A 133,564-nucleotide genomic window follows, 5' to 3' on the forward strand; every position below is an offset into this window, starting at 1 on the left:
ACCTCGAACTTCGACCCAGACGGAAATTAATTGGTATAGTGCAACCAGAAGTAGAGGGTGGTTTGGGGACGTAACTCTGCCTATTTTATTTTTCGAATTTCTAATAGAGGCTATATAAAGTGTTTCATAAAATTAAAAAGAGCACTTTTACACATACAGGGTTGCACTAGAGGATGGGTTCAAACACACAGATGGGACCAAACCACACATTTACATCGACACAGTGGTATCTTTGTGGGGCGAACTGGTAGTGGTTATGCACGTGGGATCGAATTGACATATTTGGGGGCGAACTGGCTTGGGGGAGAAACGTCTGGTACCCCAAATTGTGCATTGAAATAAAATAAATACATGACAAATTCGTAATCTGTATTTACATGAATTTATTACTAAACAATTTGAATATTTCAACAATAAAAAGACCCCGCACTGTCCGCTCTCCAAAAATGTAGTCGTGTTCAAAGCAATCTAATTAAAATTAGCTCCACGATTACATGTGGATCTAACAGCAGCCAGTTGGAGCTCATGTCCACCAATCAACAATCTAATTAAAATTAGCTCCACTATTACATGTGGATCTAAAGACAGCCAGTTGGAGCTCATGTCCACCAATCAAAACCTTACTTGCACAATCCTGCCAGTGATTTAAAACTAACAACACTGCTAGTCCCCAATGTCCAGGTAACATTTCGTCTGTAAATAATAATTTAAATATTGACCAATCACACTTCGCCTTTTATAACGTTATTTGGGAGCATACAAATTCTAAAAATATCGGGCGAGTCTATTTTAGTGGCCGCAGTACAGCGAACCATACCAATACGTACGGGGTGGGTTATCAGTCTTCAATTTTACATTAAAAATTATTTATTTATTTATTTAAAAAAAAAAAAACTAAATCAGTCTTCAGTTTTACATTACAATTTTTTTTTTTTATAAAATAAAACATGTTTTAAGGCATTCGTAATTCACACGAAACATGTCGTATACCCTCTGGATAATTCGGAATGTTTTCAAATTATTTTTAAATCACTGGCAGGATTGTGCAAGTAAGGTTTTGATTGGTGGACATGAGCTCCAACTGGCTGGTGTTAGATCCACATGTAATAGTGGAGCTAATTTTAATTAGATTGGTCTGATACTCTCTCTCGTTCAGACGGATCCGACTTCTCCAGATCTGTATGACAGCACTACACCTTCAACGTCTATTGACTGTCAATCTAGGGGTTTTCTTGACGGGATGCAACCCATCTCGTCCCTACAAGCTGTGCACCCTAACGGCCTTAACGAGGCCACTCACGTGGACATATAAAAGTTTATGTCGAAATTACTTTCTTTTTTTAATATTATTAAATTGTCCGATCCTCTCTTCTTTCTCTTATTTATTTTTGGACTGTCCTAAAATGCTCCAAATTATATAAATATTCGACCGAGCAGTCAATTCTTTTTATTTTTGGCTTGTCACTTTTTTCCTTTATTTTTTTAAATTCTATTAACTTTTTTACTAATTGCTATTTTCAAAATTCTTCCCATTTTCAACTCTACACCCCCCCCCCCCCCCCCCCCCCATCTTATCTAATTTCTTTTTGACCACCCGATCTAATCTAGCGACCAAATTTAATGTGTAGAATTTTCTTCATTAATTATATTAGAGATGTGCATCAAAATTTTAAAAGGCAACTATTTAATTTTTGGATGTAAATTTCTAAATAGTCTGTTTAATTTTTTTCTGTCCCGGGACAAGCCCCTTGCTATCCAGAGGCAGGCCCCGGGACGGACATGCTCGAAACTCTAGTGGTATATGAGCATGTAAAAATTATTCGCACTCGCAAACAGGCGAACTGGTGCATGGGGCGAACAGGTCAAACTGGGGCCGAACTGCCTTGGGGGCGAAACGTCATGGATTCCACAATTTGTATCTAATTCAGCTTTCTAACTGACGTTACGGAAATGTCTAATGTTGACCGAATGGTTCGAACGAACTATCCGACACACACACACACACACGCGCGCGCACACATATGTATATTATATATGTGTTTGTGTGTGTGTATGGATGGATGGTTGGATGGATGGGTGGATAGATACACACACACACACACATATATATAATATATATATATATATATATATATATATATATATATATATATATATATATATATATATTGTATTTTTTTGTTTAATCAGTGACTGTTTGATGTCAAACAGTTGGTGATTGTCACATCTGCTCTAATACTAGAGAAGAAACACACTGGCTGTAATGAGAAAGAATTTGATATGTTCATCAAATATCACTATCAAAAAGAAAGATCATGTTCTGTAAATAATGGAATGAATGATAAATCACACCATAGATAATGGAATGAATGAATGAGTTGGTGAATGAATGAATGAATGAATGAATGAACTAATAAATGTAAGTCTTCTTTTTTTTACTATTTTTTAAAATAAGACTGACAGTTAATATACTTATAGTCAGCCATAACGCTTTTCTTACCCTGAATTGAACATTTATTGCAGTTTTATGTAAAATTAGCTCCACATGTGGATCTAACAGCAGCCCATTGGAGCTCATGTCCAGTTGACCTTTCATTTGACAAAACCAAAACCTTACTTAAAAAATCATACCAGTGATTTGAAAAGAATTTGAAAACATTCGGGATTATGCCGAGGGTATACGAAATGATTCGGGTGAATTATGAAGTATACCGGAAACTAATTTCAAGATAAAATTTTATATAAGACGGAAAAAAACCTGTGATGGTTTAGCCATAAAATCGGTTTATACTCGTATACAATCCAGAGTTTATTATTGCATTTATCCCCCGTTTTTTCAATGTTGAAATAGACCAACCTATTGCATAAATAGTCTCACCCAATATTTTTAGAATCTGTATGCTCCTGAATAATGACATAAAAGGCGAAGTGTAATTGGTCGATATTTAAATTGTTATTTATAGATGAAATGTCACCTGGACATGGGAGTCCACGCAATGCTGTTAGATCTACTGGTAGACCAGTAGAGCTAATTTTAATTAGATTGTTTTATGTATTAACCAAATATTTTTTAATTGATCACAAAAATTGTAGGTTTTTGTTATTTCCAAAACACATTTACTTTTTTTCTTATGTCAAACCAAACAGAAATTATTTACAAAAAAATATTTATGTACGAGGATGGGATGGACTATAGTACACATGGCTTGTAAGGTTACATAATATAAACAAATTAAATGAATACCAGTAAATGAATTTTCTAACATATGAAATGTATTTGTATCAATGTTATTCTTGGAAAAGTAATACATAAATGTACATATATGATTTGTATCTTAATAGGATTACTTAATTCTGACAGGCTGATGTAACTAAAAACCTGAATGTTATCTTACAATAAAATGAAAACATGTCATAGAAAGGATGTTAGAAACTGATTTGAGTGTATTGTGAACAAAATAAGTCATACTGTTTGTAATTATAAGAATTTTGTAAAGTTTTTGTGAATTTATTTATGTATGACTGACAAATTTAATATCTACTTCACTACACTACATGACTTTATTCAATTTGGGACACTTTTACATCAATAAATTCACACAACAATGAAAAGTTCTTATGTAACATAACATTGAAACAAATTTTATATGATTGAATTCAATTTGAACAATTCATATCATTGTGAAGCCATACATTTGCAAGTTTTTTATGAATTACAAAAAAGTATTCTGTGTAAGCAATATAAAACAAAATTAAATTTAAAAACATTTTGTCACCATGATCATTGCACTGTTTTCTACTTACACACAATTGTGTCCGTCACCAAGTGAAACAAATAATACACATTGTATTATCTCTCAGTATATATACACAGTATGCCACGTAAGTCCCATTATTAGCATTCTAGTTTAAAATACCCTACGTAGGCTACTCCCTGACACCATCACAAAAATGTATAAAATACCTACAACAAATATGTTTCAACTTTCAAACCAGTGTTCCAGATTATACATATGTAAAAAAAACCCCACCAAAACATGTACATGCTTCATAGAATTGTACATGCTCATAGAATCAAAAAATGATGTAGATAGTACTATTCATTGTGTACCATATCGAACTAAAAACCATAAATCAGCAAAAAACACAACTGTTCCAAATACAAGTCCCACCATCATTTGCTGAAAGAAAAATAATTATAATTATATACCGAGATCATTTCTTCAATTTAACATACATAGATATCAATATATCACATTATTTTCAATGTCATCTTATATCAGTAATGACCCTGGCATAGTGGTTAGCCATCAGCCTTATTAGGACTGGAAGGTTCTGTGTTTGCATCCTAGTACTGAATCCCAACCAGCATTTAATCTTCAAAAAAACCTGCTTCATTTTTTCATTGTCCGCAAGGGATCTTTTATATGACCTGACCTACACAGGACAGCACATACCACAGCCATTGATATACTAGTTAGTCCTTTATATAAAAAAGATAATTTTTCAGCAGTTCAGATCATATATATATATATACAGTAGAATCTCATTGGCTCGAACACCCAACGGTCGAACCTACCGGTATTCTCGAACCAAGAACAATGTCCCGATGTTTTTCTGTATTAAACCCTTTTATTTTGGTGCTGATTGGTCGAATACCCCTAGGGTCGAACAGAAGCTTTCTCTCGAACCAGTTTATTAGTCCGAACTGTAAAATTAAACATATATAGCTCGAACGACTAAGTCTATCCGAAGAAATACAAACAATTATTTATATTTATTTACGAATTTTTTATTGACCCTTTCACGTCAGTCACAAAGTAAGTTAATATAAATTCGGAAGTGGAACGAATTAATCCTAGATCATATGCCGGCTTCTCATGTTGTTTATTTAGCACCTATCTTTCTACTGCAGATAATAGTACTACGATAATCGTGAGCTGAATGAACTTTGCATGTAACACCAATCAATTAGCGAGCCTAGTTAGGCCTTGCCGGTTTACTTTAATCATTTTAATCGCTACTCTACACATGAGCGTCGGCATATTTTGTTTTTAACTTGTAATACAGGAGAGATCAATGTAATGTTGTGATTGCAACAATAAAAGGTAAAGGGCCTCCGCCTGTGCTTCATTCTTTTCTCAACGTTGTCAATATGTCGCAAAAGATTCTACAACAGCATAATAAAGAACAATTTTTTAAATTAATAAATATTTATAAATACAGACTACCAGTGTGTTTGTTATTTGTTTATTTAACGGTGATAAATAATAGTTACAAATATGTATCTCATCCGACATTTGAAGGCAACTTCGTTACTCATCGGACCATCTCGCCCAAGCCAGTTTTACGGAAATATGTGAGGTATTCCGATTGGTTTTTGTGTTACAGAAGCACCCGACAACGGCCGAATGCATGGTTCGAACTACCTGATGGGTCGAACAGACTTTGATGCACCGACAGTCTTCGAGCCAATGAGATTCTACTGTATATATATATATATATATATATATATATATATATATATATATATATATATATATATATATATATATAGAGCTGAAGAATCACATTCTTGCCAGTTATACAAAATTATATATAAGTTAAAATAGTTCAACTGCTTTACTATAGTGATACTTATCTACAAGAACATATCTTACCAAAGCAAATGCGTTTGGTCCAGTGGCATATTCTGTAGCCTTGTACCCAAATACAAATGCGCCCCCAACAGTCACTAAAAAGTTGAATACAGAAACCAGCTGTCGATTGACTTCTTTTACTGAAAAACACATTAAACAGACCATCTTGGATTTGTAGTCAATGTAACAGGTTTGTTGCCAGGTCTCTGAGAATTGAACATTTACAAAAACAATTTCTAGGTTACACCAGAAATATTAATTACAGGCAACCCATTTCATTCCATTGCAAGTATGTAGGTGTACATGCACAACTGAAAAGTGGCACTGGCGTAGGAAAGGGGGGGGGGGGGGAAGGGGGCATTTGCCTTCCCCCACTTTGTGGGAGCAGCAATGTTTTTTTTATATATTTATACATGTATTTATATATGTGTGTGTGCCCCCCCCCCCCATTTTTTGGCACTTTCGTCCACTGTGGAATGCACAAATTACGACTTGGATAGGCATCCGTGTCTTACTTTTTAGAGACTGGCTAATTACTAAAAGTTAAACATACTTTTTTTTGGTTTAGATTATATATATTTCTATTTCAATATATATCTGCTTATCCTAAAGTTCTAAAATCAGTAGAGTTTTGCCCAAAATAATTTCTTATATAAATCTGTGGGTTTTTTCTTCCCATTGTCAAACATAATTTGAAATAAATGGATCTGGGACTGTCAAACTAAAAGAGAAACAAAACGCTTCTTATAGAAGCCCATTTTATAAAAGCATCTCCTTTGAGCCCTGCCCATTTAACAATGATTCAAACTTGTGCAACTTAGTAAAATTTCTAGGCCAAGTGCTGTATATGCTGAGAGCTTTTGGTCTTGACAATCTTCAGACATTTTAAAATTACATACAATAAACAGTGTTCCAGTCAGGACAAAAAGGAAACCGTATATGAAAAAAAAGAAGAAAAAAGGTTTTATTTAACGACGCACTCAACACATTTTATTTATGATTATATGGTGTCAGACATATTGTTAAGGACCACACAAATATTGAGAGAAGAAACCCGCTGTCGCCACTTCATGGGCTACTTTTTTTCGATTAGCAGCAAGGGATCTTTTATATGCACCATCCCACAGACAGGGTGGTACATACCGCGGCCTTTAATATACCAGTTGGGGTGCACTGGCTGGAACAAGAAATAGCCCAATGGGCCCACCGACGGAGATCGATCCCACACCGACCGCGCATCGAGCGAGTGCTGTACCACTGGGCTACGTCTCACCCCACCGTATATGAAATGCATCCTGAAGTGCAAGTTGCACGTATGTCTTTGTTTTAGGCAGTTTTAATTAAAACTGTCTAGATGAATAAGAATCATGTAAATAATTATTTTTCAAATAGTATGATGAATAAAACAAAGCCAGCAGAATTTTATTAACTGCATATAAATACTACTTATTGATATAAAGACGGATAAAATTGAACTTGACATACTGTCTTTCTGAAAATTCAGTGGTGTGTCTTGAGCCTGCAAACAAAAACAAACAAGAGATCAACATTTAATCATTTGTTTTTTTAGTTTTTCATATAAATTTAAGTTTAATACATGTATGCGTAACTTTCCAACAACGAATAGCATTCAACAAGGATGTGATACCAATTTTAAAATGTAAGCTGAAATAAAAAAATTTAATCTAAAAATTATATGCCATTCTAACTAAAGTTTCAGCATTTCAGATCAAATCCAGTTTGCTTTTTAAAAAAACAAAAAAACAAACAAATTATTTTTAAAAAATGCTGTAACAGATAGATATCTGAGAAAAATTACATCCCTAATAGAACTGAATATCACTTCCTTTTTTTGATATTTTAGAACACATTGTGAGAACTGCAAATTACCATGATTGTACATGTATATCTAAGATTGTATATCTAAGAAATGTTTTTATCAGGCACAAACATCTGGCAATCTAGGCAAATTGATAATTGAACCAATTATTTATCACCCTCACAGCATTGTAATAAACTGATAAAGGGACACAGTCCTTGTTATTAGACAGTTTAAACTACCTTGTGTATGTTTGGCTTTTACACATTTTACAATTCCTGTTTGTGGTCATTCTGGTTTTTGTAGTACTTGGCTCAAAATGTATTTTATGCGAAATGGAAAAGTTAAATACATGTACATTATTTCAGGAACTTTTAAGAGGTTAAAGTTAAAAGTTTGTTTTGTTTAACAACATCACTAGAGCACATTGCTTTATAACCATCAGTTATTGGATGTCAATCATTTGGTAATTTAGAGAGGAAACCCACTAAATGTTTCTCATCAGTAGCAAGTGATCTTTTATATGCACCTTAGACAGCATAGTACATACCATGGCCTTTGATATACCAGTCACATTTTAAGAGGTATGCTGAATTGATAAATGTGTTAATATATTCACTATTACAAACTACACTGTATCTAAAAATATACTAAAAGGCAAAAGTTATTGTGACATTGATTGTTTGGAGTACTAAATTTGTGAATGCATTTATGGATGTAAACCAGAGAAAATGTGCATGAAACAGCTCGAAGAAATGCAATCAAGCAGTTGTTGCAGTGATTGCATTCTTTGTGCAAGAAACATGGAATATTCGGGAGAAATCCTGTCGTGTTCACCATAAAAGGCCAGACATTCAGTCGCAAATCATTGCCATTCTGTGCAGTCTTCAGAAGTCCAGAAGTCAGAAAAACACCATTAGTGAACTGTTTGATGAAATTTCGTCATGCCACGCCTCAGTGAAAATGCCAGATGGCGAGTCATAGGGATGCTTGAATCTGGGACCTCGCAGCGTGACGTTGTACGTCAATTCAACATCCACAGAAACACCATATGGCACTTATGGCAACTATATAAACAAAACAACCAGGTCAGGGACCGTAGCGGCCGACCACCCGTGACAACCCCTTGTCAAGACACATGGCTGATCCTTCCTCAGATCTGGAATGGCATTCCAAGGAACTTTCTTCAGCATTTAGTGGCCTCAATGAGATGACAGTGCCAGGCCTGTATCAATGCTCAAGGTGGACACACTCACTATTAACTGTGTGAACTTCACTCTGGACCCCCTCTAGTAATGTAGCTCATTTGCATATGGCATGTACGCCCTTTTCATGGACTATTGCTCGTTTCCATATCTTCGGAAGTTTCTCTTTCCATGTTATAACGTTTCATACACGGCAGTAAAAACTTATCAATTATCTTTGTCTTTTGTGTGTCACAATAACTTTTGCCTTTTAGTATATATTTGTTACAATTTGTTCTTATGTTTCTGTGGCATCCCGCCAGCTACATCAAGGGATTGTATTTCTCTTCTGTGTTATGTTATATCCATTTTTCCGTATTCTCCCACCACCTTCATCATGGGACTGGAAACAATTGCTCTTCTGTGTTATGTTATATCCATTTTTCCATATTTTTCCACCACCTTCATCATGGGACTGGAAACAATTGCTCTTCTGTGTTATGTTATATCCATTTTTCCATATTCTCCCACCACCTTCATCATGGGACTGGAAACAATTGCTCTTCTGTGTTATGTTATATCCATTTTTCCTAGTAGCCTTTCCCTGCTACCTTCATCAGGGGATTGTATTTCTATTCCTAATTATATCTTTTTTTTTAATTCTACGAGGTAAAATGGATATAACATAACTAGGAAGAGAAATGCAATCCCCTGATTCCGCCAAAACCTATAGGAAAAAAATATAATGTGTTTTAAACTTTTTTCTGTTTTGGGGATTTTTGTACAGTGTTTCATTTAAAAATAGTCAATTTGGTCAGTGTGAACATTGGTTATGCCCCATTAAAAGTACCATTCTGTCAACATTTTTTGTCATCTCCCTGTATTCTCTGTTGGCTTGCTGTGCTTTAAGTTTTTGTATTCTCGCCTCCAGTTCAGGATTCTGAAGAAAAAAAAAATAATAATAATATTCATATCAATAAATATCCTAGAACAAATCTTTTTAATCTGAAATGGAAAGAAAAGTTGTTTTGACACTCAGTCTAGGGTGTGAAAAATGAATCCTCTCCTAGCAAAATGGCTTCTCTTATCACATGGCTCTTTCTCCTAGACAGGAAAGCAAACACCACAGTCACTAATGCACCTATTACTGCCTGTCTGTTACTGTTATGTTGACAGAAAGAAATGTTTTATTTAACGACGCACTCAAAACATTGTATTTACGGTTATATAGCATCGAATATATAGTTAAGGATCACACAGATATTGAGAGAGGAAAACCACTGTTGCCACTTCATAGGCTGCTCTTTTCGATTAGTAGCAAGGGATCTTTTATATGCACCATCCCACAGACAGGGTAGTACATATCACAGTGTTTGATATACCAGTCGTGGTAACCTGGCTGGAACGAAAAATAGCCCAATGGGGATTGATCCCTGACCGACCATGCATCGAGCGAGTGGTTTACCACTGGGCTACGTCCTGCCCCACTGTTCTATTGATGTTACTGGAGTGAGATGAAGCTCAGAGATAGAATTACATGTACTGTCTGAAATGTGATGGGTCAGAAGATCAATTCCTCTCAGCAGATTCAACATCTACATCTATATCCAGTTATATCCAATGTTCCAAGGCTGTGCTGTTTTGTAGTAATTGTATGTACATATAGGTCATAGGCCTCCAAATGAAAATTAGACTACATGTAAGAGTTGCCATGTAAACTAAGAAGTGTTATACTAATTAAGAAATGTGTGGTCGGATCGGTCATTAAACAAAGTTTATATTGGTTTCCATTGGTGTATACTTGTATGCAATATCTTGTGTTTGTCTTGTTTTGATAATTTTAGTGCTTGCTTGATGCATGACGTGTCTGGAATTGAGATTCCCATCAGTGGGCTATCTTCTGTTCCAGCCAGTGCACCACGACTGGTACATCAAAGGCCATGGTATGTGCTATCATGTCTATGGGATGGTACATATATACAGTCAAACCTGTCCTAGCAGCCACCTGCATTTAGCAGTAACCTGCCTTAAGCGGACACTTTTTTCCCTCCCAAACGACTTATAATGTAAATGCACCTGTAATATGCTGTCACCTGTCTAACGTGGCCAGAGGCCACCTAAATTGGATCCCAAATCGCTAAAATACCTGTATTAAGCAGCCACATTAAATGTTTACTATTATCTAAAAGGGGTATTTTAACAACACCGATAAGTTGCAGCAAATAATCGACCTTCACATCTTCAGGAATATTAGTACTCTTTCAGTCTCGACATCTTGACTGTGTATCAACTGAGAAAGTCTGATTCTACAATGTATCTAATCGCCTCTACCCAAGCTAGGCTTGGCGTTTGTCAATTTACTTACTATGACAATACACCGTATGAAATAGGAATTAAATAATTAAATAGAAAAAGAAAACAAACTTGTTGAGAACGGTTAATTTAATACATTCCATTTGCATTTTTTTCTGAAGGAAACGACATGTCATAAGTTGATTTATAGTTAACTGTGAAGCACATCCATATATTAGCAGTACAGACGGTAAAACAAGAAACAACAACAAATGTTTTAAAGACTATATATGTGGTCACCTGTCTTTAGTGGCCACTTTTATTTACTCCCTTGTGTGACCGCTTAAAGACAGGTTTGACTGTATATATATAAAAGATCTGTTACTACAATGAGAAAATGTAGCAGGTTTCCTATCTAAAAAGTATGTCAAAATTACCAAATATTTGACATCCAATAACTGATGATTAATTTAATAAATCAATGTCCTCTAGTGGTGTTGTCAAGCAAAAGAAACTTTAACATTTTGTTTTGATCCACTGAACAGGACTGCTTTAATAAAAGTATATATATATATAATTTGTTTTGGTTTATTTTATTCTTTACACTATTAAGTACTGACTTACCCTGGGTGGAAATATGACACTGGATAGATGAAGGTCACTGTCTTCAACTATTGTATGAAGGTAAATCTTCTTATTTCCTAAAAATTATTAAAATTAAAAGTATTAATTAGCAATATTCTTTTGTTTTATTGTTCAAAAATAGTTAATTAATAGTTAACACAATGTTGTTCAGACAAAAGGTAGTTACGTTAAAACAAGTCAAAACAATCTGCACATTGACAAAATAATACTTCATTTTCTTGTTAAACACTAAATTCTGGATTTCCCAATAAGATCATTTTATAATTTTGATGTAAATAGTTTGACATGAAATTGTTTCTTTATTCATTGTACAGCAGACAGTAGTGAATGAAATGACACATATGATTAATACCGTGTACTTCTGGGCTAGACAGAAGTTGAAGACAGAAACAAGACTGTATAATCTACTCTATGCATCTGTCTTGATTATTTTGAAATTTAATTGTGTCTACAAATCAATGATAGATAAACCTAAAATTTGGAGATAATTTCATTTCTTTTATTTTAATAATATAAGAATATTTATTATTATACTTATCAAAAACCTTTTTAATACAATATATTTGCATTTTAGTAAATTCATTTCGAAATTAAGTATGAAACAAGTCAATATCAGCACTATATGCCAGGATGCCGCAACCGATCCACTTTGAGATGGAATGGGCGGTTATCTCCCTTAGATTACAAAGCACCTGTTTCGTTAAGTTTTTGGTGAATTATTTTCACCAGTCGAAATGGAATGGTTTTCTTTTCATTTTTATCAAATAAATATGGTTCCAGTTCATCCCTGGTAGTCTTGTTGATGTCGTTAAAAGCGAGAACATCTTTCACGAAGTACTTTATTGTTTTTGTAAATAAAATTTCAGGTTGTCTACTCTCTATACCTTCCATTTTGGGAAATGACGTCAAAGCATTGTGCATATTATATGTAGGGATGATACATTTATTAAAATAATTAAAATAATAGTTTTAATACTGCATGTGTTATGTCGAGGCAAATTCTACATACAGCAATTTGTATTATAAAATAAGATTTTGATATTATATTTAATTATCTTCAACATATTTAATGCAAGCGTATAATTAACAATGCCACCCCTCCCAAATCCTAAATGAATTATTCCTTTAAAGGCAGAGCAAAATGGCGACCAACTGGTTGTGGACAGAAGAAGATGAGAATCAGAAACACGATTCAAGTAAAGAGCAAGAAGAGTTATTTGTTTTTGGCTACGCCTGCAAGCTATTCCGAGATGACGAAAAAGCTTCTTACATCGATTCTGGCCGACATCTTATTCCATGGATGGGTGACGACCAAATGATGATTGACAGGTCTGTCCCTTGTCCTTGGCTAATGACTTCTCTCGTGGAATCGTGAAAAGGTTTCCATTTACTCGCGTTATCACTCGCGTCGAATTTTAACACACGTTTTCATTTCAGCCATCGATTGTAGTATCTGTTCACCACTTGCTAATAGTCGAAACTGTTTTAGGCCTTCCACCACCTTGCAGTTCAGTTGCATTGCCGAATGGCATGATAACGATTATCATTTATTTTCAGTGTATATATTTTGGGATTGTCACAAACCTCAGGCTCATAAATCATTTATTATGCCTTAAAAAAATAAAAATAGAAAAATAAATAATTGGTGTTTAGTTTGAGATCAGATTTCTGTCCATAGAACCCCCAGTTTATGTTAAATAACTACCATGTTGATCACATTGCATTTTAGCCTGAATACTCTGACTGTAAGAGAGCTAGATGGACATTTGGACATAAATACGCTCTCATTACAGTCAGAGACCAAGCTATGTAATTTTTTGGCAATCGCCTACCACCAAAAAGTAGTCAAAGATTTCCACTCTAATACCACAACAATCCTATGTTTGATGTCAAATACATTTACATCGAGCTCTCTTACAGTCAGAGTACTCTGGCTAATTACATTTATACTCTCACCCTGTTGAGACTGGAATTTTTCCCCATTTTAAAGTAATATGCCACCTACCATTTGTTTACGTTCCAAGTCTCACAGTAAGATGTGTAGACATTCAAGCTAAGAAATTTCAAGTATACATATGCCTATCCAATTCTTTGTTATACTTCACCTTAAAAAATTTGTTTTCTACACAGGCAAGGAACATTTTGTTCAGTATCGCTCTCTTACAGTTGATTCGCTACACAAGTTTCAGAGATCGCTACACAACTAAGGATCAATAGTTTTACTTTTAAAAATATGACTATTGCTACAATATAAATTATATTGTCTTTATTATATTTGAATAAATATTAAAAGAATATTTAGATAAAAAATAGAAATAACCAAGGCTATTTAAAAAAACAAAAAAGAAGTTTGTCACACCTTATGTTGCAAAGCAATTTTTTAAACACCATGCAGCAATCTGCTGACTGCTAAATCAATAAAAAATAATTATAAAAACAGTTCCTTTTTTATTAATTGCTTTAAGACTTAAATTCAGCCATGCAAATTACAGTTATATACTTTAATATATTAATTTAACAGTGGTGTACTGCATCATTCAGTGGACTGAAAATATATTCGAGTTATAATTAAATCGCACTAATTTTCCCAATCTCATCAGACCCTGGCGAAATATTGTGGATAAATCCCTGGCAAGTGTAGGTCAAAAGTTGATATCTCTTCTGATGTTTTATTTGTCATCATATAATTGGTTTTACACTGTCTCAAGTTCAATTTATTGGTCATGCATTAGAATTGGCCATAACAAAAAGAAAATCCTTAATTTATAATACATGTATATGCAAGACCGTTCTTTCTGAATGCTTCTATTTTATTTTATATTGCTGGCCACCTTCTTTGTACTTGCCCAATGCTATACTTCACAAGGATCTTTTATGCAATACGGTCCAATTGACTACCATACACACATCATGCTAAATATTGTGTACAAAGATGAATTCCATAAACTCAGTGGCAGTGGAAGTCGCCATGAGGGCTGGCTATGTACACAGCTGTTGTATTTTTGGGTACAGCCTTCACACTCCATCTAACCATTCCTGTGCTAAGCACAGGTTAATCTAATTAAAAAACAGAAACCAAATTATAAATATATTTCATGGTCTGATGATGGATATAATTTGACGTACATTGATCTGATAACCAACACTTATAATTAATGCTATGTATAGGGTATTTTAGAAATGCATCATGATTGTACAACCATTTGGCTTTTACTTCTAATTTTCTCATCTTTATGATAACCATCTTGATCTTGTAATCAATAAAAAATGTTGGTGGTCCCATTGGGTTATTTCATATTCCAGCCAGTGCTCCACAACTGGTGTAACAAAGACCATGGTATGTACTGTCCTGTCTATTGGATGCTGCATATAAAAGATCCCTTGCTGCTATTCAAAAAGGGTAGCCCAATGCATAGCGGCAGCAGGTTTCCTTTCTCATTATCTTTGTGGTCCGATGTCATATAACCGTAATTAAAAATGTGTTGAGTGCATCATTAAATAAAACATTCTTTCCTTCAATAAAAGATGAAAAAATGGATTTAAACCAAATTATATAGTAAAACCAACAAAAATATATTACACAGTCCAGCAAAAAAATCTATTTTAAGTATTTTTGTACAGGTGGTGAACAGATTCTATGTGCATATGATTACATTGTAAATATTGAATGCTTTTGGTTATGTGGACAACGAACATCAGTGTGTGTGTGTGCTGATGTCATGAGAACAGAAGAAACGTGCAGCTGATCAGAAGGACGACTTCGGAGAAAAAAGGCAACCATCTTGATTGTCACACCAAGCTCAACACATTGCTACATGTACATGGCAGTGTCCTTGACAGTTTTACCAATATGGCTGGATTAACAAGAAAATTGTGTTTAGAAATTGTTGTTGAAAATGTTGAATTGTTTGTTGTGTGTCGCCTCCAGACGTTGCACGCACCGTCTGGTTTGCTTTCCTTTCAGGATCTCCGACGGTGACCATACACTGCTTGGCAGCGTGCGTTGTATGATGTGTATAGGTAATTGTATGCAAGAAACCAAATATTATGTCTACTTCTTCATCAATGAATTGACACTGTAAATCATAAATAACAGATCTCTGACCATAGTGCAGTAAAGAATCTATGACTAAAAGTCAGGTTGCACAGGTACACAAACACATAACGTTACTAATACTCCAGAACGTAACTCAACATAGTGGCACTGAAATCAGTATGTTTTGTTTATAATATATATAGATATACATTTTGGAGAACCTAATGTACTATTATTATACAAATGAATTATTCTAGTTTATTATTCTATAACTAGTAATTTGATGCCAGTTGTCCTAAATTGATGATTTACAGCCAATACTTTGTTGAAGTTAACACAAGCTTTGTTACAGGGTTGCAGACAAATATGCACTGTTATGTGTATAAATAATTTTAAATGTAATTAATTTCAGGATTTCACCATTAACAAATTGACATCTTGTAAAATTTAATTATTATATGTGCACACACATACATACTTACATGTACATGTACGTAAGCCTGTGTAAAACAAATGAATTACATATATACTGTACATGTACTTCTAAACCTACATTATTGACATCTTCATAAATGAAATCAGAAAAAAGTAATTTTAAGTAAAGACTAGATTTAATTTTAAAAATTAATTATTTGTGAGTGATACAAAAAATAACGAGTTTCAGTAGAATACACACACGTCTTGTACATACATACATGCATATATGAATAAATATATCACTTTATAAAATACACAATATATGGAGCCTTATACTGCATCGGAAACTACACAGAGTAACTGGTCAAATCACATTCTCTAGCAAGCATTCCATGCATGAATAAACAAATTCACACATATTTATGTCTTTGTTGCAGTTTATATTTCAGTATCATGGACAAATAGGTTAGCTTAAAGTTTTATGTATAATATATGGTACCTTACAGTAGGTTATTAATTGTGATATGTATAATTCAATTTCATTTCTTCATTAGTTCTTCATTAGCAAAGTTTTATTACATTTTTATGTATAATATGTATTTCATATATGTAATACAGTTTTATGCTGACCACTAATATTGTACTCTATTTGTTTTCTTTTAATTTATTGGTTTTAGAATAACCATATAATTAGGTTTTTAAACAATTTTTGAACACGCCCTCATTATACTTATTGTTTTCCCAGATATGATGGTAGAGGTCATCTTTATGACTTATCGGCGTATGATGCCAGTAACCTGAAGGCAGAAGACCAGGAGCTCTCTGAGAAGGAGAAACATATTGAAGCTGCCTGCAATGAAGAGAGATATCTCGAACTTCACACAGATGTTGCCGAAGCAGAAATGTATCAAGGTTTGGATGACCTTTAACCTTTTCCATTAGAGAAAAAGTTTGTTTTGTTTAACGACATCACTGGAGCACATTGATTAATTAATCATTGGCTGCTGGATTTGAAATATTTGGTAATTCATACACGTAGTCATCAGAGAAAACCTGCTACATTTTTCCTAATACAGCAAGGGATCTTTTATATGAATTTTCCAGACAGACAGGAAAGCACATGCCACGGCCTTTGACTATTTGTCGTGCACTGGTTCAGAGATGTGAGAGCTATGCGGAAACGCGTAAATGCACTTTTCCATTTCATCTAAAAAAACAACCCCAAAACATGATGTTCAATACTGTTGAACACACAAGGTTCGTTTGTATATTTTCACGGTTTCAAGTTTATTATGTGTGCTTTATATTATTAGTTATAACCAGTTTATATTTGTTAGCTTTGAATGCAATTTATGGCAGTTCCAGGGGTTGCAAACAACAATTTTCCTTCAGGGGCCCTTGACCCCGGCGGCAGTAAGCTTTTTTGTTCCAGCCCCTCTCACATCCCTGACTGGTTGGAATGAGAAAAACCCCTATCTGTTGAATGGATTCATTAGACTAGAGAAAGGCTTAGCTCTGGGTAGCAGGGTGGATCCCACTCAGTAGACTCCCGCTTTTCCCAAACAATGTGCTGGGGTATCATTAAACAAATATTTCTATATTTTCCCCATAGAAAAAGTGTAACCTGTCTGTGGAATGAATATATACTTACTATATCTTTAAGGATTCATTCCACAGACAGGTTATATTTCTCTATGATAAGGTACATTTATTCCACAGACAGGTTATATTTTTCTATGATATGGTACATTTATTTCACAGACAGGTTATATTTCTCTATGATACGTTACATTTATTACACAGACAGGTTATATTTTCTCTATTGGGCAAAAGGTAGGAATATATGTTTAATGAAGGTTGTATTCATGTATTCATTGTAATGCTTAGTCATATTCACTGAAACATAAATCCATGTGTATCTCATTATCAGATTTTGTCCCATCTTTTGTGTTTCATGCAGTTCTATTCAAAAGTAAAGTTATAAAGATTAAAATATGTTATTAATATATAATTAATAAAATGTGCATGTAAACAAATATTTCCCAAGCCATTTAAAGGCACAGTATCTTCTAATACTTAATAAATCTGTATTTTAATGTCAATATTAAACAAAAAACTAGCAGTGTAACAAATTCCAAGTTTCCTACATTTATATGCAGAGATTAACATTGTCATTTGAAACATATTTTGAAAATTAGCATATTTAATGAACCTTCATTTGGTTGAATTTGGCTTTTCATTTTCAGGTGGGGCTTTTTTAAAATTTTCAACATTTAATTTTTTTTTATCCCAATTTAAATCCTGATTATAATAACATTTTGAAGTACTGGTAGTGCAAAAACAAAATATGACTGAATGAAGTTTGTTTTTCAGAGGAAGAATGGAAACGATACTACGAATCTCTTCAAGAAGGTTACAAGGCGGTTGGCTTCAGCTATGAACAGCCTGGAGGAGTGGATGAGGAGGAGACCAAACAAGGTAAAGTGGAAATAAGAGATGCCTTGCTGCTTTTCAGTGTTACCTAAGAATAGTGAATTTCCTCTTACGGTGGCAGTGTTTTATCAGCTATGTTTTTAAACTCCGATAATCGGCACCATTCCCCACCATTGCCGAAAGGCTGTGTTGTTTTTTTATTCCCAATTTTGGAGTAAAGAATTCCCAATCTGAATGTAAATAATTCCCATTTTTTATTATGATATAAAGATATATTTTGAATATGATTGAATTCATAACTCTTGACAAACACCCCTTCCCTTCCCTATTATACAAAATAGATATATTAATTTGAATAAATTTGAGTACATGTATAGTATTACTTTTAAATTCTAACTAAACATAATGAGATGTTTTTGTATTGAAACTGAAAATTCCCTTTTTTTTGTAAAGCTACCTTAAAATTCCCCAAATCAAAGCCATGCTGGTCAAGTCAAATTTGAGAAATAAAACTGGGTGGAGACAATGTTAAAATAACTAAACAACCTTATTATTTAAAGTTTGTTGAGGTGTCATTAAATAAGCTTTCCTTTCATCTTATTTCCTTTTAAATAATTACTGACCAACCTCTTCTGAAGTAGTGTTTTACACACCACACTTTTATTAATGATGACCTCGAATATTCGTTTTAAATAATTACTGACCAACCTCTACTGAAGTAGTATTTTAAACCATGTTGTTATTAATGATGACCTCCATTAAGTACTCCTTTTAAATAATTACAAATCAACCTGTACTGAAGTAGTATTTTAAACCACATTGTTATTAATGATGACCTCAGTTACTCCATGCTGATTTCAATGTTGATATTTTGTACAGAGGATGTACCTGTTGCTCCGGAAGATCTACCATTTGAGGCCCCTCCAGAACTCCAGGTTCCGACAGGCTGTCAAATTGTGAGATAATATGTCATTATATACTGATGGAAAGAAATAAGGGAACATGTCAAATTGTAGAACATATTTAATTCTCAACTAGCGTAGTAATGTCTGTATTTCATACACAGTTGTAATGTGGGATTGAATATCTGTAGTGTTGAATGTGCTGCCTATATGTTCCCAGTCAACTTCTGACAATATGAATTGATTTTTGATGCAGTCATTAGTTCTTTATTTATTTCCATCAGTATATATTGATTGTTTACTGATTATATTCAGTTAAGTTACTTAACATAACTTTGACCATACAAGTGATGTTTGTTTGTTTTGTTTTGGGGGGTTGTTTCAATTGTAGCTAATTTTATTTTGTTGAATTCTCTGACAGACCTGTCAATTATTGAATATATTTCTGGCTAATAGAACCTTTCTAAAGAATTGAATTGACACATTTATTTTGTTGCAAATGTTTTTTCATAATTCTCATTTGGGATGTCGGAGGGAAAATCATCATCAACCATTACAGGATTCTATTTAAATGTTACTTATTTGGACTAATATTCCTGCAATTCCCCCAGGATTTAAGTTTATGGGGATGGCAAACACTCGAAGTGCAAATTAAGCACTCAAAGATTGCATGAATGCATGGGACATTCTTGATGAACTTTCCATCACTGTGATTAGCAAATAGTTCAGATGAATGGTTCTGTAGGAAAATGGCCATGGTCTGCAAATGACGTTCGCGGGGGAAACATTGTATATCTTAGTTTACAGAGTACACAACTCACTTTGAATAACATAGCAACCAGCAAGGCATAGGACGTGGTTCAGTGGTAGAGTGATCCCTTTATGTGCAATCCCCCATGATGCATTTCATAAAGGTTAGCCTGTGTGGTTACCCCAGGTTTCTTCTCTTGACATCTATAGTATGTGCTTTTCTGCCTGGTAAGGTGCATATAAAAGATCCCTTGCTGCTGTTTTGTAGTAGTAGCTTATATGATAGCTCTGGATTTCCTCTGGAAATTTGAAAAACATGGCTGAACCTTCATTGGATGTAAGTTTTGGGATCGATTCCCATTAGTGGGCTCATTGGGCTATTTCTCGCTCCAGCCAGTGCACCACAACTAGTACATCAAAGGCTGTGGTATGTGCTATCCTGTCAATGGGATGGTGCATATAAAAGATCCCTTGCTGCTAATTGAAAAGAGTAGCCCATGAAGTGGCGACAGTGGGTTTCCTCTCTCAATATCTGTGTGGTCCGACGCCATATATCTGTAAATAAAATGTGTTAGATGCGTCGTTAAATAAACCATTTCCTTCCTTTCTTCATTGGATGTAAGCACATGCCAAATGGTTGATTGATTGATTGCCCAAGTGGCTGTAGTATAAAATGTGTTGAGGTGTAGTTAAAGAAGTATTCCTTTCCTTTACAGCCATCGTCTGTGAAACAGAACACAATAATAGAGAAAACTGCCAAATTTACCGCCCAGCATGGAGCCCAGATGGAGATTATTCTGAAGATCAAACAGGGAGGTAACGCGCAGTTCAAGTTCCTTTCGTTCGAAGATCCACTGAATGCGTACTACAAACACATGGTCCAGATGATCAAATCAGGGAAATTCAAACCAAAGATGGTCGGGCTTGAGCGACAAAACAGTAAGTGTTATTTGTAAAGTTTGTTTTTTGTAAGTGAAGACAGAGATAAAAAAATGTTTAGATCTGCTTTGAATATTTCTTTTATTCTGATAAATGATTGAAGTTGAATTAAATGGGGTTTTTTAAACTTACTATCAAAGTATTTTGCTTCTATTTCACACAGAAAATAATATCATTATTGTAGATCGATCTGAATAAGGACCAAATAAAAGTATTCATACATATGTATATCGAAGTAGATTATGTGTTCTGTTTGTAACTATTAGAATTAGTTTTCATTTGTAGGTTTACATGCAAAATTAGGATTATAGTGTTTTTGAAATTGGTTCAAGTCTTTTTATATGTGTATCTCTTTAGTACAGTATATATTGTGTTTCCATTTCACTGGGATGCAGTTACTAGAATATTACCACATGTGTTTTACAGGTAATGAGGATAATGCTCATCATGCACATGGCTATCTTCATCCGATCCTCTCTAGTACAGCTACTGCCGCTCCACCGGTAAAAATACTTTAAATGTTTCTCTTTTTCATTTTTCCTCTGCCAGTTAATGAGATACAGATTAAAGTTGCATCATTTATACAGGTTGAACTGGCATATATTTTTACAATGATTTCATCTAAAAATTAATTTGACAACCTCATGTTGTCAGTGTTATTTTGTTGCATGTTCTTTGGTTACGAGAAACCTGGATTTGGTTGACTATTTCTGCACTCAAAATGTTTTCAAGCTCTGGCAAATTAGGTTGCAATTATTGTCTTTGAAACACAATTCAGTTATAATATGTTTAATGATTTGGTTATAAAACTAAATTTAAGGTACAATTTAATTATTATTGATAAAAACATTAGGATCAGCAAGTTATTTGAATCCTGATGTGTATAAGTAGTGAATTATTAAACACTTGACTGTTAAAAATATGTTTGTTATCCTCTACTTCCATTTCTTCATCTTGTGTTTTTCCTTTAGATTACAGAATATTCTGATACTATTCATAGAAAACAAAAACATTTTTCAGGTGAGCAAACCCATCCAGATGCCAAAAGTGTGTGTACACACAACATCATATGGTCAGTTGATCAAGTCAATCACAAAGAGTCGAGCCGAAACGGCAGAAAAACAAAAGTGAGTAGTATTACTGAATTGTGCCAGTTTACACAGAGATCTGATTTACACAGATGTTAGTTTGGACAAAGTCCACTGAATATCACATTATTTTAATATGTACAGCTTTTAATTTTCTCAACATTTTTTTTTAATAATAATTTAAGATTGACAATACAGTGGTTTTCAAGAAGCATTGAAAGAGCTATGCATTTTTATTATTTAAAATAACAAGTTTTTGTCCTCAACACAAACACGTTAAAAATACAATGTACATATTATTTAAAAAATCATTTAATCAGTTATTTTTTAACTTTTAAAAAATGTTCTAAAGACATTGTCTTTTTCTTATGATACAGGAGAAAACTGGAATTGGAACACCAAGCAAGTCCATCGACATTGGACCCACCCCCACTGCCACCATTCATCAGTGATCCAAACTACAGCTCTAGTCATTCCGGATTACCTCCACCCCCTGGAACCGAGCCAGTTGTTCTTCCCTCTCAGAATGAATATCCCCAACTAACAGAAGATGTTGATAATCTGCTGGAAAATAGTTCAGAGTATGGCATACTAGAGTAATATATCCTTAGCACCTTAATATAGACTGTGAAATTATTATTTTTATTTTTAATATTGGAATTTCCATTGAATGACAAATAAAAATGCTAATACATATCTGTTAATAAATGCTGTTTGCAAGCCTGGAAATAAGTGGTCAGTCACAGAGAATGTCTGGACAAATTTGTCATTATTCAAGCTTTTACAGTCGCACACTTATTATTATTATTAGTGGTCATTTTGTCCGACACAAAATAACATATTTCTGTGTTGAAGCAGTTCGATGCAGTACATTTTAAAATGCATATTTAAATAGTTTTTTGACCATATCAGGTCAGATTGTTTTCTAAATTGTACACAAAAATAGTTCTTCCCCAAAACTGTTAATGTGTTTAACAGTGTTACTGCTATTTCTTATGATAATTTAAAATGCTAAATGTATTGATATTGATGTTACTTTACTTAAATTATGTTATGTTTTTCAGAAGTACGGCCACACCTCCCTCAATAGTACCTCCCCCTCCTGATATCCAGCCAATTATTGATCGAATGGCCATGTACGTTGCTAAGAATGGGGCGGAGTTTGAGATGGTTGTCAAGAGCAAGAAGGATGAGAGATTTGCTTTCCTGTTACCACATCATGTCCATTTCCGCTACTACGACTTCAAAAAGTGTCTCTTCTTGGAGGTAATTTTTATTATTTGATTCCTTTTAGTGTGTGTAATGTTTATGCCTCTTTGTTTGTAACTATCTTTGTGGAAAATATTAGTTTTTAAATTTACATACAAGTACTATCTTTTTAAAAATATAACATATATACATGTATGTTTTTAAAAGATAACTCTACTATTTTAACATTTCAACAACATTTAGTTAACTGTAATTAGGTACATTTTCATAAACATTTAATTACATCACACTTTAAAATAAAATAAAAAATATATATAAAAATTGTCTACAAATGCCTGTTCAGCATAATACAATTGTGTTTTAAAGGGACATACCCTAGTTTTTAAACACTAAGGCATATTTTTTTGATAACTGAAATCATACTTTACTTAAATTTTATTGTTTAGATTATTCATTTCCATACATTCGAAGTGTTTTTGGTCATCCTGGTGTTTTTAATATTTTTTAAAAACTCATGTGTGTCTGAGCAGTAACAGTTATGGAGTCGAGTTTTGGTCTATTTTTAGAGGGTATTTCATCATTTCAAAGTCACAGACTCATGTTTCACTCAGTTGTAACTTTATCTAAAAGGTTTGTAGACTAACTAAACTTAGTGTTAATGTTCATGGGTTGAAACTAGGGTCTGTCCCTTTAAAGAAATGCAAACAGAAATCCCACCTGTTGTTTCAAACCTCTATTAGGTTAATTTGTTACAATATTTAGCAGTGAGGGATGGCTTGGTGGTTAGATAAGTACTTAGGTGGTAAAGGTGTGATAGGTCATTACATTAAACCCCACTCCTTGTTTCAATCAGTGCTTCATGACTGGCACCTCATAGGATGTGGAATGTACCATCCTTCATTTCTACTTTATAACCCCTCAGTGAACCTATTCTCTGATTGGTTTTTTTTCTAACTAGTGCCCCACAACCGGTATATCAAAGGTTGTGGTCTGCTGTCCTGTCAAAAACAAACTAGGAACTTTTTTTCCTTGTTGATATGTATAGCATGTTTGGAAAGAGTGGGTTTCTTCTCTCACTATCTTTATAAGATGCCTGATAGCCATATTTTAAAATGAGGTACGTTGTTAATCATTTCTCAATTGTATAACATTTTATTATCATTTGAATTCTGTAACCACCGTACAAAAACCCCATCTCAAACTCTGTAATCTTGAGGTTAATTCCCTTCAGAATTAGGATAATGAAGTGTAACTATGGTTTCTTTATTTGCTTAAACAGCAGATGGAGTCAGGCAGAAAGGCGAAGGCTGAGCTGGAAGCAGCAGCCGCTCAGAAAGGAGTTAGTTTCTCCATCAAGATGAAACCTAAAGAGCAGGAGAGTGTGACACAGCTGAAGAAACCACTGTTTGACTATGGAAGTAGTGAGGATGAGCGGGAAGGTACAACATGTTGCTAAATGGAGTCTTTTGACCTCATCTTTATCAGGGCTTCTAGATTATGGTAGCCCTAGTGATATTTAATGTTGGGCTAGTAAATAACTACTATTTTTGCTATGCCCGACGGCTAGTGAAAAAAAAAGATCAAATGTTGCAGTTAAGTCTATTTTGTAAATATTAATATCGTGCCCCAACCTCCAGATGTTAGTGTTTTTAAGCTCTATCTCCCTCTTTAGATGACATATCTGATTATTACTTATATTTAGTAAAATTGTATTAACTTAAAAGAAAAGTAGGGTTAGTGAATTTTTAATCATGGCTAGTAAATTTTTTAAATCACTGATCCCATGGCTAGTGGATTTTATAAAAATTCTTGAAGTCCTGTCTTTATACTTTCAAACAGTAAACGATTGAGAAAAAAGAAACTAACAAATGAAAGTATAAAATGAATACTCTGTAATTAAATTAAGAATGAACAAATGTTTAATGACTCGTCAGAAAAAAAGAACACATTGGCTATTGGGTGTTAAACAAAGTATGTGAATATGATTAATTAAATTAACAATAGCATAACCATTATATTTAAAACAAATTGTAATTAAAACTTTCCAAAACATTTTCTTGCTTTATTTAGAATTGTAGAATCAACAATGACGGCAAGTAAAAAAAACCTATCAGTTCTGAGCAATTAAATCTGCAACTGAAGACAAAATATCAGCAGTCATGAAAAGACTTGATGACCTTTCCAATCACATGACACATACTGGTACTACTTGTCGGTGGCTTTTGCCGGAAATTGTTGACACAATAAAAATATAATAAATTTGATTTATTTTAATTTCTCAAATAAAAATAACTTTTATTGTGTATATCAAACAATCAAAGGACACTGGTATGGTATAGAGGCTGTTAAAAGTACTGGTTAAGTAATGCAGCGGTAAGGTTTTGATTGTCTGACGAATTTTTGTTAGTATCGCATTTCTGTACATACCAATATTTTATTGTATTTTCATAGATATTTTTTGTTGACTCTGTGTATTGGCTGACCCCTCTTCTCTTGATGGTATTTAGAGGCTCAAAAAATCGGCTAATACACGGCGATATACGGTATTAATTTGTTTTTTGGGAGGGGGTTTTCTTTCTCTCTTTTTTCTCTCTTTTTCTTTTTTTAACTACTCATTTAACTTGGGTTTTTTTTTGTGTGTCTTTTTAAAGGTGAATCAGATGGACAGAGAGACAAGAATGAAATCTCGCGAAGTTCAACCCCTCTCTCCGAGGCAGGACATACCTCCGACTCAAAAAGTGAAATTCCTCCAGAAGTCTTACAAAAGAAACTTGGTAATGTTGTTGGCTGTAGAAATGTTATCCTGTATTTGGTCACTGTCGATTTCAGGAATTATTAGTCTGTACATTTGTGATATAATAATGTATTGTACGGTTTCTTAAACCAGTGAAAATGAACCTATTGTTTTAGCTGAAGAAAAATTCAAAGACCGTCTGGCAGCCGTTGCACGTGAGAAGTTAACCCAAGCTAACAAGGAGAAGCAGATGCAAGCGGAGAGAAAGAGAAAGGCAGCCATGTTTATCAACCAGCTCAAGGCGTCTGGTCCGCTCCTAAGTTCAGATTTACCAGGTAGGTCTTCTTGGCCAATTAGCAGTTGTATTAATTTCTTTTCAAATTAACTGTAAATCATGTTAGTTTGAGGTCAGGTTATGTATTCATGAAAATAGAAAACAATCAGAAGTTGTTTTCAACATTTTGTTAAAATTAAATTGCTTTTTAAATTTTCAGTGTTTAAGAGTCACAAATTTGGTGTAAAATATCTTCATTACACTATATAGTTTCATAAAATGTTTGACTGTTATAGTCATAATAGTTGTCGATGCACAATATTATGGTCTAGTAGAGATGTCTGACTTCAGCACTCGAGATTTCTCACCCTTGGTTGATATTAGTCTAGATACTACCCATCGACCAATCCAGTTTGGGCGTCCGTAATAGAAGCCTAAGCTCCTGCTGACAAAGCTGACTGGGTCTCTGAGTCAAACAAGATCCCCACAACAACTCCAAGGAATGAACTATGATGGGAGGATTTAAAAAAAACAATTCTTATATACAGCAATATGATTCTCAACCGAAAACAAAATTCTTCAATTATAATTTTACCTTATTTTTCTTCAATGTAATGTTTATAAAATAGTTTTTAAATGAGATAAAATACCTACTGACCAATGCAGATTATGTTATATCAAAACAAATTTCTTTTCATACATAACTTTACCTCTGACCTATGGCACCTGGGAAAAAAAGAAGTAGCTTTGACACAGTAGAAAATTCTAGCCATCTGATTGGCTGTTGGATTGTTCCAGCCCGACCATGGGATTAGGTAGAAAGTGTCATAGTTTAGAAGTCAGGTTAAGTATTCATAAAAAAAGAGAAAAAGATCCAAATTTTCTTCAAAAAGATACTAATCTTATTCATATAGTTATTTTTGTTGGACACCCAAGGGGCAGGACGTAGCCCAGTGGTAAAGTGCTCACCTGATGTGCGGCCAGTCTAGGATCGATCCCTGTCAGTGGGTCCATTAGGTTATTTTTGGTTCCAGCCAGTGCACCACGACTGGTATATCAAAGGCCGTAGTATGTGCTATCCTATCTGTGGGATGGTGCATATAAAAGATCCTTGCTACTAATGGAAAAAAAATGTAGTGAGTTTCCTCTCTAAGATTATATGTCAAATTACTAAATATTTGACATCCAATAACCGATGATTAATAAATCAATGTGCTCTTGTGGTGTCGTTAAACAAAATAAACTCCAAAACAAACTCTCTTTTGAACACCCAATGGCCGATATGTATTTTGGTCCTGGGGTGTCATTAAACATTTATTAATTCATTCTTCAGCCTCTCCATTGACTAGCAGATCATCAACTCCAGGAGCGTCGTCAAGTAAGGACGGAATTGACGGAATTGTCTCTACTAGCGAGATCGAGAAAATAGATTATCATCATGGCAAGTCTAGTCTTGGGAAGAAGTCCAGCCATTCGAGGCGAGGTTCCAGGTCACCCAATCACAGATCACGCAGACGGTCTCCAACTCCACCCAGTGCTTTCAGTAATGCCAGATGGTGAGTGGTGTGTCACAAGGAATGGTATATATTGTAAGGGTGTGATAAGTGGTGTATTTTGTAGGGAGTGGTGTATATCATAACGAAAACTATTAGCGAAATGAGGAAAGGAAAGGAATATTTGTTTAATAAACTCTCCTAACATTTTGTAGTATGGCATCTTTTATATGACCTTTCTCATAAGATAGGATAATTGGGTTGGATGGAATCGAGGAAACATGTGAGTGGTGCACTGAGGATGATCAATCCTAGAACCCATTGCACCTTAAGTGAGCACTCTACCACTGAGCTACGTCCCATGCGTACTTGTTAAAGATACATCATTACTTTGACACTGGAAGTAATGATACATAACCAGGGATAGCTCTGGCAGTCACCATATTTGCCAATTGTGAATTTTGAAAACAACTGCAATGAAATATAAATGTCTCGACTTGAGGTTGGGTGCAAGCATTTTTTCTTTCAGTTTACAGTATTATGTGATGATTAGATGTTCCACAATAACAGTTTTAATTTTTATGTTGAAGGTCACGTTCCAGATCTCCACCTTCCAGGAGATCGCCTCCACCTTCTGAGTGGTGGCCATTACCGAATCCTCGATTGTCAAAGAGGCTAATCCGCTCACCTCCACACAGAAAAAGGTCACGGTCAAGAGAAAGGAGTCCAAGTAAAAAACGTTCTCGGTCAAGGTCACCCAGTAGTAAATCGAAAAAACACAAGAAGCATGACAGGTGAGTGAGCTTTTAAGCTTTGATATTGTGCATTTAAATAAATTAACAACAGTCGCTTAGGATACCAGGAGGTTGCTATGTCACTATAAAGTTGACAACCGTACTTTGTACTAAACAAAATGTGGTTAAACAAAAACAACCCCACATCAATTTGAATCCGTTATGTTTTATTAAAATATAAGATAAAAATACAAGTATCAGTACAGTGAGAACAGTCTTCTTCTTCTTTTCGTTCCTTCTTGTAATGATATCACAGGGAGATGTTTGCTGCCAGGATGAATCTCACAGTGACAAGAGGGATTCCTGGTCTCCATAAAGTTTTTCTTCTGTGTTATAGTGAGAACAGTAATATGAATGAATAGCAAGGTTTTAAGTATATCTATGAAGGACTTTAATAGTAAAAATTAAGTGATTTCTCATAACCTGTAAATGTGTTGAGTGCGATGTTAAGTAAAACATTTCCTTCCTTCTCATAACCTGTAGTTAACCATGTTAATATTTATTACATTAATTAAAAATTAAAAATATTTACGGTCTATTTTTGTGCACTTTTTGGCGAGGTATGGATGCTTTTGTACATTTATTTTACATTTATTACAACCATCACAATTTCTTTTGTTATGTATAATGCACACTCCCATTTTTAACCTGTATTATTTTTTTTATAAAGTGTGCATAATACATGGGAAAATACGGTACATTGAAGTCTTGGGTGGTTCAATTTCCTGATTCGTCATTGTTGTTTAGATTACCTGTATATTGTTATTAACATCTCTATGGTATTCATAGGTCACCAAAGAAAAAGAAGAAAGATAAAGATAAAGACAGAAGTCGTGATAAGGAAGACAAAGGAAGACACAGATCCAAAGAGAAAAAAGACAAACGAAAAGACCGACACAGAGACTCAAAATCCAAATCTAAACAGGATGAGGAGAAAACTGAAAGTGACTCTATAAACACGATTGTTATTGTTAGTGATGATGCAGAGTGTGATGACGATATGAAAACGGGGAGCAGTGAACAGGTTGAACAAGATAATTCTAAGTCACCAAAACATTATGAAGCACATAGTCCTGTGGGGTATGTTTAGTTTGGAATTTTATTGTCTAATAGCCACAGTAGAATTCAGGAATTTAATATTGCATGGTAACCATGTCATTTTGATTTTAGTTATGGTAACACCCAAGTAGCCGTAGATAATAAGGCCATCAAATGTTTGTGTGATAATTTTGTATTTTTTTTACACAGCCATTGGTGATAATATTATGCGTTATTTAATAATATTACACTGCAATAACATATATTTATGTTATCAATTTAAAGACATACAATTGGCTGCTCCTAGGTGGTGACCCAGTTGCCACAACTCAATCATCAATAAAACCATCATGATAGAAATTGATTGTTCTATGATGTATATGATAACCTAAAACTGATTGCTCTGATGCATAATTTAACTGCAAGAATAAGAGTTGCAAATATGTTTTTGGAAAAAAAACATTTATATTTGTTTAAAACTAGTTTTTGAGAATATGTGAGATAAAGAATAGTACATTCATGTCTGTTACATACCATTTATCTTACAACTCGCTTTTGCTCCTTAGCTATGTTTTGAAATAACTCTGAAGATAAATGGTATCTAATGTCAATTCAAGCATTATTGTCACTTTAGCTTCATTCATGAATTAAATAATGTGGGTTCCACAAAAGATGCCCTGAGAAAGATGTTTAGTAAATTTATTTCTGTTTTGGTGATGTAGGCCAAGAACACCGGATGAACCATCACCACTACCACATAATGTTGACAACACCAACATGAATGGTGCACATCATCCGCTGCCTCTGAGCAGTACGGGTAGCAATGCCAACAGTGGGCAGGCATCTCCGGCAGCCAGAAAAGTGGACGCACCTGTTTCGCAGGTAATTATTTAACACTTTGTTTACTAATGGATCTTTTGATTTTTTAAAATCTAGTGATAATCTGTTCGGACAAGCAAAATGTGCCTTAGTGGTTGTCCAGTGGACCAGTAAAAATGTATAATGCTGTTTCATTTTGATCAATTAAAAACATTGTCCTTGCTCTTTTATAAAATTAACAACTTATTTGGTAAATAAGTAAAAATAGTGATGGACACTAGATTTGTAGATTACTTGTCTGGTGGACAGTTGAAAAAATATGCTTATTTCTATCACTGAAGATTATTGTTTGTGTAGTAAATATGTTCTTTTTACTCTTTATTTATTGGTCAGTTTAATATAATTGAGATATTTGATCTACATATTTAAACTAATTACAGGGTATTGTAATGTTAAAAAGTGACTTTACATGAGACCGAATTTACCAAATGTTTCAAGTCTATACATATACTAGTATTTCACATCAATCAAAATAACTTGTAGAGCTGTGCTTGCAAAAATATTTAAGTCCAGACATCAATTCTGAACAGCTACATGCGATTTAAAAGTCTTCAGACTATGGAAGACAAAGTCCAGACTTTAAATGTTTTATTAAACTGTCAGGAACTGCATTACATTTATATATGTTCTCTTTGCGTGTTGCAGCATCTCTTGTCTCGTGTGCGAGAAATACTGAAGGCATCCAGAGACTCCATAAAGGCAGAAGAGGCAGGACTTCCAAATTCATGACAGAATCATAAAGGAAATAATATTTTATTAAGAAAGACTTGTATTAACCATGACAGCTTACTGTCGACACAGATGCCCAAGTTCAAAGTCAAACAGTCTGTACGACGCAGATACCCAAGTTAAACAGTTTGCACATACATTGTTACAGAGTGAACACACAGGTTGTTAATCATTTCTAGTTGTCAACCGGTTGTTTTGTTGGTGTGAGTCACTTGACAGATTCTGTACAAACCAAAGGTTGTTTTGTGTGTGTGAAGCGCTTTACAGGCTCCATGGAAACGGCTTACCTCTTAGAACCATATGATGGTGGCAGGCATATGTTCAGTCAGATTCATTACATGACAATTAAAGTTATTTCATATATTAGATGCTACTAAAACCTAATGAGTCACATAAACTAATTATTCTGACATATAATCGGGTGCTTTCTTTGGTAAAAAGAACAAACAAATGTATTGTATTTACCTGTAGTAATTGCCCAAAAAGAGTCACATATGCCAAAACCTTTTGAAGGCCTATTTTCAGTATGCCATTGTTAAGTAATCTTGCTTAAAGTTTAGTTGTATGCCGACTTTCTTTTCTCCTAAGGAATGGGTCTTTTAGTAGAGTTACGGAAGTATGTGTAATATAATTGGAGAGGAGGAAACAAATGCCCAGTGAAAGTACTGAACCACAACAGAAATAAATAAAACTACATAGCAATAATGAAGCTGAATCTCAGTTTGTACTCCATTACCCTGTCCACCTCAGAGTGAGTGTACAACTTGAATGTCTCCTTTAACTGCTGGCTATGTGCCAAGGATAGTGTACTTAAACCTTGATTGGATATAAGAATAATTATAAAGTTAAATGAAACCAAATCCGATGAAGGTACAGACTTCCCATTACATTAAGCTTGATCTTTCTACGATTACGGAAATCTTTTAATACCAGATGTTTACTTAATACAAGATATTAAAATCTTGTCAGTGGTTGACATTTATCTCTGTTAAGCACATTGATTATTAAAATGAACTTTATTCTAGTCATGTGGTGCGTATATGGAGCATGAAGAACAAGTCGAAATGTTTTTTTGTCCACATATGTTGAATCAGTTGACATATCTTGATGCTATAAAGTAACCTGTAAACATTAACATTATGGCTGGTGCCACAATTATGGAACTATATGCTAATACATTGTCCTGAAGACAGACCTTTCTGTTACCTTTTCCAGTATCTTTGCCCACATCGTTATCCAGATATTGTTGAATAATTGTTTGGGTTTTTTTTTACAAATCTGGTTTTGAATTATGATTTTAACATTTGAAATCTTGTTTTGCTTGTTAAGTTTAACCGTATATTTTTATTTTTTTTACATATGATTTTACAATAGACGTCGATTGATACTGGGATTTGTTTTAGGGGGTACCACTTAGTATTAAGTTGGAACATGAGTAACAGATTCCTAGCACACATACATGTTTTGTGGGGCAAAATTAATATGGACCACTTTTGGGTACTTATTGTCAGCTTAATGTGGGACTTTTTGCTTTCTTGGAGGTGGTGGTGTATGTTGCATCTTTTTTTCTTTTCGGGGGGATAATAATTTTTTATAAGCATTAGCTCAGAGGACAATATTCCAAAACCATAAATAACCGAAAGTCAGTGCATGTGATTTTTACATAGGTAACCGATTGTTCAGTTATGTGAATTAAATTTGTCAGTTATCTCTTAAGTTCGTTACCTTCTGAAGTTTGCAACTTTTGATTTCAGAACGATTGGCAGTTCGAATAAATAAATTGCATAACTGCAAACACAACGTCTATTATCCTGACATATTGTGCCCTGAAGCAGTTCTTATTAGTTTAATGCATCTGTTCAACTGATTTGTAACAAATAATACCTCACAGCAGTGTTACTGCCAGAAAGAAATGTTTGGGTATGGTGCTATGGCATTGAATACAACCACAGTTAACAGGAGGTATGGCGGTCTCCCCCAGAAAGAAAATCATACAGTAATGATATAGAGTAATTAATTTTGTCAAAAGGTTAACTTTAAAAAAAAATCTTCAAACAATTTTGGGTATGGCGTCATACCCGTTTTACCCTCTGGCAGAAACCTTGCACATTCTGTCTCCAACCAGTTATTGGGCCATTTAAAATAAGTGTTCAAAACAAAATATATTGGTTTGTAGGTCAGAAGGTTAAAACATTTGTTTTCTGCCAAGATTAAATTAATGCATAAAAGTACTTTGTTGGATAATCTTGTTTTCTGAATAATAAATTACCTCAATATACCTATACTTGCTATTTAAACAGTACACATTTGGTTAAGATTGGATTATTAAATAAATAATAATATCATCCATTAAACTAATACAAGTTTGACAGCTCTGGATTGAAGTTGTAAAGTAAACTGCATACTGAACTAAATAGTCCATGTACAATATTTTTATTTTAAATGTTTACATGTGATTTGTGAGAATAGTATATAGGGCATTAATTTAAATTGATCATGTATGGCTGGTTTTGTATGTGTATAATTGTCGATGCACAATTAAAATGTACATATTCTTAGTAGTTTGGTTTTGTTGTTTTTTAGTGTATGTTTGATTCGACTGGGGATCATGATGGGTTATTTTGGAGATTGGTAAAAATTGCATTTCCAAATGTGGTTTTAATCACAGACATGATAAATGTTTATGGATTTGGATGCCAGTAATAATGAACGCCTGAATAGAAGTGTTCAGTTTGAATTGTTCTGTATTGGTATATTATTTGTATTCATTTTTCAAAGAAAATGTTTAGGTGTCGGACTCAATATTGTGTTGGGACCACTCAATACACAAAATTATTTAAAATAAATAATAATAATAGAAACCCGCAAAAGAAGTACAAAATACATTGTAAGTTATAAGACGTTTAATATGACAAACTATGTTGTTAGCATAAGTCTTGTGAACACCACATGAGCCACTCCAGAAATCAAAGCATTGTTTGTGAACTCTAATATTATTTGAATCAATGGGAATAAGTTCCGACTCGTCTGATAACTACGTTTGCATCGCTTTGACCGATTACCATAATCGTGATCCACAAAAAGACTTGGTTCAGCACTGTCTTCACGAATGCCAATCCAGGAACACAGAAGACATTTCATACAGGAAGGAAACAACATGTCAATCATGGCTTCCGCTTGAGGCAAGCTGTCTATACACTCAATGTGATCACTTTTAAATTTCTCAACTTTCAGAGCAATTTCAGGTTCTAACTGATTGAAGTTCTCTCCTAGCCAATCAGAAATAACACACAGAGCTATATCTCGATTCCATAAAATGTCAAAATTATTTTTCTTGTTAAAGGGAGGTGAATGCTTCTCAACCTCTGCCTGATATCGAGCTATGAGATCAAATGGAAATCCTTGGGATGACTCATTTAATTCATCTGTGAGCACTTCTAAAACACAGCAAACGGTTTCCATTTGTGATGGATCAATGCATGTTGTACGAGGAAATCTCTCATGTTCTGTTTTTAATGCTTGCAAAAAGCTGTTTAAAAGATCTTTCATTGAGTTGTATCCTGAAATATTAATTATGTTTGGCTTGTCACCTTTCAGCAACTGTTCATCTTTAGCACGAATCAAAATGTCTGCACATGGTAAAGATATTTTGGAACTTAAATTTACTGTCGTTTCTGACTTGCAGTTAGCAGCTACAGATTTAAGATCAGATTTAGAAAAATCATTGGTAGTTGATTGCAGTTCACTATTAGTATTCAACACACTGTCTGCTGAATGCAGATTTGTTGCAGTAATGTTTATATCCGACTGGATAGCTGATGATGTTTCAATATCTGCCAATTCATCTGTCATTTTCACTTCTACACTAACAGCTGAAGCCAATTTGTCGTCATAACGTGCCAGCCATAAATTCTGTAAAATAAGGTAGGCCCTATTACAAGAAATCGATCCAAATAAATAATGCACTGTTAATACATGTACTTAACCAGGTTCAGATATGCACTTGTAAGTTACAAAAATACAAATATATACTCGGCTAACAGTATCTTTAAAAGCCATAGTTTTTCTATTCTGATACTTGACACTTGTTTTCTGCACAAATACTCTAGACCCAAGTGTTGTAATAACACTTGTTAAATACACTATAGTCACTGATTAAACCAATTTTTGAGGTATCGGTCCTTGGTTTTTGAAAATTATAGGTGAGTGGAAAATTGCACACCACAATATGCTAAGGCGAGTGAAAAGTCATTCCAAAATAACTAAAATAGGCAGTGTAGCTCCGATTGGATTTTGACTGGTACGTCTACAAAACTATTAAACCAGTATTTCCTGATTTGTTCAACAGAAATACCAGTTTAACGACTATGGAAGCCACTGCCATGTTTTTTTATTTTATTGTTTTAATAAAAGGACCTTCCTATCAGTTAAATGAGCTATGAAAACTTGATTTTTATAAACAGTGGAAATAAATATACCCATCGATTTTACGTGCGCCGTCTGTTGAGTGTAACGTGAGCTGTTTTTCACACTCGTCAGATTGAAATTACATGCACTGTACGAACGCGATTGCACCCGCACACCTTAAAAAGCAAGGTCTGAGGTATCCCCCCCCCCCACCCCTACTTTACGTTTTATAATGGAACATATTTTTCATGATTGGAACATCAAAAGCTGTGGTATGTAGTGTCTTGTCCATAGGAAAGTGTAAGGCATATGTGGCCAATCTTGATCACGTCACTAGTTTCATAATTATAGTATAGATACCAAATACCTGCAGTTTATAATGTGCACAGGTGTGGTTAAACAAATATTTATCTTATGTGATGTACTTTGATGTACATTCATGGATAACATTCATTCATTTCTGTAACTGTACATCCATGTTTTTATAATTTGCACCGATAGAAATAGATTTAAGAAATCAATCACAGATTCACATCACGAAACAATAACCAAAAGATTTTACTAGGTTGCCAAATTGTTTTGCTTGGGATAAACTACAATTACTTACAAGTAGTTCTACCATACAGAGTCTCTGCGTCTTCCTGTTGTGATATTCAAACACGGCTTGAAACAGTCCCTGCACCGAGTAGAACCAGATTCCACTGCTGTTGTTGATACCCACCAACACTGCATCTGAAACCAACATCGTCACAAATTAACAGGATTTGTTGACTGTTAATAATAAATTACACTATATACACATTACCTGTAAGAGTTAGCAAATGCCAAATCCACAAACCCGTTTTAACTGACCAAATAAATTTTGGAGGGTACCAGTATTCAGTTTGTTCATTTTCCTTCTTTAGCAACCAAATATTCTAAGAAATTGCTATCATGCATCTAGAATCTATGTGTGTTTAAAAGGAAGTTTATTGTACTTTTGATACCTAATGTATATATCGGTAAATATTTAAATGAAAACCAGAGTTGTGGTTTGCAAATCTTCGAATTCAGACAAACATTATGGAGATATTTGGGCAAAATGACATGGCCAGAAAACTTTTCACCATATATTTTCATCCATTTTATTCGTAATATTAGTTGTAATCCATGTAAAAATGCATAGGGATTTGTTTGCAACCCTATATAACTGATTGATAGTAATGCTAATATGAATAAATGTCATCCAGATTTGGGATTTTTTTTCTAATTGGGGCAAAAATTGGTTTGCGCCCTCCACCCCCTGCCCCTACAAAAATTGGAGCCCATATGGTGGTATGCCATGTCCAATGTGTACAATACATTAATAATACAATGGATAGCAAAAAGTTTAGAGAATATGTTTTAATGAATGCACAACCTTTGTTACTAACTTACCCTTAAAAGTCAGTTTTGTTGCCAGACCATCTTTTGCAAAGCGACTGTGTATTCTGTAGAAGTTTTTCTTGTCTTGTTCAATGCCATTTAAGATATCTGTAGCCAGAAACAGTGGAATAGCTTTCACCTTTGACTGAAATGAAAAATAATTTGTAGCTAATGTAATTGATAATTTAAGCTTAACATGGGATTTGCAAAATGTATAACTTAAGCTGAAAATGATTTGCACTGCTTACTAACTAAGGGTCAGCGATTTTAAATCACTTACATGTGTCATGGCAACAACAACCCTTGTAATATATTCATATTGTAAAATGTTTGGAGAGGCCTTAATATAGGACAACGCCTGTTGGCCAATCCCCAGACTGCTACTGTTTTTGAACGGCAATAAATATTGTTTAAACCAACAACAACCCTAGAAACTTGCATAGTGAATCGCGACACGATATTGAACAAAATGTTCCCTGCCACACATACTTGAAACCAGGTGACTGACTGTTTTAAACAGCATACTTAAACAATTGTTTGGTCATAAAACATTGACAAGTGTCGACACTAACTATGCTCCAGCCTTGTCCTATCATAAAAACAGTGTAGAGTTGATGATATTTTTAAAAAACACTGATATCTTTGCTGCATTCCTTAAAATTATCTTACAACACTAACTAGTCCAATGTATCTCTGGGTCGTTGGAATGATATTTGGAGGGGGTGGTTGCACAGTCTCTAGTGGGTGTCACAAGCCAGATTTTTATATTTATTTATAATATAGAATTTAGCACAAAAAAACACATACATTTTCATCCTCAAGTGATGGCACAAGCCTACTCGGTGACTAAATGACAAGCAACCAATTGGTGATTATTATCATCTCTGTGGTGATTGTGTGTGTGTGTGGGGGGGGGGAGACTTAGCTCAGTCAGTTGAGTGCTCATTTCAGGTGCTGGTGTCGCAGGATTGAACCATCTTGGTGGATCAATTCACCTGATTGGTATTTTTCTCGTTCAAACCAGTGCACCACAACTGGTCAAAGTCTGTGGTATGTGCTTTCCTGTCTGGGAAAGTGCATATAAAAGATCTCTTGCAGCATTAGAAAAAAATGTAGCTGGTTTCCTCTGATGACCACCTGTCAGAATTACCAAATGTTTGACATCCAATAGCTGATGATTTAATCAATGTGTTCTAGTGGTGTTGTTAAACAAAACAAACAAACGTACGTGTGTGGATTGCAAAAGTTACATGTTCTTCTGTTGTGCTCCATATACACAAATATTTAATAAAACATTTTTTAAATATCCATTTTAGGCGTGATGTAATCTCCCGGTCTTTGACTTCACAGCTTATGTATTTATTAAGGTCGACGACAGTCACTTTTCGCACCCTTGTTTTGGCTTCATACAATTTTTTGATATGATGATATATTGACAAAAGGTACTTTTTATTTCTTTCATCTTTTGAAACTTAAAACTAATATTTTGTCAGGGGTCAAGGTTAGTAGACCAGTTTTTATTTTAATGTGGCGAAGCATTGTAATAATATAGCTAATTATGAATTTGAATGACGTCAGTATTCCAATGACGTCACTTTGAATCGCTTTATACACTGGGTACATGACGTTTCCGTTTTAAGAATGCTGGAAAAATTCCAATGCAAACTTGCTATTAAAAAAATTTTGTTTGAACATTACTAATGCATCTGAATGTGTTTGAAGAAAATCTTGTGATTAAAAAATTGTACCTTTTACGAAATATGGATTTCAAGTGAAATTATGGTAAGATATGCTATATTTATTGTGTACGAACCCAAAACAAGGGTGCGAAAAGTGATTGTCATCGACCTTAGCCTTAGGTACCACGGTAATTGATAACGTACGATATCGGATATCGCGTAACAGTACGATACATGGGTCCGCACACTGAACAAACATCATACAAACCCAATTGTAGTATTAGTAATAATGCGTACCATCTTTACAAAGTCTGTTGAACAAACATAACAGTTGTCTGAAAGTGATAAATATCGAATATCATGTCCATTTAACAAAAATGTTGACAGTTGAAGGGAAACATTTACTTTGGATACCATTGCGTATTGGTTGTTGAAAGTACATTTCTCTATCAATGATTAGGGCATCGAAGTTCCGCTGAAGGGATGCCGGGAGGAAGGTTTTGCACATGTATAGAACCTTTACGTCGAAAATATATTTAGGGACCAAATAATGAGATAATGAGAGTGGAAACTCGCTGACGCCACGCAATGGGCTACTCTTTCCGATTAGCAGCAAAGGATCTTGTATATATGCATCATCACTTGGAGCTTACCATGGCCTTTATTACACTATTCGTGTACACTGATTGAACTAGAAATAGCCCCTTCGATCCACCTGTTGGAAATCGATCCTAGACTGATCGGGCAAGCGCTTTACCACTTGGCTAAAAAAAACATTCTTTTACTATTTTTATAGAAATATTTTTAGTGGACTATCAACAGAATTGGATGTATTCAGTTGAGCCGAACATACTATAATATGCCAGACGGATGTTACCGACAAATTTGTTGTAGACATCTTTATTCCACTCATCTGTCTCTAACGGTCATATCCAGTCAACTTACATATTTTGTGGATTGGCTGATTTCATAAAATAACACTTGGTAATTGTGATTTATCACATGTAATTGTACTGACATAATTCATGAATGCATACACGTGTGTTCTTTGCAAATGGTGTCAAACACTATTGTGCTTTTTCGTCAAGACACACGGTTACTTTCTTCATGATTTGATATATGCCTGTGAAGTTTCATAATTTATTTTTAGTATAATTTCAAAGAAAAATATGCACGATACATGTCGTAGATGAATAGATGGGTAAGTAGACAAGAGAGCAGAAGCTGGCAACATTGCAGCCGATATTCTTGTGTGTATTGGATGAACTATTAGCGCAATTATGTCTAATTAACTTCGTCACTCTCTGATTGGCATGTAATCTAAGTGTGACAGTTAGCTGGTTAATTAGCAGTCCAGGTCGTGTTTATATAGACATGTTCTTTCTACGTAATTACCTAATTAAATGCTTCTACCAAAAGGAGGATTACACACAAGAAGGAAACAAATATGGCGGCTGATATTTTTGGCGATTCCAGTCTTTTTGAAGAATTTGACAAGACGAGAGAGGCACACGGCACATTTATTAGGCAAGATGAAATTCCGAGAAATGATGCGAAGGTCGTACTTAATACTGCTGATTCCGATTCCAGTTCATCGTCTGGTAGTGACGACAATGAGACTAATACATACCCCAATTGTGAAAGTGAAAGTGTGTGCGAAGTTCAAAAGGATGTCCCCGTCTCAAATGTCTTGAAAAAGACCCAAGACAAAACAGACTCTGTTACAAAGAACACTGAGCAGAATACTACAAATTTCAAGCTTCAATATGAACGTATCCTTTTGTGTGAGGTCTTTGTAAATGCAAACAGCAGGCCATATATGATATAGGATTTCAAATTTCATGGGAAACACTTTTTCGGTTCCGTGCCTTGTGATCATGGAAACCCATCGGAAATTGTTTTATTATGTAGTATTTTTGTTGAATAATCATACTTGATATAATAATCATGGGAAACACAATTTCAGTTCCGTGATTTTACCGACACGGTACATGTAAATGATAATTTCCATAAACTCTAAATGTCTGATCCAGTGTTTTTGGATAGTACAATTAATTGTTTTGGTTTTGGATTTGATTTTCTATATTTAAATTTTGGCCTGTAGTTCCATTTATTCACAATACTTTCCTCAAATATGGCAGCAGTCAAAAATAAATTTTAATAAACAATTTTAAGAGCAACAAAGTTATTTTTAATGGTCACTTGTAAAATAATTGTAAATAAATGTATCATAAAAAGTAAAATTAAGGGACTAAACTTGACTAGAAAACAATCCCCCTCCCAATTTTACCATGCTATGGTAACCTGGTGGGTCTGAAATAGCCATAGCAAACATGGCACATGCAGCAAAATCAAGCACAGATATTGACAGAAATGCTATGTAGTATGTATAATACTAATAGTATATATATGTGGCAAAAATCTCACTGAGCTGAATTTACCAACTGACCAATGAAAACACATCAAAGCACAGATCACATGATTTAAAAGTGGCAACACAGTTTCATATTTTAATTAATATTTATGTCTTCTTCGAATCAAGAGAACAAATTAATAGAAATTTGTCAGAAATTCCCACCTCCACTTTAAATTAAATATGATAGATAAGGAGTGGTATATAGAATAATAATACAAATCTGTAATTTGACACAAATGTGAAAATATTAACAATAAAGTCCACCATTGTTAATTATGTTATTTAAAACAAAGTAAAGTCTTGATTAGTTTACGAAGTGATGGAGCAAATTCACTGAAAATAGCGTAGGGCAAGTCAATGAGTCACCCACCTGGCAGCGAAAATTTCACGCAGTCATTTCAGTGAATTATTTTGGAATGTCCAAAATGTAATGTTCTGGCTGTATTCTAATCCACAAAATATTTCGGCAAACAGAAATGGAAAAATACATAAATTTGCTACATAACAGCCAATTTAGTGTTCATTTGAACGATAGAAATAGTAATAAAAAGCTAGCTATTTGCATAACAAGTACCTCTTTATAAACATTAATATACTTTAGAACCGAGTTACGTATGCCCATTGAAACTGATCTCCTATGCCAAGTATACTAAATTAAAAAAAAAAGGTTTTAAATTGGGCTACTTAAAAATTGCACGTGCAAGTCAAAGTGCAATCTAATTAAAATTAGCTCTACTATTACATGTGGATCTAACAGCAGCCCGTTGGAGCTCATGTCCAGTTGACCTTTCATTTGACCAATCAAAACCTTACTTGCAAAATCATGCCAGTGATTTAAAAAGAATTTGATAACATTCAGGATAATGCTGAGCGTATACGAAATAATTCGGGTAAATTATGAAGTATGCCGGAAACTAATTGCAACATAAAATTTTATATAAAATTTGTTTAAAGACGAAAAAAACCTGTTATGGTATAGCCATAAAATCAGTTTATACTAGTATACAATCCAAAGTTTATTACTGCACTTTTCCCCCTGTTTTTTTTCAATGTTGAAATAGACCAGCATGTTCGCCTATTGCATAAATAGTCTCGCCCGATATTTTTAAAATTTGTATGTTCCCGAATAACGCTATAGGCGAAGTATAATTGGTTGATATTTAAATTGTTATTTATAGATGAAATGTCACCTGGACATGGGAGTCCACGCAATGCTGTTAGATCTACTGGCTAGACCTAGTAGAGCTAATTTTAATCAGATTGGTCAAAGTGCTGACATGACTCGGCCGAGTTGATTAAACACTGGGGTGAGTTTGTAACTTTTGGGAGTGACTTGACTACATAGGTGGAGGGAGTTAACTAGTCACTACGGTGAGTGGTTTTGGGGCAAGTTGACCTGCTCCCTTGGTAACTACCTGTAGGTTGTGACATACATAATGTACCTGTCGGTCAGTTAAGGAGACAGTCTTTAGAGGGAACTGTAGCATGTTTCATATTAGCCATTTTAAAAATTGTTCAGTATTTCCGAACTGAAACTCGGAAATACTAGTCCACTAGCCAAATGTGGATGCAAATTCTGATGAGTTGACTTCATTTTTGGAAAGAACATAGATCTGTACTGCACCTGAATTGTTTGTTGATGGTCCATAATGATTTCTGAGGTACGTTTTACCAGTCGGTACAGTGCTTACCAGATGTGCTTGGGTCATAGCCTTGAAGCCTCTCAATGGACGCATTCTCTGATTTGGTTTTTCCCATCTAAGTTTTGCTAATGGAAACAAATTCAGAATACATATCTAATATGTATTTTTTCACAATGTAATCTAGCCAATTCATGATGAAAAAAATATGTGTGTGTGTTTCCGGGTTTCCCAACCTATCTAATTTTTTCAGTAATGGATATTTTTGGAAGCGGGGGGGGCTTTTCAAAATATCCGGCACTACAAAAAATTAGGATGTGTTGGGGTTTTCGGAAACACACACACATATTTTTTTAGGCCACACTGAAATGATTTAAGGAAAGATACAAAAAAAATTAAATTTCATGTTCCCTAATTTTTTGCAATTAGCAAACTAGATTTGGAACACCTCAGCTGATTACGGTTTCTCGGTTTGGTTCTATTTAAAAAAAAAAACCTACCCTATTTTTTTCAAGGATGAGACCTGAAACATATTTTTTATTAGGCCTAATTTGTATTGGCATCCTCGAAAAAGATAGGAGCATCCTGTTCCAACACATATAACCGTAAATAAAATATGTTGAGTGCGTCGTTAAAATAAAACATTTTTTTCTTTCTTTTTCCTGTTCCAACCCCTTAAAGTTTACTCCCAGAAATAAAATTTTTAAATGCGCCAACATGTATGTTTTGGTTTGAGAAACACTATATTAGCCCATTTGGTGTACATTTAACATATTTTAACTAAAATAAATGAAAAACTGTTGACCATACCCAAAAAACACTTATATGTACATACATTTGTTTATTTGTTTGTTTTGTTTTGTTTTTTTCTTTTAATAAAGACTTCCTTGACAAAAATTAGGTAATAAATTTTTGAGGTTTGCCAAGCTTATTGATTCAACAAGGTAATAATATATTTTGTTTTACTATTATTATTATTATTATTATTATTATAATTATTATACATGTCCATGTAAGTACTTTTATTGTAACTTTAAAAGCCTTAAAATGGCCTTTAAGTACAGAGCTCTGCAATATTGTGTATATTTTTAATATTTCAAGAATCAAATGCATGTATAAATTAGAATTACATTAAGATCATACAATTAAATTTTCTTTAGGTGAAAATAATTTGAGGGAACATAATAAAAACAAAACAAACAATAAGTGCCACTACTAGGTGGTTATGGGTTTGAAATGTCTTAAAATTGAACTCTACACAGCATTTCATGCACTTTGACAAATTTTATACAGCAGTTCTCTTACTATCATCTGTCTACAGACATTAATATATATATATATATATTAATTTTCCAAAGTTTGACTTTCATGGCGAATTTAGGAGACACAAAAACATTTTGGGTTGGAAAGAGGACATGTATTGCTTTAGAAGTACATGTACTCTCAAAATGCTTGTTAAACTAGTTTTTGTAATTTGCATTCATAATATTCGGGGTGGGACTTAGCCCAGTGGTAAGTGCTTGCTCGTTGTGCGGTCGGTCTGGGATCGATCCCAGTCGGTGGGCCCATTGGGCTATTTCTTGTTCCGGTCAGTGCACCACGACTGGTATATCAAAGGCCATGGTATGTACTACCCTGTCTGGGATGGGGCATATAAAATATCCCTTGCTGCTAATCAAAAAGAGTAGCCCATGAAGTGGCGACAGCGAGTTTCCTCTCTCCATTATCTGTGTGGTCCTTAACCATATGTTTGACACCATATAAATGTAAATAAAAAATGTGTTGAGTGCGTTGTTAAATAAAACATTTCTTTCATAATATTCCTTACTAGATCTAACTCCCTAAAGGGACCATTTCTAACTCCAATTCAGAAAAGAAGAAAAAATGTACATACTCTTCTGTTCTTTGCATTAGGCTGCCTAACTTCCTTGTGCTTGACCGTTTGAGCATGCGAGCCACTTCTTTTCCATCCCAAACCCATGCCAGAACTACGTGTACATTTGTACACCAGCAAATGCTACAACAGCTTGCTCTGAGCATGCACATTAAATTATTTCCAATCCAATCCATTTGGCATTCATAAATATTCAGGTAGAGCTCTTGTCTGTGATGTTATAGGTCATAGGATTGATCTCTTTGATGGATCTGTTGCTTTTGTCCCATTCCAACCCGTCTCCTAGACACAGGTAAATGTATAGTAACAGTTGTGGTGTGTAGCATACATTTATTTACCTATTTGTGGTATCGACACGTTTCCTCTTTCACTGTCACAGTGAAACCTTTCTAGACTAAGTAAAACGTCTGGTTTTAAAAGGTAAGCGGTTATGATTTGTACTGATATTTAAAAAGGGAGTGCCAAACCTCTGGTTTTAAAGGAATTCTGGTTTACAGAGGTTCCTGTTTTGAGGGGTTTCACTAAATACATGTATACAGTAATATCTTTTTAAAAATGTACAGTCAAAAGAAGTTAAGGAGATGGTTTGTGTTTTCACCATTTGTCTTGTGTTAAAACTACACCTACATGTAAATGTATGTTCAGACAATTACAACTATTTTTTTTATTATTGTAGCTTGTTAGCATCATGTGACTATGATTTATAAATTGTTCTTGAACTAATTTCTTTTTAGACACGTTCCTGATGAGCAGAGCCCAGGTGTCCAGATCATATTTCACAATAATTCATTTGCAAGGTAATATTGATTCAAATTTAATAAGTTTTTAAAACTTAAATATTCCAAACTTTATTATATATTTGTATTATTTTAATTTATTTTTTGATGCTGTTCATTGTATTAATTTTTAAAATTAAAAAAAAAAAAAATCAGTTTGATCATCATTTTCTCACTGACTTTTGAATTTTAGAAAACATCGATGTTCAATTGAAAATTTTATCAGACATCTTTTAGAAAAGGAGGAGTTAGAAAAGATGCATGCCATGGAAAAGTTGCCAGAGCTGTTTTTAAAGGTAAACTATTTTCTCTAATTGATTTTTGGCAATTGATGAAAACTAATGTGCGGATCCAATTGTTAATAACTCAATAAATTTATAATTATAATGCTATGATAATTCATGAGGGAATTGATGAAACAGATACAATATATTATTACCAAAACTGAAAGTTTTCTGTTTGGGTGTAAGGGGATGTGTAGAGGAAGTATGTGTCATATAATGCTTTTTGTTGTCAAATTTCACTGTCTATAATGTAATTTACATATAATACATACGGTAAAAGACTCTAATTTACTAATAGTACATGTCGAAATTAACAAATGGCCACCAGTGTGGAGGATGAGCCCTACCCACTTTTTTGCCTTTTGAACAGTTAATACATAAGCATTCTGTTTAATGTAGTTAATTTTTTATGTTTTAATACTGTCATTTTTTTTACCCTCCCAGCCAAGCACACCAACTTGTGTTGATATTAATTCAGACTTGCCAATCAGTATGCGAACGGATCGAATGTGGAAATCTCATGCCGTGAGTACATGTTAATTATTAATACCTGTATGTCTAACTCGGAATACATTTATGTGCCTTTGTCTCCACTGAACAGTCGATACAGGTGTAGAAAAATATCTTAGACTCCAAGACCATTTATCTAAGTTTGATGTATTATGGCAGATGAAGATGCAGGTATGACAAACAAAACATACTGGCAATATATTTTATTCTTTATTTCAATAGATGATCATGTTATTTGGACATGCCACATTTGACCCATCGCTGTAATATTTATATTTTTGTTGTGGTTGTTGTGTTTTTATTTTAATTTGAAATCATTGGACATGTGCATTTTCATGTTAATTTTATTATTAAAATATTAGGCTGTAGTATTTATATTTTTGTTTATTTTTCATGTAATATGTTTATTTTATTTTAGATCATTGGACAAGCACATTTTCATGTTAATTTCATGATTGACTCGATTGGATGGCCATTGGTTAATTATGAACCGTCTCTCACCCCCAGTTGGGAAGTGCCTTAGTATCCTTTCTCATGTTAGTAGTCCTGAACACGCACATTCTTATAGATTCTTTAGTGTATTATATTTAACAAAGTCAGGACACAAAAATGGTGTTGAAATATTCCCCCATATTGTACCGTAATATTTATATTATAATTAGGTTATATATAGTGTTGGGAATCAGTTGGAATTTCATCATCAAATCAGGCCAAGTAAAAAAAAAAGTTTGGTTCCTGTTACATGCCAAAAACAACTAGGGTAGGTAGGTAGGAAAACTTTTTATTTAAAAAAAAGAAGAGAAATTCCCCTTTTCGAGCCATTAATATTTGCCGAATAATATTCCAGATTAATATTTTAAAAGCTCTTTTCTTTGTGTTACAGTGCAATTGACAATACATACTATAATCAGAAAGATTAATTATTTTCTAGACAAAGAAAAACATTTCCAAACCTAGTCTAACCACAATCGGTAATGTAAACACCACCCAAGTCTAATACTACACTTCGGCCAATTCGGAAGTTCCGAATGAATCTCAATATCAGAAGCTTTTCATTCAGAACTCCTCAGAAGCTGAAACATTATATGTAAAATCGCACAAAGTATTCCGGGTCTTTTGGTAGCGAGATCTCAGTGACAGAACTCGTGGCATCTCTCTGCAGTTGCTGTTTTTAGAGTCGAAAAAAACTGATAAAAAGAAAAAGATAAAAAAAAGTTTAGGATCGGCACATAAAATCTAGGGATGGTTGGAACCAAACAACTTTTTTTACTATGCCTCATTGCTTATATACCGGCCTCGGTGGCGTCGTGACAGGCCATCGGTCTACAGGCTGGTAGGTACTAGGTTCGGATCCCAGTTGAGGCATGGGATTTTTAATCCAGATACTGACTCCAAACCCTGAGTGAGTGCTCCGCAAGGCTCAATGGATAGGTGTAAACCACTTGCACCGACCAGTGATCCATAACTGGTTCAACAAAGGCCATGGTTTGTGCTATCCTGCCTGTGGGAAGCGCAAATAAAAGATCCCTTGCTGCTAATCGGAAGAGTAGCCCATGTAGTGGCGACAGCAGGTTTCCTCTCAAAATCTGTGTGGTCCTTAACCATATGCCTGACGCCATATAACCGTAAATAAAATGTGTTGAGTGCGTCGTTAAATAAAACATTTCTTTCTTTCATTGCTTATAAGTGGTTGGCACCAACCGATCAACTTTCGATTACAAAATCAGTTAGATCATGTTTTGATTATAATTGATCATTGGAACATGACTAGTTCTATGTGACTCTTTTCTATTATGCAGCCAGTGCACCATGACTGGTATATCAAAGGCTGAGGTATGTGCCATCCTGTCTGTGGGATGGTGCATATAAAAGATCCACTGCTACTAATGGAAAAATGTAGCGGGTTTCGTTTTTTAAGACTATATGTCAAAATTACCAAATGTTTTGACATTCAGTAGCCAATGATTAATAAATCAATGTACTCTAAACAAAACAAACTAAAATTTTCCATTATGTTTGAGGTGTTGGCGTGACAGCTACATGTTGAGATACATGTACACATGTAGTTCACTGAATATTGTCACCGGATTAATTTAGATTTTTTACTTTATTTGATGACTGAAATTCATGACCGTCAGTTTTTTATTTGATGTTCAGAAATGCTGAATTAAGATACTTGTGGGTATGCATACAAATATAGTGGAATATTTTGTATAACAACTTAATATTCATACGAAAACGTTTTCAAATTAGCACCATTTTATAAGTTACTCATTAATTGAAGCCTCTATGCAGAAGCATCATTCATACAAGCCCTGTATAAGTATATCTGACTTATCCTCTGTTTAACTGAATAAACATACTAAATATATATATACAGTTTAATCCCGTTGGTTCGAACCCTGTCTGTGCTCGAGAAAGTGCTCGACCCATCATGTAGTTCAACCGAACCATTCAGTCAACATCAGTTAGAAAGTTGAATTAAATACAAATTGTGTAATACACTTAAGTGCACTGAAATAAAATAAATAAATGGCAAATTTGTAATCTGTATTTACATGAATTTATTACTAATCAATTTGAATATTTAAACAATAACAAACGCAGCACTGTCCACTTTCCAGAAATGTAGTTGTGTTCAAAGTAACACTTTATGCTGAGGCCCATTTGTGCACTAAGTGTTTGATTGGTATCACGGTTCATCTAACAGTTACAGTAACACTAGCTGTACTTGAAAGAACATTACCAATAGCTGCTTAACAAACAACATGACAAGTGTGGTAACGAAAGGATTGTATGGCTATTGTTGCGATTTCCCGATTCATCTATGACTGCATCATTAAATAAAACTTTTTTTTCTTTCTTTCTATAGTTCGTTCCGCCTAAATAATTAATCCAAAGGTTGTAATAACCAACTGAGCAAGCGCATCAATTGTTAGGCCTTTTTGGTGGTTTACTGTTTGATATTTGATGGATCACCAGTTAGAGGGAAATATAGCTACATGCATTAACACAGATGGGACCGATAATTTAGTTCGAGCGAAGGTTTACCGAACAAAAAACTCTGGACTTCGTTTTGGGTTCAAGCGTTGTGCATTCGACCCTTCCGAGGTCAAGCCAACGAGATTCTATTGTATATTTCTTTTCTAAATAATAAACTATTTTATTCATTGCATGGTTTAACCAGTGTTTTGGAACTATTTGACAGTTCACTCTGTTAATGGATACTTTGAATTGAAGGCTCTTTTCGAAGTATTGCCACACTAAATGATCTGTGAGTGTTTCCTGAATCTGTCAGTTATATCCAGGAGTTAAAAGATCCACTTCCCATAGACGAGGAGGAGATGGAGAAACAGGCCCAGAAAAGACAGCAAAAGTATGTTAAGTACCACAATATCACAGTGGGGTCTTGTTGAGCATGCTTTAGATGGTATTACTTAATGAGATGGGTAAACACTGTTTTGGTTTACTCATCAGTACACCTGTATCCCAGTGGAATCTTGTGTTAGGTTTATTTCTAGAAATTATTACAAAGATAGATGGGTAGATGGTATTTTAATGACCCATTAGTACAAAGTCTGATCACAGTCGAATCTTGTGTTAGGGTTATTTCTAGAAATTATTACACAGAGATGGGTAGATGGTATTTTAATGACCCATTAGTACAAAGTCTGATCACAGTCGAATCTTGTGTTAGGGTTATTTCTAGAAATTATTACACAGAGATGGGTAGATGGTATTTTAATGACCCATTAGTACAAAGTCTGATCACAGTCGAATCTTGTGTTAGGGTTATTTCTAGAAATTATTACACAGAGATGGGTAGATGGTATTTTAATGACCCATTAGTACAAAATCTGATCACAGTCGAATCTTGTGTTAGGGTTATTTCTAGAAATTATTACACAGAGATGGGTAGATGGTATTTTAATGACCCATTAGTACAAAATCTGATCACAGTCGAATCTTGTGTTAGGGTTATTTCTTGAAATTATTACTCGGAGAGAGATGGGTAGACAGTATTCTGGATTACCATCCACCCATTAGTACAACTGTATCACAGTAGAATCTTGTGTTAGAGTTATTTCTTGAAATTGTTACTCTGAGAGATGGGTAGACAATATTTTGAATAACCATCCACCCATCAGCTAAAATTACTCTTCTTGAACTAGTCTCGGAGGAATGGTGGGGAGAGTGATAATCCCCTTAAATAGTGAGGTCTGTCTTGATGAGGATGTTCTAGTAATTATTACATGAGATGGGTAGACCGCATTTTGAATTACCATCCACCCAGCAGTATAGTTGTGAAATCTTGTTTGGGATGTTCTAGTAATTATTACATGAGATGGGTAGACCGCATTTTGAATTACCATCCACCCAGCAGTATAGTTGTGAAATCTTGTTTGGGATGTTCTAGTAATTATTACATGAGATGGGTAGACCGCATTTTGAATTACCATCCACCCAGCAGTATAGTTGTGAAATCTTGTTTGGGATGTTCTAGTAATTATTACATGAGATGGGTAGACCGCATTTTGAATTACCATCCACCCAGCAGTATAGTTGTGAAATCTTGTTTGGGATGTTCTAGAAATCATTGCATGAGGAGATGAGTAGACTGCATTTTGAATTACCATCCACCAAGCAGGACATCTGTATCACAGTGGAATCTTGTTTGGGATGTTCTAGAAATCATTACATGAGGAGATGAGTAGACTGCAGTTTGAATTACCATCCACCCAGCAGGACATCTGTATCACAGTGGAATTTTGTTTGGGATGTTCTAGAAATCATTACATGAGGAGATGAGTAGACTGCAGTTTGAATTACCATCCACCCAGCAGGACATCTGTATCACAGTGGAATCTTGTTTTAAAAGTGTTGTTCTAAAAATTGTTACACAGCAAAGCTCTAAATTTAGTTCTTCCATTATGTTACTGTACTACTGTTCTTTTTTTAAAATTTATACTTGTACCTACAATGTATTGTATTTGCTCATGTTGTATTGTGTTTCATTATTACACTGTTTGTTTGTTAAGACCGAAACAAGAATGCTGGAACTGTGGAGGTGAGCACATGCTGAATGAATGTCAGATGCCCCGAGACCAGCGGAGGATTAGTCAGAAAAAGAATGAGTTCAATATAGCCAAGAGTCAGAAATTCCCAGGAGGAAAGTCTGGGTATGTGATGATTATTTATTTGTTTGTGGTGTACTTGTTACTATGGTGATGTCTCGATTGGTGAGAACATCATTCATTATTTTTTATAACACATACTAGTAACACACATATGTGTGATAAAAATTTAAAGAATGAAAAAAGCACAATTGAAATCTATTACTTTGTGATGTTTAGGTTAACCTGAAATAGATTTTTCTGTGACATATAAGTTAACTACAAGTACTAGAGCCATAAATAGATTTTAGTTAAAAAACATTTTAAAATTTATTTTAAAACTTTTTTGAAGACATGTAAGCAATAGAATATTGAATTTGTGTCTGATAGATACCATCTATCTTACAACACGTTGTTTAGAAGCATGTCCAACTCGTCAGATACGTTTTAGAACAACAACATAAATGGTATTTAGTGGCCACTCATGTACATGTAGTATTTCCCATTTCATTTTTTTTTTTAAATATATGCATAATACAGAAATAATTTCATGGACATTTTCTCTTTAATATTGTCTGATACTCAGTTACTGTGTTTTTATTCAGACTAAAGATAATTAAACCTTTCTTTTTGGTCTAAAATGGGGGGGGGGGGGGGAATCTAGTTATTGTCTTTTATTGTAAAATATTTAGAAGTTTTGTTTTATTCTTATGACTTGTTAACTAATGTATGTAACTCACCTCAAGTTAGATGCATGTACAATGAAAAAGGTATTGTATGTTATATGAATTTATAACACGGTTACCTATGTTGATTTCAGTTCTAGTCGATACCATGTTGATTCTGACGATGACAGTTTTCGGTTTTCACGTTACAAACCTGGTCACATAAGGTCAGTAATCAAAAATGTATTTCTGTTGAACACTGAATAAAATGTGATTTAAAACAATATTTGAATATTTAATAAGCCACTGATTGTTTCAAACATGTAAATGAACTGAAATTCTCTCATGGGTTTACAGATATACCTGAAGTTTAACAAAGAAATTACTTGTCAAATCAGTCAAGACATTTGGATAAGACTGATGAATGACAGGAAGGTTTTTAGAAACACAACATTGAAACAGAGATTAAATATTGTGTGATCATCATAAATTTAAATGTTTATATTCTTATGTGAAGTTGAAGTTTTACTCTGTTCCTAAGTGGCACATGTTCAGATGTTAAGTTCTATATCTAAAGGTAAGCAAGCTTAATGTACACATCAACATAAAACATTCTTTCACAAAATGAGATATTCCATTTTAATTTTATCTTGATGGCTGAAAATCCCCCTCTATTTATTAGTAGATCTATAATTCCTTATGAAGATAAAATGTTGCCTTTGTATATATGCATTATTCATTAGAAATGTTAACGAAATAAACCTATAGGTACATTACAGCTTTGTTACCCATGGACATCAGTGTGTGTGGTGTAAAACTGTAAACATTTATAATGATTTGTTTCAGTGATGACCTCCGAGAAGCACTAGGCTTGGCCTCAAACCAGCTGCCATCCTACATTTACCGCATGAGAATGCTGGGATACCCGCCAGGCTGGCTTGCTGAGGCGCAGATGGACACATCCGGACTGGTTATTTTCGACAAGCATGGAAAAGGCAAGTGCATTTCAGCCTTGTTGTATTGTAGTAATGATTGTGGCCAATTGCTTACTTGATAGATATTATTAAATTTTAAAATAGTATTTTAAACAATCCAATGTCGAGACTCACAAATTTTCGAATGTAAGTTCAAGGGCCATAACTCTGTCAAAAATGGAAAATTCCCATTAAATTCAAAATATCAACTTAGTATCTTGAGGTTTGTAGTTTTTACAGGGTTCTTATGCGTCCTGGAAACCCTGGAATGCCCTTGAATTGTGTGATTTTAAAATCCAAGCCTGGAATGTCCTGGAAAAAGCATTAAATTTTATTGTGTCCTGAAAATTTTGATAAAAACAATTTGGTGATTTATTTTGTTCTCCTCCTTTACTTTTGTTGTCCTCATAACATATCTAAATTCAAACATTTTGTTATAAAAACATCCATTGATTGAACATTTCATGTTCTGAAAATGTTTTTGAATTTTATGGGTTTTTTCAAGTTTAAGAACCCTGTTGTAAAAATGTCCAAAGTTTGGAATCAACAGAATACATGTTTGGAACTCGAATATATTTGTATGTGAGATGTGAGAATTTTTTTTATTTTTTAGAATAATTGGTAATGGAGAATTGTCTTCTTTTTTTTAAAGTCCAGATTTGGGGGGGGGGGGGGGGGGGGGGGGGGGGGGTGGGGGGGGGGGGGGGGGGGGGGGGGGGTGGTGGGGGGGGGGTGGGGAAACACTAAGAGGGAAGAGGCTAATGCCAGCTCACCCTTTTTAAAACAGACAAAAAATGTTGATAACATTATTTCTTTTATACAAAAGACACTATTGATATACACTTTTAGAAGGGCAAGTGGAATACTGAACAGTAGAGTTTGTATGCTCGACAAAATACAGGTGTATTAATATATTTGACAGCCAATTAACAAAATGTGGATAAATAAATAGAACCTTTTTTTTCATATTTATTCATGGCACATAAAAACAAGTTATATATTTTAATAATTATTTTTCATGGTGCCCTTTTTAAAAGAGTATTGTGTATTGATTTTCATCTGTCTGTGTGTTTATGTGGTAAAGCGCACGTCTGATGCCCGTCGGTAGGCCCATTGAGCTATTTCTCATTCCAGCCGGTGCACCACGACTGGCATATCAAAGGCTGTGGTATGTCTGTCTGTTGGATGGTGCATATAAAAGATTCCTTGCTACTAATGAAAAAATATAGCAGGTTTCTTCTTTATAACTGTGTCAAAATGACTATATGTCTGACATCCAATAGCCGATGATTAATAAATCAATGTGCTCTAGTTGTGTCATTAAACAAAACAAACTTTATTTATTTTGACTGTTATTCTGATTTCAGAAAGCACTGAGAGTGGGAGTGGCTCGGGTGACTGTGATGATTCTGCAGCCGCAGGTAGACTGGTTTAAAATTGTGTTATTTTACTTCTTAGAATATATCAAATACACATTTTTCACGATCTCTTAAATACAATACCTGTATATAATATTTAGACTGGTTTAAAGAATGCAATATTGTATTTCTTTGACCAAGTTAAATACAAATTTTGCAATCTCTTATAATACACTATAATATAGTAGGCAGATTGTTTTAAAAATTGCATTATTTTAATTCTTAGAATAAATCAAATACAAATTTTTCACAAACTCTTAAAAATATATACCTGAATATAGTAGGTAGTATGGTTTAAAAATTGCAATATTTTATTTCTCAGAATAAATCAAATAAAAATTTCATAAACTCTTATAATAGATACCTGAATATAGTAGGTAGACTGGATTAAAAGTCGCAATATTTTATTTCTTAGACTAAATCAAAAGCAAATTTCACAATCTTTTAAATACATACCTGAATATATTAGTAGTATGGATACTGTACTTTTGATTGTTGACTGCTTTGATCATTTGAGCTTTAAAATCAATGTCTCCACTTGGGTGTTCAGGATGACAAACACTCTGTGTCAATTTGACTGGTTTCCATCCTATCCTATTGTATCGCATTCAGTTACAACTAGTTACAAAAACCAGTCTGGGAAAAAACATAGGGTGCTTAATCTCCTAAACAGTTTCCAATCTAATGGTAAAAAAATGTGTTGACATTATTAACATGAAATGTGGAGTGGTTGCAAATTATTGTTGACACAATGTGTTGAACAGCATTCATTTACATTATTTGCATTCCTTTAAGGTGTATTAATGGAAAGCATTTCTTGCTTATTTATACATTCTTAGGGCAGGATTTATCTCAGTCGGTTCAGTGCTCGCTTGAGGTGCTTGCTTCGCAGGATCGAACCACCTCGGTGGATCCATAGAACTGATTGGGGTTTTTCTCGTTCCAACCAGTGCGCCACAGCTGGAGATAAAGGCCCTGGTATATGCTTTCCTGTCTGGAAAAGTACATATAAAAGATCCCTTGTTGCATTAGGAAAAATGTAGCAGGTTTCCTCTGATGACTACATGTCAGAATTACCAAATATTTTGACATCCAATAGCCGATGATTAATTAATCAATGTGCTCCAGTGATGTCGTTAAACAAAACAAACTTTATACATGTTTTTACTTTTTGTTTCAGTCGCTCTAGATCTTGAGAAGATTATTGAATACCCAGGCTTTACCGTAGAGGTTCCAAAGGGTACAATTGATGTAAGTATTAAGTTTAGCTATTGTAATGTTTACAAAACTGTGACTTTGAACCAAGTATTGGACAGTACACATTCTTAATTATGGTCATTTGGGCTCTCATTTTTGAAATGTACCAGTGACAAAGTGATTACGGTTCTGGAATGTCAAATGCTGTGCGAGTCATTGCAGAAGTTTCAAATCCTTTCAACTGACACAGAGTCTGATTCAGAAAATATTGAGGGGGTGGGGAATAAGGGGGGAAAGGGCCAACTCGTAAAAGGGCAACCCAATAAAGAAGAAGAAAAACAGAGGCACTTAAATATATTTTTGGGTTGGGACCCGTGGTCCCCACCTTGGATCAGCCACTGTGACACTGTCTTTTTAAATATATTGTATTAATATACACGACTACTAGTGGTGTACATACAAACTTTTACTTAAAGTGTTGTATTTTGATTTGACATTTCATCATACTTTGTGGGAGGTGGGCACATAAAAACAATTGCCCCATTCCATGCCATGTCATTTAGTCTGTAAAGCCCGTATGGATTACATTGAATCATTGATGAGCTATAAGTGGTGTTTGTGATCAAATCTCCACAATTTGGAAGATGTGTTATTGATTTCTCTGTTTAACAGGACCATGATTTGTATGACATGCCAGCACTCCAGACCCATCAGCTCAAGCGAACGCTCCAGGCACAGACTGCAGAGATGAACGAGGTAAAGTTTGTTTTGTTTAACGGCACCACTAGAGCACATTGATTTATTAATCATCAGCTATTGGATGTCAAACATTTGGTAATTTGATATATAGCCTTAGAGAGGACACCCGCTACATTTTTCCATTAGTAACAATTGATCTTTTTTATGCACCATATGACAGGCAGGATAGCACATACCACAGCCTTTGGTCTGCCAGTCATGGTGCATTGGCTGGAGAATGATGTCAGTTATTACAGTCTTAGTGCTTGGGATACGTGTTTGTATTTTAGATAATAGAGAATATTAATTTACTATTGCATAATGAGTGCAGTTTTCTAATTCATTTCTTATCTAGCTTTGATTTTTGTAAATGTTTTGTACTGATATTTTTCCTTCATTTTAAAGGATGTACTTTTCTGATATTTTCCTTTCTTGTGCTAAAAAGACTGGTGTCAAAATAGCATTGTACCAGTAACTATTTGAATTTTATTAATTAAATTTTATAAAAGCAATGACAATGTTAACAAAATAGTAGCCTAGATCAGTGTAGACCCAGTGATTTTTGTTAATTTTGTTTTGTTTTCGTTTCAGAATACAATATGTAATTAACAATTTAACTAACACAAGTTGAGACAAATTAAAGTAGGGAATGTTACTTATTCGTGATTCTTGTGGTACATATTATAATTGTAATGACTTCAACAACCAACCAACTTCATAGCAAGCAATACGGTAATAATGCCTTGCTATTTGTCCTTACACGTTAGTAGCAAAAAATAGCATCAGGAGAAAAGTCATAATTATAACAATTGTATAAAGCATAATTGTCCAACAACTAAGTACACTGTTTTAATCAAAGGGGCTCAGGGTTGACAAATAGCAAACATTTATTTTTATCACCGCTTTGACAGTGTGTAATGTGTGCATGCTAATGCAGAAATAAAGTAACATTCCTACCTTCAGCCAGTCATTTTTTGCTAAACGTTTGCAAACTATTTTGACTGGTTCCCGAAGTCGTCATTTGATTTAATGTGTAGCATAAAAATCAGTTTCCCAAGGCAAGCGTTAGCAACAGACAGTTGGCTGAACTTGCTCCTGGCGTAAGTTCAGTGAACAGCTTGTCGCTAATGTTCGCTAAACTGATTTTTATGCTACACAGTAAACCGAATTACCATATATTGCCGTGCATTAGCTGACTTTTGAAGTCTAGAAACACTTTCCAAAGAACAGAGTCGGCTTATACACGGAGGCAACAAATTGGAGCATACAATTCCAATCGAAAATACTCCCAACCGTGACTTATAAATTTTGCTCAGACCCTTAGCCTTTCACAGATTATGTAACAATAATTTGTGCACAGTATAAATAAAACACCCCATCACGCAATATTATGCAGTTTTTTGTTCTTGAATGCATTATAAGTTTGATGAAATTACTTGTTTTATTGTCATTTCAATGGTAAAAACGCATTCTTTCCAACTGTTCGCCATCTTTGTTTGACCTGTGCTGGGACCAGTCTTTCATATAGCAAATTTAAGATACAAAACATTGTTTTTTCTTCAAACAAGTATTATATTTCTAATATTATTTTTTTGTTGGGAGGGTGCATTAAACTAAAGTAATGCCATAAATAAATTAAGCTCATTATTAACATTACCGACTAAAAAAACAACATGAATTTCAGGACGATAATTACTCCCACTTGTCACATGACCATACTATATACATTGAACAGCTGCAGTCACGGACCGCATAATCTTTTGTTTCTGTGTATGTGGTGGGGGATTAAACATGTCTCAACGATTTTACTTTTTGCTGTCCAGTGAATAAATTAATTACTTGTATGCAGTGATATGTTGTTACAGCTTGAATTATTTATTGCTTTATCAGTTCTAAATTATTTTTCACGGCATGGTAGATGTTAGCATTGCCAGATTGATTGCGATCGCGATTACCGTGTTTGTAAACAAATATAATGAACAAGAAAAGCACAAGTCTATTTGTTGACAGTATTATTGAAATCAATACAACAAACAGCTGGACAAAAGATGACTTCGGCTTATACACAAGGCCAATGATTTTGTACTAGATATTTAGGGTCAAACTAAGAGGTCGGCTTATTCTCGGAACCGAACATACGGGTACTTCGACCCCTGGCCGCCGTTGTTTATCACGTGACGCGGTGAAGCTTCTCCTTAGTTACGTATGGTTTGATAGTGAAATGAGGCAACTTTGGTCGATCGTTTACAACAGTTAACAGTCACGATGCCTAAAACATGTTGTGTAGTTGGCTGCATAAACCATAACATGTTAAAAAAAATATTGTTTTACAAATTTCCAAAAGAGACTAGGCGCCGCTTGTGGGTAGGGTCATTAAAACGACAAACCTGATGGAATTCCATGGCTTCCCTCACAGAATGTGACTAAGTTGACTTTAATGTTGTTGCTTGTTGACACCAACAGAGATTAATTTAGCAAACAAAATGGTTAAAGCATGTGCAGTGATAAAAATCCCACATTATACTGTAAATAAAATACACAATTCCATCTTCTTCCATGAAACCCCCCCCCCCCCCCCCCCCCCACCCCCAACAAAACGATGCATCCAGTTCTTGAATAAAGAGTATATTCCTTTATCATTAAATTTGTGTGGTTTTTATTTTTCATTTACTCTTAGTTGCTTGGATATTATCTATACTTGTATTTATTTTGCCATACTACAGCTACTACATCTTATTTATTTATTTTTTAATTTTAAAATAAAAGTTTATACTGCTAAATTACACACATATAATAATTATAATATAGGCCTAAATTCTTGTTTAAACCTTAATTATTATTATTATTATTATTATTATTTTTTTGCAAATGTGTCTGCAGCAGGCCTGCAGTAAGAAAATATAGGTCGTTTTCCCCCCTCCATGTGTTTAGTATTTACTTTGGTGCAGAGGGTAAATAATGTGTGTGTGCCTTTGTTTGTGTGTGTGTGTGTGTGTGTGTATATATATATATATACAAACACACACACACACACACACATATACATATACATATACATATACATATATATATATATACTACTCAAAAGAATTTAAGGGTCAGACGATATTTTCGACATTATTTTCTGAATGTCAATTATATTAGCTAGACCATAATGTCACGCATGGTATTGTTCCATTTTGACGAAAGTGGGTCTAAGCAACCCATAAATGAATTAAAATCCACTGTCATTGACACTGTCGACTAGTTCTAATGGCGAAAACATGCTTACATTTGCACGTAAATTAGGGCGAAAGCGAAAGGTCTGCTAAGTGCCCATAACTTGCTTTTTCACAAAGCGCTTCATTTGCACGCTTTGCATGTGTATTCTATGTTCTCAATGCTGAATTTCCGTATAATTGGAGCTTGCGTTCGTGTACGGTGCACACTCCAAATTCGACAATGGTACGACGTCAACTGACTATCGAAGATCGAGGAAGGGCTATTGCTTGGCTTCAGGATGGCAATATGCAAAGAAATGTTGCTCTGAGACTTGGTGTCAGTCAGAGTGTCGTTGGCCGACTGTGGCAACGGTACCAAGCAACGAATTCTGTTCGAAATCGTCCACATTCGGGAAGACCCCGAAGCACTACAAATAGAGAGGACCGCTACATCACCAATATGGCTCTATGTCAACGCACAACCACTGCACGGCGATTACGTGACAATCTGCAGACTGCGACTGGAACTCGAGTGTCTGATCAAACCATACGCAATCGTCTGAGAGCCAATAATCTACGCTGCCGTCGCCAGGCTGTTCGACCACCACTCCTACGACGTCACAGAACGGCCAGACATCACTGGTGCACACTTCATCTGCAGTGGCAACGTGTTCAGTGGGGTCGAGTGATGTTCACTGATGAGTCCAGGTTTAGTCTCCAGTTCAACGACGGTCGGGTTCGTGTCTACAGACGTCCTGGGGAGTGCTTCGCTGACGTTAACGTTAGACAACGTCACCGGTTCGGTGGTGGCAGCGTCATGGTGTGGGGCGGCATCTCTATCCACCACAGGACCCCCCTCTATGTGGTGGATGGCAATCTGAATGGAATCCGCTATCTGAATGAGATTATCCGGCCGTTGGTTCTCCCAGGCCTTCAGCAGATTGGCAGCGGGGCAGTTCTGCAGGATGACAATGCCAGACCCCACTACGCCAGAGTGGTAACGGACTTTCTCAGACAACAAGGTATCGCCAGGATGGATTGACCAGCATATTCGCCTGACTTGTCCCCAATAGAGAACGCCTGGGATGAATTAGGCAGGAGAGTTCGGGATAACCATGCCCCTCCGGCCAACCTTCATGATCTGGGTCAACTTCTTATGACAGAGTGGCAGGCCATACCCCAAGAGTTCTTCAGACGTCTGATCAACAGCATGAGGCAACGATGTGTCGGGTGTATTCGCGCCAGGGGTGGATTCACACACTATTAAACGAATGTTCTAATGTGTAAAATCCATGTTTGACAACCTTCAACTTTGACAGCATGTCATGTGACTTTCTTGTATACAGTGACGTTTATTTGTGTTTTTTTGTAAATATGGAACAATAAATTAAATTTTGGTGTAGTTTACATCATCAATCTAATACACTCTGAAACTTATTTGGTTATAAATTTTTGACCCTTAAATTCTTTTGAGTAGTATATATATACACACACACATGTACATAAATCTGAAAATACATAAAAATCTACTCTGTTGTGATCAATGTAATTTGGTGGTTGTGGTACATTTGTAAATTTTGCTTAAGTTAGAGGACTTACCTTTTTACATATACTCTTCAAAAAAAGAAACGCAAAAGGGTACAAATGGGTTATATGCTTTGTGAATATAAGGTCATTGCATGTCCCAAACACATTTCCACGGTTACATTCGATAAAACGCAGCTACTGTACAATAAAGTTCCAAAATGTGAATATTCGCAAAAACGCAGCCACGTGCAAACCATGTCACCACTGCACGTGCGTTGTCTGCACGTGCAACATGAACACCGACAGTATAAAAGTGCAGGGTGTTCGCTTGCCTGGCCTCTGTATCTGGCCGACAGTTGACAATCCAGGACATGCCACGTCTCAGTGAACCGCAGAGAAACAATGCCATCGGCCGACTAGACGCAGGCGAATCCAGAACGGCCGTTGCCAGGGCATTCCATGTGTCCCCAAGCACCATCTCCAGACTGTGGGACCGTTACCAGCAACATGGATCAACACGTGACCTCCCTAGATCCGGTCGACCACGGGTCACTATCCCCGGGCAGGACCGCTACATCCGGGTACGCCACCTTCGGGAACGATTGACTACTGCCACCTCCACAGCCGCAGCAATACCAGGTTTGCGCAGGATATCCGACCAGACCGTACGGAACCGCCTACGTGAGGTAGGAATTCGTGCCGGACGTCCAGTTCGAGGTGTCATCTTAACACCACAACACCGTCGACTCCGACTGCAGTGGTGCCAGATTCATCGACAATGGCCTCAACTGCGATGGAGACAGGTGTGGTTCAGTGACGAGTCCCGATTTCTGCTCCGACGTCATGATGGAAGATGTCGCGTGTATAGGCGTCGTGGTGAACGTTATGCGGCAAACTGCGTGCAGGAAGTGGACAGATTCGGCGGGGGTAGTGTCATGGTGTGGGCAGCCATCTCACACACTGGCAGAACTGACCTGGTCCACGTGCAGGGCAACCTGAATGCACAGGGCTACATTGACCAGATCCTCCGGCCACACATCGTTCCAGTTATGGCCAACGCCAACGCAGTGTTCCAACATGACAACGCCAGGCCTCACACAGCACGTCTCACAATGGCTTTCCTACAGAACAACAACATTAATGTCCTTCCTTGGCCATCGATATCTCCGGATTTGAACCCAATTGAGCATCTATGGGACGAGTTGGACCGACGCCTCCGACAGTGACAACCACAGCCCCAGACCCTGCCCGAGCTGGCAGCAGCCTTGCAGGCCGAGTGGGCCACCATCCCCCGGGACGTCATCCGTACTCTGGTTGCTTCAATGGGCAGGCGGTGCCAGGCAGTTGTCAACACACGCGGAGGCCACACCCGGCATTGACTCCAGATGACCTTGACCTTGGTGGTGTGTCCTATCACTTACTCACAATGGACTAGAGTGAATTGTGAACAATCCTGCAACATTTGGTAATTATCGGACTCACCATTCAATAATTAAATCAATTCTCCAAATGTTACGACAATGTGGTTTTGCGTTTCTTCTTTTGAAGAGTATATATATATTAACCATTATTTACTCAGATAAGTTTTTGTGTTTTATTACTAAATATACCAGGTTAAACCCTATTATTAAAACATTTGCATGTTTGTTCGACGAGGTAACACTTATGTTTTATCAGGTTGTAGACCTCGACATAAAAATAACTGAGGGAACCGATTATTTGCTCCCTATTGTAGTTTATGGTGGGGGGGGGGGGGGGGCAATTTAAAATATTACCATATTGATACTACATGTATATAAATTCACATGCCAAAGGGAACTGTATATTATAATATTCTCCTTGAACTAATCTCAGGTGTGATGGGTAAGTAGAGAGAGATATTGCTCCCCCTAGATGTCAAGGTCTGAGGATGGCTATATTTCATTATTGCTTCTTTTTTTTTTGCCTGCATTCAACCGGTAAGGAAGGGCAACATCATGTGGTAATTTTGCAATCTGTAAAAACAAAAGCATTTCATTATTTCAAAAAACTAATTTGTTTTAAGAATAAAAGAATGTATTCAGTGGAACATTATAACTGTTGCCATTACATCTATATAATAAGATATGACAATAATACTATTGCAATTTTGAAGTTGTAAAGTAACAACTTTGCCATTGTTTAGTTATTACATATTAATTGTTAATAAAATAATTATTAAATCATAAAAATAATTAACTTAATCATGCATACAAATTTTATTATAAATACAAATTATATATTTTGCAGCCCACATCATAATTATTATATTAATAATTATTTTATCATTTCAAAATTGTAAAAATTTATAATTTTAACTGAAAATTGCATCAACAAAAATTATATTCTGCCCAACCTGCCCTGTCCCCTCGACATTCAAAGTACACGGAAACACATCGGTACTAAATATAGATTATACTAATTCAGATTCCCGTTGTTCGTTTCTCTTATATGGCAACCCAAGCTGTTATAATACACATAAGACATATTGCAACTATGTGTTAGCTACAGAAAATAAATGACAATATGTAAGACATGTAAAAAGTTAATATGATAACTTTATTCTATGTAAACCAGTAATCACTAAGGCTTTGCTTCAACCCCAAAGACCTGGATGATCGGTAACTAGGCCGTGTGACGTCATGCCGGTTCCGAGACCAAGGAGTCGGCTAATACATGGCAATATACGGTACCACTTCTGGAAGCAATCAAATAGTTTGCAAACATTAGTAAAACGTTTGCTGGCTGAACTTTAGGATGGCAAAACTCCTTTCTACACAGGCGTAACAGACTAAGCAATCAAGATTTATGCACTTGAAGTTAAACCAAATGGCCACATCGGGAACCAATCAAATAGTTCGCGAACATTAACAAAACATTCGCTGGTAAAATTAAATACAACAATACGTGTGTGTCAACAGTACTGCACAAGGACCAATGGTCAGTTTTTACAGCGTGTGACAATAGTAAACCGGCAATAGTTTTTTAAACTTCGCTGGAAATCATAATTCTGTTTTTAAATGTAAATTGTGTTTCACAATGGGAATTCCACAAATCCATCCCGTTTTCCGCGATCGTAGAAAATCACTGGGTCTATCAGTCATCCTCGTCACTCCCATGTTGAAAAAAACAACAACTTTGAAACAATCAACTAAACAACCTATGACACCTGTTGTTGCCATTTTGACAAGATAATGAAACTAGTACCAGAGGTAATAGTTTAATAGGGATGTAGAAATACTCAACAGCCAGTGACAGATCAATTATTTCTTTTCAACATCACCTGTCCTCAACAAATACATAGTAGTCTGGTTCTAACATCCCATCAGCCAATGGGATGGCCTAAAATTCTTCTACTGGGCACCCCTTCCTGTGCATCTGAATGACATGACCAAAGGAAAAAGATGGAAGTTACAGTCACGTGACCGGAGCAGGAAGGGGTGCATAGTAGAAGAATTCTAGGCCATCCCATTGGCTTTTAGGATGTTCGAACCAGACTACTATCCTTAGGGGAATATGCATTTGTTGAGGACAGGTGATGTATATATAATAGAGAAAACACCTTAAGTTTTCTCCAATTTTGGTCAATTGTGGAGCGAATTGACAGAAGGATCTGTTTTGTTTGTTTTCAAACTAAGATGTATTATTATGTTTGATTTAAAGATAAAGAAACGTAAAAAGGACGCAGAAGAAGAATTCCACAGAAAGAAGCAGAAGCTGGAGAACAGGGAGGGCGAGATGGAACTTGATGATGATGATGACGACGATGAAGGTAACACATCATGACATTGTATTATGCACCAAATTGAATGCAACTATTACGACTCAGTTTTTAAATGTTGCATGTAAACATTCTTTTATCTGCCTATAACATTGGTGGTATGCAGTGCTCAGTGTTACTAATTGTTTTAGCCAGTTTTGACATATGTACAGCATTTCTTTGAACATTATTCAGATTTAAAGAACATTTTATTGGAGAAATACTGAATGTTGTAACCACTTCTTATAAAAGTTAGCAATTTGCTAATTTGGCCATGTACAGGGCGAGCCCTGGGTATGTATTGGGAAATAATGTTTGCCTGAGGTTGTATTATTTATTTATTTTGTTTTGTTCAGTTTAGCCATTTGTGTTATTTCTGCATGTGTGAAATTTAGCTATATTATATTATTTCATTTTGAAAGACCCCCCAAAAAACTTAAGTTTTATTATTTCAGGTAGTGATGGTCCATCGATTCGGAATGGAAGAGAGTTCATTCCTCCATTACCACCTGATACCCCTCCCTCAAAACCCCCTCCCCCAGACAGCACACCTCCTTCCACACCTTTTGCCAGTTCCCCAAGACCCATGTATCATCCAACTCCAGCTAACATGACCCCACCCCCTCTACCACCTGATACGCCCCCTGGACTTCCACCGTTACCGACGTCATCAAAGCGACACACTTCACGGATGTCATCACGAGAGAGTGCTCGATCTGAGAGTCCATCATTGGAGATTCTGGAAGAGCAGTACAAGAAGATAGTGGAGGCCCTGGATGATGAGAATTCTGATCCTGAGATGGCCGTTGTAGATGTCTGTAACTTGGAGGATGAGTCGAATATCCAGCCCGACAGCAACAACAGTGACATTGCTGGCAATGCGTCATCTCCAAATTCATTGCTGTCAGGCAAAAATTCACCCACCCTGCCATCCATACAAAATTCACGTGCATCGCCATCCAGTAATATACAGAATTCAAGTACTCCAACATCTGCGAATTTGAGCACACCGCAAACACCAATACATGTTCAGTCATCTAGGTCTATATCTAAAGACTACGGCACGCCCATTGTTGTAAAGGAGAAAAGTATCAACAAGTTGCCAGATAGAGAGAAGTTTAGTGTAGGGGTAGAACAGCACGTGTTGTATCAAAACCTGCCCGATTCTACAGGCACTTTCGAAAAGATACATAGCTTGATGAAGATCATGCAGAAAAAAAAGAAGTAGAAATTTGGTTTGAGATTTCCAGACATTGTACTGAAATTCAGTTACAGATTTCAAGCTATATTGTACACGGGCAAAACAAAGTATGATATTTTTCGACAGTCAACTGTTTTTATTATATCCAAGTGCCCAAGAAGATAAATATTACTAATGTAACTATTGTGGATGTTTTCTAACCATTCTTTGTGTAGTAATCATTTTCAACTTTAAGGCAGCCTATTAAAACTTAAAAAAAAAAAATTAAAACTCTTGGGAGGCATTCAGCCATTGATTGGTATTCAAAATGTAAGAATAACTGGAGATAGGTAGGCCTATTTATTGTGTGGTCTTGTTGAGAAATTAATATTGTGATTAGAAGCGATGCACTTTTTGTTGTAACTAGTAATGCTTTTAGTTGAACTTGAAACAATATTATTTTAAAGACTTTTGTATGATGACCTATGACAAGACAACAGTTATTTCTCCATGCTGAAATGTGTTGTCGAGAATATATATTAAATTTATTTTTCCTTTTTCTTTATAACTGATCTACTGTTTCCAGCCACTGGTGTGAATAATGTATTTTTGTAATGCCAATTAAAGAGACTGACCTGTTTGGTGCCATTGTTAAGACATTTCTGAAATTACATATTACATACATTTTCTTGTTAAAATATTGATGTTTGTATATACAGTTTGTTTCTAATTGTCCTAATGTTTGTGTTTGTGCTGGAAAATAAAATGAAATTTCAGTTACTACAAACTGTAGAACAATCAGAAATTATTAAAAGTTTTGTCATAACAAAACATCTTAACAATGGCAGCAAATTCGGGTCACTGTCGTTAAAAACAAAAATTAAATAAATTTTATATGTCACTATTATTACTGCAAGCTGAAATCCATGTACAGAAATTATTGGGCGTTTTCATAAAATCAGTTGATAAATGTATCTTAATCAGTATACGGCCCTAGTTAATACATTACATTTTATTACATGTTTTAGCATAATAACTTGCGATACTTAATTCTGTTTGATGTGTCATTTTGCCCATCTCGGGAATTTTTCTACATATTTTTACATTGATAGTTTTCCATTATAAAAAAACAACAAATTATACTATAGTCTTTCCCAGCAGTGAACGTTGTTTTCTTACATTGGTTTGTGTTACAATCTATTTATGAATGGATTGTTTCTTTTTTTTAAATTGCACACAAAAATAGTGGGTGGATTTTTTTTTGTTATTTCCATATTGTTTATACTTTTCTTTTTCTGTGAAATGAAACTGAAATTATTTATATAAAAAAAACAATGTTCATGGAGTCTGGGACAGACTATAATAATCAAGCTTGCAAGCCTTGTGTAGAGATTAAAGGAGGGCTGAGATAGGGATGTTCAATGACTTACTTTATGGGATTACTTTTGTTCTGTCATAAATGCTATTTAGTGCTTTACTTTTTAAAAAATCAGGTTTTAATTAATTTAAAAGATAATTTATGGTAATTTGTTTTGTACCTTGTAGAAAAGGTTTGGTCCTGATTAAGCCTCGTCTCAACAAATGCTCAGAGTAACTAGACCTTTTTCTTTTTTTTAACTCCAATATACTTTTTGAATTTAGTTCAAGTCTCAAATCATAAGTGGAGTCTTTAACCCAAAGTATAATTAACAGGTCGAGAACATGGCATCTTGTTCAGTAATAACAATAATTGGTGCAGACGTGTTTCCATCACTTTTGTCTTGTTTGTCATGGTCAGCATATGACATCTTTTGAACATACATAAACATTTCTGTTGATTTTATTTTTCTTAAAAGATTCATTATCTTAGCAAACATTTTATCTGTTTTTATTGACCATTAAATTCTTGTACATTTCTTACTTTTTTTTCTTACTTTTTTTTCAAATTATTTAATAATGACTGTTTATCATCCTCAAATAGTGCAGAACATTTAGTTAAGTGGTGAAGTAGCTGCTTTGAGTACTCGCCTGATGCACATTCCGTCTAGGATAGATCCTCATCGGTGGGTCCATTGGGCTATTTCTCATTCCAGTCGGTGTACCATGACTGGTATATCAAAGGCTGTGGTATGTGCTGTCCTGTACGTGGGATGGTGCATATAAAAGATCCCATGCTATTAATGAAATTTTTGTAGCAGATTTCCTCTCCAAGACTAAATGACCAAAATGCTAAATGTTGGACATCCAATAGCTGATGATTAAACAAATCAAGTGTGCTCTAGTTGTGTCATTAAACAAAACAAACTTTAAGTAACTGCTTGATGTAAAAATACCAACAGTTACAGCAAGCCATGGGATTCAAAATGTTATGGGAAGAACCTTTTTTGTGCTCTGATCATCAAAACCTGTAGGAAACTGTTTTTCTGTAAGTTATTGGTTGATTATGTTACCTGATAATGGATTTTCGATTCCATGATTTTGCCAATACACTTAACAACATGGTACTGGAAACTATAGTTTCTGTGAAATCTTATGGCTTATACAGGATCATTCCACACATAAGTAGACTGGTTGCTGATGGCTCATTTCAGATTTGCTACAGATCATCTAATATGAGCATCATTGAACATCAGTTGCAGCTTTGAATACATTTGAACAGTGGGCAACTCACAATTTGTCACTCAAAGACTATGTATGCATATCTTCCTGAAAAAGATGCTTCTATTTAAGACCCACAGCTGTTTCTGAATAAGACTTTATTCCAGTGCTGGAGGCGGTTAAATTTCTGGTGCGTCGCAAGATCGAACCACCTCGGTTGATCCATTCAGCTAATTGGCATTTTTCTTGTTCCAACCAGTGCACTGCAACTGGACAAAGGTTGTGGTGTGTGTTTTCCTGTCTGTGGGAAAGTGCATATAAAAGATCCTTTGCTGCATTAAAAACAAAAGTACTGGTGAGGTACATGATATGCCCATCAGGACTTTGATGGAAAACCATATCTATGTTAATGAATATGTTACAGGTATGATTAAAGTCCAATTTTGTGAAATGTTTGCAATAGGATGGATGAACAGTTTGTTTTGGACCAACCACCATCCCAAGTTGTTCCTACATGTGATTTGATGGGCCTGTATGCATCAGTATGTAAGATATGTTCTGGACAAGGATTTACTGTTATGTGCAGTAGACCGTGAAAAGTAGGTCACAGTGACCTAGTAATAGTACACGACACACCCATCCTAAGTTGTTCTCACATGTACGGTTTGATGGTCCTGTATACATCTGTATGCAAGATGTGTTCTGGACAAGGATTTACTGTTATGTGCAGTAGACTGAAGAGTAGGTCACAGTGACCCAGTAATAGTACGCGACACACTGCCATCCCAAATTGTTCCTACATGTGAGGTTTGATGGTCCTGTATGCAAGATGTGGTCCAGACATGGATTTACTGTTCTGTGCAGTAGACTTAAAAAGTAGGTCACAGTGACCTAGTAATAGTACATGACTCGCCACCATCCTAAGTCATTCCTACGTGAGGTTTGATGGTCCTGTCTGCAAGATATGGTCCAGACAAGGATTTACTGTTATGTGCAGTAGACCATGAAAAGTAGGTCACAGTGACCTAGTAATAGTAAGCGACACACTGCCATCCCAAATTGTTCCTACATTTGAGGTTTGATGGTCCTGTATGCATCTGTATGCAAGATATGGTCCAGACAAGGATTTACTGTTATGTGCAGTAGACACTGAAAAGTAGGTCACAGTGATAGTACATGACTCACCACCATCCCAAGTTGTTCCTACATGTGAGGTTTGATGGTCCTGTATGCATCTGTATGCAAGATATGATCCGGACAAGAAAAAGTAGATGGACGGACAACGCCATACCATAATACGACCCATCATAGATGGGCGTATAAATATGTAGCGGGTTTTCTCTGATGACTACGAGTCGGAATTACTAAATGTTTGACATCCAATAGCCAATGATTAATTAATCGGTGTGCTCCAGCGTTGTCGTTAAACAAAACAAACTAACTTTTTTATGCACACAGTTTGGGAACTAGAAGTGCAAAGCTTTCTTTGTAGTACACTAGCAAGACATTTTACGTACAACACACTGCTTTATATGTTTGACATCCTATAGCCGATGATTAATTAATCAACGCGAGGTGTCGTTAAACAAAAACTAATTTTAACAAATATTTTGAAGTTAGTTGATCTGAAACCGAATGCCAACTGTACATTTTATCTTGGTGTTAAGCAATTCCCCCCCCTCCCACACACAACTCGATGACATTTTGGAAACACCTTCATATTTCGTTTTTCCACCTTAGTATATCAAACCACCCTAAATTGTATTTGATCTTGTGCATCTGAAGAGAGATTACACAGCCAGTTAATTATAAACAAAACTTTATGGTTTTTCTGTCGGACAATAATTTCCATGAGATATTGGGTATGTAAGCTTGCTTCATAAAAATGATATACAGTAGAATCTCATTGGCTCGAACGCCCTACGGTAGGAACCTACCGGTATTCTCGAACCAAGAACAAAGTCCAGATTTTTCTCTCTATTAAACTCATTTATTTTGGTGCTGATTGGTCGAATACCCCTGGGGTCGAACAGAAGCTTTCTCTCGAACCAGTTTATTGGTCCGAACTGTAAAATTAAACATATTTAGCTCGAATGGCTACGTTTATTCGAACAAATATAAAAAATAATTTATGTACAATTTTTTCGTCTACCCTTTCACGCTTATCGTGTTGTTTATTTAGCACCTGTCGTTAATTATCTTGCAATTGTAATGCGGTAATCGTTAGATGAATGAACCTTGCAAGTAACACCAATCAATTCATGCGTCAATCGGATCATCTCGCCCAAGCCGGTTTTACAGAAACATGCGAGGTTGTCCAATTGCTTTTTGTGTTACAGAAGCACCCGCCAACGGCCGAATGCATGGTTCGAACTACCCGATGGGTCGAACAGACTTTGATGCACCGACAGTGTTCGAGCCAATGAGATTCTACTGTACATGTATAACGAAAATGAATCTATTTTCTGTGCATTTGTTTCCTATAGTGCTGGCATTCAGTAATAAGAAAACTTATTGTTTGTTAATTCTGACATATAGTGTTGGAAACGTATACAGATTTCCTCTATTAGTAGCAAGGGATCTTTTATTTGCACCATCCCACAGACATGATAGCACAAAACACGGCCTTTGATATACGATTATCTGTACCAGTTGTGGTGCATTGGCTGGAATGAGAAATAGCCCAATGGGACACCAACAAGGATCGATCTCGGACCGAACGTGTATCCGCCGAGCACTTTACCACAGGGCTACATCCTGCCTCCTCAGTAATAACAAAGCAAACTAATTATACAGAATTTATTCAAGACAGTATTAGAGCGTGGAACTTTCTACACAATTTATTCAAGACAGTATTAGAGCGTGGAACTTTCTACACAATTTATTCAAGACAGTATTAGAGCGTGGAACTTTCTACACAATTTATTCAAGACAGTATTAGAGCGTGGAACTTTCTACAGAATTTATTCAAGACAGTATTAGAGCGTGGAACTTTCTACATGAATCACAGTTGCAATATGCACAGAAAGAAATAATCTGAACGTCCCACAGATATAAATGACCAATTCCCTACACATAAAATATAACCAGATCTTGATAAAATAAAATATTAATATATTCTGTATTCAATATACATATATATATATATATATATAACCTTTCAGTGGTGTTCAGGAGGGCAATAGCCCTCAAACAATTTTACCGATTCTATTGCATCACATTCACTTAAAGTTCGCCCTCCAGAACAAACTTCAGGTTTATAAACTTAGTATTTACAAATATATACGATAACTGTTTGTACACATATTTAAAATTCAATATTTAATAAGATTTAAACCACCACTCAAAGGACTTGTAATCTAGAATTTCCACAACAGCAACCAACAGACAGACACCCAATCATAACATTGGACATTATTTTCAGTTGGAGATTTATACAGCATTTGCCAGGAAGTGCAAATGGCATTCTCATGTCTATAAAATGAGTGCTGCAAGTCAATTACTGAACAGTATATTTGTGTGCTGAAAGTAAAATTGTAACTTACTTTATAAAGATTATACTACACATTTTGGGGGCTGGGTAATATTTACAGTAAACCAGGTTTTCATGGTGGCGGTCATCCAAGTTTTCGTCAGTAAAGAGATGCACTAAAAATACCAAGCAAAAAGAAAAATTGCCTGTCCAAAGAATCGAAATAAGGAATGAAATGGTAGCAATTTTCATTTTGCTTTTACCACTTGACCATTGTATTTTTCCATTGAGTGTGGTTCTATATCACTTTGTCACATGGGCAAACTTTAGTACATAGTTACAAGCAACAAATACTAGTATTTAATTATTGAAATTAGGTTTATGGTGGAGAAAAATGTCATTGTCAAGATTTCATCATTATCCACATGAAGCCATCCTTTAAAAACATGTAGTTTACTGTAACCTAACTCGCCAGTTTACTAGTAGTCAACAGGTATTTTATGACATCAAAGAAAGTACAAAGTAAGGTAATACAAGTTTTCGGCATTTTCCTTTAAAATGAAAGGTGTCAATACTGCAGTGTGTTCGTAAACAACAATTTAGAGCAAACAAAAGAACCACCATCACTAGAAACCAGTGTAATAAATTCTAGCTGAATATGCATTTCATTAGTTTTGTAAAAAGCATGAAAAAACCCAGTGTGCAGATTTTTGTGTGTATCCTGGGCCAACCTTTACTGAAACAATGATGAAAACTTGTGAAAATAATATGAGACTAGCAAAAAACCCAACATTTACCAAAAGACTACTGTCCCTTAATTAATTTTTATGAGTATAAAATGTGGTTGAAACTTAGTTTTTAAAAATGTACTAAAATGTACTAAAAATTACCAGCAAGGTACCACAACCACTCACAGAACAATGTGAAAGAACAATGTGAAAGAACAATGAAAGATTACATGTGAAGACATGGCAATAGAAACCTGGGGATATAAAGAATAGAAACTGACAAAACATGTACAAACTGGAACAACTCTGAGACTAGTTCCATTTACAAAGTTAAGCTGCAAAAAATAATAAATTTACAAATACAATCCAGTTTTATGTACAGAGATCTTGTGGGGAGGTGGAAGGATGAAATGGAGAGTAGTTCTTTGTCTTTCAATATGATAATGTCAATAAAAAGATACACAGTTGTACACTGTAATCATCAACAAAAAGATAGTAATAATAATCAAAAGATCTGAATCAGAGCAGATACATTTCTTGGATTTATGATCATGTTGCCTTTACCTTCACCTAGTACAAATGGTTTATTCATTTTGCATAAAGGGACTCGAGTACCCGTGCAAGGAAGAACACTCATTTAATTGTATTTTTTATGTAATTTTGCCATATGCTTGCTGCCGGTTACGTTATAGGACTATGAGACTATAGGACTATGAGACGTGGAGGAAAAAGCAAAGTTGAATGTGTGGAATGCAATACAATGGCATGATTTGGCACCCATGTTCAGCGCTGGAATTAAGAAGCATAATGCTATTTTACTTTATTCCTTAGTCTCATTATCATATAGTAAGTGGCGGGTACTCGGGTCTGGGTTGAGTTTGACAACTGAGCACTTAAGAAACAATAATTTTTATTACAAAATAATTTCTGTAGTATTTCTGGCAAAATGTCTTGACTGAAATAACAAAGTCACCTTTATGAAGAACCGAAAGAGCATTTTTAATAAACAGGTAGTCACTATAATTTTACAGTATGTGGGTATTAAATCAATTCTACCATCATTGAAAGAACAAGAATACAACAGGGTGTTTAAATTTTGTAAAACTGATCCAGTTATTACACACAAAAGATAAATATGAAAAGGTTGCAATTAAAAACAAACACTAAAAATGTATACATTCCGTTACTTTCTGACTGAATACCAGTTCAAATATCACAGTAATTATAACATTCACATATTCTGTATACTACCTGCTGATCAATCTAGCTGTTTTTATGGCATATCGTACAAAACCAGTTGTTACAAATGAAGTCGATTTTGTTAAACTGACCTCAATGAAAATGTAACCATTTTTAAAGTTGATAAAATGTGTATTATTGCAATGAAAATATCCTGGCCTGCCAAGTATCAGGTGACATGTAAATAAATCACTGACATTTCATTTTAGGTAGTTTTTGTTTGGGGGTTTGGTTTAATATTCATTAGTTTCAAGTAGTTTTAACAATTGAATTATGGTCATCACAGATACTGTTTTACTTTAAACACAAAATATGCAAATGTACATGCTGAAACATTGTGAACAAAAATCATTGTTTTAAAACATCTTTAAGCACCGGGGATTCAGATAGTCATAGACCATATTGTATGTTGCTTTGGTGATCCTTTATATTAACCTCAAGCAGTTAAAGACACACAATCTAGCTTTCACAATGGCAACACCAACATTACAGATGAGCAAAGTGTTTACACAGGTCTTGAAAATTTAAGAAGCCACACCCATAAAATATGAGTTATTTAAACATATTTGTTTAGAGCTACCACAAATCATGGAATATCCATAAACACAAAGGATGTACAGAACTGAAGAAATGGTTGTTTTCCCTGAACCAACATCTAATTGCATTTTCCCCAATTTTCTCAGGATTGTCTATCCAAACGTCTTCACAGCCAATCACTGGCTAAAATGTTTGTATATGACGTCAGTGGTATATGCATCTAAAAATATACTTATTGATATTACATACATACGCCATTATTGCTAGTAATCATGGAATGGTTTTTGGAATTCCACTACATTAATATAAAAGCTGGATTCAGTATCAACAAGAAACGGTAGAAACATCAACACAAAATCTCTTGTATAATAACACAACAATAACAACATTCTTGACATTATAACTAATTAATATTGAAAACATCTGAAAAATTATTGTACAAAACGAAAGTATACATATCACCATCTTAAATTTAAAGTGCCTTCTTACTTTTACACAATACCTACTGGTATTGCACACATCACATTGTGAACATTTGATTCTATCTGTGTAATCTATTTTCTATAAATGTCAAATACACTTTTGAATAGCTTTCTCCCTGAAGGTTAATTACTAACAGTGCATCTATTATTATTATTTTATATAACTTACATTAGAAATGCTGTGGATTCTGAATATACAGCAAAACCGGTCTCAAACGGAATCCTGTCAAAACCGGCCACATTTCGGTGTCCCAAATTTCCTAAATTCTAAAACACGACTCTAGAAACCAGATCCAGTCTAAATGTTATAAATATTAGGTCCCCGATGTGATCGTTTAGACAGGTTTCACTGTATATATTTTTTTTTAATTCTTGCTCCCGAGAACTACTAGTAAATTCTACAAAACATTTGTGATCAGAGCCATTAATAAACTTATTTACAGTAGAAGTAGCAAAGGCACTTTAAATAATTTTGAACACCGAGATCTATACAGATAACAGAGTGAACATGAAACTTAAGCAGGTTTAAAGTACAGCCAATAAATCCTTCAAAATAAACAACAGCACTATTACGAGTGGTAAGTGGAGTATAAAGCTGTAAAGACGGTGATCGAAATACAACAGGCTCAGTACCTTTAGAGCCCAGTCATGTTCTTGTTACCATGGCAACAGAATCTTTGTGCGAACAAAAAACAAACAAAAAACAAGTTGCCAACACCTATTAAAAAAAAAAAAAAACACTAAAAATATTAGCTGTACAGTATTTCTGAAAAAGCAATGCTATACGGTACAGCTCGGAAATAACTTGCACTGCAAGTACAATGAAATTTAACTTTTGCTTTAACAAAACTAAAACAAAACCAGACCCTATAAAACAAATGATTCAAGGAAGGTTACTTACAAATTATAACACTGGACATAATGATTCTTACTGAAGAATGTACCTGATCAATTTAAAACAACCTGAAAGTCAAATAAGACAAGCAGAAAAGAAAATGAAACCACATTATCCAAGAAATAAAATGTATATCAAGAGTCAATTTCCAAAATACTACATATCCATTTGATTAGTTGAACAGGACATAATTTTTTTGTAGTCACTGTAGCGTATATTGCACACTGGAATGAGACATCAACTCACTATTCCAATGAAGGTTTCAACTGCTAAGTTCAAAATCTAAAAACTGACATGTATTGTATTTTGGAAATAAACTCTTGATGTGTATCTTCATTATATTTATGTCACTCAAATTCATAGTCATAGCCATAGGTGTAAATATAGTTAAAACAATAGCCATAGGATAATGTCAAATCTATACACTGTAAATCTCAAAACATTAGCAATTTTAGTAAATCCAAATATGTGACATATTAGCAATATAAAAAACTTTAGTTGATGAATCCCCAAAAAACATTATCAATTACTAACTGTTATTCCTGCTCATCAAGTACAACTTTAACACATACATGTATGTAGCCAATACAAATGAAAATAACATTGGTAAAAGACGTACATGTAACTTTATTTCAGTGATCACAAGTTGGATGAAGTAAAATTTTCAGGTAAAAAATTCATATTGTTGTAGTTTGCATTCAAAGTTCAAAGATATTTAATTATACTGTAGTGGTGGAAAGCGTGGAGCTATTTCTGAGCTGTAGTGAAATCAGTTAAGACTGATTGGTTCTCTCTGCCGTCAATTGTTTCATACTTCTCTGTTATCGTTTAGTGTACTGATGGAGGTGGTGGGGGTGGATTACTGCTGGGATCCTGAAAAACAAAATGAAAGGGAAACTCATGTAATTACAATGTTAAACAAATATCATACTTATAAGTCATATCTAAGCACCAGTATCCATGTTTATGTGGCACCTACAGCACATCCACTTTTTCCAAGAATGGTGAAACTTTCACAATCTCGACAAAATGTGTTATAAAACAAACGTTTTCCAATATTAACAGATTTCCATAAAACAGAATCATCCATGAAGAGCAGTCCTCATTATTCACAAACAAAAATACTGCGCTTTTTCTTGCTATTAAAAAAACAACCTTGTATTTTTATTATTAAAAAATACTCTTTATGTAGCTTTTGTACCCATGGTTTTTGATGTAATCTGGAATTTCAGTCATATGAAAATACAATGTCAGTCTTTGTCAAAATAGAGAGCATCGCACTTCTAAACTATTAGTTAAATAACAGCACCAAAAAATTAAGTAGTGCATGAAACCTATCAAAAGCAATCGCACATGATTTTATTGAAAGTGTAGAACTTTGTGTTTGTGTTTTGCCTTAATAAAGGATGTTTACATGTAGTATGTGGAGACAACATTGAATCTTTAACAATCGTTTATGTATACCAGGGGCCTAATTCACTAAACTCTCGCAAATTTGCCATCTCGCAGTGCAATTCTAAAAGACTTACAAAGAGGATGCTTTGTTGTCTAGCAGAGCCTAAGAGACGTTTGTGAATTAGGCCCCTGAACCCATGAATTTGAACTGAAGATTTGAAGCAGAATTTTCTACAACACTAGAAATTAAATTAACACGTATGACTTACATTATTCCTTGCTGGTTTTTCATCTCCTCGGTTTCTCAGACTTGGGGGTCTCAACAAGAAGAGAGCTGTTGCCACGACGAGCCATCCCAACATCATCATCATCATCGTGCTGTACCCGCCATCTGGAGTGGCATTTGGGCCTGGCACTGAAACATGTACACATACTGCTTAGTACATACCGGTAGGTAAATGGGATGACACTTTACAGGGGGGTGGGGGGTGTGGGGGTGGGGGGGGGGGGGGGTAGGAAGAGAGATCTGCCTTAAAAAAAAATTAGGATTGTTAAATTTCCTCAATAAACACAATATGTAACAAGTGTTAGAATGACCAATCTAATATCCAGTCTTTACTCTGGACATTGCTCCATTTTCTCATTACATGAGGATTTATATAAAGGAGGTTAATCAAACTGGACTACTTTTGAATATATAAACTCTTTTGTATATGGTTTCCTTCTATTCTGGAAATAAAATACCAATAATATATCACTGAACAATTTTAAAATTCAATAACACCATACGTAAAAACTAAGTTCATTTTGTTTAAGGACAGCACCACATTAATTTATTAATCATCAGCTACTGGATGTGAAACATTTGGTAATTCTGACATATAGTCTTAGAGGAAACCAGCAAGGTCAAGGTCACGGTCAAAGGATATTATGTGCACATTCAGAGCAAGCTGTTGTAGTCCACGCCTGTCATGGACGCAGGTGTCAACTTACACCGGCTCTGACGTACAGAACAAGAGGAAACCTGTGCACTACAAACAACCCTGGATCTTTTGTGTACTTCCCCACAGGCAAAATAGCATATACTACAGCATATGATATACCAATTGTGGAGCATTGCTTGGGACAAGAAAAAAACTAATCAGAATGTGGGTTAACCAAAGGGGTTTGATCTTACGTCCCAAGCACTTAAGGCAAGTGTCCATACATATAGGCCTGGGGCCTAATTCACAAAGGTCTCTTAGGCTCTGCTAGACAACAAAGTATCCTCTTTGCAAGTCTTTTAGCATTGCACTGCAAGATCGCAAAGTTGCGAGAGTTTAGTGAATTAGGCCCCTGACCTACCTGTTCTGACCTGGATCAAAACAGACTGCATGAATTTAATGAGCACTTCATATCTAGGTGCAACAAAGAGATTTACCCTGGGTTAAAACACCATCTGTGCAGATACAGTATCATTTTAAATATTTTTTAAAAACAAGTTATACTTACAATCTTGAAGGCACTGGTTGTCTGTGCAGTAGTTTTGGGAGTTCCTTAGCTGAAATCAAACAAGACGTGTGATCAGTAACATATGAAATTGTAACACGAAGAACAATATTTGACTGTTACATTTGTACAAGATGTTAGAAGGGTGATGAAGACATCCCATCTACATTTAAGCTGAACAGATAAAAAAAGCTGTGCATGTGATGTGCATGAATTACTACCCTCTTAAAAAGTTTTTATTATATTTCATTGCCAAATTAGCCAATTGCTAATTTGTATACAAAGTGGATACAACATTTAGTCTGGCCAAGCAAATATTCTGAGAGTACTGCTAAAGTAATACATGTCCCCTACAGGATACAAAATGTTTTCGTATCTCCTAATTCAAGGGCTGTAACTCTGCCAAAAACATGTATATCACCTTGTAATTCAAACTTGATCTGTAACTGTACATGATAAAGCTGTATACAAAATGTCAGCTCAATATCTCATGATATTGTAAAAAATAAACATCCGGAAAACTATGTGGGACAGAAGGACGGACAGACAGACAGACAGATACATGGACAGACAGAAGAATGGAGATGAAACATATAGTTCCCTCCGGTTGGTCCGGTAGGGGACTACGGTAATAAATTTCATGGCATTACTGTTTACTGTGTATATATATCTGAAAATTGACTAAACCAAAATCTGTTCCAGTCTTATCACCATGATATTTCTGTTTGCTTACAAGTATCTTACAAATGCACACTGAAGAAGTTAAAAACAATTGCATACAATAGCAGGGTTCAAGCTTAAGAATTTATCACCCACAGCAATTTTTAAAACAACTGCCATGGGTGAAAGAGCCCACCGACAACAATTTTTTTAAATTGCCCTTTGCAACAAATAAATCTGATTATTTTTCTGTGTGTACATATAGTCATATTTCTTCAATTTATGTTAATAAAGTTCAATAAACAGGAATTTATTATAAATTGTTCCATGGATGGCATAAAACTGTATAGGTAGAAAAATTATCATTCTAGGAATCAACAGATATATACATTTTGTTGTGTAAATATCTTTTGGGGTTTTACAGTTGTTTTTAGTGAGTGGGAGATGTATTTTATCACTCAGTGTTGCTGACCCTTCCTCATTGTTAATATATGCCGTCCGGTGCCAGCCCGGCAGTGTTCTCGCTGGGTGAAAATTAAAAGGGGCGGCTATGCAACCCCTGCCGCCCTTCACAAAATAAATAAATTTTAAAAAAATATGAAAAGCAGAAAAAAGGAAAGCATGGTTACTGTATATTGTTGTGTGTTGGTTGACTTTTTGGAAAGACCTACCCCTTATTTTGCCACTCAGTTATCTGGTACAAAAAATGTGGTACAATGTACAACTGACTCATCTTTTATGTAGTTAAACCGTAAACCGGAGATATTGTGGTCTGACATTCACTGGCATTCATTTGTTCAAACAATCAAAGTTTTAATATTATTTTAATAAAGATTTCAAGATATCTGAAAAATACTAAAGAGTTTTAAAAGTGATCCTCTGATGTGGGATAAAAATTGTCTGTTATTTTTTTTTTCGAATGAATCAATTCCACTGACATGATATCGCTAGCTCATAAAAGCAGTTTCGTTTTTATAAAGGCGGTGTCCATATTATTTGGCACCCAAGATAAATTATTTTAATGAAGAACACTATCACTTCCGTTGTTTTTATCAGTGGACACAAAAGACAGAATGACCGCTCTGATCACGTGACAAATTTGGCACTAAATAAGGGGGTTTTCAGAAGATTGCCGAAATGATAAAAATAAAAAGTTTTCATTGCTCTTTCTATGTTTCAAACATACAAATGGATACTAGTATGGGACACAATAGAGGTTGTAAAAAATACTGTTTAATTATGTACTTAAACGGTAACTGTCATAAGCTTCTGAATTTTTGTGTCAGTTTTCCAGTGTGCAGACTGATCCATGTTTTTCAGTGTAAAAAAAGTGTGCATTTTGAAATTGCAGGGATGAGTGCTGTAAATTATAGTAGGATGTGGAAAAATTAAAAGGGGCACAGGAAAATAAAGGTGGGTAGCCGAACGTGAACGGGAGGTGCATAACACAAAAATGGGGCAGCAATATACAGCGAGAACGTATATTATATAACAATACTGGGTACGCACATGACTCGTTCCATCGAGTGGTACTAACTAAAAAAACCATTAACTCCAACCAGGACTCAAATGGCCGTTTTAAATACTGGCAGATAATGTTTATACAGGTTTATACATTTTGCCATCGTGAGGAGCTTAAAGGCTATTGCACAAATATGCAACACGCCACAGCAACAGGCCAGACAACAGCAAAGTAATAAAGATTTTGTGACATGGCCTTGTGTGCGAGATCAAAGTCATGCAACAAAACAAAATGTGTGGAATGGAGTAGAACCAGTCCTATTCTGCACGACACATAGCGTCGTTGCAGCCATTCAGAACACAGGAAAAAGTTCAGGGTCACTATACGCATAGTGTAGCGGCTTTTTAGATAAAGATATGGCTAAACTGAACAAGTTATATCAACACTAACAAACTCTATACAACATCTAATCTTTGCAAAAAATCACGATCGAGACAAATAAAGTGAGTCGCACATATATCATTTATATAGCTAATTTTAAATTGTTAAAAAACAAAATAGAAACTCCTCAAAAACTATAGTTTGCGACAGGCCATCATTGTAACAACATTATTTTAGCTTTAAACACAATAAAAATGAAATATTTTATAATAATTTCATTCGAGTCTTCTTTTATTGCCGTTTTTAAATTAAGATGCGATATTGTTGGAAATGGAAGGCAGTTATTTTCTCCAGATATTTCCCATATATAGGACTGTGACAAGCCACAGCAACACTGCCGTCACGACACAGGTCCATCACATGGCCTGTTGGGTTTTGCGTATGTGTGCAACGGCCTTTACCAACAGCAGTAATTTTTATCCCACGGCACAAAAGTGACATCAGTGATGCCCCTGACCGACGGCAGTTTATATCTCACTGCCAGCAATTGCTGTCATTAGGTTAGAGCACTGCAATATTAAGATTGAGATTTGGACATACCAAATTGATGAGTCTTTGCATGGCAGTTTCATGGTTCCATATACACTCACACGGGTCAAACTCTCCATCCGCCATCTTGAACTGCAATGTAATATATCAAAATTCAAATATGTTTTTTTAAATCTTAGGTTTCAAATTCAAAATATTAGGTCAAAGAAAATATTTACATAAATCTACATAACATTGGAACAACTAATTTTCTTGAGAAACATTTTTCATCTTGAACTGTTGAAGTTTATCAACTTACCTGGTATTTTTGTTTAATGTTTATTTCTCATAAATAGCTGCAAATCTATCAATCCAATAACATTTACCTAGCAGAGAAAACCCCCCACTCTGGTGAGGTACATGAATATGTATCTTGGGGATTTTCTAAGAATTTATGAATATGCATAATAAAAACATTACAAATTCAGCATTACAATACAAACTGCATGGGGAAAAAAATTTGCTTGTTTCTAATTAGGAAATAACCAGATGGAGTTTTTAGATTTGCGGGTGTTATTGTCTATTTGATACTGCAAATGTCATTTTTGACCAAAGGTGTTAGCATGAGGTTAAAAATGAAACATTTGTGGGCATCAAATAGACAATAACACCCGCAAATCTAAAAACTCCATATGGTTATGTCCATTGTAAACTGAATTGGTTTTTTTTACGGAACTGTATATTTGGTATTTTTGGGGCACTCTTTTTTAAGGCATATTTATGCACATTTTCATGTCACATGGCAGCACACATCACAACATTATGGAACACTGAACATTCAAGTGCTTGGAACAGGCAAAAAACTTTTTGTACGATGTAGGCCTGTTGAACCATACACATCTGTAAAGGGGCATCTACCCAATGAAATATCAATCTTGCCCTTTTTCTAATCCTAAGATACATATGTATTTGGATTCTACTAATCTATAACTGTAGACCCTTGAACCGACAACTTGGCCTGTTCCAATTGCTAATGGCATCACTTTCTAATGATGTCAAAGCTAATGTTAGCTTTCCAGGTGTTATTTTCATTTGGTGCCAGAAAAATAATGTCGAGTCACAATACAGAACACACTCACCATCAGTTTACAATTACATGTTTAAAAAAAAAAATAGGGTTGGTAGAATTTTGTTTTTGTTTTTTAAAATTATTTTATATATATAGTAAATTTATCCCAAAAGCCCCCAAATTACATGTACGATACATTATAATAAATTTGCCTCCTTTTTCAGGGCTAGCTCTGGCACTCGCCAAATTCGCCAATTGCAAATTTTGAAAGCAGTTGGCGAATTTTTTTTAATTTGGCGAAATAATTTTATGTAATAATTGATATTTTTTAGAAAATAACTGTTGATTTCTGCAATTTTTGAAGTTCAATAAACAATTTGGCGATATTTTTTGTTCACCCAGAGCTAGCCCTGTTTTTGGCAGAACACACATGCATATATGTATGTATTTATATTAGTATGTAATACTGACAGTGTTTATCAGTTCACAATTTTGGGGCCCAAAAATGTATTAAAGTGATTTCCCTAGAAATTAGGCAAGGCATGGTAGACCAAACACTTTTGGGGCATTTTCACCATTATTGGGGTACTTGTTTTTCATTAAAAATACATAAAAATTAATTGAAATAAACATTAATGTAATTTATGTGCTTGCTTTAATAAATGAATGGCAAAAAGATATAAAAAGCATATTTTATTAATTAATAATACCTTTTTTGGTGTTTTATAAAAGGCAATTTTAGAATTAATTACTGAAAAAGGCTTGTTTAATCTCAGGGCAGCATGGTGCTGATTAAGGCAAGATGGCGTTAGACTACAGAGGCATGGTGCTACACCATGCTAAAACAAGCTAGGAAAAACACTATATTACTGTGATGAAATGACCAACCATTGGGATATGTTGAAATGGAGCGAGTTGGTTTTGGAGGGTGATGACCTGCTCAATACGGTCATTTTGGTGAGACAGTGAGCATTAATTAATGGTTCTGAGCAGGAAAAGTTAAAATTTAATAATGGCACTGCTGCCACATAAGGCACCCTTTTTTTTATGGCATATTTAATGCACATAGGACAGCACACCTCACTGTCATCAGTCATCACAATATTGTGGAGCACTGTTCAAGTGGTTGGAATAGGCAAAAACTATTTTTTGCAGGATGTAGGCGTGTTAAACCATATGCATCTGTCTAACCAATGAAATGTCAAGATCAATCCTGCCCTTTTCCTAATCCTAAGATATTTGGATTCTACTAATACAAAATTAACTCGAAACGCTGAGTAGGCCAAACGTAAACTAAACAGTCCCGACAAACTTTATTACCGAAAACTCGAAAGCTCGCATAAAATTGTTGCCTTGGCAAGGAACCAGAAAACATACCTGTGGAATTTAGACGTTGTTAACAATTTCTGACGTGGCTTATGCAAGAGGCACTGACTTAATGCCACTAAAAATGGAGGATGGAGCTGTCAAACGCTTAACACAATTGATTTCCTGGTCAATAATAAACAAAAGCCACGTCAGGTTTTATGAGAGAAGACCCGGATGTCAGATCACGTGAACGAGTTGTTTCGGTTTCAAAGACCAAGGGAACTGTAGCTCAGACTTACGAGACTGCAATATTGTATTGTATTTCAAGCCTGGGACGATAGGTCTCCGTTTAATACATTAGATCCGACATGAGCTTTTGTTGCGAATAGTCGTTGCCATATTGTTTGTTTTATGTTCAGGAAAGGTTCAAGCACGCTGTCCTGGCAACACCCCTTTAGCGAAACACCGTGGTGGACCCAGCGTTGGCCAAACATAAAGTGTACTGTTGTCCCAACGTAGACTGCCGACGTTGGTATATATGGTGATTTTGACAGTTGGGCCAATGTAATTAAGAAAACAAAAAATGGTTTGTTTAACGACACCACTAGAGCACACTGATTTATTAATCATCGGCTATTGGATGTCTAACAGGGTTAGGATACACAGTTTTGTGACAAAACCCTTTACTCCAGTTGTAATCCGAACGACAAAACCCACTACCCCAGTAAAAGAACAATTAACTTTACATAACATTTAAAATGTTTATATGCATGAAAAAATATATATATATTATGGAAAACTGTGATCCTGCTAAATTGTTCCAAATGTGGAATATTTATATGGAATAAAGTTTATCTTATCTTTGGTAATTTTGACATAGTCTCAGAGAAGAAACCCGCTACATCTTTTCTATTAGTAGCAAGGGGTCTTTTATATGCACCATCCCACAGACAGGATAGCACATACCACAGCCCACAGCCATTGATATACCAGTCACGGGCGTAGGAAGGTGAAAAAAAGTATGGGTGGGCACATATATATATATATATGTATGTAGGCCTATCTGTGTGTGCCCACCCATACTTTTTGCACCTTCCTACGCCCGTACATAAATGTATAAATATATAAAAACAATTGCTGCTGCTGCTACAAAGTGGGAGGGGGCACATTAACATTATAAACTGGAGATATTCAAATATGATGACAAAAACTCACTTCTTTAAACCGGCCTTAGTGGCGTAGTGGTTAGGCCATCGGTTTACAGGTTGGTAGGTACTGGTTTCGGATCCCAGTCGAGGCATGGGCTTTTTAATCCAGATACCGACTCCAAACCCTGAGTGAGTGCTCCGCAAGGCTCAATGGGTAGATGTAAACCACTTGCACCGACCAGTGATCCATAACTGGTTCACCAAAGGCCATGGTTTGTGCTATCCTGCCTGTGGGAAGTGCAAATAAAAGATCCCTTGCTGCTAATCGGAAAGAGTAGCCCATGTAGTGGCGACAGCGGGTTTCCTCTCAAACTCTGTGTAGTCCTTAACCATATGTCTGACCCCATATAACCGTAAATAAAATGTGTTGAGTACGTCGTTAAATAAAACATTTCATTCTTTTCACTTCTTTAATTACCATGCTTCCTTTTGCGGCCCCCACTTCGGTCCGATGCATATCTTAATCAATTTCTAAGATGCAGTTCCGCTTCTGCCTCTTTTATGTTGCGGATGGTCTGGGATCAATTCCCGTCGGTGGGCCCATTGGGCTATTTCTCGCTCCAGCCAGTGCACCACGACTGGTATATCAAAGGCCGTGGTATGTGTTATCCTCTCTGTGGGATGGTGCATATACAAGATCCATTGCTGCTAATCGAAAAGAGTAGCCCATGGGTAGGTGTAAACCACTTGCACTGGTTCAACAAAGGCCATGGTTTGTGCTATCCTGCCTGTGGGAAGCGCAAATAAAAGATCCCTTGCTGCCTGTCGTAAAAGAGTAGCCTATGTGGCGACAGCGGGTTTCCTCTAAAAAAATCTGTGTGGTCCTTAATCATATGTCCGACGCCATATAACCGTAAATAAAATGTGTTGAATTCGTCGTTAAATAAAACATTTCCATCCTTCCTTCCTTTCATGTTGCTGTGTTTAGCAGCATCTTCAGAAAATAAGAAATCATGGCACATATTAAATGCATATATGCATATAATGTTTTAGGCGTAGAATTATGTTACAATTTAACCCAATTATAGCTTGAATAAATTAGAAGTTGAACATTATTGAACTAATTGTTTTTAACTTAAGAAAATTTAAAAATTGTATATCCCCGCAGATAAATGGGTTAAATAAGACATTTTTAGAATTCGGATCACGCTTAAATCAAATATTTCATTGTAGACTTCGTTTAGAATGCAGTGACCTCAACGCTCATAGATATACAAGACATATTTATGATAATTTCATTTGTAGTTGTGGACACCCATATGAAGATACGTTATATTTTCTATTTGTCTGTCCTCTATATGATAACATTCGTACAACAATGTATTTTTATAATGGTGGTTTCGATCTCCATACAGAGCTATATGGTAATAATGATTACCCTCTGGACCTTAATTTACGTATAGCAGAATCTATTCATAAATTTTTCGAATTGTCAAAACGCTTCACGTTTTAATTTCCTAAAGCCATTTATCCTACATCACATTGTCACTTGCAAGTATGGTTGTTGTACTGTGGGCGAGAATCACTAATGTAATTTAATCTTAGGAAATCGGGTATATTTATGTACGTGGGTACGTGTACGCATGGACAAGTATATTAATTTAATGGTCATTTAGACTTGTTTTTATGTTTGAGTGCAAATTATGTAATTGTTTCATATTCTCTGAAGAACATGTCAACTGCTTTATGTGTATATTATAAATCGTATGTAACAAAGTATGTGTGAAGAGGCATTAACATAGGCCAATGGCCTGTTTGCCAATCCATTTCTTTTGTGAAATAAATATTGTTTAAACTAACTTAAGTAAATTATAAGCAAAATTAATCATTGTAAATTTAAGGTATACTAACAAGTTTTTAGTAAATAATAAATATCCTATGTCTGTGTAGAGTTTATTAGCCTATGGGATATTAAATAGTGTCCATTTCTTATCAAGTTTATGTCCCGAGTGAAATGATTTTCATTTGCTTTGGCGAGTGAATAATAGAAATTATTTCAAAAGAGACATAAACTTGACTCGAAATGGTAGTAAGTCTAATATCCTATTTGTTACCCAAAGGTTTTATTGATGGATAAATCATTGTATAAGAAAGCAGACGATGATCATTTGTGACGTCAAGTGGGACGTAACACTTCAAGTGGGCTGTAACCTTTGATACATACTAATATATTTCGAACCATAATATAATGGGTAATAATTGTCCAATACAACATGAGTGGGTTTTTTATCTTACGAGTTGTTTAATTTTCTTTTCATTTTAACTTATTTTCGTGCTTATATCCAATTAAGGTTCAAGCACAATGTTCTGGGCACACACCTCAGCTATCTGGTCTGTCTGTCCAGGACAGTGGGTTTGTTGTTAGTGGTTATAGTGAGAAAGAAGAGGGTGTAATGGTATTACACCTACCCAATTAAAACTCGCTCTGGGTGGGACCCGGTACCTACCAGCATTGTGCCCGATGGCTTAACCACGACACCACCGAGGTCCGTTTTTGTTTAAGAAACGTATCTAACGCAACTGACATTATTTTACAACAAGCTGACGTATGCAGGGTCGTACTCAATTATTTATTTTTTTAATTCAAGAAAATAGCATAGAAGTGTCAGGGTTTAATATGTATAGTAGGGGTTTATGTCTCATTCCGTGTATTTCGTATGTCACACGCTCGGGTAATATTCTTGAGGCTATAATATGTTATACGGAATATCTGAAACGGGGAGCGTATCTTAAAGTTGAAGTAGAGAAGTGGAAACATCTGTTCCAACATACTCCAGTAGAGTCCAGACCAGCGAATGGTTGTACCACTTTGGCAGCCTGCAACAAAGATTATTTCCCGGCAATTCGCCGAATTCTGGTGATATTCCTCACTACTCCCGTTGGCAATGTGGCATCGTCTTCTTAAATCAAAGCTAATATTCGTTCCTCGTATTCAGCCTTGATACATGTAGGTCAAGATTACTGATATCCACTACTAGCGCCCTCTATTGGAAGAAAATTTGTAACACCGATTATGTCCCTTACACGATGACATCGCTGACCAATCACAGCATCGGTAACATGTGACAATCTTGAAAGCAATATCAAAAATTAACCGCCGAAACCTTTTTTTTTAACATATCGTGACAAACACGACACGTTTCCACGGACGCTGACGCTGCCATCTTTGTTTACAATAACAAGGGAATCTATAAGGAGCGTTGCGATTCGTTGCAATCAGATCTCATCGCATCCAATGAAATTTAAGCATTTTGTGGCACGATTTCTTGACGACATGTATCAAGGCTGAATACGAGGAACGAATATTAGCCTTGATTTACGAAGATGGTGTGGCATATGAAAGGTCCTTTTCAGCACTACGGCTCTTGAAAATGTGGACCAGAGCAAGTATGGCCCAGGATCGCCTTAATGGATTGGCTGTTTCTTTGCCATATATTCCTTGCCCAGAACACATCTACTCAACAAAATCTAAATGGAGACAAATAGCCCATTGAATTAATGTCCTCAGAATTCATACTTGCCAAAATACCTTTCTGCTTTAGCATTTCTCAAGTCTTCAGCGGTAACATATATACAATATATCGCCAGATCTCAACCCCATTGAACATCTATGGGACGAACTGGACAGACGTGTACGCCAGCGTGACCCGGAGCCTCAGATGCTTCCGCAACTGTCACATGCACTGCAGGAAGAATGGGCTAGGATTCCACATGCCCGGTTTCAGAGAGGAAACCCGCACCATTGATCTTCATTGCATCATCCACATGCCCGGTTTCAGAGACTCATTCAGTCTATGCCAAGGAGATGTCGCGCAGTGATTGTTGCTGCTGGTGCCACACAAGGTACTGATTTCAGCGCCCTCGTGCGACGCTGTTTGGTGACAAAAACGCCCCCACTGCCGTCAGTCCATAGCACGAACATTGTCGCATACTCATGTCGAATTTGACTGTGATACGATCATAAATAACGAAATTATATCACTTTGTATTAAAGAGATAATTCCATGAATATTTCGCCTATGCATTTCTTTTTTGACAGTATATTTCTGTCTATGTAAAGCTTTATTTAATTTTATTTAACGACACCACTGGAGCACATTGATTAATTAATCATCGGCTTTTGGATGTCAAACATTTGGTAATTCTGACTCGTAGTCGTCAGAGGAAACCCGCTACATTTTTTCTAATGCAGCAAGGGGAGAGAGAGAGAGAGAGAGAGAGAGAGAGAGAGAGAGAGAGAGAGAGAGAGAGAGAGAGACGGTGTTTTGTTTTAATGACAATAAAAATATTTTAAAAACTCAGTAAAATAATATAATATGCCAAAATCTTTTTATCTGAATCACCATGCAGTATTCGAAAGTGCCTATTTTTATTAATCCGGAAACAAATTGGATGATCTATTGGAAGGGCTAAAATATTTTAAGTAGGCTATACTCGATATCTTAACTGCAGCTCCATTTTAAATCTAAAATACAAATTGTCCCACTGCGTTGCGATTTTAATCATAAACTGCGTCAAAACTCTCGACTAGCAGCTTGCTCTGTCCGTGTTCAATTTGTTTAATAAGACGAAAATTCTATTTTAGTTGGGATTACTGTAACAAAGGAAGATATATTAACAATATAGGCTGTAGCTAACGTACGTGTGCATGTGTATGAGTTTGTGTGTGTGCTCTTGGGGTGTCCATTTTGGGGAAACATTTACCTTGGAAACTTCCATTTGTAGGAGTATAATAAGATATTTGGATAGCTTAAAATACACTTTTTGACACCTGGAACATCGTTGTTTTGTTTTTTTTGGTAAAATAAATCAAGGTCTGAACAGTTGTGGAAGATAACTATCTTTACCACATCCCCTGCCTCCCATGCTAGCTATATAACTACGGCCTTGATGTGTTAGCTATATACTATGAACATGTGCCACCACACAACACTTGACGGTGGTGTTGGTACTGTGGATAGTAGCATGCCAAATAAGTATCGCAGTATTGCATTCCAAGGGTAATGTTCATGGGCACCGCGAATCATTAAACCGTAAGAATTCAAATTAAATACAGTTCTTCGTCATCAATACTCGTTTTCTTGCCAGTCACAACTCTCATTATATCTTTACGAAAACCCTTGCACCAGGCTTTCACGCCGTTACGACAAGCGTCCCAACGAACTCTACAGGCACGCGGACAGATTTGGTAACAAATATAAGGCAACGCCTGCGGACAGCAGCTCTGGAACAACAGAGAAAGCAGTATTAGACCAGACACAATCCCTAAAACTATACTCCAAATTACAGACGATTTCGAAAATATGTTTTCATCAAAAGGCGGAAAAAGAGTCGTAATTGTTAGCTCTTCGTCTAAAATTGCTGAATCCTTTGGAATCATTTTCTTAAATGGATCGTCCAGAAAGTTCTTTTTGATTGCCATGGCTTCTTCGTGGAATATAGTCTTTGACAGCGTGTCGGCAAGCTTTGTTTTTCCAATCTCACGAAGTCGCAATGCCAGATCTTGAAAGGTTTTGTGACGTCCTATCCCTCGGTCGTATTCTAGAAGCAGTTTCAGACATGAAGATTTGTGAACTTTTAATCTTAACGTCTCCAGCTGTTCACGATCCAACTGGAAAGTTTTCTCGTGAAGAGCTGCAATCAAAGTTTTGCACTCGTCTGTCGTAAGATGGTCAGCTACAAACTGAATCTCATGAACATTCATGTCTACTGTCTGTAGAGACAGATGGACGAGAACCCCAAGAAATAATGTAAAGATGTGCTTCATTAGAATGCTCATTATTAAATGGTATCAAGACGTCATCACTAAATGTGACGTCATTGGTGTAAGTCGCCCCTACCCCCGAATTCTCGTATCATCTAAGGGAAAAGAGGATGGAGGGGGAGGGGATTCTTCTCAAGTTCAAAGGGGGTGAGAAGGTACCGAAATAGCAAAGACTTGTTCTTTTTCATCTAAGAATACTCGGCCGAACTCTTCACTCGAGCTTAGGATGTTTTGTAGTATAGGCTACACTCATATTTATTTATTACCCATACAGTACGAATAAGCCTATTTACAGAATGAATACAGAATACAAACATATTTTAATGAACTTATCCTAGTATTCAGTATTTTTGTATGGTAAAGTTCTTGAAAAGAGCAACATTTGGCCGAGCTGCCACTTCTATTGATTACAAATTCTTGTAATTTGAACACTTAATGGAACTCTCTCTCTCTCTCTCTCTCTCTCTCTCTCTCTCTCTCTCTCTCTCTCTCTCTCTCTCTCTCTCTCTCTCTCTCTCCAAACTCTCTGTCTCACTGCCCCCACCTCTCTCTCTCCAAACTCTCTTTCTCACTGCCTCCTCTCTCTCTCTCTCTCTCTCTCTCTCTCTCTCTCTCTCTCTCTCTCTCTCTCTCTCTCTCTCTCTCTCTCTCTCTCTCAAATTTGAGACAACAATACATTAAACCAATAAACCGTCTACTTCCGTAAGACATACTTTGAAAACATTGAAGCATATTATTCTATTATTCTTGTCAGACATGGATACTATGCATTCCCAGAATACCTCAGGGCGACAGTCTTCCTGTGAATCCAATAAACATGATAATGTTTTGTTGGACATCTCGTAAATGATAAAGATATTTATTAGAGTGCAGTCAGATTGTACCTATGTGTGGCGGGTACCTGTATGTGTGGTAGCATCAGATTGTACCTATGTGTGGCGGGTACCTATATGTGTGGTAGTATTTACGTCTGAGACAGAATTTTAAAATAGGCATACTTATTGTTTGACTCTACAGCCATTTTAACAAGTGTTTGGCTTACAGAGCCTTATTTAAACGATTAAAATTATAAAACAATTTATACTTTTGTTTGTCTGATAGCAGTATCTGTGAATCTAACAGGAGTCGCGGAACGGGAGGGGGAGGGAGGAGAGAAGATGCTATGCTACCTACGTTTTTCCTGTTATTGTTATCAGAAGGCCGGAAATGTATTTGAACATCTCAATATAATTGATCCCCCGAGGAACATGCCTCCGAATCTCCTCTAACTGGTTTGATCCCCTAGGGTCCTCACATTTCCATCCCCCGGACCATCGCACTGACAGTGTCGCCCACTTGCAAATACACGCCGCAGGTCATGTTCAGTATTTTGTTTTTTGTTAATAAAAGGTTTACATGTCTTAAAAAGCATTACGAGGGATATAGTCCAGTGGAAAGGCGCTCGCTTGATGTGCGGTCGGTCTAGGATCGATCCCCGTCAGTGGACTCATTGAGGTATTTCTCGTTCCAGCCAGTGCACCACGACTGGTATATCAAAGGCCGTGGTATGTGCTATCCTGTCTGTGGGATGGTGCATATAAAAGATCCATTGCTACTAATGGAACAATGTAGCGGGATTTCTCTCCAAGACTATATGTCAGAATAACCAAATATTTGACATCCAATAGCGGTTGAGTAATAAATCAATGTGCTCTAGTGATATCGTTAAACAAAACAAACGTTTTAACTTTAAAAAGCATTACGAGGTAAAAGTCAGCGTAAACTGATCAACCAGACCAGAAACAAACCAGCTGGATAGAGATGGTGCTATTTCAGACAGGAAAAATTTAACTAAATTTGCATACCAATCTAATTAAAATTAGCTCCACAATTACATGTGGATCTAACACCAGCCAGTTGGAGCTCATGTCCACCAATCAAAACCTTACTTGCAGAATCCTGCCAGTGATTTAAAATTAACAACACTGCGTAGTCCCCAATGTCCAGGTAACATTTCGTCTGTAAATAATAATTTAAATATTGACCAATCACACTTCGCCTTTTATAACGTTATTTGGGAGCATACAGATTCTAAAAATATCGTGCGAGTCTATTTTAGTGGCCGCAGTACAGCGAACCATACCAATACGTATCAGTCTTCAATTTTACATTAAAAATTATTTATTTATTTATAACAAACCCCAACTAAATCAGTCTTCAGTTTTACATTACAATTTATTTATTCTATAAAATAAAACATGTTTTAAGGCATTTGTAATTCACACGAAACATGTCGTATACCCTCAGGATAATTCGGAATGTTTTCAAATTGTTTTTAAATCACTGGCAGGATTCTGCAAGTAAGGTTTTGATTGGTGGACATGAGCTCCAACTGGCTGGTGTTAGATCCACATGTAATTGTGGAGCTAATTTTAATTAGATTGTTTGCATACTAGATACGAAATCGATAATGTCCCTTTAACGAGCTTGACTCGAACGCTAACAGTAGGGATGGCCGTTTTCAAATTCGTCTCGATTTTGGTACAAGGCATGTTTGTACATAAATAAATCATAAATGTAAACTGTTTCTGATGGCGGAAATACCCTAAATAAACTGTATGAAATTCAAATATGTACTCATTGTAACCATCAAAGATGGATGTTTGTTGTCAAAAAATTACAATAATGTTGTAAGATACCCCATCCACCTGGACTGTGATATTACACGTTACCGTGGTGTACGTTATTCCGTACTGCTACTGTATGCGAAGTTCTAATAAGATTGGCGGGAGGTAGACTATCACATGACAGTTATTGGACATCTTCGCACCGTGGAGGGGAAACACAAGACGGCTTCAAACATTTTATAGCATCCACGCTAAGATTTGATAAAAAAATATTCTGTTTGCAAAATATTCTTTAAGAAAAGAAATCAGTTATAAATAATAACATTTTACACCAACAGGTGTCATTACTTAAAATAACAGCATAGGCACCGCAAGTGGGTGTGAGTGGGTGCAGGATGAACTGCCCCCCCCCCCAACTCTGAATAAGCACTGACCCCCCCCCCACCCTACCCCCAGCTTCACCTTCTGTTTACAGACCAAATGATATATAACAAACTGATTACAATGAAATATGTGTTTAGAATTGTAGAAGGTATAATTATATTTAAGAAGATTTTAACAGGCGCGCTGTGGTATGAAAAAACACATGCACTCTTCCAACTTATGATATGAAAGAAAGGAATGTTTCTTTCTTGATACCTCGGCACATTTTAAACTTGGGACGGGACGTAGCCCAGTGGTAAATCGCCTGATGCGCGGTCGGTTAGGGATCGATCCCCGTCGTAAGAGTCAGTGGCCTATTTCTTGTTCCAGCCAGTGCACCACGACTGGTATATGAAAGGCCGTGGTATGTGCTATCTTGTCTGTGGGATGGCGCATATAAAAGATCCCATGCTAATAATCAAGGGGTCCAACCTAAACCGTATGTCACATGCTTGAACTTCGTATACCACTACCAAAATGGCGGATAAACCTCGCTTCGATACACGATGGTGAGTACAGTTTGTCTTACAGCTGCTTGCTAAATGCCTTTCTGATTAAAATAATATTGCGATATCTGTTTATGTAATTCTCGATTTTGTTCAAACGAAAAAAGCTATTGAAGAAAAACCTCGTTGTTTTGACGGCCAAAACAAACATGATCACAATTTGTGGTGTTATTTTAACGAAACAAGGTATATTTATATACTTTGAAAGTGTCATGATGAAAGCTTGTACACCCTGGGAGCTAAATTAAGCAAATACGTTTTGGAAAGCCATTTTATAATTGTTCATCCAAGATATTTCTTATAGTTTAGGCACATCTCCGTCTGCTCCCCTGGGTTTAAGCCAAGATTTCGTTTACTTCAAAAAATTACATTTGAATTTGTACCCCTAAAATCGTGATTGTATATTTCAACTTAAGGTGGGGTCTTTTTCCAGTAATGTGGAGATACAAAAAGAGGCCATTTAAGTTAGGCCTTTACCAATCACGAAAGAGGAAAGTTGTTTCCCGTCTTGACACCTAGGAGATCCAGTTCTGGCAAAAGGCTGTATAATTGTCGTACCTCAGGCAAATTGCACAAATGAATGTGTTTTCTCAGTTCATTTAAGAAAGCATCTTCCAAATCAACACATATAGATGTAAATCCTACATCCAACAAGGAATTTCTAACACCACCACAGCAGAGATCATCACGAGAGAAAGGAGAAAGGCGATTTCGGAAGGGGTTGTCATTCGCATCTCAGAGTGTAAATGACAGTGATGATAATAATACATTTCAAGTGTTAGATGAACTGTCCCTTGATGCAGACATGTATACTGATGATATAACAGAAACAATGTCACTCTTCAGAAGCAGTATTCAAAATGGCCTTTTCCCCCACTAACACCCCCCCCCCCCCCCACCCCCCTAAAAAAACAAAAAAACAAACGTTTCCTATGTATTATTTAAAGATACGCTAAAATGGCACTGTCACGGTAATTCATCCTGTATGAGGTATTCTGACGCCAACAAGGACTTGTTTTGGACAGGGAAATTGTTTTTGGAGGTCAGTTTATCAGATTCATGAGACGGTTTTCTCACCGGGATATATCCTGGACCACCTCACGGAGTTCAACCTGCACGTGCCAACTACAAGGTGGATAAAGGAAAGATACTTCCTTCATTATGACTTAGAATCAAGGATGTGACGGAACATGCTCTTAATTTGTTTTCGCCTGTGGCGATATTAATTGTTTTAGAGGGCCGTGTGCAGCCCCAATATGCACTTAAGCCCAGGTGGGCACTTTGTTACGTAATACCTCTGCGCGACGGTGGTCGAGCTGTTTTCAATACACACCCAGACCAGATGCGGAGGCCATGTGGCCAGTAGTTACGTAATACCTCCGCTAGTTCGGTACGATCGGGGTATTGCTGGCGAACTAGGCGACGACCAGTCTAGGCTTCTAAGAGAAAATTCCCGTCTTGGTCCCTGTGGAAATATCACTTGTAGGTATTCGGTACCGTGATGTACCCCCAGGCGATATTCGGTTTTGTAATAAATAGCTAGGATTTAGATTTATCGGGGAGAAACATAGGAAGGCTCCCAGGGAACGTTGTCCGTCCGGACTGGTAAATATTTTATTTCTGCTCTGTTGTATAACCTTGATGTGGTTGATGTGACTTTAAATATTTTAATACTGTATTATACCAATATTATTTAGACGGTGTTTCCGGTAATCTGACGAAGTAAACTGTAGGATTCATGGTTCTAATATTATTAAAGCTTAGCCAGTCATCCTAGAGGACCTAGGTAAACTGTAGGTACCAGTATTAATTCTGTATTACAAGGTTACTAAATGAGTAGATAAGGGTTAATTAAAAATTAACCAGTTAGGAATAGAGTTGTAATTCCTTTACTAATTAAGTTCCCCGGGAAGCGTTTCTCAATTATCACACGTGTGGGTGTTGTGTCACGGTGAAGTGATTAGAATATTGTGTAAACTAGATACCTAGAGATTAACTAATTAAGTGATCAGTTCTGGGTTGTTATTATTTGTTGTTGTTAATTAACTACTGCGGCAGTACATTTGTCAGCGTAGTATTAATACAGATTCCAAAGTGTATTGTGTTTTTGTTGTGTTTTCTAGTGAACTAAACGTGCTATAATAACATATAATTTATATATAGATTATCTCTGATCATACCTAGACGAGCCACGCGGGTATAACTGCTCGTTAAAGAGAGATCTAATAGATATACAGTTAGGAGAGATATTTGGATAATCGTGTTTTATTCAGTTACGGGTATTATAGGATCCCCGTGACAAAGGACAATATGCTCATGTGTTCAGATGTTACATGCAATTAAATTGTACACATAAACTAAGTTTCAACTATTCAAATGCGTTCTCATTTCTAAAAAAACCCCACCAACTCACCCAAGTATTGTTCGAGACTTATGAATGTTTATATAAAATTGGTTATGATTTGATTACATGTACATTTATATTCAAAGGCAGCCTGAATAGTACATTTATCCTATAACTGCTCGTGTTACATCAGTGACACTATGTGGTACCACTGGCAGCAGTAATGAAACATTTAGGTTATCACACCCCAGATGAGAAACATATCAGAGGTTTTGGATTGAATAAAAACGCATTGTGATGCAGTATTTTTAATGTCCTAATTTTTCTCTGTTTAGCTTGAAAAAGGAAACAACAAAATTCAGTAGAATGGCAACAGAAATGTAATGGAAATCCCCTCATTGATGAAATGTTTCTCAACTCGTGACGGTTGACTATCTTACTTTTATCACTCACGTCAGTTAATTTTCAAAACGTCACCTAAGGCCCATGTCTAAACTAACGAGAGTGAAATAAATACAATAATCAACCGCCAGTCGTTGTGGAACTGTTATGTACACAATACAACTACGTCATATTGTCATTAAATTTTGTTAAACACATTTGAAAACCTCCAGATGTAGGTCAAGGGTCAGAGTCAAGGTCACAGTGACTTATTCGAGATACACGGCATGTATCCATATACTAGGATTGGTGTTTTAGGTGTCTAGTGTGGGACTAATAACACACTAATACTACATGGCATTATAATGTCGATTTATTAAACAATATATAAAAAACTAGATAATTAATTCCAATGAATCTGGAAACGCGGTGTCCTTGGAGATGACTCCTAGTTGACAACACTCGTCCACGGTCAGTGCACTGGGCCCGCCTGGTCTGCCATGATGGACAACCACATGTCTGCGAAAAGCAGACCTTCCAGAGCATAGCTGGCCACAGTCTTCACAAACGTTTCTGAAAAACAAAATTTAGAACATACGATTAGGTGTCCTAAACCCGGGGTAGCAGACGAAGATATGCCTAAACTATAAGAAAATTCTTAGATGGATAATTATATAATGACTTTCCAAAACGTATTTGCTTAATTTATCTTCCAGGGTATACACACTTTCATCATGACACATTTTAAGTATATAAATATAAATCGTTTCCTTAAAATAACACAAAAAAACTTTGGTCATGTTTGTTTTGGCCGTCAAAACAACGAGGTTTTCTTCAATAGCTTTTTTGTGGTAGAACAAAATCGAGAATTACGTAAACAGATGGATAGAATATTCATTCTAGAGCCGTATCGCAATATTATTTTAATCAGAAAGGCATTTAGCAAGCAGCTGTAAGACAAACTGTACTCACCTTCGTGTATCGAAGCGAGGTTTATCCGCCATTTTGGTAGTGGTATACGAAGTTCAAGCATGTGGCATACGGTTTAGGTTGGACCCCTTGCTATATAACGAAAGATAAAAATCTGGGTATGCCCCCCCCCCCCCCCCCCCAAAAAAAAACACAACCCCACAACAAACAAACAAAAACAAACCAACAAAAAAACAAAAACAACAAACAAACTCTAGAGACTGTGCCCCTTCCAGGAGAGACTATACCCCACTCCAGATTTGGTTCCTACGTGCCTGGGAGTCGGGGGAGGGGGGGGGGGGGGGAGGAGGGAGGTGGTGTGTTAAGGGTAGTATTGGATGGCTAAGTAAATTACAATGAAACTAAATAAAGCACACGATAAACATTTCTTTCAGTGTATTATTGGAAGGACTTTCCGAGAACGGGCATGTTCTATATAGCAATTCTTGACACAACAACAAAGAAGATTCCAGGACCTATTATAATTCTCAGATCTTTTAAAATCAGCTCTTCTAATATTTGAACTTATTAAAAGGGTCAGGGGCGGGACGTAGTACAGTGGTAAAGCGTTCGCTTGATGCGCGGTCAGTCTGGGATCGATCCCCGTCGGTGGGCCCATTGGGCTATTTCTCGTTCCAGCCAGTGCTCCACGACTGGTGTAACAAAGGCCGTGGTATGTACTATCCTGTCTGTGGGATGGTGCATATAAAATATCCTTTGCTGCTAATCGTAAAGAGTAGCCCATGAAGTGGCGATAGCGGGTTTCCTGTCTCAATATCTGTGTGGTCCATAACCATTTGTCGGACGCCATATAACCAATGGGCCCACCGACGGGGATGTGGATAGAATGATACAAAAAGCTTCAGGTTAGCACATTTTGCACGAATATCTATCGTTTTTGCCGAATTTGAGGATTTGTTCCCGGTCTCGTACGCTTATGTAAGCCACAATCTCCCCGCCCCTGCGCGTGCTGTAACCTTATCGTGGTGCAGGGGTGTAACATTCTCTTTGAGAATGGCCAATACAGCACAAATTGAGTAAAAGTCCGTATCTATCTGTGATGTTTGTTTTTTTGCACGGTTCTTTACACTGTTTTTGTTTGACTGTTGGATTTTTATTATTGGTGTTGATCATCACTTTAGATTAGCATTTACCAGTCTGACACACAATGGCCGATGTATTTTTCGTGCTGGGGTGTCGTTAAACATCCATTCATTCACTCTCCCCGCTTCTGAACTATGTCATTATTTAGAACCAATGATACTGAATGGACCCATTGAATTTTCGCCTTTCCAGTCAGTACTCTAGTAGCATTTCAGTTATTGTACATAGAAAATACTCCCAAGTTGCTAATCAGGACATATGGAATGACAGTGAGTTTGTTCTCTAACTCGAGACTAAATATCACACTTACCAAACTGTCTTTGATTTATCATCAGGCCCAAGTTCAGCCAGCAAACGTTCGCGAACTACTTGATTGGTTCCCAACGTGGCCATTTGGTATACTGTAAAGCGCATAAACCAGTCTAGCGGACGTTTTTTTCGCTCGGTCTGGCTGAACGAAGCTCAGGTGTACTGAAAGTTTTTAAAAAATATATCCTAGACGATGGGGTCGCCGCATATTCATTCCCCCGACCCTATATCAATCTGGACCCACCACCGACATGCCGGATCATGTTTCAGCATCTTTTAGTTTGTATTACTCATTTAAACTATATAGATGAACAATGAACTTCCAGTTCGTGTGCAGGAATTTATGCAGGGGGAGGGGAGCTTTAAACGGTGGTGAAAGAAATGTATCATGGGGATGAGGGGGGGGAGGGTTGAGTCCTGGACGGAGGAACCGGCCGAGACCGGTACCTGTGCCCAGGACAGGCGTGCGCTACAATAGCTTGCTCTGAATGTGCACGTTAACCTTTTTGGCATTGACATTAGTCATATTCCCCGGACAATATATTGAAAAACAAAAATCTGCTAAGTATGTTTGAACCTAAAAATAGTCCATAATGTTAACTCCCTTGTTAATATTGATACGATTTACACGAAATTGCAACACAAATGTTTTATGCTACGGAAGTGCAGAATCAACTTTATTACATCAACCATTTATTGATTGATAGATCTCCATTTGGTATCATCAACAAGAACATCTATATCTATATATGTATATAATATATATATATATATATATATATATATATATATATATATATAGCTATATGTCTATATGTCTATGTACATGTACATGACATGTACATGTTACATGTACATGTATATATATATATATATATATAAATATATATATATATATATATATATATATATATATAATATAATCTATATAAGATATAATATCTATCTATATATATATGTATATATCTATCGGTATATATATATATATACTATATATGTATATATACATATATAAATATAATGGTATGTGTGTGTGTATGGTGTGTATGTGTGTTGTGTATATATATGTATATATATATATATATAATTATCTATATATATATATATATATATATGATATATAATATATATATATATATATCTATATCTATATATACACACACACACACACACGTATATACTATTGAAGATACATGTGCGCGTGTAGTTTGCAATTCATGCATATTACGTGTGTGTGTGTGTGTGTGGAGAGAGAGAGAGAGAGAGAGAGAGAGAGAGAGAGAGAGAGAGAGAGAGAGAGAGAGAGAGAGAGAGAGAGAGAGAGAGAAGAGAGACAGACAGAGACAGAGACAGAGACAGACAGATAGACAGACAGACAGAGAAACAACGGCTTCATTGTGTGCTGCAGGTTATCAGCCCGATTTCCTCCAGATTATGTTTCCAAAGACAGAACACCACAAACAGACCCCCCAAAAAGTCTCTTGACAAGAAAAGGAAAATAAGATATTTGTTTAAAAGTATCTTTTCAGAGAGAGAGAGAGAGAGAGAGAGAGAGAGAGAGAGAGAGAGAGAGAGAGAGAGAGAGAGAGAGAGAGAGAGAGAGAGAGAGAGAGAGAGAGAGAGCGACGGACAGAGAGAGACAGAGACAGAGAGATAGAGACAGACAGATGGAGAGACGGAAAGAACGAGGGAGAGGGACAGAAAGAGAGAGAGAGAGAGAGAGAGAGAGAGAGAGAGAGAGAGAGAGAGAGAGAGGGGGAGACAGAGAGAGACGGACATAGAGAAACAGAAAGAGACAAAGAGAGACAGTGAGAGGGGAGAGAGAGAGAGAGAGAGAGAGAGAGAGAGAGAGAGAGAGAGAGAGAGAGAGAGAGAGAGAGAGAGAGAGAGAGTCAGAGAGAGTCAGAGAGACAGTTGGAAAGAGAGAGAAAGAGAGAGAGAGAGAGAGAGAGAGAGAGAGAGAGAGAGAGAGAGAGAAAGAGAGAGAATAAAATAAAATAAAATAAAAATAAATAATTGTAAACAATAAAAATAAAAATAATAAACTGACGGCCTAGGACAGCGTGCTTGAACCGTAATTGTATATAAGCACGAACATAAGTTGAAATGAATAAATAATTAGTGCATTTCTGGGGCGAGACGTAACCCATTGGTAACGTGATCGCCTGATGCGCGGTCAGTCTAGGATCTATTCCCGTCGCTGGGGCCCAGTGCACCACGACTGGTATATCAAAGGCCGTGATAGGTGATGTCCTGTCTGCGGGATGGTACATAAAAACATCCCCTGCTACTAATGAAATATGTAGGGGGTTTCCTCTTTAAAACTATATCAATATTACCAAATGTTAATCCGATATCAATGTGCTCTAGTGGATAGCAGGGTTTTAAGTTTTATTTATATAATTCTAAATAATAATAATAATCTTATGCCATTTATCTCTGTCTTGTATTCTTTTTCTTCTCCTTCTTCCTTCTGATTCTCGTCCCTCATCTGCGCTTTTATCTCTGTTCATGTTTAAATATCGGATCATTAAATTTTTAATTTATATTATAGATCACTGTCCATGTTCAATTGTCAGTTTGTCCTTTTAATGGACATGTTTGAATAATTTGTTTCAATCTGTTCGTTCGAGTAAGTCGGTGTGCTCTGCTTGTATATCCTGACCCTATGTATACGAATGCATGTGTTGAATATGAGTGAATCAGTTTCTGTTTTGTTATTTTATAATAGCTTTTTGTTGTTGCTTTGTTGCTTAGAACATGGATATGTATGTAACGCAGTGAGACGGGCAGTCAGAGAGACATTTGGATAGCGGGCAGTCAAGACATTTGGAGAGATGGACAGTCAGTGAGACAGTTGGAGAGACGGTGAGAACGAGGGAGAGGGTAAGGTAGAGAGACAGAGACAGACAGTTGGAGAGACGGGGATGGAAAGGGAGGGAGGGAGAGAGAGAGAGAGAGAGAGAGAGAGAGAGAGAGAGAGAGAGAGAGAGAGAGAGAGAGAGAGAGAGAGAGAGAGAGAGAGAGAATTGGAGAGACTGGCAGGTGCAAGTGAGCACCAGCAGCCCGACCGTGGTCGGTAGCAGGCGGAGGGGGATAATGGTGCTATGGAATTTTGAATGGAGCAAGAATTATGCCAAAAGAGAAAAGGTGCGCAAGTTTGATTGAGGAATTTGGGTGCAATTTTGAACGGTCAGTCAAAAAGAAAGTTCCGGAGCTAATATAGGTTTTGACATTAGTGAATTGAGAGTAGCTCGTTAATTAGACCTCTATGATTCTGTGGTTGCCCATACGGCTCTTAAAAGTTGGAGAGATGGACACTCAGAGACAGTTGGAGAGATGGACAGTCAGAGAGACGGTGAGAGGGAGAGGGTGGGGTAGAGAGACAGAGACAGACAGTTAGAGAGACTGGGAGAGAGGGGGTGAGAGACAGAGACAGACAGACAGATGGAGAGACGGAGAGAACGAGAGAGAGACAGAGACAGAGAGAGACAGACATAGAGAAACAGAAAGGTACAAAGAGAGACAGTGAGACAGACAATCGGAGAGACGGATAGAGACAGAGAGACAGTCAGAGAGAAAGTTGGAAAGACAGAGAGAGAGAGAGAGACAGAGAGACAGACAGAAAGTGTATTTTGATTTATGAACCATCGGCTATTGGATGCCAAATATATGGTCATGTTGACACAGTCATAGAGATGAAACCCGCTACATTTTTCCATTAGCAGCAAGGGATCTTTTATAATAGTATGCCCCATCCCACAGACAGGACAGCACATACCACGGCCTTTGTTAAACCAGTTGTGGAGCACTGGCTGGAAAGAGAAATCCCACAAACAAAACCAGAATCGAACTATACAATTTTCTAGGATCCATGAAAGGGGAATTGGTATAAATCATCACGACGACGTGTCAACATCAAACACAAAGTAATCAAAGTTGTGGTTCAGTATTTTATTTCATTATTTCTTAGGTTTCACATTTTTTAAATAGACAATTGCTAAAACGGATTATTTATTTTTAAAGCGTTAACACGGACATATCGATCTAAAATTAACATTAACATTATCGGCAATATGAATTAATTTGGTCCATTGGAACCTACGCTTTTACACAACGACTTCACAAACGAACCCGTCATCGAATCCGTCACAAGGAATATACTCCCACTGAAAGGACGCCTGCGAGGTGACCGCAACACACAGCTTTGTGGAGTCAGGGACACTCGTGCTGGCAATGTCGCTGTAGGTGAACGAAGAATTGTCATGTAACCAGTATGGTTTTTCCTTAATGGGGTCGTACATGCCTCCAATTAGTAGCCTTGGCCCGACGTTGGCTGAAACCGAGAAAGAACATCAAACTGTTAAACCGTACAGTAAATTACTGGCAGCAAAGTTAAAAGCTCATATAGACTGGATGCGGCGCGTGCGTGCGGTGCGGTAAACAAAAATAAATTATCGAAATACATTACTTTCAACGAAAGCATCTATAGTCCTTCCCACAGGTAACGCCTTTTTTCAAACTATGGATTTTACTGCAAGTTAGTGGCAAAGCGCTCGCTCAATGCGCGGTCGGTCTGGATCGATCCCCGTCGGTGGGCCCCTTGGGCTATTTCTCGTTCCAGCCAGTGCACCACGACTGATATATCAAAGGCCGTGGTATGTACTACCCTGTCTGTGGGATGGTGCATATAAAAGAACCCTTGCTGCTAATCGAACAGAGTAGCCCATGAAGTGGCGACAGCGGGTTTCCTCTATCAATATCTGTGTAGTCCTTAACCATATGCCTGATGCCATATAATCCTAAATAAAATATGTTAAGTGTGTCATTAAATACAACATTTTGTTTTTTACTGCAAGTTATTTAATTCTGAGCCGATTTTTTTCTACACTGCACACAAAAAATAGTCTCTGTTATTGTTATTTTCAAAACATTTTTGTAGGAGGATGGGAGGGACTATAGATTGGATGTCTGTGATGATTGCGTCTGTCAAGTACCCGCTGCAGCCGGAACGCAGGTGGTGTATACCCTCAAAACATAACGCACAGCCGCAGACAGTCGGACCGCACGCACGCGACGCGCACAGTCTTATGAGCCATTTCAGCTAAAACAAAACGGAAATACATAAAGATGTATCCTAACCGGACGCGTGCAAACCCAGCGATTGTTTTTAGAAACCATTGATTGCTGCTCCTAGCCGCACGCGTATGGCGCGACATATTGATGTAGTTGAGCGCAATACCGATAGGAATTGTTTCTATTTTTTGTCGCGCGACACTAGCGACAAACATATATTAACTAATCAAACAACTTTAAAGCTGTATCCTAAAGCTGTATTTCAATTGCAGTATCCTAACTGGACGCGTGCAACGCGACACATTTATCCGTCGCTCCGTACGCATGCGGTTAGGATACGGCGATTCAAATCAATGATTTCTAAAATAATCGCTCGTATCGCTCGCGGCTGGTTAGGATACAGCTTTACCGGCCGCGCGCAACGCGAGCGATGCGAGCGATTATTTTAGAAATCATTGATTTCTATTGCCGTATCCTAACCGCACGCGTGCGACACGACATAACAATCTGTCACGTCGCGCGCGTGCAGTTAGGATGCTTCAATTGAAATTAGTGGATTCTAAAAAAAATCGCTCGCGTCTCTCGCGTCACACGCGGCCGGTTAGGATGCACCTTTACTTGGCGTTTTTAACTGATGATAACAATTTAAAAAAACAAAGACTGTCGTCTTGGTCGCGTCTGGTTAGGATATAAATATAATCGCGTCGTTTGCATCGCTCGCGCCGCACGAGTCCGGTTAAGCTGTATCCGTACGCGTGGGGTTAGGATACGGCAATTGAAATCAATAGAATCAATCGAATCTTGTCATTTATTTATTTATTTATTTATATTTTTACAATGTACCTCATATGCCGTTGAATTACGGCCAGAGTGTAAATCAAGTTCAGTTCAGTTTCTACAAAAAATCGCTCGCGTCCGGTTAAGATACAGCTTTAGTTTCAGTGACAACATCTAGGCTGGATGCGTGCGATGTGTGCGTCGACAAAGTGCATGCGGTCAGCCGGAACGTAGTTTGCGTATATGCCCAAAACGTAAGTTTCAGACGCATCAAACGAAACAGTCGAACATCACGCACGCGACCATTAATCTGTCGCATCGCATGCGTGCGGTTAGGATGCGACGTGATAATATTTATATCCTAAAGTTGTATCCTAACCGGACGCGAGCGACGCGAACGACACGACACTGTTTATATCCTAACCAGACGCGACCATAACGACAGTCTTCTTTTTAAAAATTTTATCAACAGTTGAAACCGCCAAGTAAAAGTTGTTTGATTAGTTAATATGTTTGTCGCTCGTGTCGCGTGACGAAACATAGAAACAATTCCTATCGGTATTGTGTCGCGCGCTCGACTACATCAATCTGTCGCGCCGTACGCGTGCGGTTAGGATGCAGCAATTGAAATCAATGGTTTCTAAAAAAAAAAATCTTTAGCTTTAGAGAGGAAACCCGCTACATTTTTTCCATTTGTAGCAAGGGATATTTTATATGCATCATCCCACAGACAGTATATAACATACCACGGTCTTTGATATACCAGTGGTGGTGCACTGGCTGGAACGAGAAATAGCCCAATGGGCCCACTGACGGGGATCGATCCCAAACCGACCGCGCATCAAGCGGGCGCTTTCACCACTGGGCTACGTCCCGCCCCTGAAATGAATAAATGACAGATAGGTAGACACAGACAAATACCAGTATGCTTCCTGATAAATTCTTGGAGAAGAGCATTTTTCATGAATGTGTCAAGGACAATCATTCTGCCTCCAAAACTCTGGCAGAATGTCTTCTTCTCTTGAAAAGTGGTCAAACCAAATCCACTTGCTCTACAAGTATAGTCACGCACATCTTCTGACACTCCGTGGCTAGCAGGATAAATATATCTCCATGACAAGCCGCTGAAACAATGGAAACGATGATAAATGACACAACTTTAATTATAGCATATATACGTAATGTCAGAAAATAAATACACTTTTATTTTTATACAGTTGTTGCGCAATATACACAAGCGGTTAAAACTAATGTAGGGTATCCCCCCCCCCCCCCAAAAAAAAAAGGGAACTGCGATTTTCAGCAAAAAAAATAGTGTTCCTAATAAAAAAAAAAGTTAATTACGTCTCTTAATTGGTATGTAAGCAGGTAGATTAAATGTGAGGTGCCACACATTTTTTGGTAGACTGCTCGGGTGTGTTGATAAGCTGCTTATATCAGTTTTATTAGTAACCGTTAATATTATCGGCAACTGTAATTGATTTGGTACATTGGAACCCAGAGACAAATATGCAATTGCTGGTGATAATGGTGTGATTATCGAGAATGCTGTCCCAGGTGCCAAATTAATTCACGAATCTGTTGAAGAGCACGCGCATTTTGAACTAAAGAGGTAGCTGAAGTGTCGTGGGTTGAACTGTACGGCAAAAAGATATTACTGTCAACTGACATAACGAAGTTTGCTAACCCGACAGTTGCGTTGTAATTTTCCAAACTCCCGACTTATAGACCGTGGACCCACTATCTGACTAAGTATAGTGAGTCAATGAATTTGAAATGTCCTGAGTATTACAAACATCGTATATGAAAAAACTGCATGGCAATGTTGAAGTTAGCATGCATACTTATTTTGAACAGGTTTAAGACCAAAGTATGAATGCTATTCATGCTAAATTACATGTTCATAACAAACCACAAAGCAATGCAATATATGTGGTATGGATATAGTACCAGGGGTATACTCACCAGCAAAAGTTACACAGTTCCCGATATACGTTATTCTCTATGTACATTTGTATATATATACATACCGAACCTAAAACATTGTGATCCTTTTATTATTGTATTGTATTTAATATCTGAGGGCAGCATTACTTAAATATGGTGCAGTACATGCTGTCTAAACCATTTACATGGATATTTTGAATATTTTTTATATTACACACAAGTCTAACAAACATAAAAAGTGAAATTACATACCATTCTAGGCAAGTCTGCATTACATATACAATTTATCTATCTCACAACAGTTCATCTTACAATGGCTAGTTTTTTTTGTTGCTTTTTGTAATATTTTAGAATTGCAGTTCTATTTATATTATGCTTAACTTATGTTTTGGTGTATATAATTGATATCTACATAGATATTGTCATCAGGCAAATATCTAGCATTATAAAAATGTAACTTTAATTCCCAATTCTCAATCATTTTATGTGACCCAAATATGATATATGTGAAGTTTACTATTTTCTATTTCTACATCCTTTCTTTTATTCTATAAAGTAGATGTTAATAACAATTACAAAACAATATAATATGAGGTATGAATAATTCTATACTTCTCAAAATAAGTTACTAGTAAGCAATGTATTAATTTCTATGTATATACACATACTTAGGATTACCTGAAGCTTTTATTATTAAAAAAAACAAATAGACCTGGCTTTTTTAACATATTGAGGCTTCATTATTCAAATGTGGTTCAGTATATGGAGTTTATATACAATGTTCACAAATTTATGAAGATGTCTCTCTGTTCTTAGTACCAGCCAATTATAAGTACCTTTCCTCAGCATGTGTGTTAAAACATTTACAATTCATCTATCTCACAGAAGCTTGTCGTATTTTTAAAAACATATTTGTATTTAAATTGTGCTTAATTTATGCTTAGGTTTATATAATTGACATCAGATATAGTCATCAGGCATATCTAGCACTTGACTTTCTTTCCTTTTTCAGTCTTATCATCTGACTCAAATATAATGTCTATTATGTTCACAATATCTGTAAAAAAATATATTCCTCTGGGCCTTTGCTCTTGTTCCTCCCTCAATATGTCAACAGCTCTTGCATTATCAGATCACAAACCATCCAATTCAGCTTCAATATTTCTTTGGACATTTCTCAGCCATTTCTATGTGGTTGAGGAATACCCTGGACCTTGTGATATGACTAATATGAGACCATGGCAATTTGGTCTCTTCCCATTTGCTCTATTGGTACAGCATATTTTCAGGGAATATCTACTGGATGGGAGGTTTGCAACTAATCCACAGTAGCATAATAACAGCATTTGTGGTTTGGCACTAAATTTCTCATGTGAAAGGGGTTCTTCCAAGCCACACTTGATGAAGAAATCCCTACAAAGGTCTTAAGAGACTGGAAGACCTTTTAAATGAAAAAAAGAAAACTCTGCCCTCAGCTTCTTGGGAAGAGGGTTCTATTTGTGAGACAAAGTACATGTTTCAAATGCAAACCATGTCTGGGGGTGTTGTAAAGTACACAAGAAGATACAGAAACAAAGATTATACTTCAATGTCTGTACATTGCTGCCAGTTCACCATCCCAGATACGAAATTTTCTATACACTCAACTTGGCAACAAGAGGCATCTTATAGATGTGCACAGCATCATTAAGGATGCAGGGAAGACACCAACTAGCAATGCCAGCTGTGCTTGCCATTACTGGCTATGATACCAACAGTGCTTTTATGCAGAATGGAAAACTGGAGGTTTTGAATATTCTCAAGGAACACCAAGACTTCCTTGAAATGTTGTTAGCTCATGAAGTTCAGCAAAAATTGATGTTCATATATATTTAAGAAGCAGATCATTTGATATACCTTCTCTATGGGAGTGCAGGTGCGAATAACATACAAAAACATCATGACTTGAGAAATATCTGGAAATGTTTGTTGCCAAACCAAGGATGATAATATTGAACTACAGTAGAGTGTAAATCAGCCTTCTCCACTCTACTCTACATGTATGTATTCACTGAGAATGCTCTGACAATGCACATAAAGAGAACAAATTGCCAAGTTGTCATTTGGTATCAGTCATGCCAGGCTATTCCTCAACCAAATTGTCATATGGTTGAGAAATTTTAGAAGGAACACTAGAGATGAAATAGTGATATTATACTAGGAGCGCTGATGGACATACTGATGGAGGAACCAGAGCAGAGTCTGTAGAAGGAGAATACCAGAAATTGTGAACATGACGGACATATTTTAATTGCATGAAAATGCAAAGGAATATGAAAGGAAGTCAAAACTTTCTTAGACAATATTTGATGTAGAAACTAATTATACCCACCTGAGCATAAGTTAAGCACAATGGAAATATAAAGGCAAATCTAAAAATATTACAAACACAGACTAGTATAAGATGAACTTTTGTGAGATAAAAGACTTGTACATGTAATGCAAAAGAAATTATGGTAGGTACACAAAACTGATGCTTTAAATTTTTAACACTGGTGTTTAGTAAAGAGGGACATATTCATAATATTGATGCACATACATGTATACTCAACAAAATTAATTAAGGGCTAGTAAACTTTCTTATATTATAATATAATTCTTTGTTACTGTCATATTATTTTAGCATGTTTTGGTCATATATATGGCTTCTATACATTGTTTCAGTAACGTTTACTGGTTATACACACACAAAAAAACCACTTGGTATTTCACATACTTATGAAAAATATTGAAATGAGCATTAGGCAAGTATTGTTACACATTTGTTCAGAATGTTTTTTGTTATTGTGTTCCCTCAAAATTGTTATTTAAGTCATTAAGTTCAAGAATATGCCACATTGCTGACAACTTTCAACGGAAGAAGTTGTATTTTCCCCCATATTTAAAGAAAAATGCTAAAATATCTATTGGACCTTAATTAATTTTGTTGAGTATAGTATAGGCAGATATACTGAACCATATTTGAATAATGCTGGCCCCAATATATTAAATACAGTGCAATTTTTAATAGTAAAAAGGTTCAAGCAGCCCAAAATATGTGTAAATATAGAAAATAATGCATTTCAGGCATTGCTTAACTTTTGCCGATGAGTATATCATTATTCATATCACATATTGCATTGTTATTTGGTTTGTTAATATTAACATCTAGTATAGGATGAATATCATTCATTTTGGCCTTATATCTGTTAAAAATGTATATGGATGACAACTTTATCACTATATTTAATTTTTCAATATAATGTTTTGGGGACAAAATGTGCAACGGTACCCCCATTCAAATGGCGATATTTTTTTAATCCACCAACATTTTTGCTGCAGACAAGCAGATATTAAATTCATATATAATGAGGTATCTAAAAATACTTGTCTCCAAAAATCCCTGGGGGGTGGGGGGTGGGGTGGTGTTGAGGGTTTCGATATCTGGCCCATGGACTATTACATCTGGTGTACTTCGATTAACAACTAACGGCTTATATGACAAGAATCGAGTTTTTCATTTCATTTCAACTTATTTTCGTGGTACCGAGCTTCGAACCCTGTACCTACCATCCTTATGCCCGATGGCTTAACCACGACACCACCGAGGCCTGTGAGAATCGAGTTGCAAGAGCGTTCAGAATAGCAACTGGACAGTCGTAGAAGTCGTGAGAGCAGAACGTCTAGCATTACACTCCCTTCATCCATTCATTTATTTACTTTTAACTTATATTCATACCTATATCTAATTAAGGTTCAAGCACGCTGTCCTGGGTACACACCTCAGCTATCTGGGCTATCTATCCAGGACAGTGGGTTAGTTGTTAGTGGTTAATGAGAAAATGAGTAGGAAGAGGGTGTAGTGGTCCTACACCTACACAGTGAATCGAAAAACTCGCTCTAGGTGGGAGCTGGTACAGGGCTGCCAACATAAGCATACGAGACAGGGGGCGGGGGGGGGGGGGGGGGGACTGCCCCCCCCCCCCCCCCCCCCCCCCCCCCCCCCAGTTCTGGAGCAAAACCTCATATTCGGAGAATATGCACACCAGGTCAAATGCCTTGATTGTCCCTTCCTTTAAACACGTCTGGGACATGATAGGGAGACGTGTGCGTCAACGTCAAAAACCGCCGACCACGTTAGCGGAACTTGGTCAGGCGCTGCAAGAGGAGTGGAGCAGACTCCCTCAAATGGCCACTGGGAGACTCATACGCAGTATGCCTCGACGACTGAATGAATGCCTGACACATTGTGGCGGTATCACCCACTACTGATAAAAAAAAACCCACGTCAACATTCAAATTTCACTTCTGACCCCAATCGTCCTTCAAGATCTTTGGTGGTCATAAAACCTACTGTAATACTGAACTACCGGTTGTAATGTTTGCCCAATTAATTCACTAGTATTATATAACCGATTCCCCACAGCTAATATACCGTACAATTTTGGCAATTGTAAATTCTTATTAGAGTTCCCCTACGTTTTTTGAAGAGTATATTAAATGGTTTGAAGAACAACTTATGCCTTCTTTACCAGAGCCTTCTGTCATCGTAATGGATAATGCTAGCTATCACAACAAAATAACAGATAACACGATGTCCTACACTTAACGCCAAGAAGAACGACACACAGTCGTGGCTACGAACCATGAAAATACCTTTTGAGAATAACAGGACAAAACCAGTTCTTTATGATCTTGTGAAAAGTAACACATGTGCACCGCAGTTCATGGTCACTTAAAAGCATTAGTCCGTACCGCTCAGTCCGAGGTAGGAACAGCATTGTACTTAGGACCACGGTAAGAAAGACATTATTCAAATATAGATAGATATTTGTATTTGTAGTTATTGTAGTTAGATAGATATTTATAGGTAGACTTATAGGTAGACTTACGCTGATATTATTCAAATTTAGATAGATATTTGTATTTGTAGTTATTGTAGTTAGATAGATATTTATAGGTAGACTTACGCCGATACTTGTGGTAAAATACTTAGCGATAGATTAATATTTTAACTTTCCCTTGTGTGTATTTATGCTATAGTTAATAAGCACTTAAAAACCATAAAATATTTTCTTAACAGTTATATATTAGTACTTAATTAAACAAAAACCTAAACGAAATAAAATAGAAATAGATAGAAATAAAAATGGATGCCAACAACGCAACCGGCGAAACCAAAACCAAAGGGCCTAACCCGCAACAAGAAGAAAATAACATCATAAAAGTCAACATAATAATGGATAGCCCCGTTAAAAGTGTAGCCTCCACCGCCCACCCCCAATCCCCCACCCCTCCACCTACCACTCGATCTTGCCACCCCTCGCGCTAACAGGAAAACAACGATAAAACCCCCCAAAATAAACAGCGACGTTGAATTTGTCCCGATCAACCCAAAAAGGGACGATATTGAACAAACCATTAAACTGGCCTCTAAATCAGCAGTAAATAGTGCCCCCAATACCCCTCGCACTGCCGCCAAAAGGAAGTGCGAGTTAAACCTCAGTAAGGAAGATTCAGACGTTGAGGACACGGAGGACAGAGCCAACGAAATAGACCAAATCCGCCCCGAGGTGCTATTAACCAACAGATTTGAGATACTATCAAACACGCGCATACACACAAAAAAACTAAAACACAAGCACACAAACAAGCACCACACCCAGGCATTCGGCAGATATTAATCAACGGGCAGAACCCAACACTCTACGAATACATCTTTTGGCAGAAAACAATAACGAACATGACAAGCACTACAGCAATGTTTTATCATACACAAACAAACAACCGAAATAATAAATGGTATCCCACAAGGCTCGGTCCTATCACCAACCTTATTCAATATATTTATCAACGACATAACTAAAGCACTCGATGCTAAAGTAAAATTAAATCAACCACTCCACTAAATACAGCACTGTTCGCTGATGACTGCGCCATTTGGCGCACAGGCAGAATAACCAAAAATCTATTTAGCCTAATGCAAAACGATATGAATAAATTAAATAATGGGCCCAGGATTGGGGCATCAAACTATCGGAAACCAAAACAGTCTGTATGCTATTCAATAAAGTCAACTCAGCCGATAATCACCAAATAACTTCAAATAATAAACCAATCCCAAGAGTCAAAAATTTTTAATTCCTAGGAGTCACATTCGACCTTTAGTGACCATATAAACAATATAATCAGACAATCTAAAAATACACTAAACTTACTAAGAGCAATCTCAGGCACTAGTTGGGGGGGGGGGGGGGGGGGGGGGGCGCAAACGGAAGCAATGCTTATGGTTTACAAAGCATGTATACTCTCCAGGATAGACTATGGAGCCCAAGCCTACAGCTGCGCCGACCCAAAATTACTTCAAAAATTAGATGTTATCCAAAACCAAGCACTAAGAACAATAGCTAAAGTTCCACGTAATACTAGCGGCCAAAGCTTAGAAGTAGAATTTAACATCATGCCACTTAAATACCGCCGCAATATTCAACATCTTAATTACCACCTCAAAATCCACTCGCTTAAGTTAGACCACCCAGTTCAGGAACTTACTCCTATACTAACTAAACCAGGACTAGAATTTAATAAAAACAAAAAACTCAATGACTCATTTGCCACTAGGGCTAGTAAACTAGAAATAGAGGTAGGAATTGATAACATACCAGTGGCTCTATATCATATTAATCAGCCTATGGAGTGCCACACTCCATATCTAATTAAAAAAGCCACAGACGAAACACCATTTCCACCTTTTAAAAAAGTTCCGTTTGAAGCCGCAGCCAACGAAAATTACCCGGAGCACATCCATATATACACGGATGGCTAAAATCCCCCAGATAATGGTAGGGTTGGCTTCGCAATAGTAGAAAAAAGATATCTAAACACTCCAAACTTGTTAAATATGCCAGGCTGTCAGACAACCTATCAGTCTACACAGCAGAACTGACAGCCATCTATGAGGCACTAATCTGGATCAGAAATAAACAATATCCTAAAAGTGTTATCTTCTCAGATATCCTTAGCTCAATCCAATCTCTTCAAACTAATAAATCTACTAGGCCAGGCATCTTAGCAGCTATCCACAATAAACTCCACGAATTAAACCAACTTAACCTAACAGTAGTATTCGAATGGGTCCCAGCTCATGTAGGAATAATTGGTAACGAAGTAGCCGACTATGGAGCAAAAACAGCACTCTCAATCACCAGTACAATTACCGCACAACAGAGCTAATGTCAAAAGTAAAAAAAACACTACATAAATCAATGGCAAGCAAACTGGGACCTTACAAATAATACATGGCACTACAACATCAAGCCACTAGTCAACTCAATAAGACCTAAATACAAAAACACCTTTGTGGATAAACTAATCACTAAAGTACGCCTAGGTAAATCTTCACAACTCAACAGCTGCTCATTTACCAAACTAAACCCAGAATGTGATTGTGGCACCCGGGAAGATATGAAACACTATCTCCTGGATTGCACGCTACATACCACACAAAGAAAACTAATGATAGAGTCAATAACCGAAGCCAACCATAATAAACAAATAACGCCTAACTTCCTACTAAACCCGGATAAACATCTAAAACATAAAACCTTCAAAGCAGTTTATCTATTCGTCCAGTCCACCAAACCAAAACTATAAAATAAACCAATAATAGGCACTCCTAACCATTCACTAGTACGCCCCTAAGAAGGAACTGCTACCAATTCGAACTCTACTCGATGCTTTCCAACCTAGGGGCCAAAGGTGAATAGGTGAAATAAGAACCAATACAGTGTTAATAGATTATTCATAAGGATTGTTCAAAACCACTCACTTGTAAGCCCTTACATAAGAGCTGCAACCAATTTGGAACTCGGACCCGATGCACTCTACTGCAAGTGGCCAAAGGTGGGGAGGTAGCGAACTTCCGAATAGATTAATGTACATATACTATGTTATGATTTTATTCTAAAATCGTGTTTGGCAAATTGGTCCAGTCCACCAAACCAAAACTATAAAATAAACCAATAATAGGCACTCATAACCATTCACTAGAACACCCCTAAGAAGGAACTGCTACCAATTCGAACTCTACTCGATGATTTCCAACCTAGGGGCCAAAGGTGAATAGGTGAAATAAGAACCAATACAGTGTTAATAGATTATTCATAGGGATTGTTCAAAACCACTCGCTTGTAAGCCCTTACATAAGAGCTGCAACCAATTTGGAACTCGGACCCGATGCACTCTACTGCAAGTGGCCAAAGGTGGGGAGGTAGCGAACTTCCGAATAGATTAATGTACATATACTATGTTATGATTTTATTCTAAAATCGTGTTTGGCAAATTGGTCCAGTCCACCAAACCAAAACTATAAAATAAACCAATAATAGGCACTCATAACCATTCACTAGAACACCCCTAAGAAGGAACTGCTACCAATTCGAACTCTACTCGATGCTTTCCAACCTAGGGACCAAAGGTGAATAGGTGAAATAAGAACCAATACAGTGTTAATAGATTATTCATAGGGATTGTTCAAAACCACTCGCTTGTAAGCCCTTACATAAGAGCTGCAACCAATTTGGAACTCGGACCCGATGCACTCTACTGCAAGTGGCCAAAGGTGGGGAGGTAGCGAACTTCCGAATAGATGAATGTAAATATACTATGTTATGATTTTACTCTAAAAATCGAGTTTTGGCAAATTGGTACATAGCACTCCCAAATGAGATCGCAGCAAACCAATTCAATAAGGCGCTAACCATCCAACCAAAGCCAATATATCAAACAGGATAGGATCACTAATTATCAACCTCTCTTTTTACAGCTCGCCTAATGGTCCAAGCCAGCCAACCACGACCCAGAATAACCACATGTATATATCGCACATTTCATGTAATCGCACCATGCACTTTATTAATGATGAATAAAACTAGCAGACACGGTAAGTCACTTAGGGCATAGAAGGACAACTGGAAAACAGAAAACAGAAGATTGACCAAGTAAGATCAATATAGTATAAGGGCGCAAGCCCAACAACCCCCTAGTATACAGTTACCAACATACAGATATAATTATTTCATTAATCTTTTGCGGGGGGCGGGAAACAAAATTAATAGTACGCTGGAGTGGCTGACAGTTATGTTATGTGACTATTCATTACTAATAAGCTAACTATCTTTCTCTCCTTTCTCTCTCTCTTTCATTGATTGGTAAAATAAATATGTTAAGCACTAGGCTTTTTTAACCAATACATACACTACAAGGGCTCGCCCTTCAAATTAGATATTTAGAATAGACTAATCCCCCCCCCCCCCGCCATTGTGTTAACAAAACTACGCAAGGGCGGGGGGGGGGGGGGGGGGGTGGTGGTGGTCATGATGACTGTTGGAAACATTAGAATAGGGACGTAAGACAATAGGTACAACCTAAACACCAAACTAGGATTACACACAGACAACATGCTCACCGCAACAGCACACAGGATGCATTGACTAATGATAACAATGCATCCGCCCCACATTTTAATGGCCCAGCACGTGCTCTAATAAGGAACCGGACAAAAGAATACCGGTTCCGAGTTAACAATTGCAATGCACCCGGGGGAGGCCGAACAAAAGAATATTGGCCGCCCCTACCCAATCCCCAAATACTTGCTGCTGGGAAATGTACTTGGTGTCACTGAGGAGGAAACTGAAGACCAAACCAACATCAGCGCTGCGACCACCCCGGAACAAATCGCCTTGCCTGCCAGTGTCTACACAATTGCACGAGTCTCCTCTGGGTTGTCATGCCACGACCAGAAGAGGTCAGGTCCTTATCAGGACCCTACGGACAACCTAGGGAGACAACCAGCAACATGAAGGTCGATAAGTAACGAGCTACTCTTGACTCACTAACGAGCTACACTCGATTCAAAACCTATACTAGCTCAACCATTTACCTTTCGACCGACCGTTCAAAATTGCGCCAAAATTACTCAACAAAACTGCGCACCATTTTCTCTTTGGCTTTAAAATGGCTCCACTCAAAATTCCATAGCACCACCACCACCCCCACCCGCCTGCTACCGATTCAATCGGACTGCTGGTGCTCCCTTGCACCTGCCAGTGCAGGCGGTCCCTCCTCCCCCCCCCCCCCCCCACACCTTTCCTGTCATGGACAAAGGGGCCAGCCAAGGCCGGCTCTTGTGCCCACGACAGGCGTGCGCTACAACAGCTTGTTCTGAATGTGCACGTAAAACCCTATGACCTGACCTGACCTGACCTGACCGCAGTTTGTTACTGATGATATTGCTGAACGCCATGGACACGTATGCCTAAGACTGCCGCTAAGACATTCGGAACTGAATCCAATAGTCTGATTTGAAGTCAAGTAAAAGGACACATAGCTCGTCATAATGATGGTAAAATGACCACGGTAAGGAAAGAATTGGCACTTGGTTTGAACTCTGTCACACCTACAAACGTCTCTGACGCCGTTAAACATGTAATAAAGATCGAAGATTTCAGAAAGCAAAATTGTTTATAAGAAATAAAATACCACCTGTGATAGTCTCCCTTAACGAAGACAGTGGTGAAGAAATGAATTCGTCGAGTGACTAAGTTGCTTCTCCCTACCCATCAAGCATATAACGTTCAATGCATTTATTAACTCTTTTAACACTGAAAGCAATTTATTCCCATGACATTCATTATCAGTCACTATCAAGCAACCTATCAATTGAACAAATATAAACGTGTATTACAAAACACGGACACTCAATTTAAAACCATATAAAACCATCTACATACGAAGCCAGAGGTGGCTGTGGGGATGGGCAGAGGGCCACGCCTCCACCAATCGCGGGTATACAATATTCTGGCCACGCGCGTGTGTGTGTGTGTATGCAATATGTCACAATGAATATTACGAGATTAAAGATCACCCAAACCCCCCTCACTAAAGGGGAACGTGGCCTTCAGATGAACACTTGCCCGTGCATTAGTAAACAATAAATATTATATATTATTCATGGACATACAACCTGAGTCATAATTTATCAACCTATCTTATAGTTATTTTACAGTGTTTTATCCCCAATAGCACCAAAACGTATTTATTTTTATATCAGTACCTTAAAGACATAGCAGGTGCGGATCCAGAAGTTTTTTAATAACGGGGGCCCAAAACCCGTTGTTGCTATTGAACAGGTGGATGGGATAAATATAAATTATTTGTGTATTCTGTAATATATTATATTGTTTAACAAAAATAGAGGGCGTGTCACGTGGACTCTCCGCTTGAATCCGCGCCTGAATTGTTTATTAAATTCTTAAATATAGGTCATACTACAATATATTCAGCTAGGAAGGTGGAAAAGAACATTAGTTTGAAACACACTACAGATTGGTGCTTTTGTTATGCAAATAGCCTCAGTTATTTATAGGAGAAAAAACCTGCATTCAAAACATACAGAGATATTTGTAAAATGGAAATAAGTCAACTTCGTGCATTTGAGATGATGAATTGTATATGAAATATGTCGGGGTTTGGATTTGTTTTCACGCGTATGTAAACAAAACAAGTATTGAATAGGAAATAAACAATTGAAGAGGACTATAGTATCCATTTTTAATCCAGTCAAACATATATATTCCCGAGAAGTAAGACGAGAAAGCTCTGCGACTGTACGACAATTCTATGTCTTTCCAAATCACTGTATTCATGTATCAATGGAAACTGACTGCATGTTATCATGTTTGATCTTCTTCTTCTTCGTTCAGTTTCTTAATGCTCCTCAAAATTCAAAAGTTTTACTGCCCACGTGAATTTAGCAATCAACTACAAGTTGTTTCTCTCGCCCAAAAATGTTTTTCTGTTTAGTCCGGGTTGTGGCCACATTGTTCTACCTGTCATAAGCTGGACATCTTTGCAGAATATGCTCTGGAATTTGGAGTTCTTTGTTTGATATAAAATTACGTAGTTTATAAATATCTTCACCAGCGTCGCGTATTAGTTCGGACAGATATCGTTTGACAGCCTTCGAATACAGACGATTCATTGCAATGTTCGAGGGAATCTAATGAATCAATTCGTTTTGACCTTGAGCATAGTCAAATGAAGTTATTAGGCCTATATTGAAATGCAATTTGTTTTTTGTTTTTTTATATAAATGAGGATCGGCTATATACATGGCAAATAATTAAAAAATATAGTTCATTGCAAAACAAAGGCGAATTCGCTGAAATAAAATAATAATAAGAATAATGCATACCTTCTACAGCTGTCCAGTTTGTTTGACAGAGCGAACTGACATTTCCAAGAGTTTGAGATAAACTGTCGATGTTTTGATTGGCGTTGCTCAAATCTTGAGTCAAAGTGTCGATACTTTGATTGGCGTTGCTCAGATCTTGAGATAAACTTTCGATGTTTTGATTGGCGTTGCTCAAATCTTGAGTCAAAGTGTCAATATTTCCATTGGCAATGCTCAGAACTGCATTCAAATTGGTAATATTTTCATTTAGGGCGATTATTTTCCCCTCACATGCAGTAAGACTGAATCGAGAAACAAAACCAACATCATCATTTTGTGTGTGAATGAATCAGTAATGGTTGTACTTTACCAAATAAAATCTCATAGGCGACCATGTTAACGTTTGGGATTAAAAACGTTATATGCAATACACTAGTGCCAACCAAATGATGACCCATAATAGTACTACAACCCCTCCCTCAAAGTTTTAACTGAAGAATGTAGAACCTTTCATGACTCATGTTCGATACAACCGGATATTGTTACAACACCCCTAGTTTCGATACAAACCTGTAGTACGTTTTTGTACAGGTACCCCATACATGGTTCAAGAACATAATGGTACTAGATGAAATAAAATTGCATATATTTTTTCCCCCAGATAAAACTAAACATTTTGACAACAAACACTATCACATTTATCACCAATGGCAGTTAAAGGGACACGCCCTAGTTGTTAACCATTACGCCGTTGTTTTTCGCTATTGAACCCATTTTTTCACAAATAAAATTGCACTTTACTTACCGTTTATTATTTAGAATATACATTTCCATTCACCTGAAGTGTTTTTTGGTAATCCTGGTAATCCTGGTGTTTGTAATACCACAAAATTCATTTTTCGTATTTCATAAAATGCCACGGGCCTCTGAGAAAAAACCGTTGAGCAGACAAGGTCTAATCTATTTTTAGAGGGGATATTCCCATTTCAATGTCACAGACGTTGGTATACCACGTGACCGTTATCATTTTGGTTCGGTTCGTTTTCTCGTGCACGGTCCGCGCAATAAACATCCGATTTGTTGTCGTTTGCTAGTTGTTCATTTGTGAGATTTTTCTTCACAGTTCGTGTACATTTTCAGTAACAATAAAGTTCAGACAAATAAGTATCTCAATACAAAACGTTACAAACCCTTAAAACCAATAATTTTGCTAAGTCTTACGATATCTGGAGAGGGGATACAACCAGGACAGAACATTTGGAACAAGTCCAGGAGAGGTGAAAGGAACGCACCCCATGTCTGTGCGCACTCTGTGAAATTTGTCGTGACATTGTTGTGCTTCGAGCGACATGTACCGGTGACATCAGAATACTAACTTTCAAAATTATTTCAAGCAATTGGGACATGGGGATTCCCATGGTATTTATCGATATAAAACCTGCTTTTTCACTCCATTTGATAAAAACGTGATCTAAGTGTGTTACAGGTTTGTAGATTAACCAAATTATAATTTATTTTCGCTGGATGGAACTAGGGCGTGCGGCTTTAACTGTTCTATCAAAAGTTAGGTGTCTCTCGAACTTTCACCCGTCCGGATGTTATTCGGTTTAGTACTGCCTAATAAGACTTTAAAAACATATTTTAAGTAAACATTAGAGATGACGTACAGTACCGACTGTTCAACCCCCCCCCCCCCCCCCCAACACACACACACGCATGTACGCACACACAAACACACGCGCGCGCACACACACACACACGCATGCACGCATACGCGCGCCCGCGCGCAAACACACACACACACACACCCTGCAAATTAGTTAAGCACCTCCCAGTTTATAACTCGCAAGTAACTGTGACCAGTTTATGGATATACAACAATGTTCTCTATGTACAGAGGATAACAAACACGAAAGTCAACAAGTAACAGCGTCATTACATCAACATTTAATGTACTCGTACTCTTGAGGGGAAAACCCCCAGATACCGTAAATAGGCTTGACAATGTATGGTGACTATGCAGCTGGAATCGCATTGAAGTGGTTGGTATAAGTACTATATCCATGCCATCACAGTAATTACTCGCATTGAAGTGGTTGGTATAAGTACTATATCCATGCATCACAGTAATTACTCGCATTGAAGTGGTTGGTATAAGTACTATATCCATGCCATCACAGTAATTACTCGCATTGAAGTGGTTGGTATAAGTACTATATCCATACCTTCACAGTATTTAATCGCATTGAAGTGGTTGGTATAAGTACTATATCCATGCCATCACAGTAATTACTCGGTTGATCATTTGAGTAGGTAACGCGATGCAACGTCAATTGCTAATTGTAATGTAAACAACCACAAATACAAAAATATAACAATTTTATCCATACTGAGTTTAATTCCGCAAATACCACAAAGACAAGGTCAGTATTTGTCAAATTGTGTTTGGAATATCTCGCAGATTCAGAAATGTTGGCTAAATGATACATCAAAACGCAGTTGGATTCGGCACTCCTTGGACGTTAAGTTAGAAATCAAGAATGCATTTGGTAAACAGTAACTCTTCAGTATAAATGTATATTCAAATTTATTACACATTTTATTTTGTTATTAATATGATTTGTGCACTCTTGCTGGTTACAGTGTCTCTAATTTTTATATATCGTCCGTTGCCCTGTTTCGGTCAGGTTCCTGTTTTGGTGGTTGCGTCCTTTGAGCGCAACAGTAAGTACATTGGAATATTTTTTTTTTACGAATTTGACTTTTGCAGAAATGTTCGTAAAAATAAAGTTCAAACGAACAAAGAAAGCAAGATTGAACTTTAACCACTCATAAACACGGCACATTTCTTAATAGCTTTTTTTCTATGATTGTCAAAGACTGTAATTTGAAAGAAAACGTAATTTTAAAAACTATTTCTGTCTGTTCTCAGCTGTACTAGTATCTGGTTATTGAAGTCACATGCTTGTCGCGGCGTCTGCTGGTAAAACACTCTTTACATATACTTGCCAAAAATATATAGTCCTTATATGTTTTAACATAAATATCTTTCTGGATATCTGTTTATATATTTATTAAAACTCAGAATGCAGCTTATAACCAAACAATTTTACCATTATAACCATTCATTTGCTCAACTTATAACACGATTGCAAGACATCATAACTGTTATGTTCGTTTTCCTAAAATGTTGTAATTTACCTTAAAATATTTAAAATATTTTTAATGAAATATTATAAGTGTATGTTTTGTTGAGCAACATATATGTTTTGATAAAACACTGAAAAAAATAATGTGTTGGAAAGTGTTTGCTGTAAGCTATACCACTAAACGTATTACACACCGAAACAGGTTACGTAGTTAACAATATTTACCGAACGTACAGTAAATTTAGCTACTTAGCGGCCAGTAGAGTGCTCATGTGAAGTGTAGAAATACTAATAAAACGATAGGTATTTGAATAACAACTGTCTGTTTATTAATATTGATATGCTTTAGAACCGAATGCTTATGCCACTGGTCCACTCATGGTATATATATATATATATATATATATATATATATATATATATATATATATATATAAACTCCAAAAGAAACGCGAATACGTAGATTGGAGGTTTTGAGTGCACTCATTGAAATACGTCCCAAAGTTCTTAAAATAATCGTTTCTATGAAAAACTTAAACAATTCGTAAAGATGAGATTTCATGTTATTGACATGTTAAAAATCGAGGTCGCATTGTCATTTGAAATGTCAAGGCCATGGCGCTTCTTCAATGGCGTCACATGCCACTCAAACATGTCCACTAATAGCGGGTGTGTCCGCCATTGCTGGCCATGACCGCCGCACACCTCTTACCCATGGAGAGGAAGAGGTTCCTGATGAAGGCCCTGGGCACGTTGTTGTAGGTGTCCACGACGGCCTGGCGGAGCTGCTGCTGTGTCACCACGGGAGCAGGGCGTTGGTTCATCATGCGCTGAACCTCGTCCCACAAGTGCTCGATGGGGTTCAGATCCGGGCTTAAAGCTGGCCAGTCCATTGTGATGATGTTGTGCTGTGCCAGGAATGCCTGGGTGACCCGTGCCGTGTGTGGCCTGGCGTTGTCGTGCTGGTAAACCATCTGACGGTGACCCGCGAAAAAAGGCACCACCACAGGCGTGAGCACTTCGTCGATGTAGCGCTTTGCTGTGACGCCCCTGCCGCGTCCTCGGCCGTTGTTGTCGAAGATGACAGGTTGTACACGACGTCCCCAGGATATGGCACCCCACAGCATGACGGAAGGCCCTCCCCAACGGCCCCTCTCCATAACACACGCATCTGTGAAGCGCTCACCTCGACGCCTCCACACCCTCATACGACCGTCGGCCCTATCTAAGCAGTAGCGGCTTTCGTCGGAGAAGACGATGTTCTGCCACTGTCGGTTCCGCCACTGTCGATGCAGAACAGCCCAGTTGTGTCGTGCAAGGCGGTGTCGCTGTGTGAGACGTTGTCCAATGTACGGTCGACGACAGTTCAGATGGATGGCGATCAGACGACGTCGTACCGTGGTGTAGGAAACGGGGCGGTTGTGGGTTCCCACTGTCTGCCGGGCTGTTGTGGTGGCTGGTACGAACCGATCACGCATGTGAGTTCGGACGATGCAACGGTCCTGGCGCTGTGACGTCACTCTGGGACGGCCGCTACGTGGACGGTCAACGACGTTGTTGTTCTGTAGAAATCGGTCTATGAGACGGTAGATTGTCGAGACATGGACACCGAAAGCACGTGCAACCTGCCTGGCATCCATTCCGGCCTCCAAATTCCCCAAAGCTCTATGTCTGGAATCAGCGTTAAGTCGTGGCATCGTTGTATCGCTACTCGTAAAATGAGTTGAACATTGCTGTCTGGCGTTTCTTTTATACCCAGGCCTGGTAGTGTTTCACGTGCAATTCGCATCTTTCATGATCCACCCGTTTTGCATTCCAGATCGATTTTGGTCGTCAATTTCAGCACGTGCGTGACGTCACACTGTTTTTTTCATGCGTTATGTGGAATTGGATACGCTGACAAGATGGCTATTGGTCAACTTAATCGATTTGTACATAGTTTATTCAAATGTGGGTTTTTTAATATTTTAAAATTTTCGCGTTTCTTTTGGAGTTAAGTATATATATATATATATATATATAGATATATATATAGATAGAGACAGAGACATATATATATATATATATATATATATATATATATATATATATATATATATATATATATATATATATATATATATATATATATAGATAGAGACAGAGACAGATATATATATATATATATATATATATATATATATATATATATATATATATATATATATATATTCAAATGTGGGTTTTTTAATATTTTAAAATTTTCGCGTTTCTTTTGGAGTTAAGTATATATATATATATATATATATATATATATATATATATATATATATATATATATATATATATATCTAGATAGAGAGAGAGACATATATATATATATATATATATATATATATATATATATATATATATATATATATATATAGATATAGATAGAGACAGAGACAGATATATATATATATATATATATATATATATATATACATATACATATAAACAAAAAAAAAAAAAAAAAAAAACCCACACAAAAAACCCCCACAACTGAACCCCCCAAAAATAACAACAAAAAAAAACAAAAAAACAACCCCTCCAAATTTAAAAAAAAACCCCACAAAAAACCCCAAACCATTACGCCCCACCAAAAACAAGTAATAATAATAATAATAATAATAATAATAATAATAAAAGTCAATTTTCATAAACTGCGTGTACACATAACAGTACAAAACCAAATATTTAAACAAAGACAATTTTCCTATATACTAGAACTGAATATATGTACACAACATCAAAGTTGTGCATTACTGTCAATATTAAATAGTTATATGATATTAATATTAATATTCAGGTCAACACCACGGTGTTTTGGTTCATCCACCCAGATGTTACGTACTATGGTACTGATACAATTATTATTTATCGATTTAATCTTTCACGTCGAACAGTCATAGGTTGATGACAGCGTCATACTGAGATACAACATGACGTTCGTAGTTCATTATACGAATAGCTGCGCACGGCTTGATTTTATCCAATCTGATTAAAATTAACTCTACTGGTATCCAGTGGAGCTAATTTTAATCAGATTGGATTCTATAATACGTTTCTGAATCCAAAGGAAAATAGGGTAACAGATTGAGCCTGGCCGTATCTGTCCGCCAGTGCTGGTAACAGATAGTCAGAGTTGGCTGTTGTCTAAACCAAAGATCATCCGGCGTGACCAAAGTTCGAGGTGCACCAAATTTTGATATGGCAGTCCTACCATTTGTGATTAATGTGACTGTTGTAAAAAGAAAATAATCATAATAAAAAGTTTCATCTGGGCAATACAAGTATGCAATTTAATTTCAACTAGTACGGCTCTGTCAAGTTGCCTTGTGCTTGAAACATGTATGGAGTACCTGTAAAACTAAGTACTACAATTTTATGCGAAACTAGGGGTGTTGTAAAATCATCTGGTTATATCAAAAATGAGCCGTGAAAGGTACCACATTCTTCAGTTAATACTTTGCGGGTGGGTTTGTCGTACTATTTATGGGTTATAGTTTGGTTGATATATTGCATATATAATGTTTTTAAACACTAAATATTACTATTTATTATTGCTAATACACTAATTACATTTTAATTTCGTGGTATTAGAAACACCAGGATGAACGGAAACAATAAAATAAGTAATATCTGATTTGAATTGTTAAAAAACCAGCTTTAATAGTTACAAACAGGCCGTAGTGTTTTAAAATTTGGGTCTGTCACTTTAATTATATAAAACTAAACTTGTGGGGTTCGAAACATTCGGGTTCTGACGGTGTCTTTAGAACAGCCAACGCACCAACGTGATTGCAATATTCACTGAAACATGAACAATATGATCACACTCTTCGAAAGATGCCACCAATGGGGGTGGGGTGGGTGAGAGAGTTATTGCTGAGCTTTTCAACCAGTGAAATGCAATACACGTTCTAGCCATGTTGGCCTCAGATGTTAGTGTTTCTATTTGTTCACATGGAAAACTATATGCCCAGAAATCTGAGTGTGTAACCAGTATCTTAAATTGTATCCTGCAACCACCGTTTTTATTAACAGAATATGATAACGGATAAAGCAAAGTCTTATTCGTATAGTAACAAGATGTGACTTTCGTCATTCATGTGACGTCACACGCATAGCTACATTACAAAATCGCTTATTTGACCTCTAGGTCATAGTACAATGTGGCTGAAATAACAGAAATAATATCTTTTCCCCATAATTTTTATGGTCTGCAAGATAAAAATAATAACTAGTTAATGACTTGGGATATCTGTTTAAAGCTGATATCCGACGTCATTAACTAGTTACTCTCTCGTTATCCAGCAACCACCATTTTTATTAATAGAATATGATGACGGATAAAAGCAGTCGCGGAATTTCCAATTCTTATCTTCACAGGATAAAACAGATATCCGACGTCATTAACTGGCCTCAGACCACAATTAATTTCGCTATATGTTTCTATACAGCCTTAGTGGCTATAATTTTTTTATTAATATCAGCAGGCCCGTGAAGTTTTGTATGTACCTTTGCCTGCATGGGGGACACATACCCTGAAAAGGACAACCCCTGTTGTTCAGCTCTTTCTCTCAGCATATTGGTTTAAACAGACACACCCTCTAAACCAGGCCGGAGTACACCCATTTTACACAAAAAGCACTACTTTTGCATGGGCCGGAATTACCACAAACAAGTCTTCAATGTCAACAAGTTACACATGTTTACAAACTACATGCTATCCCCTGTCACTTCAGTCAAACAGTTGCCACTTCATAGCTGTCTGCCATGAAATAATCACAGTCAAACAGCAGACTACTTGCGCGGTCAAACTTCCGGATTTTGCACAACCAAATGGGAAGATAACTGTAATCTGAGGCCAACTAGTTATTCTCTCTTTATCCTGCAGCCACCATTTTTATTGACAGAATATGATGACGGATAAAAGCAGTCACGGAATTTCCCATTCTTACCGTCACAGGATAAAAAGATATCCGACGTCATTAACTAGTTAATCTCTATATATTTTATGTACATAATAACAACAACTTACTACTACTACTACTACTACTACTACTACTACTACTACTACTACTACTATTACTACTACTACTACTACTAGTAGTAGTAGTAGTAGTATTAAAATAAAGAAAACACACAAATTAAGCAATAAACAAAACAGAAAGGCATCACTAGAATATAGTGAGTATTATATAAATAATAACTGGTTATTCTCTTCAGATATCGGGTATATCCTGCGAAGGTTAGAACGGCGAATGCGTGAGTAGGATAAAGTAGATATCTTACGACAGTAACCGGTTATTTTATTTATGTTCCAATCCCACAATAATACGAAAATAAAATGTATTTAACCTTTTTACTTCACAACTTTACCGTTTTCTAGGGTAATAGGCCCACACGTGTTGAATGCCTAGTCGACTACAATATCTATACACTAAAACAAAATAGTTCTAAAATAACAATTTATTTCTTATTTTAAGAATAAAAATTAACTTGAAAAAGGTTTTTAAAAATAAAAACCCATTAACTGAAAGTAAAAGAATAATTAGTCATTATATCGTGACAATACATATAGTATTTTCAGAATAAAACTATATACTGAAAGGATATATTATATACAAATCTGAATAATGTTATATTTTCATATCAAACCAATTTTCTGAAAAAAACACCAAAAAAACCCCCCAAACACTAAACCCCCCAAACAAACAGAATTACTAAACAAACACCCCCAACACCCCCTAAAAAAAACCCACAAAAAAAACCCAACTCCACAAACCTATATATCATTGTCAATCCATGTCAGTGGCCTACTTACCCACAACGACAGGCTGCGAGTTTCGAGTTCACATCTCTATGTCGCCAACTGTGTCGTTTCTCTGAAATTAGATAACAGGATATAAAATACGTGTTGAGAGAGAGAGAGAGAGAGAGAGAGAGAGAGAGAGAGAGAGAGAGAGAGAGAGAGAGAGAGAGAGAGAGAGAGAGAGAGAGAGAGAGCGAGAGCGAGAGCGAGAGCGAGAGCGAGAGAGAGAGAGAGAGAGTAAAGTTTGTTTTGTTTAATGACTCCACCAGAGCACGTTGTTTTAAACCGTATCTAACGAGCGAAAGCGAATTGGATATGTTTTTAAGCAACGAATTATATTTCTTACATATCCTAAAAAAAAACCCAACCAGCATTAAACTGAATTTCAACGTCTTTTCCAACTAAAACATATTGACGGCCCTAGCGCTTATAGTTAACTTATGCGTCGGAAACAAATCAATTTTAGTGTGTCTTTAAGTTATTACACGTACATGTGTTGTTAGTATGTGTTTTGAAAAATAACGAATGATGTTCTCACCAACGGGTGTGTAAGAAATTGATTTTGTTTAGACTTACAATTTTCCGCATTGCGTAATTTTCCTGCTATTCTACTTCAAAATGTCTGGATGGTCTTTGTGTTATGAATCACGCGATGTGTGTCGCGTACATGTATTTACTTCAATCCACTAACACCAAACAAGTGAATGAATGAAACACAAATTATTGCAAGTAGAATCTAAGATACCATGTTCTTACAAACATCACAGAACAGAACACACCACAAGACAAGCAGTTACATGCAACACACAACCGGTCTCGGTGGTGTCGTGGTTAAGCCATCGGACATAAGGCTGGTAGGTACAGGGTTCGCAGTCTGGTACCGGCTTCCACCCAGAGCGAATTTTAACGACTCAATGGGTAGGTGTAAGACCACTACACCCTATTCTCTCTCACTAACCATTAACAACTAACCCACTGTCCTGGACAGACAGCTCAGATAGCCGAGGTGTATGCCCAGGACAGCGTGTTTGAACTTTAATTGGATATAAGCAAGAAAATAAGTTAAAATGAAATGATTGCAAGACACAGGTCAAAATGGAAAGAGGAAAGGTAAAACAGCCGTCACAAATAGCTTCAAGTAAGGATGACCAAACCAACACGGAGACCTAAAATCGTGCCTATTCTGTCCGAAAATGCAAAGATGTTATTTATAAATGATATAACGTGTGACGCTAAGTAAACAAAAGCACTGTAAAATTACACATTTTTAAAAGTGGCCTTCCGTTAATTTAAAAACAGTCGACGCAGCACCAGTTTAACAGCTTGTGTTTAATATATAGGCCTACGGTATTTTAGTGAACTTAACATGTCCATTGTTTTTCCAAATCGCTTGTTCCTGAAAAAAGGAGAATGTTTATACATACTCATATGCAAGTAATTTTTCAGAACTGGTGTCTGGTTAGTAAATTCTCTAGAACCTTATTCCATCAATAAAAATCCGTTTTTCCCCTCCGATATTTTGAAATACCAGTTTAACATGGCGTCCCGTACGTTTCAGTGTGACTCAACTAAGATTGTAAATCCAACAATGGATGTGATATGAATGAATCGTTGAATGAATGAATGAATGAATGAATGAATGTTTAACACAAACAGAGATCGGTTATTAGGTGTCATACGAAGGCAAGCACATCAATATGACTATTTCCACTAAAATTGTACAATTGTGTAAAACACAGTGTAAAGAGCTATGGGGAAAAGTATAATACAATACAAATATATGGATATAATCGCCTGATTGTGGATGTTGGTGGACATAGAAAACTAGTACAGGATGTTGTGAAACTAGAAAACACAACATAACATAAACATGAATACTATATGTGTGTGTGTGTGTGTGTGTGTGTGTGTGTTTGTGTGTGTGAGAGAGAGAGAGAGAGAGAGAGAGAGAGAGAGAGAGAGAGAGAGAGAGAGAGAGAGAGAGAGAGAGAGCGTGAGTTAGTGTGTGTAGAATGGGCGTCAGTCCGGCTTTAAAAGTGTGTGTGTGGGGGGGGGGGGGGACGCGCGCGTGTGTGGGGGACACTTATATAGATTGTCCCCCGGCGTTGAAAAGTGAGGGGGACGCGTCCCCCCTGTCCCCCACCGATCGACGCCCATGGTGTGTAGGCCTATGTTTGTATGCGTTTGTGTCGTGAGTGTGTTTGTTTTTCCAGTTATGTCTATAAAGATAGGCTTATGAGATTATGCTTACCTTCAAGACATTGAAATTCGCGTTTACTTCGTATGCACCAAGAGCCACGCAGAGAAGAAGTATGACGCAATAAGTAGCCATTTTGAGACTGAAATCGAGAAATAACAGTCCCCTGTTTAAAATGTGGTTGTATTGTTAGAAAACTCTGTAAGAATAATTGCGTGGTAACAATCAACCATTTAAAACGTAGACGCAAGACTTTCAGAATTTGGATAACAATTATGAATATTTCAGTTATGGCAAAATTAGCATTTGTTAGCGTCAAATCTTATTTAATAAACTAACCTAGAGTTGGTAGATAGCTATATGTGTGCCAATTTCATTTAGTATATTTACCTATTTTCTTTATCTTCCTTTGAAAAGTAACTACAGGTGTTTTTGACGCAGTATATATTGCCATACGGTGAAATCGTTTTAATAACATATTCAACAGAAAGTGCGTACGTATGTGAAAAGAAACTTCTGATTGGCCCAAAGTTCTATCACGTCAGACCAGTCAGCACGCGCATGTCTTCCTGGTTCTATGAGGCTCGGACACCTATTTGCACCGTAACGGAAATGCCAAGCCACAAACTGTTTGTATCTGCTTCGGAGACATCAACAGATTTGACCCCCTCCGGTGTTTTCCATGCATTGGCTTGAACAAGGCCACGAGAAGGAGTTTTGATTGGTAGAGGTATGGGTGGTCTTCTCTAGAACATTTGTATTATTTAGAAAAAAATAAATATCCGTTACATTAATTAGATACTACCAAATCAAATCCCATAGACGACAATAGTAACATATGTGGCTAAAACTCCTACCTGCAGCGTATCAATCAACATAAACGCCACGGATATAAATACTACCACCCCTCACACTTAAAGTGAATCAGAAAAAAATGGGGGTCAAGCTGCTTGTTTCTGAGATAACGGGTAGCTTCTATGAGTACCCTAGTTCCGCACAAAATTCGAGTACTTTTTTTTTTACAGGTACCCCATACATGTTTCAAGCACAAGGCAACTTGACACATTGGTACTAGATGAAATAAAATTGCATATTTGTTTTACCCAGATGGCAATCTGATTAAAATTAGCTCCACTATTACATGTGGATCTATCACCAGCCAGTTGGAGCTCATGTCCACCAATCAAAACCTTACTTGCAGAATCCTACCAGTGATTTAAAAATAATTTGAAAACATTCCGAATTATCCTGAGGGTATACGACATGTTTCGTGTGAATTACGAATGCCTTAAAACATGTTTTATTTTATAAAATAAATAATTTGTAATGTAAAATTGAAGACTGATTTAGTTTTTTGTTTTTTTTTCTAAATAAATAAATAATCTTTAATGTAAAACTGAAGACTGATAACCCACCCCATACGTACTGGTATGGTTCGCTGTACTGCGGCCACTAAAATAGACTCGCCCGATATTTTTAGAATTTGTATGCTCCCAAATAACGTTATAAAAGGCGAAGTGTGATTGGTCAATATTTAAATTATTATTTACAGACGAAATGTTACCTGGACATTGGGGACTACGCAGTGTTGTTAGCAATCCGATTATAATTAGTTCTGCGAGTAAGGTTTTGATTGGTGGACATGAGCTCCAACTGGCTGGTGTTAGATCCACATGTAATAGTGGAGCTAATTTTAATTAGACTGCCCAGATGAAACTATTTTTTTTTACAACCAACACACATTTATAACCAATCACAGGACTTATGGTGTTCACTTCTCTATCAAAAGTTCCGTGCACCTCCAACTTTGACCCAGCCGGAAGTTATTTGGTTTAGTACTACCTATATAGCGTCATCCCATTGCTCCAGCCGTAGCGACATTTGTTCGTTTCTAGATGAACGTAAAAATAACATTGTCAGGTAACGGCATATCTGATGACGTCACTTTATATTGGTACTTTGTTTTATTGAGCGTTTTTGTTTAAGAACCAAAAAATAATTAAAAATAAATATGAACTTGTATTGCTATAAGCAAGAATGATTCAAATTTAATTATAAGGATTTTCTGAGTATGAAAAAAAACCCAGAAAGCCATCCGCAAACTTATGTGAGAACGGCTTCGTTAATTCACACAGTTTGCGGATGATTTTTTTTTGGTTCATACCCCGATGAACGTAGAAGAAATAACAGACAATGCATAAATAACGTCATCCCATTGGTCTTGCCGTAGCAATGCGAGTTTCTTTATTTTTCGTGTCTGATGACGTTACTTTATATTGGTACTTTTTCTTATTAAGCGCTATTGCTTATAGTACAGTATGAAATGTCAGATATTTGGGGCTAGCTAGATTTTCATGCCAAAATTGATTTTTTGGATTACTTTTGTTAATTAAGATATG

The 133,564-nt window shown here is 36.4% G+C and overlaps 5 protein-coding genes and 1 long non-coding RNA gene across 9 annotated transcripts; 2 read left to right on the forward strand and 4 right to left on the reverse strand.

Moving 5' to 3' along the window:
* Positions 1-3,255: 3,255 nt before the first annotated feature.
* LOC121368548 (transmembrane protein 199-like) lies at positions 3,256-12,470 on the reverse strand. Its single transcript, XM_041493285.1, has 6 exons — positions 12,272-12,470; positions 11,559-11,635; positions 9,493-9,582; positions 7,125-7,158; positions 5,661-5,779; positions 3,256-4,181 (listed from the first exon to the last, which is right to left on the reverse strand). Exons 1-6 carry the CDS (start codon positions 12,468-12,470, stop codon positions 4,101-4,103), a joined length of 600 nt encoding a protein of 199 aa, XP_041349219.1. The 3' UTR covers positions 3,256-4,100.
* Positions 12,471-12,715: 245 nt separating this feature from the next.
* Positions 12,716-33,852, forward strand: LOC121367684 (splicing factor, suppressor of white-apricot homolog). Of its 4 annotated transcripts, XM_041492005.1 has the most exons (18): positions 12,813-12,908; positions 15,279-15,599; positions 16,778-16,944; positions 18,406-18,510; positions 19,345-19,421; positions 20,834-21,056; positions 21,483-21,559; positions 22,077-22,183; positions 22,522-22,725; positions 23,209-23,410; positions 24,633-24,792; positions 26,005-26,127; positions 26,264-26,422; positions 27,695-27,917; positions 28,445-28,648; positions 29,438-29,728; positions 30,409-30,568; positions 31,211-33,852. In XM_041492005.1, the coding sequence occupies exons 3-18, from the start codon at positions 16,935-16,937 to the stop codon at positions 31,292-31,294; spliced, it is 2,409 nt and encodes an 802-aa protein (XP_041347939.1). In that variant the 5' UTR covers positions 12,813-12,908; positions 15,279-15,599; positions 16,778-16,934; the 3' UTR covers positions 31,295-33,852. The 4 variants fall into 4 exon arrangements, with proteins under 4 accessions (XP_041347937.1, XP_041347940.1, XP_041347939.1 ...); XM_041492003.1 differs by lacking the exon at positions 15,279-15,599 and having other exon boundaries at positions 12,716-12,908; XM_041492006.1 differs by lacking the exon at positions 15,279-15,599 and having other exon boundaries at positions 12,771-12,958.
* Positions 33,853-34,182: 330 nt separating this feature from the next.
* LOC121389257 lies at positions 34,183-39,205 on the reverse strand. Its single transcript, XM_041520859.1, has 4 exons — positions 39,082-39,205; positions 37,118-37,250; positions 36,309-36,433; positions 34,183-35,206 (listed from the first exon to the last, which is right to left on the reverse strand). The coding sequence occupies exons 1-4, from the start codon at positions 39,199-39,201 to the stop codon at positions 34,211-34,213; spliced, it is 1,374 nt and encodes a 457-aa protein (XP_041376793.1). The 5' UTR covers positions 39,202-39,205; the 3' UTR covers positions 34,183-34,210.
* A 1,011-nt stretch (positions 39,206-40,216) lies between these two features.
* LOC121367686 (zinc finger CCHC domain-containing protein 8-like) lies at positions 40,217-67,990 on the forward strand. The gene is made up of 15 exons (XM_041492007.1): positions 40,217-40,556; positions 43,742-43,784; positions 45,469-45,531; positions 45,704-45,806; positions 46,239-46,319; positions 46,723-46,826; positions 49,603-49,680; positions 51,344-51,484; positions 52,239-52,310; positions 52,930-53,078; positions 54,425-54,478; positions 55,656-55,726; positions 56,345-56,428; positions 64,819-64,927; positions 65,371-67,990. The coding sequence occupies exons 1-15, from the start codon at positions 40,232-40,234 to the stop codon at positions 66,141-66,143; spliced, it is 2,250 nt and encodes a 749-aa protein (XP_041347941.1). The 5' UTR covers positions 40,217-40,231; the 3' UTR covers positions 66,144-67,990.
* Positions 67,991-71,457: 3,467 nt separating this feature from the next.
* LOC121367687 (small integral membrane protein 14-like) lies at positions 71,458-84,546 on the reverse strand. The gene is made up of 5 exons (XM_041492010.1): positions 84,386-84,546; positions 82,012-82,092; positions 78,912-78,960; positions 77,690-77,835; positions 71,458-76,898 (listed from the first exon to the last, which is right to left on the reverse strand). The coding sequence occupies exons 2-5, from the start codon at positions 82,084-82,086 to the stop codon at positions 76,854-76,856; spliced, it is 315 nt and encodes a 104-aa protein (XP_041347944.1). The 5' UTR covers positions 82,087-82,092; positions 84,386-84,546; the 3' UTR covers positions 71,458-76,853.
* Positions 84,547-103,888: 19,342 nt separating this feature from the next.
* Positions 103,889-133,052, reverse strand: LOC121389268. Its single transcript, XR_005960049.1, has 6 exons — positions 133,008-133,052; positions 131,220-131,307; positions 128,981-129,041; positions 120,002-120,282; positions 106,705-106,907; positions 103,889-104,266 (listed from the first exon to the last, which is right to left on the reverse strand). It is a non-coding gene; the product is annotated as an uncharacterized LOC121389268 (long non-coding RNA).
* Between the last annotated feature and the right edge of the window lie 512 nt (positions 133,053-133,564).

The sequence above is a fragment of the Gigantopelta aegis genome, chromosome 3 (assembly GCF_016097555.1).
Source record: "Gigantopelta aegis isolate Gae_Host chromosome 3, Gae_host_genome, whole genome shotgun sequence".
Classification (NCBI taxonomy): Eukaryota; Metazoa; Mollusca; class Gastropoda; order Neomphalida; family Peltospiridae; genus Gigantopelta; species Gigantopelta aegis.

Coding starts and splice junctions, on each gene's coding strand:
- LOC121367684 (XM_041492003.1), top strand. CDS start 12,721: ATGGCGACCAACTGGTTGTGGACAGAAGAAGATGAGAATCAGAAACAC. Junction 18,511..19,344: donor TGAGGAGGAGACCAAACAAG/GTAAAGTGGAAA, acceptor TATTTTGTACAG/AGGATGTACCTGTTGCTCCG. Junction 24,793..26,004: donor TAGTGAGGATGAGCGGGAAG/GTACAACATGTT, acceptor GTCTTTTTAAAG/GTGAATCAGATGGACAGAGA.
- LOC121389257 (XM_041520859.1), bottom strand. CDS start 39,201: ATGGTATCCAAAGTAAATGTTTCCCTTCAACTGTCAACATTTTTGTTA. Junction 37,251..39,081: donor CAACAGACTTTGTAAAGATG/GTACGCATTATT, acceptor TTTTCATTTCAG/TCAAAGGTGAAAGCTATTCC. Junction 35,207..36,308: donor TCTGTATGGTAGAACTACTT/GTAAGTAATTGT, acceptor CTTATTTTACAG/AATTTATGGCTGGCACGTTA.
- LOC121368548 (XM_041493285.1), bottom strand. CDS start 12,470: ATGGAAGGTATAGAGAGTAGACAACCTGAAATTTTATTTACAAAAACA. Junction 9,583..11,558: donor GTGTCATATTTCCACCCAGG/GTAAGTCAGTAC, acceptor TTTTTTCTTCAG/AATCCTGAACTGGAGGCGAG. Junction 7,159..9,492: donor CAAAAAATGTTGACAGAATG/GTACTTTTAATG, acceptor TTTTGTTTGCAG/GCTCAAGACACACCACTGAA.
- LOC121367687 (XM_041492010.1), bottom strand. CDS start 82,086: ATGGCGGATGGAGAGTTTGACCCGTGTGAGTGTATATGGAACCATGAA. Junction 78,961..82,011: donor TGCAAAGACTCATCAATTTG/GTATGTCCAAAT, acceptor GTTTGATTTCAG/CTAAGGAACTCCCAAAACTA. Junction 76,899..77,689: donor AAAAACCAGCAAGGAATAAT/GTAAGTCATACG, acceptor TTTGTTTTTCAG/GATCCCAGCAGTAATCCACC.
- LOC121367686 (XM_041492007.1), top strand. CDS start 40,232: ATGGCGGCTGATATTTTTGGCGATTCCAGTCTTTTTGAAGAATTTGAC. Junction 45,532..45,703: donor CACAATAATTCATTTGCAAG/GTAATATTGATT, acceptor TTTGAATTTTAG/AAAACATCGATGTTCAATTG. Junction 55,727..56,344: donor TTCCAAAGGGTACAATTGAT/GTAAGTATTAAG, acceptor TCTGTTTAACAG/GACCATGATTTGTATGACAT.